General features: G+C 38.3%; 1 protein-coding gene, 1 long non-coding RNA gene, 2 other non-coding genes and 1 pseudogene across 10 annotated transcripts; 3 read left to right on the top strand and 2 right to left on the bottom strand.

Annotated features, from left to right (window-relative positions):
* Positions 1-6,078: 6,078 nt before the first annotated feature.
* Positions 6,079-6,151, top strand: Trnaa-cgc (transfer RNA alanine (anticodon CGC)). The gene has a single exon. It is a non-coding gene; the product is annotated as a tRNA-Ala (tRNA).
* A 416-nt stretch (positions 6,152-6,567) lies between these two features.
* On the bottom strand, positions 6,568-33,280 carry LOC144378059 (uncharacterized). 2 transcript variants are annotated; one of them, XR_013439562.1, is made up of 2 exons: positions 29,163-33,280; positions 6,568-10,388 (listed from the first exon to the last, which is right to left on the bottom strand). It is a non-coding gene; the product is annotated as an uncharacterized LOC144378059 (long non-coding RNA). The 2 variants fall into 2 exon arrangements; XR_013439563.1 differs by lacking the exon at positions 29,163-33,280 and adding an exon at positions 11,598-13,624.
* Positions 26,259-26,444, top strand: LOC120887027 (U2 spliceosomal RNA). The gene has a single exon (XR_005730198.1). It is a non-coding gene; the product is annotated as a U2 spliceosomal RNA (small nuclear RNA).
* LOC110597692 (uncharacterized) lies at positions 27,880-28,561 on the top strand (annotated as a pseudogene).
* A 1,828-nt stretch (positions 33,281-35,108) lies between the features above and the next one.
* Gpcpd1 (glycerophosphocholine phosphodiesterase 1) lies at positions 35,109-91,707 on the bottom strand. Of its 6 annotated transcripts, XM_078051444.1 has the most exons (21): positions 91,495-91,707; positions 85,504-85,580; positions 83,212-83,308; positions 78,152-78,236; positions 71,910-71,985; positions 70,021-70,062; positions 69,182-69,305; positions 64,978-65,209; positions 63,694-63,856; positions 63,241-63,373; positions 61,614-61,668; positions 57,179-57,271; positions 54,762-54,839; positions 54,001-54,040; positions 52,529-52,590; positions 48,784-48,849; positions 46,147-46,283; positions 45,623-45,758; positions 44,916-45,076; positions 41,541-41,638; positions 35,109-38,465 (listed from the first exon to the last, which is right to left on the bottom strand). In XM_078051444.1, exons 2-21 carry the CDS (start codon positions 85,550-85,552, stop codon positions 38,404-38,406), a joined length of 1,989 nt encoding a protein of 662 aa, XP_077907570.1. In that variant the 5' UTR covers positions 85,553-85,580; positions 91,495-91,707; the 3' UTR covers positions 35,109-38,403. The 6 variants fall into 6 exon arrangements, with proteins under 6 accessions (XP_077907570.1, XP_013211908.1, XP_077907568.1 ...); XM_013356454.4 differs by lacking the exon at positions 41,541-41,638 and having other exon boundaries at positions 91,495-91,706; XM_078051442.1 differs by lacking the exon at positions 41,541-41,638 and having other exon boundaries at positions 85,504-85,576; positions 91,495-91,706.
* Positions 91,708-126,875: the final 35,168 nt, after the last annotated feature.

Below are 126,875 nucleotides of genomic sequence, written 5' to 3'. Positions count from 1 at the left end.
TCTGGGTGATCATTCCTTTGGAATGTATCAGGAAAAATTGGTGAAGAAATTATGGTTAAGTGCCTCACCCCCTGCCTTTAAAAAAAAAATTTGAGACAGGATCTTGCTAATTTGCTTAGGGATCTCACTAAGTTGCTGAAGCTGGCTTTGAACTTGCAATCTTCCTGCCTCAGCCTCCTAAGGCTCTGGGATTGCAGTCCTGTGTCACCACACCTAGAAGCTCTGTGATCTTATGCTTGGTGAAGGGCAAGTGGATGATCAAGTTTCAGCTTCTACGGGGACAAATATTATGGCAGCATATTGAACAGATCCCTGTTTGCAACCTGTGTAGATAAAGAGACTCTTCAAGGATGGGCATCACAGAATCCACGGCTGATCAGACCATTACTGTCTATGTGGCAGGTGCCAGTGAAGGATGGAATAGGGAGAAGCTAATAAAGGTAACTGACAGTGGAGTTTCCTAAAGGCACTTTGGGTCCTAAATATGGCAGTCCCCAGAAATAGTACCTCCTATTTAAATAGAATGTTCATTAGATTGTGGCATGGGCAGAGGAGACCCAGTGGCTGTAAGATTCCCAAACCACATCACCAAATCTCCCTTGTACTACCTCCAAGGCCTACCTCTGGGAAATGGGGCTACTGGAATTTCAGAATAGGGCTGCATTGTCCACCTTTCTTATCACATCCAATGTATCTGGAGTATCATTCTTGATAGGATAAAATTAGATTGGAAGTGTATGGGATCATGGCCAAGGGTGGAAGTCCAAGAAGTAGAGGCTTGCTTTCTGTAGCTATGAAAACCCCAAGTGTCCAGCATGGGAAGGTGTTTTTAAATGGAGGGATCATTTAAGTGTGGTGGTGCACATCTATAATCCCAGTGACTCAAGAGGATGCGACAGGCAGGAGGATCACAAGCTCAAAGCCAGCCTGGGCAACTTAAAAGAAACTGTCTCAATAATAATAATAATAATAAGAAGAAGAAGAAGAAGAAATAAATTTAAAAACGGCTGAAGATGTAGATCAGTGGTTGAGAACACCTATGTTCAATCCCTACATACACACACACACACACACACACACACACACACCAAAAAAAAATTTAATTAAAAATAAAATAAAAAGGAGAGGTATGATGCTCAAAGACAAAAGGAGAGGCAGGACCAAAAGGAGGGGTGGAGCCAATCCTCTTCCTAGTGCTTTGGAGCAGGCTTAGCCCATCCCAGCTTCCCAGGAGGTCTTAGAAGTGCAGGCTCAGATGGGCTTCCTGACTGAGCTCTGGGTTCAAGGGCTTGCCGGACTTCTACCTGAAGGTGTGACATGAGAGTGTCACCTCTCCCTAGTCCACATTTTCTCCTGCAAACTTGGGTCATATATCCTGACTGATACCCGATATGGGAGTGGGGTCGGGGTCAGGGGAGGCTAGAGCTTGAAGTAAGGAAGGGCTGTTGCTAGATGTGCCCCTGGGACAGAGTAGAGCAAGGACAGCTCTGAGGGGAATTTAGGAAGGAACTTCAGTTGCAGTGACTTCAGGAAGATCGCATGGCGACCTCGCCCTGCCCCGAGCCCAGCACCGGGTTGGCTGAGTGCTGAGGGGAGACTGGATGCCTGGGCCTGATCCCAACAGGGTCTGATCCCAGTGGAGCCTCCTGCTCCTCCTCCAGGTCCCTTACATCTCCTCCTCTACCAAGGCCTCAGCCTCCTCTGTCCTGCTCAGCCTCTGAACTCTGCGGTCCTCTGCTCTTCCCTGCGGGTCGGGTCAGGGACAGTGTGGGGATGGCCCGGGTGCCCATGAAACCTACTGAGAGGAGGACTCAATCCTCCCCACACCAGTAACCCCAGTGACTTGGGAGGCTGAAAATTGCAAGTTAGAAGCTAGCCTCAGCAACTTAAAGAGATGCTGTCCCAGAATAAAAAATAAAAGAGGGCTGGAGATGCAGTCAGTGGTAAAGCACCCCTGGTTTAATCCCCAGGACCTAAATAAATAAATACCACAAAGTCTAAATTCCTAGCAAATTCTAACAAAGAGGTTGTACTGAGCTGGGAAGAGAGACTGTTTTCTGACACCATTTACCCTGGAGATGTCTCCTGGCCTCTAGGTCAAGTACAAACAGACTTCAGAAACCGCACCATCAGTTGGAGAGGAGGTGTCACAAGCAAGGTTGCAAGCATCTTCTTATTTGTCCCTGTAGCTCTATGATATCAGTGGTTCTGAGAGACTCCTTTTCAGATAAGAAAACCAATATACATTGATATCCAGTAACTTGAAGAAAGATAAACTGGAAAATGTGAGATGCCCACTAGATAAATCCAAGGACCAGGAGAGCTGTCAGGGCTAGAAATCATCAGTCATCAGCCAAGGATGACATGGTCCTAACTGTACGTTCATCCCAGGTTGTCTTTGTCAGTATTGAGGAAGCACCACTTTATTTTGTTATGTTTTGGGGAAATATCTGCAATTTCCTTTAAAATGAATAATCCAGGAGCAATGACACCAAATTCTAGTGACTCAGAAGGCTGAGGCAGGAGAATTGCAAGTTCAAGCTCAGCTCAGCAATTTGGTAAGATGCTGTCTCTAATAAATAAATTTGGATGAGCTTAATATAAAACATATCTGAATGTGAATTGGATAATCAAAAACCAGACTAGTATTTCCTACATTTTTAACCAGAAAAGGAATGAGAACTTGTCCTAAAGAATTCTCCTTACCTCCCGCTATGGTTTGAAGGTGTTCCCCCTCAAAATTCATGTGTTAGAAATGTAATTCCTAGTACAACAGTGTTGAGGGGATCTTTAATATCTAACTAGGTCCTGAAGGCTCTATCCTCATCAGTGGGTGAATGCTCTTGGAGAAGGAGCATGTTGCAAGGCAAAATGTCTCAAATCAGCTACTCAGGAGGCTGAACTAGGAGGATCAGCAGTTCAAGGCCAGCCTCAGCACCTGCTTCAAAATTAAAATATAATAGTAAGAAGTCTGGATTGGCAAAGCTTAATCCCTAGTACTGCCAAAAAGAGAGCGAGGGAAAGAGAGAAAAAGAGGGAGCAGGTAAGTTATCATGGGAAGAGTTTGTTTCTGATAAATCAATGAAATTAGGTTTCCTTCCTTCCCTCTTTTGCCTTCTCTCATCCTCTCATTTTCCATGTAGTGTGATTCAACAAGAAGTTTATTGTTTGATGCAGAAAACTTGCTATTGGACTTCTCTGTCTCCAGAACTGTGCATAAAAAGTTTTCTTTATAAATTTCCCAGTCTCTGATTTTCAGTTATAGCAACACCAAATGGTCACCTACTCTCACAACACCAGTTCTGTTTGCAACACAGGGGCATGGATAAAAGATGGTATACTAGTCAGTACTCAGAGAACAAGTACAGCCACGTGGGCAAAGGGAGATTGGGTAAGAAAGATTAGTAATCCAATGCAGATAAGTAATCATGATTCTATTGATCAAATTCCTTTCTTGCCTACTGAAAGAATTTGAGAACTGGTTTTTACTCTAAAGGCAGAGGGACCATGAATGATGTTGAGCTGTCCGGGATACAGATGGAGCTAAGTCTGAGAGAAAGGCTGAGTAAGGGGATGGGTTGGAGGTCTGGAGAGGGAAGAGAGAGTTTTACTCCCAAGAGAGAGTTTCACTCCCAAGATCATTCACTCCACTCATGGAACTTAAATGGTGCATTGTAAATATTTGTTGGTGTGTCTTGGATAGCATAGAATGGAAAAATATAGGATTAAATAGGAAGAGTCAGAAATTAACTAAAAATCTAATGGTAAAAGGACTTTTAAAGAGCTTGGTGCATGCAGAGGTGCAGAGAGATGGAGGGGAGCTAAGAGTGTAATGATTAGTTGGGGGATTCCAGGGGCAGAAAGGACAGATTGAATCAAAAGCCTCTTTCATCTCCTGGCCCCAGCTCCTCAACAATGCCCAGCTTTCAAGTGTGACTGTGTGTGTATCTTTGTCATTGCAGACCCCAGCAGAGGGCTCTGACCCATATACTCACCCATTTCCAAATAATCTAGAATGAAAACTGAAATTCTGAGCCATGGAATAAGCAGAAGAGAGGCCCAAACCATAGAGACTGGGCACACAAGATGCTCAAGCATGCAGACTTTTGAGTTTGCAAGATGTGCTCCTCCAAGAAGAGGGAGGCATCCTGACTTACAAAACCAAACCTCCTTCTTGCAAGATGGGATATGGGGTGAAAAAGAGTGATTGAAGCCCAGTGATATTTCTTAAGTAAGTTTGTAGGACGCAGCTTAATTTCATAGAGGAGAAAAACAGGGGTGGTTTGTTCTCGTGAACCAGCCTGTTACTTGGCAAAGTCTGTTACTCTGGAATTGGGTGTCTATACCCAAGTACTGGAAAACCGTTTGATCTTGTCAACTAAAGTTGAATGTAGATCTCTCCTCTTAACCAGCAACTATACTCCTTGACACATAAAGTGTTAATCTAAGATGCCCAAACCAATTCATAGTTATATAAGTAATTGATAAGTATGTGTCAAGATTGTATCTAACTTGTTAATGAAACAGCACAACATAAAATTGATTCAATTAAGGCATGGGAACTGGCATTTATATAATCTGTAGGAAAAGTGCAGAAATAAAAATGCTAAATTTGATACAAAACTCATCATTGCCCCACAGGGCAATAATACTGTAATTCTTGGTGACATTGCCTTTACTGAATTTTTAAGAAACAGACATACCTAACTAGTTTTCTACAAATTAACATTCTACATAAGAGAGTTATAAAAGATTAAGACTCAGTTAATTATAAATAAGCCAAAAAAATTTTTATGACATTCTGATGACCTTAAAGTGTACTTAACCCTGAAGTCCCAAGTTTTCAATTCTACAAATATTTCAATAAAATTGACACAGGAGCATTAAAGTAAGTTTTAAGTAATGTCTAAAGTTCATGTAAATTAATTAATATGATTATATTGTTTTAATTATATAATTACATATTATATACTATATTTTACAGGTGTTCCTATCTGGAACTATGGGGCAAATTGGTTAATAGAAAGTATTCAAATATCACATAAATCATTATTCTACTTTGCTTCAAAATTGGTGGTATTACGCTAACTAAAGAATCTATATATAACAATTCTATTATACGTGCCATAGAATATGTTGCTAAGATTGTTCAAAACAGAATTATCTTTATTAACAAAACCTAGAAACCACTCAAAAGTTTAAGAGAATGGGTTGGGGTAAGTGCTCTACCACAGCTCAGTGGTAGAGCACTTGCCTAGCACCTGGGAGGCATGGGTTTTGATAAAAATAAAAGTATTGTGTCCATCTACAACTAAAAATATTTTTTAAAAGAGAATGGGCCAGGTGTGCAAACCTCAGTGACTCTGGAGGCTGAGGCAGGAGGATTGTACACTTAAGGCCAGCCTTGGCAACTTAATGAGAGCCTGTCTTAAAAATTTAAAGAAAAAATATTTTTTTAAAGGATAAGAGGCCAGGCATAATCACGCACACCTGTAATCCCAGCTGCTAAAACAAGAGGCTGAGGGCTGGGGATGTGGCTCAAGCGGTAGCGCGCTCACCTGGCATGCGTGTGGCCTGGGTTCGATTTACAAACAAAGATGTTGTGTCGGCCGAAAAACTAAAAAATAAATATTAAAAAAAATTCTCTCTCTTTAAAAAAAAAAGTTAAAAAAAAATAAAAATAAAACAAGAGGCTGAGGCAGGAGGATCACAAGCTCAAGGCCAGCCTCAGCAACTTAGAGATCCTTTCTCAAAATAAAAGAAAAACAGCTGAGGATGTAGCTCAGTAGTTAAGTGCCTTTGGGTTCAATCCCTGGTACCAAGAAAAAAAAAGATTGAGAAAAAAAAATTATAGTGTGGTTCTTAGAATAAAATACTAATCATCAGTGAAAAGGAATAAGCTACATGTGTAATATGGAACAATGCACAATGTAATTGTGACATTATTTAAGTGGCTGGGTCATATGATTTGCTTTGGTCAATTCGATTCAAGGAATGACACAAATGCACACTAAAAATGAACTTGCATGTTTGGTCTTACCTTCTGCCTTTTGACCTTCAAAGAGCATGACTCTTGCTGGGGATATAGCTCAGTTGGTAGAGTGCTTGCCTCGCATGCACAGGGTCCTGGGTTCAATCCCCAGCACCACCAAAAAAACAAAACAAAAAAATCTCTGGAAATCATCCATCCAGAGATTAGAGGCATGTTGAACAGATTTAAATGAAGCCTGTATCCTGGATGCAAGTCTGTCTGAGCCCTGCCCATCCTCAGTCGCAGAGCCATGGAATAATATTTATGGTAGTAGCCCATTGACTCTTGGGAAGGTTTGTTATGCATCATTATTGAGCAAACAGCCTAAATCCTTTATAGGTAATGTTCAAGGACATGCAAAAATAGTTCTCTGAATATGATCTAACATTATATATATATGGCATTTTGCTGTCAGGTATAACTAATTAGAACAACATGGTGAGGCTTATTTGCCATCACCATGGAAACCTCAGGCCATGTATACTGGGTGGGCAAGAAAGTATAAACAAAGTATAAAGAAAAGGAACCAATAAGCATAAATTTCAATATAACGTTTATTTGAGTATGAAGGAGAGAGATGCTTGTGGCCTACACAATACTGGTATATAGGTACACACAGAGCCCCACAATAGTAGTGGTGGTGCTTTGCTTCTTGGGATGAGAGTGGGGTACACTGTTCTTCATTGATACTACAGTTACATACTGTTATGGTTTGGATCTAGAATGTCCTTCCAAATCCCATGTGTTAAAGGCTTGGTCACTAGCTTGGCAGGTCCTGGTGGGAGATTTTAGTTCATCAAAAATACAACCAGAAAAAGGATGACAGGAAAAGAAAAAACAAAGAACTGGCAAAAAATTCTCACCAACAAAAAGAGAGGGAAAGGCTACCACAAGGCCAATGGAAAGTAAAACCACGTATTTTCAAATTCCCCAAAGTTAGCAAAGCACTCACCTCCAAAATCAAGAGGCAAACACAGAGACACAAGTGATAACTATCAGGGGCAACACATGAGATGACGTTCTTTTGTTCTTTTTGTTTTTGTTTTAGAACAAAACATTATTACTCTTGCCTGAGAGCAAAGGGGGAAAAGAGGACATTGCTCTTTGTGAGCTTTGTACAGTTATTTGCCTCTTAAAGACACACAAATGTGTAACTTGGATTTTGAAACCAGATTTTTTTAAGTGCCTTTTCCTACTCCTATCCCCTGATTGAATCCCCTCAGCATTGTCCCTGCAACAGAGTTTGGGCCTCTCTTCAAGCACCTCCAGTGTCCGTCCGGGAGACACCCTATTTATCCATGTATCTTCTCTGTTCTCAGACAAATTTCTAGCACCCATCTTCCCTCCAGCTGGCCCCAGATCTTCCACATGAACTTTAGGATTCTCCAAACCATGGCTATATTTCTTTCTTCCATATATAAACTTGGACCCTAATCACCATTCACTGCCTCTACCCCAGGCATTGCTGCCCAGCTCCCACGGTTTGAAGCCCATGAACTCAAAGAGTGTCAGAGCCCCCAGTCCCTGCGTGACTGGCCCCTCTTTGCAGGGCTCCATTTCCCCTAGAGTCTATTGCAACCAGGCATTTAGCACAGGACAGGAAGAGAGGGGACATGCAATAGTGATCAGAGGCAGCAGGTGAGGCTCATTTACCATCACCATGGAAACCTCAGGCCATGTGTATGGGTGGGCAGGACCAGACCACCCCTCTTTGGTCCTTGTTCAGCCCAATTTACCGAGACTCTTGAACAGACGGGACACCTCTGGCAAGCAGTCATATTCTGAAGAACCAGTTTCATGGGTTACACTACCAACTCTGTGCGACCCTGAGAAGACCACCCTCTTGGAGTTCTGATATTTTTACCTCTAAAGGTTGGGAAGGTTGGAATGTTTCCTTCCCCATATGAAAAGCAGTGGGTAGAATGGAGGGAGAGTTAGGCTGGAACAGGAAGAAGGCAGAGAAGGCTTCTGGGACAACAGCAGTAGATCAAGGCACATGTCCAGTTGTGTTCACCCTGGGACGGGAGGGGAGCAACATCTCACTGAGGTCCAGTCAGAGCAGGAGCTGGCTTCTGCACAGGAAGTCACCCAAAAGGGGAAAAAAGTCCTGGATGCCAGGCCCTGAGAATGAGCAGAAAGGGATCTGAGCACAGAGAGACAGTGGGGTGAGACCTGGGCAGACTGTAACTCTTCAATTACATCCTGCCACTGAGCCCAAGAAGACAACGGAAATTGTAGAAAGAAGAAATGAGATAAAAATCAGTCATCAGCAAAAGAAATATTGGGAAGACCAAGGTCTATGATACCATCTCCAGGACGATCTGGTCATGAAATGCTTCCAGAGAGAGGTCCTCAAATCCAAATGGACCCATCAGGCCCAGCACAGGAATTGGTTGAGGGGCCTGACTGCTCCAACCACCCTCACACACGCAATGACCTTCCCCTGCAATGGGGTGGGGGAGGGGGGCTTAGACTTGAACTTGACTGTCAAGATGGGTCTGTCTCATCTTCAGGGGGTCAGAACTTGCTTATAACTTCAGGGCAAATGTAAATGTTTAAGCCCTTTGGTTTTCTATGAAGACAACACCAAAACGCCACACCAATAACTTCACCAAGCTATTCTCTCTGGGCACTGGGGCCACTGGCCACATCAAAAGGACTCTGATTTTAGACTCTGGAGGGAACTGAAATGTGCCCAGCTGGTGGCTGTTGAAGAAAGCATGTAGTGGCCTTTCCCTGTCCCGAGCCTCAAGCCAGAGGCAGGGCTGGCCAGGGACTGCCAGGGCTCTGAGGTGCTCCTTGCTCAGTGGTGACCTGGCAGCACACAAGAATGGCCACAGCCCTTACTGATGCCCCGGTACTGCCCCGGGTCTTTGCACAAGAAACTCACTGGAAACCCCAACACGTCAGTAGCATGGGTTCTCATCACCATTTTGAAGAGAACAAAAGCACAGAGATTCATTGAACCTGCCCCAAATCACACAGCCGGCTGGCCTTCGCACATGGAACTCCACTCAGCGCTCTGGGGCCACCTGGTTTTCTTTTGCTCCTTCCCTCCCTGGCCCATGGCCTGCTCTCAGAACCCCCCTCTGCCTCCCTGTGCAGGAAGACAAGGCTTTGGTGAGAGCCATGACATGGAGCCAGCCAGAACCACAGGGATGTGTCCAGATTCCAGTCCCCGAGTCTGGCCTCTGCTGGCAGGTGCGGTAGCAGAGGGTGCTGCTGGGCAGAAGTCTCCTGGGGGAGCCCCCAGTGTGCAGGGTCTCCCCAGGTGTCTGCCAGGTCCTGGCCTGCTCCAGGGAGGGGTGGCTCCTGGCACAGCCTCCTCAGTGCAGAAGACTGAGCCTGAAGGGCCACTGAGAGCTGTGGGCCCTGTTCCAGGAGGAGCCAGCCCAGCCTGGAGAGCGCCGGGCCCCTCCTTCAGGACCCACAGCACCCAGTCAGCATGGAGCATCCAGGGGCTGGAGAAGGGAGAGAGTCAGAGGCCCCAGGTTTCTGTGGCGCACTCTCTGTGTTGGTGCTCTCAGGGTTCCTCTGTGTTCATCCTGTTTGGTTCCAAACTGGAGTCTAGAGAAGGTCAAGGCGGATAGGAGCGCAGGCCCATGGCCAGCCTTGTCTCCTCCCCTCCCAGCCACAGCGGTCAGGGCCAGGGTCTGGGCAGGAGTCACATGAGGTCTAGCCTCCAGAATGCTGATCCTGATAGTCCCTCTTGAATCTGACCACATGATGCTTGCAGCAGGGTACAGCTCCGGGTGGGGTAGGGTCAATGTGAGGTCCAGCAGGGGGTCTGATGTTTGTAATTACTCGCCTTCTTCTGAGAAGTGCAATTTTCAAACATTTGAGAATTACAGGAACGCATATGACCACCAACAGGTAATCAGTATCACTTTGTTCCCCTTAGTCTGGTCCCCAAGGGGAAGAAAAGCAAATGACCATATTCCTGCACCTGAACTGTATGGCTGCAGCCCAGCTGGGCTGGGTGGGGAGCCGTGCAGCCTCTGCAGCCTGGAGAGCCCAAATAAGGTGATTTCTATGGGACACTTAGCCCCTAAAGCAGAAGTGGCTTTCCCGCCTGGACCATGGGGGGGCGAGGTGTCCTCTGGTCCTGGCCACCTCCCCTGAGTCCCTCAGCCCAGGTACACCTGGTAGTTGCGTCCTCCTTTCCCCTGTGGCTACCGTCCTCCTTCAGCATCTGTGGTTTGGACCTCTGTCCTTTCTGTGCTGATCCAGAGGCCTTGGTGCAGGTGACAGTGTCCTGGTCCTTGTCCCCAGTCCCTCCAGTGGCTTTGCTCAGGGCAGCAGCCCCTGAGGCAGAAGACTGTGAGCGTGGGCAGTGCCAGGCAGCTGTGGCTGATTGCTAGAGGAAAAGACAAGCAAGATGTCAGCCTTGGGAAGCACAGACTCAAGGGATTGTGCTGTTAGGGTGCATCCTGTGCACGCCATCCTCAGTGCTGGGCAGGCTTTCCAATTAATATGTCCTCAGTGCTCTGATGGCAGTAGGTTGTGAGCCCCATTTTCAAATGGGGTCCCCTTTCCTCCCCCATTTGGATCTGACTTCCCCATATGAGCTAAATTTTTTTTTTAATTTTGAAATTCTGGGGAGTGAAGACAGGTCGTCACATATTCTAGAGAAGCCCTCTACCACTGAGCTATGCCCCCAGCCTTTTAAAAAAATTTTTAACATTTTTTATTTTGTTTATCTTTATGTGGTGATAAGGATCCAACCCAGTGCCTTCACATGTATGAGGCAAGCGCTCCGCTACTGAGCCATAACCCCTGCCCTTAAAATTTATTTTGAGACAGGGTCTCACTAAGTTCCCCAGGCTGGACTTGAACTTGTCATCCTCCTGCCTCAGGCTCCTGAGTAGCTGGGATTGCAGGCCTGTGTCACCTCATGCCTAGCCCTGTGTTTGTTCCTGGAGGCCTGGTCTTTCTCTGAGGGAATTCTAGACTGGTTCTCACACTGCCCTCCTCAGCCTCATTGCCTGGCTCCCAGGGGCTCCTTCTGTTGGGCCAGTGGTGCCTACAGGGAGCTCACTGCCCTTGTGGGTCCCTCCTCCTGGAAATGCTGCCTGAGGCCCTGCCTGCCACTCAATGTTTCTTGCTGCAAAGGGGAGGGAGGGAGAGAGGGAGGGTGCGGTCACTAGTTTGTGCCTGTGCACCTTCTGTCTGTCTGCTTGCATCTCTGTGTAGTGCGCTCTCAAGGCTGAACCTGAGCTCAGAACCAGGCGTCCCTCCCCTCCGGACCATGGTTCCTGTGGCCTCTGTGCTGCTGGAAGGAATCTGGTAAAACCCAAGTCAAGGTTTAGACCATGAGCTCTGACGTCAGCCATAGTAGATGCTACCCTCATTCTCTGGAGACAGAGGGGGCCTGTCTCCTCCTGAATCCTCAAGTCCAAGACCTGCCCTGATCCTGAGAGCTACTGTACCACCTCCTCCCCATCCTCAGCCTGTCCCCAGCTGCTCTGAAGGAGGCAGGTCACACAGAGGATGTCCATCCCTGGGACATGGCCTGACCTGGTAGGGGTCTCATGCCCTGACCCCAGCATGGGGCATCCCTTCTTACCAGACAGAAGGTGACTTTCTTATCCATAGAAGCTCCTCTACCAGCAGCGACGTTTGTCCTTCTCTAGGACCCAGGCAGGCTCACACTTTGTCCTTGGATGGCCTGACCCTGCTGACCACTGGTCATCTTCCTGACTTTTACTATTCCACCAACTGACCTCCCCTCTGACTCAATGACCTGGACAAGTCAGTTTAGTCTTGAGTGTCCCAACATGGCCCATATCTTCTGAGTCGTTGAAATACTGGACCATCTGATGGGGTCTTTGTCAGTTTAACTGATTCTACTCCAAGGAACCACCCGCTGGATGATTCTGATTGGCTGAATTTTGTGGCCCACCCGATTATCTGAGTGGTCCACCAGCTGGTCACCAGCTGCCAATCAAAGAGAGAAACCTGTGAAGCCTAGATGAAAAAGAAAAGAGGAAAGGAGAAAAGAAGTAGGGTTGAAGGAAGGTTGGGTGGTAGTTGCCCAGAAGTCTTGACCACAGGCTGCTTGAGTTTTTTTTTTTTCTTCTTCTTCTTCTTCTTTTAAAAACTAGCTATATTGAGATATGATTGACATACCATAAAATTCACTCATTTAAAATGTACACTGGAGCTGATTGCAGTGGTGCATACCTATAATCTGGGCTATTCAGGAGCAGAGGAAGGAGGGTCAAGGTCAGCTTAAGCAACTCAGTGAGACCCTGTCTTGAAATTTAAAAAATTAAAAGTAAAAGACTAAGGATGTAGCTGAGTTGTATAGCACTCTTGTGTTCAGTTCCCAGTACTGAAAGAAAACGTGTGCTGGTTGTTAGTATAATCACAGCATTGATTGTACAATTTTCATCACAATCTAATTTTAGACCATTTTCATCACCCCAAGGGAAAACTCTGTACCCATTAGCAGCCACTTTCCATTTACCACAACCCCTAGTGGAACATAATGGCTAATCGATTTTGTACCTATAGATTTGCCAATTTTGATATTTATTATTATGGATTGGATCTGGAGGATTCCCGCAGCAGCAAAGTACAGTGGTGGGCTTTTAGGAAATGATTGAGTTATGAGGGCTTTAACATTTTTAGTGGATTAATCCTTGTTAGTGGATTAATTCACTGATTTTCATAATTTGAATGGACCATTGGGAGGTGATGAAGGCTGTGGGAAGTAGGACCTAGTTGAAGGGCAATAGGTACTTGGGAACGTCCCTTGGGGACTATACTTTGACCCTTGCCCATTGAGCTCACTGTCTCCACTCTGATCCTCATAAGATGAATATCTCCCTTCTGCCATATGCTTCCCACCATGGTAGTCTGCCTTACCACAGGCCCATAGTGATGGGACCAAGCAACCATGGACTGAAACCATAATCCCAAATAAGTCTTTCCTCCTTTAAGTTGTTTTTCTCAGGTATTTGTCACAGCCACAAAAAAGCTAACTAACACACACTTATAAATGGAATCATACAACAGGTTTGTGCCTAGCTTTTTCAGTTAATAGGTTTTCAAAATGTGTTCTTGTTGCATCATGTATCAGAATTTCATTTCTTTATTTCTGTAAAATATTCCATGGTATACATAACCACAATTTATCCATTCAGCAGTTGATGGGGAGTTGGACTCTTTCCACTTTTTCTTATGAAAAAGGTGCTATGAACATTTGGGTAGTTTGGTGTAGACATGTTTTTCATTTCTCTTGAGTAGATATCTAGGTCACAGTGTGTATTTCTGGGACAGAGTGGAATTCTATGTTTAACATTTTGAGAAACTGCCAAAGTGTTTTCCAAAGTGCCTACACCATTTTACATTCCCATTGGCAATATATAAGGATTCCATTTTTCCTCTATTTTCATTAACATTTGTTATTTTCTTTTTTGAAAATTTGTAATTTGTTTTAAGTAGTTATACAAGACAGTAGAATGCATTTATGCACTTTGATATATCATATATAAATGGGGTATAATTTCTCATTTTTCTGATTTGTATATGTTGTAGAATCACATTGGTTCTGCAGTCATGTATGTACATAAGGGAATAATGTCTGCTTCATCACACTATCCTTCTTATTCCCATATCCCCACCCCTCCCTTCACTCCCCTCTGCCTAATCTAAGTAACTATTCTTCTTTAGCACCCCCCCCCCTTATTGTGAGTTAGCATCTGCATATCAGAGAAAGACATTTGGTCTTTATCATTTGTTATTTGCTATTTTTTATTACAGTCAATCTCTTGGGTTAAAAAAAAAGTGGTATCTTATGATTTTGATTTACCTTTCCCTAATGAATAATGGTGTTGAGCATATTGTCATATGTTCCTTAGCCTATATATCATCTTTAGAGAAATATCCATGCAAATCCTTGCTTATTTTTTTCCACTAATTTGGTTTTTGTTTGTTTTTGCTGTTGTTGAGTTCTAAAAGTTGGTGTTTTTCTTTTTCTTTCTTGTTTTCATATTTGTTCTTTAGTACTTGGAATTATACATGCTAGACAAGAGCTCTATCAGTGAGTCCCCAGAAGAGTGGGTTTTTTTTAATGTACTCTAGATATAAGTCTCTTATCATATATATAATTTTCAAATATTTTCTCCATCCTGTAGGGTATCTTTTTACTTTGTTCGTGGTGTCATTTGAAGTCAAAAGCTTTTAATTTTGATGAAGTCCAATCTATTTTTACTTTTTTTTTTTTTGTAGCTGGACACAATACCTTTGCTTTATTTATTTATTTTTATGTGGTGCTGAGGATAGAACCCAGTGCCTCACACATGTGAGGCAAGTGTTCTACCACTGAGCCACAACACCAGTTCCTCGTTTTTACTTTTGGTATCTGATCTAAGAAATCGTTGCCTAATACAAAATTCCAAAAATTTACTCCTATGTTTTCCTCAAAGAGTTTTAGAGTTTAGTTCCTACATTTAAGTCTTGATTTTTTAATTTTTTTTTTAGTATTGGTGATTAATCCTAGGGCCTCAAGCATGCCAAGCAAGCGCTGTACCATGGAGCCAAATCTTAGCCCTTTGGTTCATTTTGAATTAGTTTCTGTATAATGATGTAGGATGGGGGGGGGTCCAACATTATTATTTTGTCTGTGGCTACCCAGCACTGTTTGTTGAAAAGACTATCCTTCCCCCATTGAGTTGTTTTGGCACCTTTCTTGGAAAGTGATTCTAGTGGTCAAAGTATAATTTTATCTAACAATATAAGGCTTATTTCTGTGCTTTTAAGTCTGCTTCGCTGATCAGTACACCTATCCTAATGCCAGTGTTGCACTGTTTTGATTAGTGCTGGTTTAATAAGTTTTGAAATCGAGAAGGGTGAGTCCTCTACAACTTGTCTTTTCCCAAGATTGTTTGGACTATTTTGGATCCCTCAAATTTCCATGCAAATTTCAGGATCAGCTTATCAGTTTCTGTGAAGAAGTCAGCTGGAGATTTGATAGGTATTATATTGAACCCATAACTCAACTGGGGGAGATGAAGTAGTCAAGATTCTCCAGAGAAGCAGGACCAACAAGATGTACATATATAGAGATGTTTATCATAAAGAATTGGTTTGCATGATTATGGAACAAGCATGTCCAAAATCTGCCGCATGAGCTGCCACGTTCAAGACCTAAGAAAGTTGACCTTCCAAAAAAACCAGTCTGAAAGTCTGCTAATGGAGATCCAAGAGGTCATATGTTGCAGTTATAGCCAGAAAATGAGCATGCTGGAGAGCTAGAACTGAGAGTGCAGATGAAGTCTGAAGACAGTCTTCCACAGAACTCCCTTTTGCTCAGGGAGGCTGGACTTTTATTCTACTCAGGCCTCCAGCTGATTAGAAGAGGACCATCCAGTCATTCCCAGTTATGGAGGGCAATCTGCTTTACTCAAAGTTCATTGATTTACTTATTAATCTCATCTAAAGATATCCTCTAAGTTGCACAAAATTAGCCATCACATGAATATGGGCATATTGACACTATTAGGTCTTCTGATCCATGAACATGGAACATTTTCCCATTTATTTAGAATTTCTTTAATTTATTTCAACACTTTTTAATATTCAGAGCATAAGTTTGATACTGCTTTTTTAAAAAATTATTCCTACATATATTATTCTCTGTGATTCTGTTAGAAACAATTGTTTTCCTTAGTTTTAACTTTTGTCTTTCATTGCTAATGCTCAGAAATACAATTCATTTTTGTATATCGATCTTATATCCTACAACCTTACTGAAATCTTGTTTTTGGTAGATTTTTTTTTTCATTTTTATGGAGGTAGTCTTATTTCTTTCTTTCTAATCTGAATCCTTCTTGTTCCTTTTTCTTGCCTAATTTCCTGGCTAGACCTTCCAATACAGTATTGAATAGATATCATTTATTGCAAACATTCCTCTCTTGTTCCCATTCTTCAGGGGAAGATGTTCAGTATTTCACAATTAAATATGATGTTAGTTGTGGGCTTTTCACAAATGCCCTTTACCAGGAAGGGAAATGTCCCTTTTGGTCCAAATGTGTTGGCTACTGTTATGATGAAGGTGTCCTTTATCTTATCAAGTGATTTTTCTGTGTCTGTTGAGAAAATCATGTGCTTTTATCTTTTTCCTATTGATGTGGTGTGTTAGATTAATTAATTTTTCACATCTTGATGCATCTTGAATTCCTAGGGTAAATCCCACATGGCCTTCGTGTCTGAACATTTTCATATGCTGCTAGATTTAATTCACTATCATTTTGTTGAGAATTTAGTATCTACATTCTTAAAACATACTGATCTTTGTTTTCCTCAATATGTCTTTGTCTTTGTATACAAGATTCAGACCACTTCCTGGGACTAGGAGATCCATCTTGGTCTCCTCTGCAAGACCCTGTAGTCTTCAGAGTCAGAGCCCAGAGTGATCTCTGGGAGCTATTTTAATGTAGACAATTTCCATAGAGACCACCAAGTCCTTGTGTCCTGCTGCCCATGATCATTAGTGTGCCAGGAGGGGCAGGTGCCAGGTTATCAGTAACAAGCAGAATCTTTGAAATCAGTCGCCTTCTCAAAACTCTCCAAAAGGCAGATGAATGGAATCCTCCACATGAGAAGCTTCCCTCCTGAAACTTGCATTGTAAGAGGGAGGGGAAACAGCTACAAATAATATGTAAAGAGTGACAGTGGATGGTAGAAATTGCTATGACTAAAAACAAATTTTGGTGGAGGAGGAAGGCGTGGCTTATTCTTGAATACAGCCCGACAATAACCCGTTGTTTAGTGAAAACTAAAGAGGTTAATATCATACAAAAATCAAAATATTTGTGAGGAAGTAGCATTAGTAGGAACTCATTTTTCACTGAGTGTGCAAATTGATAAGACCACTTTAGAAAACTGTTTGGCCTTATCCAAGGAAGGAGAACATACAATTCCATGACCAACTAATACTTTGCACATGTGTCCTTGAAAATGGGCAAATCTTGATTAAAGCAGCAAAAACATTCCATATGTATGTTAACAGAAGAATGGTGAAATAAAATACGATAGAACTACTGCAGTAGAATACTTCATAGCAGTAAAGATATGCAAACTGGGGGCCAGGGTTGTGGCTCAGTGGTAGAGTGCTTGCCTGGCATGTGTGAGGCCCTGGGTTCAATCCTCAGACCCTAAATAAATAAATAAATAAACAAATAAATAAATAAATAAATAAAAGATCCATTCAATGCACAAGAAAGTCGCTAACAAGGGGTGGAGATCCAGAAGGGCAATACACATAAGAAGATGTGCAGAACCATCCAATGTGTGATTTGCAAACACAAAGAATTGTAAACTCACTACAAAGAAAGGTAATTGATATAGAAAGGTAAAATTCCAGATAGTGGTTGCCAGGGATGTGACTGGTTGAGGCTCTAGGGGGATCTGCAGAAATAATCATGGGGTTCTGTTTCTGGAGTTGAGCAGTAGCTACCCGGGATGGATTCTCCCTTACATATACAATTTATATGTTCTTTCATATTAGCTGCTGCATTGCATTTTTTTAAGACAGAGAAAAATCCCTTGCAAAAAAAAATCTTGGCTTTCTAATGATAATTCATGAGAACCTGGATCACAGTGCTCTATCTTCCTCCAAATGAACTTCCTGCTAAAAGAATGATTGGGGAAAAATGATTTGGGAATGAGCTGGGGCTGTAGCTCAGTGGCAGAGCACTTGCCTAGTATGTGTGAGGCACTGGGTTTGATCTCAGCACAACATAAAATAAATTTAAAAAATAAAGGTATGCTGTCCATCTACAAATACAAAAAAAAATTAAATGAATAGGAAAATAATTACCTCATTCAGAGATAATTTAGCAAGAAAGGATGAGCTAGAGACACTTTTTAAAAAATACTACTATAAAAAAACATGAGAAAGAAAGAAAAGTGCAAAGCAAGGCTTACTGGGAACCTACCAGAAGAGCATTGCCTTAGATCAGGAGCCACTGTGACCCATATTGTTGCAACAAATTATAGTGTGAAAATTCTGAGATCTACCTGCTCACAGAACAGAAGGGAAGACAGCAGGACAGCTTGAAGTTGAGCTGGCAGAGCTGGGGACAGAATGGTGGTGTGTTGTTTGTGTGTGTGTGTGTGGGGGGGGTGATAACAGGACACCAGCTCAAAGAGGAAAAGATTATTTTCTAACAAGGCAGATAATGAGGATAGGCCAGGGGAGGGGGTTGCTGGATTTTTTTTTTTTTTTTAGTTGTTGATGGCCTTTATTCATTCATTTATATGCAGTGCTGAGAATCAAACCCAATGCCTCTCACATGCTAGGCAAGTGCTCTACCACTGAGCCACCATCCCAGCCCGTGCTGTTTCTTAAAATAAGACCTCTTTGAAGTTATTCTATCCAGGCCAATGTTTGAGTATGATAAGAAATAACCCAGTGACTGGGAGGAGGCTCCAACCTCTGCTTGGTGTTGGTTTTCTAGGAAAGCCCCACAGAGGTCTTCCATAGACAAGGCTGAGTGTGTCTTCCTAGGACCAGTTCTAGTGCTAGCTGCCAAGGACACCAGAACGTCTGACTCCTTCCATTGTCTCCAGCTTAAGCTGCTTAGACCACAATGTCCTGTGCTCCCTGTTGCTGGAATTCTGAAGCCCAGGCTCACCTTTCCTTATCTAAGTCCCCAGACTGGCCACTTGCCTGGGGGTTCCATTTTTCTGTTTCTGTTCATTACATTTGTTCTTCCTTATTCTCCTATTTCCTTTAAGAGAGTTATACTGTAATGTAACTATATTATATACTATATTGGTGTTATACTATATTATATACTTTAATAGTGTTATACTATATTATACACTATAATGGTATTATACTGTGTTATGCCTTAATATAACTATATTATATATATAATAGTGTTTATACTGAGTCTGAGTTTTGTTTTTCTCGTGCAAACATGGGCCACGCATTGACTCACATTGTACAGATGGGAGCTGACTGTGGTTAGACAGAAGTAGGAACTGGAATAAGGGTCCCTTGGAGACTAGGGTGTGGGCAAAGGAAGGCTAAGAGGCAATTCTCTGAATCAAGTTACTGGGGGAGGGGCAGAGAGGTCATGCAGGCGGCAGAGGAGCTGGGGATTGGTCCTATGGACTCAGAGGAAATTAAAGACGAGTTGCCCAGTAGCCAGACCACAAATCAACAACAGAAAGAACAAAAAAATCTCCAAAGCACTTGGAAACTAAGCAGCACATGCTAAGTAAACTATAGGTCAAAGAGGAAGTCTCAAGGCAAATTTTAAAAATGAAATTAAATGAATGAAAATGAAAACAGAACATATCAAAATCTGTGGAACATAGTTAAAGCAGTTGCCAGAGGAAAATTTATAGCACTAAATGCATACATCAGCAAAGAGAGAAAGTCTCAAATTGATAACCCAACTCTCCCTTGAGAATCTAGAAAAAGAAGAACAAAATAAACCTAAAGCTTATTATAATACAGAGGAGAAATCAATGAAATTAAAATCAAAAAACAATATATATATCAATGGAGAATTTACTGTTTGATAAGATCTAGCAATATTGACAAAATAATCACATATATCTCTCCGATTATAGATTTTAGACATTATAATGTCGATGCTGGAGTGAAACAGAGGATAACATGACGAGCCCTGCAGGCATCCAAAGGCACAATTCCTTTTACCTAAGTTTGATAATGTAGCTGAAATGGACTGATTCCTTTAAAACCAAAAACTATCACAACTCACACAGTTGAACTAGGTAATTTGAAAAGCCACCTAAAACTATTAGGAAACTGAATTTATAATTAGTTTTCTGAAAAAGAGCTCGCTAATCCAGATTTCACTGGAGAATTTTATCAAACATTCAAAAGAGAGCTAAGTCCAATTTTACAAACTCTCTTAAAGGAAATAAGAGAGCAAGGAAACTTCCCAAGTCATTCTAGGAAGCCAGCCTAACCCTCACACCAAAACCAGATAAAAATGGTAAAAAGAAATAGGGAGGGGCAGGGATCGAAGGAGGGGAGGGAGGAAGGGAGGAAGGGAAAGGAAACTGGAGATCAACATTCATCATGAATATAGATGCAAGAAATTCATAACCGAATGTTGACAAACAGAATCATACAATTTATAAAAAGAATAATATACCATGAACAAATAGGGCTAGTTCTGGGAATGTAAGACTGGTTCAATATTTGAAAATCAATCAATAATTTAATGAAATCCAACCTATTAGTGGTCTAAATAAGAAAAATGAGCATGTTGAGCAGCGCAGAAAAACCACTTGTCAAAATTCTGTACAAAAATTTATGATAAAAAAATCTTTTATGAAAATAGAATTAAAGGAGACATTCCTCAAATTGATAAAAAAAAATGTCTATAAAGCTGGATGTGGTAGCACATGCCTGTAATTCCAGCAGCTTGGGAGGCTGAGAGAGGAGGATCACAAGTTCAAAGCCAGCCTCAGCAATTTAGCAAGTCCCTAAGCAACTTAGCAAGACCTTGTTTCAAAAACAAATAAAAACTTCAAAATGGATTATGAACATCAATGTAAATTGTAGAGTTATAAAACTTCTAAGGAAAAAAATTGAAATCTCTAAGGTCTAGGCTTCAGCAAGAGTTGTTATTTAAAAAAATATTTAAAATACTTTTTGTAGTTGTAGATGGACAGAATGCCTTTATTTTATTTGTTTATTTTTATGTGGTGCTGAGGATTGAACCCAGTGCCTCATGCATGCTAGGCAAGCACTCTGCCACTGAGCTACAGCCCCAGCCCAAGAGTTGTTAATTTTTTTCCAAAATTTTGATCTGTAAAAGGAAAAAAAAATAATCTGGACTTTACCAGAACTAAAGACATTCCATTTGCAAAAGGTCCTTCTAAGAAACAAGTCTCTTCGATTAAGAGAAAATATTTTCAAACTAGATATCTGACCAAAGATTAATATACAGACTGTATAAAGAAAATTCATTACGGACACTGTGGTGCAAACCTGTAATCCCAGCAATTTAAGAAACTGAAGCAGGAAGATTGCAATTCCGGCCAGCCTCAGCAATTTAGTGAGATATTTCTGTCTCAAAAAAAAAAAAAAAGGTTGGGGGTGTAGCTCAGTGATAGAGCGACCCTAGATTCAATCCTCACTACTGAAACAATAATAGCAACAACACCTACAACTATTAAAGTGAAAAAGAAAAAAATGAGCAAAAGACAGACATTTCACTAAAGAGAATATAGAGATGGCAAAATTAACATGCAAAAAGATGTTTGACACTGTGAGCCACTAGGGAAATGCACATGGAGCTCATTATGACAGATTGCTATATACCTACCAGCACAGATGAAGGAAAAAAAAATATTGACAAAACCAGGTGGTGGCAAGGAGGAGGAGCAACTGGGTCACTCATACTTTGCTGGTGTAAATACTAGCCACTCTGTAAAATTGTTTCTTTTAAAAATTAAACATGAAACTACCATAAGATCTAGTAATTATGATCCTGGAAATTTACCAAAGAAAAATGAGAATTTATGTTCATGCAAAAACTTATACAAAAATGTCTATAGCAGCTTTATTCATAAGCACACAAACAGGTCACAAGCCAGTTGTCCCTCAGGGTAAGAGTGTCCAGAGTGGGCTGAGACAGATGCTGCAGAAGCTCACATGTGGACTGTGTGGAGCTTTCCAGAGAAAGCGCATGACTGGGGCAGACATAGGGTGTGTGTTGAGGGATGGGGAGAGAATAGTGAAGACGCACTAGCAGATCCAAAGAGTTAATCTAGAGTTGGGTACGTTGTGAACTGAATCTTTAAAGTCACAGGTTTCCCAGATCTGTGAATACTGCTTCAATAGGGCAGCCTCCTTGGCGTGAAGGGGCATGTGCTTTTCTTCTTTAGCAGGATGTGACTTGCTACCTACATATAGAATGACGTTGTGTGGACCCGTTGTGTTGTTGCTTTTGTGTGTGGGGTTATGGGCGCCTATGCAGGATGTATAAGTACATATAATATATGTCAAAAGGATTGGACTAACCAAGTCAGCCAAGGGACTCTGGTATAGAGGACGCATGTTCCTCCAAAGTACCATAAGATGGCAGCACATGGACACAGCATTTAAAACTTTCTTCCACTGAGAAAATGTTGAAACCGAACTTTCCTCTGGTAATTCCTCTGCCATCCTGGGAAACTCTACACTCCAAGGCTTACAGGGCATGATGATAATGTGTTGTAAGCACGTGCAAAATTTGTTGAGGTAAATACAAAGATTTCAAAGATGACAAGAGATCAAGTAGTTAAAATCCTTCCGAGTGCTCAGTAAAATTTGCTCCTGAAGATGGAAGTGAATGATACTTGATAAAAGAATCTGTAATTGCTGCTGTAAATTAATAATCTGTAAATTAAGAATTTAACCCTATGTCAGGCATATATATAATCGAGTCCTTACATACATTATTAAACTTTACTGTTTTCATCTGGAATACTGATGATTATCCTCATTTTACAGACGGGGAAAAGGTGGACTAGAGCCCTTAGGAATTTCGGTAATGGAATACAGATGGTGAAGACTGAGGTGTAAACTGGTTTAATCCCGTTTGCCTGATCCACAAGAATCCTCCAGTATACCGTATCTCCGCTAGGTGGTGATCGTGTCTAACCTGTGATTGTTGGTGATCCTTGAAGTCTGTCCAACAACTATTAAACCGGAAAGGGTCTTTCTCTTCATCAAAAATATTTTGCAACTAATTATTTGTATGTTCATTCCCACCACCAACTGAGAATATCCCTTAGCTTGGAATTAGTTATAACAGTAATTAGCAATTTATTATCAAGAAAAAGTTTTATCTCTTATACACTGTTGGTGGGATTGTTAATTAGTTCATCACTATGGAAATCAGTATGGAGGTTCCTCAAAAAGATTAGATATGAAATCACCTTATTGACCCAGCTATACCACTCCTCAGTATTTATCCTAAAGAATTAAAGTCACCAATGGATAAAGAAAATGTGGTGTATATATATATATATACACAATGGAATATTAATCAGCCATAAAGAATGAAATTATGGCATTTGCTGGTAAATGGATGGAACTGGATACTGTCATGCTAAGCGAAATAAGCCAATCCTCAAAAAACCAAAGGCCAAATGTTCTCTCTGATATGCATATGCTAACACACAATAAGAGAGGAGGGAAGAATAGAAGTTCATTAGATTAGACAAAGAAGAATGAAGGAAAGAGAAGGGGGTGGGAATAGGAAAGACAGTAGAATGAATCAGACATAACTTTCCTATGTTCATATATGAACATACGACCAATGTAACGCCACAAGAATGGGAGGTTATACTCCATGTATGTATGATATGTCAAAATACACTCTACTATTATGTGTATCTAAAAAGAATTTTAAAAAATTATAAAGATTTAAGAAGAAAATCATCATACTGAAGCAATACATGCTCCCCATGTTTATAGCATCACAATTCACAACAGCCAAATTACAACTATAATACACCAATAAAATATACGGAAAAAAGTTCATAAGATTCTTTACAAGAGTACCTCATTTTTTGTTTCCCACTTTAATTGTACAACTAAAATTACAAGACACCCAAAATGCCATGAATTAACAACTCCTGGAAGTGATAGATCCCAAGTAAGCATAAACAGCTACCTTCAAATGGTAGCTTCCTGCCATACATTTGGTTTGGTATTGAGCAGAGGGAAAGTAAGATGGCTAGATACCAATAGTTACATTTTTAAAAATTAACTTTGCAAAGCTGACTTTTTCCAATTCCCATTTCTATCTGGGAGTATAGAGGTATCAAGATGCCAAATACTCCATAGTACTTAAGTGATAGAATACTGAAAAGAATGTAAAGATAGGCAGGCAGGTAGGAGGGAGACAGGAAAAGTCTATTGGACATATATCTATTTCATCTACATACAGAAAACCCATGGGGATCCTGCCTACTCACTGCCATCCCAGCTCAGCAGTTCATGTTCATACCTCCACCCCCCAACCCAGGCAACAACTTGGTGGAAGAAGGGAAACAAGATCAATTTAGGATAAAGTAAATAGGGAATCAGAATCTTCCCCGTCTTTTTTTTTTTTAACTGAAAATGCCAAATCCTATCAAAGTGAATTTAGCATGTGAATTTTCACTAAAGACATCTCTAATTTTTGACTTGCACATTTATGATATATGTGATTTCCATATGTGATAGGAAGTTATTTAAGGTGGGCATTATCTCTTTTTTACCAATCCAGAAACTTGTAGCTTTCCTAAGTGATATATCCAGGGAAACAATGAATTTAGAAAATTAGACTTTCAAGCATAATAAAATCTCATCTAGCTGGGTGTGGTAGTTCATACCTATAATCTCAGCTACTGTGGAGGCCGAGGCAGGGGATCAAAAGTTCAAAGCCAGCCTCAACAACTTAGGAGACCCTGTCTCAAAAAGGTGTGGTGGGGGCTGGGGATGCAGCTCAGTTGGCAGAGTGCTTGCCTTACATGCACAGGACCCTGGGTTCAATCCCCAGCACCAAATAAATAAAGTCAACATATTATTTAAAAAAAAAAAAAGTGTGGTGGCCTGAGGATGTAGGTCAGGGTTAAAGCGCCCCTAAGTGGAATCTCTATTGATGAGATAAAAGTTGTGTGATTAGGGGGACTATCAGGTTTCAGACCAGCCCTGCAGATCCTCTAAGGTGAGTTCAGCCATGTGAGACCCATCAGACTGCTGCTTGCTTTCCTCCAGCTCTGTTCAGCTGTGTGGGTGCAGACCATGGCTTGGAGGTGAGATGGAAATAGAAGGCCTTGAGGGCACATACAAGGAAGTAATTCCAACAACTGGCTGGGTAATTAAGGCTGGAAGAGGCAGAAAGTGAGAGTCTGAGAGGAGGTAGCAGGCCACTGTTAAAGGGGATGGGACCAATGCATTGGTGGTCTGGCTGTGGGGAGGGTGCCAGAGGGAGTGAGCTGTGATAGAGAGCAAGATGCACAAGATTTCTGTTAGGGAAAGCTGTCAGTATTTGTCAGGACAGGTCTGGGAAATGACCATTGGAATGAATGGCTGAGAAGACAAGATCTTTGGCAGAGAACCGAGATGCCAGGATATTGGAAATGTTATTTACAAAGATGTTGACATCACCAAACAGAGAGTGTTAGAGAAAGTGACAGTGAGGCAGGAAGTGAACCTTCAAGGAAGAAAGTCCTCTGCAGCCTTTGGTAGATGACTGTCACCAGGAAGGTGGTGGGAGAAATGGGGTATCATAGAAGCAGGGAGAATGTTCCAGGAAAGGAGCAATGAATGGTGAGGAAGACAGCCACCTTTAGGCCCATGGATATGCAAACAGGGCATGAAAGAAGACATCAGCATTCTGAGAGAACAAGAAGGGAAAAAGAGGTTGCAGTCAGAGCTGTGAAGTCAGCCACATCCACTACTGAACAATGGAAAGGTGACTTGTGTGACTGAGGAACTGAACTTTCAATAGAACTTAATTCAAATTCAGTTAAAAACTGAATCAGAGTAAAATATTGTATTAGTCAGCTTTTAGTTACTGTATCACAGATCTCAAGTAATCGACTTATAAGGAAGAAAGGTTTATTTTGGCTGTTTCAGAGATTTCCGTTCATGGTTGTTTGGCCCCATTGCTTTTGGGCCTGTGGTGAGGCAGCATATCATAGCAGGGAGTATGTGGTGGAGCTAGCTGCTCACCTCCTGGCAATCAGGAAGCAAAGAAAGGAAGAGAGGACCAGACAGGGATCCACCATTCTCTTCAAGGCTACCTCCCCAGTGATCCCAAGAACTCCTACTAGACCTCTTAAAGGTTCCAATCCCTTCCAATAGCACCAAGCAGAGAACCACACCTTTAACACATGGGCCTTTGGGGAACATTCCAGATCCATACTATAACAAATGTTTTTCTCTTAAACATAGGTTTATTGATTTGGTAGGATTTCATTTCATTGTAACTGTTGGAAATCCAAACTGAGATGTGCTCTACCTATAAAATGCATTGCTGATTTCAAAGAGTTAGTGTGGGGGATATAAAATAGCTAATATTTTTATAGTTTTTGTGTGTTGAAATATATTGGGTTACATAAAATGTTATGAAAATTAATTTCACCTTTCAACTTTTTTTTCTTATTTACTACTAGAAGATTTGGAATGAGGCCTATATGTTCAGTGCTAGCCTAGAGAAAGATGAAGGCACCATGGAGGGGAAAGGTCGAGATTGCTTCTCAGCCTTTTGGCTAAGATCAAATGTTGTTTCTGTTCTTATCAGCTTAGTATCTGATATGTCCTCTACCCAAGGACAATACATTAAATGGATTTTTGGAAATAGGAGATGGAATAGCCTGCTCTGTATACTCCATGCATCAAACAGATTACAGTATCTCCAGGAATGATGCACCAAAAAAGAAAAGGTAGAAGACATATGGCATTTCACTGACAAATGACCAAGCAGCACAGAGGAAGGCTCTAGGGATGGTCAGGAATGGAAGAAGGGGTCAGAGAGTTAGATGCACAGTCGTATGGGACAAGTGCCTCAAGGTTGAGGGACCACCAGGAGTCTTGGGAGTCTCTTGGTGCCTGGAATGAATAAGCAAAGGCAACAGTCAGTCATAAACAGTAAATCCTGATTTTCTCAAAACAGACATGGTATTGAGGCCATGAATTTTTTCAGGTAGGTAGGAGGCCCAGTGCTAGTTGGGAATCCCAAGTCACTCTGTCAAAAGGGGCAGGGAGAAGAACTCGACAGGATTTACTAATGGATTGGAAGTGGGGTCTGAAAGTAAAAGAGGAGTCAAGGGTGACTCTAAGCTCTGACCTGAGCAAACTTGAAGAATGGAGTTGCATGTCATCAGATAGGGGAGACAGCTGGTAAAACGTTGGGGTGCACAGAGGGAGGACATGAGTTCCCATTGGGATTTGTGAAGTTTGAGATTCCTGTTAGACCTCCAACTAGAGATCTTAAAAAGGCAGTTGGCAACAGGAGTCTCTGGTTCAAAGGAAAGATGAACCTAGAGACACAGATCTGAGCATCTTCAGCATATAGATGGTATTTAAGACAATGGACTATGAATTCTGAGATCAAATAATTGTATACCAATTAGAGATCAATTCATAGTCATGTTCGTCATTTTGAATAGCCATGGCATAAATAACTCCCAATTCATTTTTAAAGGTGATTTTTTTTAAGTGCATATTATCTAATGATATTTGGCTTAATGTAATTTTACAATGACCGGATTTACTCCAGACACACACCAGATTATAGGTAGTACAAGAATCCAGAAACTAGACTGACATTACCACATTTCATCATTCAGAGACACTATAGATGCTCATCTAGAATTTTCTACCTTCTGCTCACCCTCACCTCATTCCTGTCTCATTGCAAACATTTCCCCGCACACTTGGAATCTTGTTACAATGAACAAAATGTTGAGTGAGAGGCTTTTGAACTGAACCACCCACAATACCCAGCTGCATTAGGTCAACTGGTGAACAGGCAAATCTCCAGTTCATACCCTCAGCATAGTGCTCTCTGCCCAGAAATTAACCAACAGCCTAAATTGCAATGAGAAAGAAAAAGGGGAAATTGCATCAGATGAATCATTCTTCCTTTTTCCCCCCTAGTTAGCTAAGAAAACACAAATAAACTCCTGATTATCACAGTTCAACCCTGGGTTGCTTCTGCATTCCACTTCCCTCCAGAAACCCCATGCCTCCCTACAGGTGTCCCTGCACCCTGCCCTCAGCCAGGCTGTACCCCATTCTTCAGCACCCACTTTCCTTGGACTCATTTGTGCCACTATACTCTGTAGTGGGCTCCAATCTTGCCAGGAAAATGACTGATTCATTTTCTGAACACTCCCCTGCCAAAACTCCTACTGTGAACAACACAAAAGCTTTCCATCCTCCTCTAGGCTGGCCAGGCTCCAACCCTTCTGTGCCATCTGGACTTCCACTAAGTGCTACACCCTCCACTGTGCTTCTTGGACCAGCGCCAACAGAAATGCCTCCTTCTGTACCTCCCAACAGACCCCCTCCAGGACCGCCAGGGCCCTTTCCTCCTTCAGGATCATCATGGCCCCCTTCTCGTGATTTTTACCCAGCCTGATCCGTACCAGGCCCTGACCCCATACAGCCATATATTATATAAAACATGCCCTTTGCAGAGCTACCTATACCTTATGGTGCACCCAGATTCAGCAGGAGCTGGTCTTTTAGGGCCACAGGGATTCATGTCTTCTGGGCTTTGTGCATCAGAATCGGTAGGACCGTATACTTTCCCTAATGTACTATGTAGCCATCTCCAGGGCCATATCTCACTGTTGCTCCTCAGCAAGCATCAGAGGCAGCAACGCGTTTCATGGGACATGGGGCTACCAGGAGCCTGAGTACCCCCAGCACCTGCAAGATCATATCCCACACCAGAACTCTCTCCTACTCCCAGTAACCATTTCCAGGTGTCTTGGGGACTTTTTGGTGTTCCATCAACAGCTGGTAGCTCCCCTTCCTGCCATTAAGTTGATAGCGGATGAAAAGATGGCATTTTTCAAACTGCATGCATATATGCATATTAAGGCTTGTATAAAAATTGCTGATTTCACTTTGAATGTTTTTGAAGGCATTTGTGAAAGAAGGTAGATCTTCTACCCAGGCCATTTCCTATAGTTGCCCCCCTCACACTACCCCAGTTCTTTAGAAGGAGCACATCTCTTGAATACTTCCTTATAAGGAAAACTGACACATTCTAGGGGTCTGCTATCGGAACATATACCAGTTTAGAGAACTTTAGCCAAACAGACATGACTCTTCCCTTTCCACAATGTGAATCCAAAATGCACGTCTTTCAGAGAGCCTTCTAGAATGTTCCATGTCCTCTGTATGGCTTTTTGCATCCTTTAATGTCATCTATGACCTATGGTGTCCTCTTTTCCCTGTATTTCCTGTACAGGGAAAGGCATACTCACATTCAGTTTTAGCTGTTTAGGAAAGAACTGATAATAGATATTGTGCTTTTGCTACGGCCATGTGCCAGAAGACACATAAAAACTTTGTTACTCTTGCTGATGCCAAAGCCAAAATGTTCAGGAGGTTCAGGCGGGGGTCACATTCATTCCTCACCATAAACTTCTCACTTTGTGGTTCAAGAATCTCTGGACTTGGGCTGGAGATGTGGCTCAAGCGGTAGCGCGCTCGCCTGGCATGTGTGCGGCCCGGGTTTGATCCTCAGCACCACATACCAACAAAGATGTTGTGTCCGCCAACTGAAAAATACATATTAAAAAAAAATTCTCTCTCTCTCCTCTCTCACTCTCTTTAAAAAAAAAAAAAAAATCTCTGGACAACCATTGCCTACAATTCACTGTTCCACTGATGTTTACAAGGTGACAATTTGTCTAATTCTGTCATTCCTTTTGCTTTTTTTAGTTGGAATTCTTCCATAAAGGAAACATCTTCCTTATTAACTCCTTGATTTTCCTGAAATACAACTGAAACACAAAGGGAGGATAAATGCTTAATTCTGTCCCTTTGTTTATAAACTGACAGAGAACTAGGTTGTGCCCATTAGGCTCTAGTGGTAACAAATGCAGGGTTTTGGTTGCTATTTTATTTTGTAATTGTATCAGGACAATATGTTTTAGGTCACAGACATCCATTAGTGTCAAGATTGTCCTCTCTGGAGTCTCTTTAAGATTGGCTCATCTGTTCTCACTTCATCCCTTAAGTCTTTGATGCCTTCCTTGTTTCTGGCACAAGAGGGCTCCAAGCTCTTGGGACACAGGGAATACTTCTTAGAGACTCCAAAGAGGGAAGCCCTTATGGCCCAATTTTCCCCAAAATAAACTGCAAGCTACCACTCCTGAGTAATTTAAAAGGAAGCAGGAAATTAAAAATGTTAACAGAACCATCAGAAGTATTAGTCATTAAAAATGAAGTTGTAAAATGCTAAAGAGTAATGTGGAAATTTTTCATTTTCTCTCTACATACATACATGTATACAGTAAGTTTTTTTTCGAAATAGTTTCACAGGAAGTTGCAAAGATATATCCTTCACCCAATTTTCCCCAATGGTTCCATTTAGATAATCCTAGTAGAAACATAAAAACCTAAAAATTGACATTTGGCACAAGGTTATGTAGTTAGTTCTGTGTCTTTGAATCACACAACACAACCCTCACTACATTCAGGATCTAGAACAATTCCATCACTACAAAGGTCTCCCACCTGTTGTACTTTTAGAACCAGCTCCACCCCTTGCATGACATCCCTAACAGTTGGAAACTATTGTTTTCCACTTTTCTGATTTGTTACCTCAAAGTTATGCAAATGTAATCATATAATACATGATCCTTGAGATTCCATATTGGTTTATTATTATTCAATGCATTGCCATTGAGATGTTTTCAAGTTGCTATGTTCTGAAGTGTCATAGTTCATTACTTTATTTTTTAATTTTTTTTTTGATGGACACCATGCCTTTGTTTATTTTTAAGTGGTGCTAAGGACCAAACCCAGTACCTCACACAGACTCACAAGTACTCTGCCACTGAGCTACAGCCGCAGCCCAGTTCATTGTTTTGTATTGTTGAGTGTTTTTTCATGGTCTAGGTGTTTCAGTTTGAACCATTCACCTATAGAAGAATATTTTTGTTATTTCTAATTTGGAGCTCCTCCAAATAAAGCTGCTACAATCATGCACATGTTTTTGTGTGGATGCAAGTTTTTATTTCTCTGAGATAAATATCAGGAGTGTGATTGCTGGGTCATATTTTAATTGCATAGCTCTAGGCAATCACTAATTTTGTTTTGCCTTTGTACCAGGGTTTTGCAAAATACTGTCTTGAGCTAAATTCAGTTTATAGCCTATTTTTGTAAACAGTTTTATGGGAATATAGCCAAGACCATCCATTGGATGTCACCCACTGGCTAACCTAAGGTAGATGATGCTGTCTTCTCTAATCACTAGGTGCTAGAGGTACAATAAATACCTCTAGATACCTAGAGCCAGAAACAGCGTTATCGCTTAGAGGTAGAGTGCTTGCCTAGCACATGTGAGGCACTGGGTTCAATCCTCAGTGCCATATAAAAATAAATAAATAAAGAGGTACTGTGTCCTTTACAACTAAAAATTAGAAATAAGCCAAGCATGGTGGTGCATGTTTTTAATTGCAGTGGCTTGGAAGGCTGAGGCAGGAGGATCCAGAGTTCAATGCCAGCCTCAACAACTTAGGCCCTAAGCAACTCAGTGAAACCCTAACTCTAAATTAAATATATAAGGGGCTGGCGATGTTTCTCATTGGTTGGGCACCCCTTGGTTCAATTCCTGGTACCAAAAGAAAGAAAAAAAAAAGATAACTTAGAGGGGTGGCAAAAGAGAAAGTCTGGAAAAGAATGAAGTGGGAAGACAAGACAGGCTGGCATGAGAAGGTAAGTGTCTGCGGCTGGGTGAGAGATACTAAGAAGATGGTTACATGCTAGAACTTTCAGGAAGCAGGTTTCTGAGGTAGAAGTGGGTCCAATCCCTTATTGGGCACCTAACTTTTTATATATCATTAGCGATGTGTAATAAGAAGTTTGTGTGTGTGTGTGTGTGTGTCTACAATCATCTCATTTAATGGACCAAAGGGCACAGATATAATGCCATAATAAGCACTCAAAACACAAAAGGGTGTATACCACCTAACAAGCCTCTCTGACCACAGCACCTGGGAGATAAAATATTGATACCATCAAAGCAATCTCATTATTCTTTATATCTTAGACTCAGACAAAAAGTAACAAGGCAAGCAACTATGAAGAGAAGCATAGCCAGCTACTCTGCAAATTCAGAGAGGGGAAGGAAAGGCATTGTGCTTAGACTAGGGTATTCATAAAAGGCTCCAAGGCTGTAGAGTGTCTTGCAAGGAGAGGTGGAGTTAGTGAGCAGAATAGGACAGGAAGGCCCTGGTGAAAGATGCTGGAGACAAGGCTGTGATGCAACAGGGAAGCAGAATGCTTATGAGACAGTGCCACTCTGGCCATTCTGCTTTTAATATAGCAAGAGCACTTGAACTCACTTGAACAACTGAGTCTGCCAGTTGTTACCTCATCACCACAGCTAGTCAGATTAGAATTTACTTGAATTAATAAATGCTTCCTGTTAATACTGAGTATTACATAGATTATCTCGTGGGGAGAAAATGCAAGCTGCTGAACTGAAGCAAGTATATGAAATCCACAATTGAACATGTAAGTACCTGTAGATACACAGCTATGTCTGCAAGGGGACATATTCTATCAGCCAAGTTTTCTTGGGGATAGGCAACAGAATCTGCCTCTAAATGATATTAAAAGAAAGGAGTTTGATAGAGATGTGAAAGATCTCATAGAATTGGAGGTCAGAAAGGATGAGTCAAGATGATCTAATGGGTTTCATGGCAAAATTCACTTGACATCCTGGAATGGAAACAATCAAAGTACTTTTTCTAGCTTCTGGCTATTCTGATGAAGACATAATGATCCAGGAGAGTTCAGAGATTCAGCGGGTCTGGCTCTATTGATGTGCCTACTCCTTCGTTGGCGGAAAGGAGGGCACTTTGTCTTACAGCTCTTAAAGACTAGACCCAACATGTGAGACAGAATTCCCAAAAAGGAAATGCTGCTCCCAAAAGAAAGCAGGCACTCAACAGCTGAAGAACCACAAATCTCTCCACTACACAGTTACATTCTTAATTTGGGCTTCCTGAGGGAAGGTGGCACCCATATCACACTCCTCTAGGATGGTAGTGATTTGTAACAGCGTTATAATGATCAGAGAATCATGCCAAATAAGCACGTCTTGGCTCTGAATACACTACAGATGCATACATATGCGTCTATTAGAGTACATGGTATATAAACCTAATTTTCTTGGGTGTAAGCAACAGATTCTGCCTCTCATAGTAGAAAATTATGCCCAAGAAAAATGGACAAATTATAAAAAGATAAAACAAAATTGACCAAAATAGAATATAAAAATGTTCTTGGGCCAAAAACCAAAATGAAGCCATCTGATGACACTAAGGTGATGTGCAATGTCCCAGGTGTCCTTCACCAACTACCAGTTATAAATCATTTAACTGGGTTCAGATAAAGGTTTTGGAGCTTTCGAGTGAGGCAATCGAAAGGCAGAAGTTAGAAGAGGGAAGGAAAGAGACAAAAACACAATCACAAAATGACAACACACATGAGGAAATGACATGCTAAGAGAAAAACCAATAAAATCAACAATCTGAACATCCTAAAAAAGATTTAAAACAAAAATTGAGGGTATTCAAAGAGATAAATAGAAGTTACACTTTAATTTAAAAAAAGACTTTGAACTATTTTTTTAAAAAGGAAAGGAATGAAATAAAATTGGATGAACATAAAGAAGAATCAATTAGAAAATTTGGAAAAAAATGTATAGCTTAATTAGTGTCTAAAATAAACAGTAAACAGTATACTAGCAAATTGGAACAGAGGAAATTACCTCAAATGCAACACACAATACACACTTATCCCTCCTTTCAACTGAGATGTCTAATAGGCAACTCAAATTCTTATCACATTTTTACTAAAAGAAACATAAGAGTTTGCACAGCTTCCATTCCCATGATAATCAGGAAAAACAAAACAAAACAAGGATGCCTCTGATTGCTACTAGCTAATGAAATAATTTTTTAAATTAGAAACAAGGGGCTGGGCTATGGCTCAGCAGTAACACACTTGCTTGGCACGTGTGAGGCACTGGGTTCGATTCTCAGCACCACATATAAAAATAAAGGTCTATCAAAAACTAAAAATATATTTTTAAAAATGGAAGCAAAAAAAATGCATTCAGCAATGTAGCTAGAGCTATGACCAATTAACAAAAATTTACTGCTTGTAACTGAAGTATTTGAGGAAATGTAAAACAAAATTTTAAAAACCTATTTTGAGTATTATTTTAAATTCTAAGACTAGGAGGGCAAAGTGGAACACACCTGCAATGCCAGCAATTCTTTCGAGGTTACAGCAGCAGCTCACTAAGTTTAAGGTCAGCCTGAGTAACTACCTGTCTGGGGGGAAAAAAAATCTAGGGATATTGCTCAGATAAAGCACTGAGTTCAATCCTCAGTACCAAAAACTTAAAATCTAAAAATGAACTTTAAAAAGCAACAACATCTAAACAAAAACTCATTTTACTGGAAAACATTTTGAATAAATCAGACATACGGTGTTCAAGTACTTCTTCTATTATTCCTGAACTATTTTCCTCATTATTTTTAAACACTTCCCCTTCATGTCACTTTCCTTCTTTAAAATCATTAACAAGCTTATTTTCTCCTACACATACACCAAGACTCTATCTGGTATTCACAGTATCTTCTCTACTGTCAAAATGGCTCCTTCATTCTTCAAAAAACACTACAACTACACCCTGGCCATAGTTACTCAAACTGCTTTCACAACTGTCCAGATCACCACCTTGTTCTGTAAGAGCTCGAGAGCTCATGAAGTCTTTGTTCCAACCCATGATTCCCTCTCCATTACTTCCAACACACATATGGTATGGCAGTCTCAATAAGCTCTCTTGCATTTAAGCATCTCAAATCTGTTTCTCTAACTGTATAAGCCCACTAAGAGGTTATATTTGAATGCAAAAACTTTCCACCCCCAAAATACATAACCCCAGGAGTAAATCAATTATACAAGTCTAAATTAACAGGACTCCATTATCAACCTAGAGAATCAAACCAGTAATATTGTGGAAGACACAAATCAGTCACAGCTACAGAGAAATCACCAAGACAAAAAACCTGTTCCATAGGTCACACAAGTTCTAACCAAAGCAGCAACTTCTTATGTCCCACTTAAATCAATGAAATAATGATTCTGGTAATTCTCCTCATTCAGAGTGAAGCAGAAATTGGGTAGGGTAACATGTCAAATACTTGACTCCAAGCAATTGGGGCAGAAAAAAAACTCCAGATGTAAATATATAAACACATGCACACACAAACATGTGAGCAGACAGACTCCAGACAATAGTCAAGCATGCCTCACAAAACTGTGAAACCACCAGAGTTAGGAAAATAGGATTGTTGCCACCACTGTTTATTTATCTAGTTCATAACTAAGCATAGTAGTGCCTGCCCTTATGGGGCTTACAATCTTACTAGGGAAAGTATAGAAAGTACACAAGAGAGCTGGACTATAAAAAAGTTCATGCCAAGTGCCACAAGACTTCAGAAGGCAGCGTAGTTTAAGAATGCAGGATTAAAAGTCATCAAATCCAGATTCTAGTTCCAACCTTGTAAATCAGATAACCTCTCTGGTATTATTAACCCAGCAGAAAAACGTAGCAGTGAGATTTAGAGGCTGTCTGCACTTGTTTCCATCAGGATTCGGATCAAAAGCTGAGGCAAGTTTTATGGAGGAGGTGGCTCCCAAGCAGGATACTGATGAAAGGCAGAGAAGGCATTTCAGACAAGGAAAGTGGCACTGAGGTAGGCGGAAGTGTGGCTTTGGAGGGGAGAAGAGACAAGTGTCACACAAAAATGGAAAGAAGTACATGGCAGCAGGAAGCCAGCTGCTGTAGCCCTCAGACACTACCCACTTTAAAGTGAACTGTGGGCCTCACATTCAGCAGTTACAGAACACAATCCCAGAGAGGAGAAAATACCAGAGAACAATGGCGGCATTTTATCAAACATTTCACTCTACTTCCAGAAAGTATAAAATAATTTAACATTAACTCTACATTTCAAAATTGATAAATAAGCTGTCCCAATTGTCAAAATGTAGATGAATTCAAAATTTACATTCATATTAAATATAACTATGTCTCTTAATTTAAAAGGACATTTGATACAAATAACCCAGTAATTCCAACATTTTTTATCTACTAAGTTCCATGTACTATGGAAATAAAAATAATTAGTAATAAAGAACCTTGCCCTTAAAGAGGCTGCAGTCTGGTAGGTCAAACATCAACTACGTCTACCTAGAATGTAGTGTGAGGCACAGCATGATGAATATGAGAACGTAATATCTGTTGAAAAATTGGATTCCTTCCTCTGATGGGGTTTGGCAAGGGCACAGAAGGGAAAAGTGGTTGGCGCAAATAGAAATGAGTGTATCAGGGAGAACATGCCTGGGAAGAACAGGACTTCTGGGCAGAGGGCAGATGGGCACAGATTGGGTAATGTGGGGTCATGGTATGTGCAGGTTCTAGCCCAAGTACTACATGGCTGGAGCACAATTTAAGCGTTAACAGGGGGTGACACAGAGGCCTGGATTCAGCCCTAAAAACATTTGTTTTAACCCTCTACTCTCACTGGTTTGTAAGTCAGGAAGAAATAGAAAATTAAATGAGTGGCTAGGAAATAAGTAAAGTGTATCATAAGTAGTTACTATAAGCTCCTCTCAGCAAATTAAATTGTTTGGCAGCACATACTCCCCTCTCCTTTCCTGACATCTCTTTTCTGCCCACCCCCATGATGATCTGCTTCCCCTCTGTTCCCAAGTCATCATAGAGGAAATGGAAGTAAAGAGCCCCAGGAAGAGCAATAGGATGGAAACAGAAACACACATATATGGCCATCAGGTTCTATTAGGGAATGGTCACTGCATTGTACAAAGGTTTGTAGGTAAAGTACACTAATTCCTTCAGTTTTCTAAAAGTGTCCAATTCACAACAAAATATTAAAAATACCATTCCATGAGGGAAATGTATATAGAATCCTTATAGACTATTTTTCACTAAATATCAATGTCAAAATACCATAGGATTTCCAACCCTATCTTTACACAACTAAGATCTAACCAAAAGTGCATTGCTTAGTTTAAAAAATAAAAAGATGATGTGTAATTTTCAAGTTCTAGGTTTTCAGACACTACCAAAATTATGTCAATATATGAATAAACTGCCTTGTGAAAAACACATAGTAAAAGGTAGATGAAATTTGCCATCTCTTTAGGGTAAACACTAAATATCAATTTCTCATAATAACATTATAAAACCATTCTAAAAGTAATAACTTCTTGAAATTCCATTTTATAATGAAGAAAATAAATCTGTCATTTTATTTAACATTCATTCTTAAGTTACAGATGTCAATACAATCTGCTTCTAATGAAAGCAACCTTAGTATAATCTTAAAAACATGCATATACACTCAGTAAGATCTTCCACATTTCTAAATAAATTACATGCATGATATATATTAACCAATAAAGAAAACCAATGTAAGAATCCAGGACATTTATTTTTCTGCATGGACATTTAACTACTGTACAATATGCACACAAAACAAACCCACAAAGCAACAGTGTGAAATAGGTAGTGAGAGACTCTTAAAATAAGCATACTTTAAATGCCTTAGCTTTTTTTTTGTTGTTTTTTGTTTGTTTTAGGCAACAAAATATTTTCAGTCCTTGACATCTTCTCACACTTACCTAGCACCACAGATGCAAGGACTGAATAGTAAACATGTATAATTTCATGCTCAAAACCTAAAGCATGCATTGAATCAAATTTATATATTGTGATCTACTCTACTACATACGTAACACATACTTCTAATATTTTATACATTAAATTACCCTGCAGCATTTTGAAATTTTAACATTTATGCAAAACAACTTTTGAAAGATGAAATGAGTTTCAAGGCTCACCTCCAGGCTGGTTTGGTTAAGTGAGGGAAATGGCAGCAGCCTCAAGGTTCATACTGAATGAAAATGGTGTATGTGTATGTCAATCCATGTAAAAAATACCTATATACACAGATGGCACAAACATTTGTGCAGTTGGAATCACCAGTGCAAATGCATGCATTTGAGGTACTTATTTGTTCCATGGTCAGGTATAATTATGCGTAGTCATTTTCCTCAAGTGCTAAAGATTTCAGACCTGATCGAATGAAAAGCTCTAAGAGTAAATATGAAATATTTATATAGTTAATTTCAAAGTGCTATGCTTTTAATGAAGATTTGTTTAACATTATAGGCTTAAATATTTAGTTTAAAAATATTTACTAAACAATAAATTTTCTCCTTGTCTAGAGACTGACTGGAAATTATACCTGGCCAAGTGATTTAAATAGCATATTTGAAATTTTTGCAAGAACTGTAGTGAAAGAGTGAAATACTTCATTATTGCTTCATTGGACTGAGAAACCCAAAAGGCATAAACAATGCTCAATGATGAAAACTGATTATCCAGAACAGTGGTGCATGCCCCAAAATGGCCTATGCAATAAAAACTAAGCATTCTCCACATTATCAATGCCATTGATATCATTCTCCCCACACAAAGAGGAGGGAACAAAGTGGCTAACAGTGGGACACAAACAGCTCTTAAGCTCTGGCAATTCCTGCTTCAGGCGTTCCAACTGCTCCACTTGGAATATATTTGGTTGTTCAGGCATCCAATCATATATCCTATGGTGAAACAAACACAGAATACATAAAATAGTGTAATTTTATGGCTTATTTAAGAACTGCCTGACTTAACACTGTCGTGAGAATTCATTTACAAAATGTCTGGAACATCCATATTACTGAGTTTCTTTTGTTTTTATTTTTAAAGACAAATGCATCAGATCCATTTAAAATTTTTCTTCTTCCTAGTCTAGTAACCCTGAATACCAGCACTGCTTTTTCATATCCCTGATACAAAAGAGCTGATTATAAAGCAATTGAATTGGAAATGTATAGATTAATTACTAGTGACTTTTGAAAGTATCTGCTACTCAAGTGATTCAACTGGCAATGCCTTAATTTCAAAATGGAAATGTTTGGAGAGCTAGAATTCATAGCCTATTTTGACTTCAAAGTCACTGAAGATGGAAGTAAAAAAAAAAACTGCCCAGTGTGGGAACTACCCTAACTCTGTGTAGTACAGAGCCCAGAAAGAGTCTCTCATGACTCATAGGAGCACTGGCATCACCCATCAGTAGAAAAAGGATAGGATGGCCTCTCACACCACACTTGAAAGTCAAGTAACTGTACAAGGAAATGTGAGAATCTTTTACCAAACATCACAGTTGGTAAGAAGTTATTAAACAAGATTTAAAAACAACATCTTTAAATATCTGATTCTAGTACAACAGATTTTGTTAATTAGACATGTTAGGGAATGAAAAGTGACCTCTGGGTCAAGGTATGAGACAGAAAGAACAGAACCATCTAACTTTACTCTCTTCCTATGTTCTGTTAAAAATAAAGGGAATTTCTGGGCTGAGGATATAGCTTAGTTGGTACAGTGCTTTTCTCACATGCTCAAGTCCCTGGGTTCAATCCTCAGCACCACAAACATAAATATATAAAATTTAAAATAATGAATTTTTTTTTTTAAAAAGTGCATGATTATGCCAGATACAGTGGTGCACACTTCAGCTACTGGAAAGGCTGAGGCAGAAGGATCACAAGTTCAAGTTCAGCCTGGATAATTTAGTGAAACCCTATCTCAAAATATAAAGGGTGAGGGTAAGACAGGTATGGCTCAGTGGTAGAGCACTGAGTTCATTCCATGGTAACACACACACACACACATACAAACACACTCCATGAGTATGAGAAAAATTCAAAGAGACAGAGCAATAAAACTGAAGGTTAAAAAAACCAGATGGATGAGTAACAATTAGAAGTTTCTCTGTACAACCTAAAAAGACCAATTCACAAGCCAGTAGTAGGAAAAACAAAAAGGCTAGGCTAAAAGCAGCAAATTCCTCTTAAACTGAAATGAAAGGGAAGGGAGCAAAAAAAGAAAATAAGAGGTGAAGATGTGGAGTAGCAATAAGCATTTTCTTCCTCTACTCCTAGCTGCTGAGGCTGTGTCTCCTTCACACTAGACACTCTGAGTTTAACTGGATGTCTCTTAGAATAGAAGATAATTGGGGCTGGGGATACAGCTCAGTTGGTAGACTGCTGGCCTCACATGCACAAGGCCCTGGGTTCAATTCCCAGAAACACACACACACACACACAAAGGAATATAACCAGATAAGGTGTGGGTTTGTGCATTTTATAAAACCACCACCAAAGCCACAGCACCAGGGGAATTTGGAGAGAGCATATTACAAATACTAAAACCAGATACATCCTCCCTCCCCCACCTGTCTTCCCTCATTTAATTCCTGGCAGCCAGTGTTGGATCAGTAAAAAAGTAAAGTTCTTGCCAAGCATGGTGGCATATATCTCTCAGCAATTCAGAAGGCTGACGCAGGAAGATTTCAAGTTCAATGTCAGCCAGGGCAACTTAGCAAGACCCTGTCTCAATGGTAGAGTGAGAGAGTTCAATTCCTAGGACTGGGGCAATGTGTGTGGGGGGATAAAGTTCTAAATCTACTGACATCACCCCACAGTAAAGACCAGGTCAGCAACCCCATTCATACCTCCAGAATGTCCAATAAGCTTTGCAAGTCCCAACTGTACCATGGAAGGAAACCTTGGATTTCCAAACAGTTTAGAAAGCTTTTAAGATGAAAGAACACGACTGGAGATATAGCTCAGTGGTAGAATCCTTGCCTGACATGTATGAGAACTTGGGTTCCATCTTTAGCACCAGGGGGATTAAAATTCTTATGGAAAATTTTCAGGATGGCACTTGTGCCCACAGAGGTCAACCAATTTTTTAGTGGAGCTATCCCAGTAAAGAGAAAGGCATATTAAGGATACCATTCCAAGAGAGCCACTGCCACTCTAGCAGCCCTGTAACCTAAGGACATGTGTCCTAGGAAGCATGAACCAGTCTTACTTAAATACAGTACATCTGCACCATGTACTGATGCAGTTTCTACAATACCTGACAGGATTAGAATGCTTGGCCCTACTCCTGAGAACTGATGGTAGGCTACAATGCAGCAGGAAATACAGAACAGCCCACTCCAGGCTGTTCCTGTTGTACTTCCAATAGTTCCTGTTGTACTTCCAATGCCTGACCCACAGGCAGATGCCTGATGGTGCTGGGCTAGAGACCTAGTGGGTCACAAAACCAGTTTAGAAGTTAACATTTGCATTTAACAAGTACATACTCATGAATATGAAATATTCAAGGCACATTTCTTTAATTTTGTTCATATAGATAAACATTTGTAAATATACGTATCTATGTGTGTCATGGATTGCAATGCAAAATAGACTGGGGGTCAAAAAGATATTGTCCTAGGGCTGGGGTTGTGGCTCAGCAGTAGAGTGCTCGCATCGCCATGTGTGAGACCCACGTTCAATCCTCAGCACCACATAAAAATAAATAAAAAAGATACTGTCCTAGAGAAACCTAATACAGGGGCTGAGGTTGTGGCTCAGCGGTAGAGTACTTGCCTAGCACATGCAAGGCCCTGGGTTCGATCCTCAGCACCACATAAAAATAAATAAATAAAATATTGTGTCTATCTACAACTAAGAAATAAATATTAAAAAAAACACAAAAACCTTATACATGTATTCCAGGAAACCTGGTTAGTAATGTTCACAGCAAGGACCAGGAATGTAGCTCAGTGGTAAAGTACTTGCCTAACATGAATGTGTGAGGCCCTGGTTCAATCTCCAATACTTCAAAAATGATGATGATGATGATGATGGTGATGATAAATAAATAGTTCACAGCAACACTGTGCATAATAAAAGTTGGAAACAACATAAATGCTCTTAAAAAGCAGAACGGAATGTTATACAGCCATGAAAATGAATAATAGCTATTTTCCAAATAAAGTATGAAGTTTAAAATTATGTAACACTCAATGGCTAATTATTTAAAGAAAGAAGATTAAATTTTTGAGGAAAATCAGGCTAGGGTTGTCAGACTCTGTGGTAAGAGTGCTTGCCTAGCATGCATGAAGCACTGGGTTCAATTCCCAGCACCATATAAAAAAAATAAATTTAAACAAAAATAAAGGTATTGGGAACATCAACAACTAAAAATGTTAAAGAAAAAATAATTTTGTAAGTGGTTATGTATGAAGGAGAAAGAAAGGGACTGTAAAATTATAATGGCATTTATTTTAAACACAGGTATCTGCTGTATTGTTACTGTATTGTGTTCTATTTTAATCATCTAAACTGATAAATAGCCATTTAATAAAACTGGAGGGCTGGGCTGAGGATGTGGCTCAGGCGGTAGCGCGCTTGCCTGGCATGTGTGTGGCCCAGGTTCGATCCTCAGCACCACGTACAAACGAAGATGTTGTGTCTGCCAAAAAACTAAAAAATGAATGTTAAAAGTTCTCTCTCTCTCCTTAAAAAAAAAAAAAAAAAGATTGAAAAACCTGGAGGGCTGTGGATAGCTCAGTGGTTAAGCACTTGCCTAGCATGCATCAGGCCCTGTGTTTAAGACCCATCATCTAAAAAATAAAAAAGGGCAATTCTATCAAAACAGTACTATCCTTGATCTCAAAACTAGACAACCATTTGAGTAAGGTAAATTAAAGGTCATCTCACTAATTATCAAAAATGTAAAACTCTCAAACAAAATATTAGAAAATCAAATGCAGTTTATATATCACAAAAATATGATTAAACATGAAATCTGTGCTTGAAGAGTAAATCTGCCTTTGAAGAGTAAAATAGTTTTTTAATAATCTAAAACACCCACTCTTACGACACCAATCCTAAACAGCTCCAAATCAGTAAACATTAAAAAATTGTCTTCATGCCTAAATTTGATAATGTAACTATAAGAGCAATAAACATATTAATTAGAAATAGTGAGGTAAGGGCTTGGGGTATAGCTCAGTGCCTGCCTTGCATGCACAAGGTACTTAGTTTGATCCCCAGCACCAGAGAGAGAGAAATGGGGGGGTCTCCTAAAAATAAATAAATAAGGAAACAGGGACATGGCCAGGGTCAGTGAAAGGAATTGGAACAAAGGACTGAGGCTTTTTTATTATAAGCCTTACAAAACTATTTGAATGTTTAAATCGTAATACATGAAGTTCTTTGGTTACATTAGAAAGAAAATCCAGAGTTAACATAATCTAATTTATCTCTAAGAAGAGGTTGGTGCCATTCTGTCTCTCCACACTTTCAGAGTCCTACCCTAATTTATGTTCTTGCCTCTACCTAAAATGTCTATCTTATCTATCCTCAACTAACTTCTAACTTAATTCTTCTTTTAAGACTCCAAGCCAGGAAGAACTTCCTTTAGTGCCTCCTGTTTTCCATTATATGTGAACATTTGATGCCAATAACCAAGGCCCATGAGATGAAGGAGCTATCTAAAAATTTATAAATCCATACATCTTATAAAGCCATACATTCATAATCTCAGAGTACACTGTTCTTGCCTGAAAATATTTGCAATCACTCCTTCCTCCACATATGCACACATCTATGTGTGTACACATATATGAAATCTTCAAAGATTTGATCAAGCTAGCACTTCCTTCAAATTGTTCATTTAAAATTTTAATTTTTATCTAATTCGCTGGACATTATTTTTAAGTTACAGAACACACTATTTAATCCAAAATTAAACCAAACATTAACAAGGAAGGGAGGATCTTGGCTATAATTTAAAAACCAGACTAATTCAGACAAAATAGTGGGGGGAAAGCTTTATTAAGAAAGTGATATAAATTTATAGGACAAATAATAATACGAACTAAATTCAAGGAAAGGCAGGTCCAGTCAGGATTTTATTACTTCCTCTTTACATGCCTACAATTTTACCGCCTTAATAACATCCTTTCTAATCCCAAACTTCTTTACATTAAAGAAATCTGTCTCTCAAGATAGTGTCAGGAAGCTAGGAAGCCGACTTAAAAATATTAAAAAAGACCAGTACAATAAATATGAGTTCCTACTGTGTTACACACATCCAGCCTGTGGAGGCAGTAAATAAAACAGGGAAAAGTTTTGCCCTCATGGAGTTTATGTTCTTGTTTGTGTGCATCAGAAAGCGGGGAAGAGTTGGGGAGAAAGGGGTCAGGAAGAAAAATAGCCAAGTACCATATGATATGCATATGTGGTATGTCAGATGGTGAGAAAAGACACGGAGAACAGTTAGGAAACACACAGTAAACAGGTTGAAATCTTTCTCTGAAAAGAGAAACAGCAAATGGGGGAAGTTGTGGAAGAAAAGGTCAGAAATGGAATGAGGAATGAAAGGTGGTACAGGGAAAGGGGGTGGGGGTCAGCTCACACAAGGCCCTTACTAAGGACTATGGCTTTTCCTTTTAGGTGGCACAGAAAACCATGTTAGCAGCAAAATGATCTGACATAGGTTTTAAAAGCCTCCCACTGGCTGCAGTGTGAGAATAGACAAATGTGGAGGCAATCACCGGGGTGCGGGCTACTTCAGTGATGTGCACACTGAGATGAGTTGATTCAGCTGAGTGACAACAGTAAACATGGTGGGACAGACTCAGGATATGTCTTATTAAAGTCAGAGTGAACAAGATTTTGTGTCTCACTGGATCTGGGATATGAGGAACTGGAACAACCACACTTTTCATTTATGTTGAAATCAGGAAAATGAAAGGAGGAATAGGTATTGGTTCCTGGACATAAATGTTTAGAGATCAGGGAAACGGTCTGAGTTGGACACATACAATGTTAGAAATATATGACGATATGAAAAGACAGAGTATGACGAGACCACTGAGAAAGCTGTATAGACAGAAAACAGGTGGCAGACAGTAACCATTAATCCCTAAAATGATTTAGTACATCTGAGTTAGGACCTACTCGTTTGCATTTTTAGCAAGCTTCTCAACTGACTGATACACTTCAAAGTTTGAAAAAACTCACTGACAGACAAATGTCAAGATAAACCTCAGGCCAAACTACAGAATTTTAACTTAACTAAGTTTAATTTTATTTATAATTTTATAAGATGAAAGCTACACTTTTCCTAACATTTCGTGGAAATTTTTTATGAAAACCAAATACCTATCATAAATTAGACCATGAACTCCAAATTCCTTCAATTTCCTTCTGTTTTCAGGGTCATTGGTATCATCACCCCAGCAGAATATGACTAGTCCCTTAGCTTTTGCCTCTTGGATATAGGACGGATTTCTGAGCAGGTCTTCAGTATGTGCGTTAATCCCCTAAAAGAAGAAAAGTTAGTTGTTCATGAAAAAGTAACATGTTTACTATAAATGTTAAATACTTATAGAATATATGGGTCAATGCTTTCTAGAGTGAAGAGGCAAGGAAAGAAAATGTTAGATTTTTTTTCTTCTAATTTCCCTTATTCTTTTCAATATATAATGCAGTTAAAACAGAGTGCTAGGGCTGGGGATGTGGCTCAAGCGGTAGCACGCTAGCCTGGCATGCGTGCGGCCCGGGTTCAATCCTCAGCACCACATACCAACAAAGATGTTGTGTCCGCTGAGAACTAAAAAATAAATATTAAAAATTCTCTCTCTCTCTCTCACTCTCTCTTTAAAAAAAAAAAAAAAAGAGTGCTAATATATGTAAGTGATTTGTAAACATACATGTTGACTGTATGGCTATCCTCAATTCTAAATAGAGCTACTTGCTTATGACACAGTCAAATCTTTAACCATTAGGTAGATAAACATGAAACCTTATTTATTTACTACCACTGTAAGATACAAAACAATAGAAGCAAAACAGTTCAAACAACTTACCAGAAGATTTTCAAACTGTGCAAAGCTCATTGCGATGGGGGTTGTCCGAGATCTGAGATCCATAAGTTCAGGGTAAATGTCAGATTTTCCTTGAGTCAAAAATAATATGGGATATTTGTTCTGCTTCTGCCGAACCCTAAAAAGGACAAAACGATACTTTCTGTGGGGCGATAACTATAATATTGATTTGAAATTTTAGAAATAAAAACAGTCAAACTACTCAGATATATAACCACCATTAACTCAAGAAAAATATAAAATACTCTCAGGCATGAGCAACGAGAAAGCCCAGGAAGGTTTACGTAAGTTAAGAAGGGCATGACACACAAGTACATGAAGCCCACAGGGTGTGAGGCTCTAGGATTTCACAGGAAACCATCAGAAAGCCATCATGAAAACACAGGGAACTTGACTGAGGCCAAATCAAGGGAAAGCTGAACAACTTCCCAACCTCCAACCACCATCTGTACTGAGTGCTAACTACAATCTAAGAGGACAGAAGGAAAATATTGAATATTACTTACATTGTACAAATATCTGCATCAAATGAAGAAAAGACTATTCTCCTCTTTCCAGAGTTTTCTAAAACAGTTTTTAAAATTATATCCAAAAACATATTCATGTCAAAATATGTTGATAAGTTACCATCCCACATTCCATCCTATGTAGGGAGGGAAAAAAGCCATTGCACACCTTAGAATCAGAATGTAAAAAAAAAAAGACAGCATCTAATTCATACTTTTCAAAAATTGCTTAATACACTTTATTATGTTCATTTAAAGCATACCACAAAATATTATGGAATACATAAAGACAGTACAAAGATTACTAAATTGAAAAAAGTTATCATATCAATCATCTCACACAGTTGCCCCTCTTCCTCTATTTTTGGAGTTAGGGATTAAACCAAGGTCCTTGAACACACATGCTACCTACCAGCCTACCACCAAGATACACCCTATACTCTTCCCTTTTGTGGCAAGAGCAGCCCAAATCTATTATTTTGCATACATACAATATCATTACATATAGCCCTCAGGATGTGCATGAGCACTCTAGACTTTTATCCTTTGACTTATATCTCCCCACTGCCTCCTCCTCCTCCTCCTCTCCCCAACCCTGTAACCACTGTTTTTTCTCTTCATGTATGTGAATTTTTAGTTGTTTTCAGATCCCACATATAAATAATATCATACAATATTTTTGTGTGTCTGGCTTGTTTCATTTAATATATAATGTCCTCCAGGCTCAACTATTTTGTGGCAAATGTGAAGAGCTCATTCTTTTCTAGGGCTGAATAATAAATATTCCAACTTATAAATGGACCATTATCCAATTGTCCATCAAAGGGCACTTAAGTTGTTTCTATACCTTGGCTATCATGAATAATACTATAATGAATAAAGGTATCCCTAAGGTAATGATTTAATTTCCTTTGAATTTGTGCCCAGAAAAGGGACTGCTGGATCATATGGTACTTCTGTTTCTAATTTCTTTAGAAACCCCAATATGGCTGCACTAATCTACATTTCCACCAACAGTGTATAAGAGTTCTCTTCTAAGCATGATCTCACCAATATTTATCTTTTGACTTTTTGATACCGCCCTAACAGGTATGGAGTGTTATCTCTTAATGCTTTTAACCAACCCTGATTTCACAGATGAGGAAGTCAAAGATCTGAAAAGATAAAGTAACCTGTCTAAGACTACAGTTATTCAGTGATGGCAAAGAAATCATAATTCAGGTATAGACACTCATAAAAAGTCACTATCATTAATAGGCTTCACTTTAATGTTAAAAGATAAAATTCTAAAAAATTATAATCTACTGATTTAAAATTTATATAATCTTCATAAAAACTGTTTCATTTGCTAAATGAGAACCTATAATTTCACCAAAAACAACAAACATCAAAATAACCTTATACACTATAAACAATCCTTTATTTAAAAAAATAACATTTGTGATTCTTCTTCATTGGGTCTCAGACATTATCAACTATCCTTTAAAAATAGTTAAATAATTCAGGGGCAGGGGCAGGGCAAGGGGAGGTTCACTGGGTTGAACAGGGTGGAGTGGGAAGAAGGGAGGGAGACTGGAATAGGAAAGTCAATAGAATGAACCAAATATAACTTTCCTATATTCACAGATGAATGCAAGACCAGCATTTACTATGTGAACCAGGACCATCATAGCCTGTCTTAACAGCCAAGATTAGCTAAGCACAGTGGTGCATGTCTATAATCCCAGTGACTGGGGAAGCTGAGACAGGAGGAGTTCAAAGCCAGCCTCAGCAACTTAGTGAGGGCCAAGCAACTCATTGAGACCTGTCTCTAATAAAACATAAGAAAGGAATGGGGATGTGGCTTGGTGGTGGTTAAGTGCTCCTGGGTTCAATCCCTGGTACCATAAATAAATAAACAAACAGACAGACAGACAGACATGATTTGAAGAGTCACAGAATATTCTGACCAAAACAAAATACAGGACATCAATCAGTCCAACTGACCAATTATGATACCTGAATAAACTACTTTCAATACCTGTCCTCAATCTAGCTCTCTCACCATGATTCTCATGTTTTCCTCAACTAGAACATACGTTCCAAGAATACAGAACCTTATTAAAGTTCACTGCTTATCCACTGTATTCAGAAAATGCCTAGACTGTAGCAGCTTTCTATTAAATATTTACTGAAAAAAAAGAAATGATTAAATTTGGAAACAATTTAAAGCGTAGCTGAATAAATTCCTTTTCCAGGTAACTATTACTAACTACTGCTCCTCAACAGAAAACTGCTCAGAAAATTATTTAAAATAAATATTTAGATATTAGAAAGTATTATTTAGAATTAGAAAGTATTAACTAAATCAGAGATATTGTCTACTTTATAAATCTGTCTAAAACCCATTCATTAATGTACAAACCAGGTGTATGTAAATCAAAACTTCTATTATAAATGCATCATTAATTTAAAAAGTACTCACATATTAGCTAAGTGTAACATAGGTTTTTGTAAAAAGATCTAACAAGTACTGTACTTTGATGCATAAAGTTGAAAAATTTCAGTTTAACTTAATTGCATTAAAACAAAAACACAGAAACCAAAGAACTTTAAAAATGGAAAAGGGGGACAGGGATTGCATAGAGAATTACTTACCCTTTGTTGGCAGATCCATTTAATTTCTATGTTAAACCCTACATCTTCTGGCAAAGACTCTAAAACCTGGAGTTTTGTTTTTGGTGAAACAGATGGTAGAATAAAAACAAATAAATAAAAGAATTATTATAAGAAGCAATCAATAAGAATACTTTACTAGTAAGGATAAAGTGTTTTATGTCTTCAGTAAAAACCACTATGTTTTCTCATTAAACTGACAAAATGGTTAGTGACCACTATATTAAATAAGACAAATTAAAACAGCAAAAGGACCAATTTCAAGTAATAAGTGTAATAACTTATAACTACCACCAGAAAGATAGATCCTTAACCTAAAATCCTTTTCACCATTCCTTTTAGAACATTCCATGTGAGTTATAGACAACATCAAGAATTCAGGAAGACATCTTTTATGTATTCTAAATTATATTCAGGTATATTGATATACTAAGGTATGATTACATGAAAACCAATGATTTTTAGCTTGTTTTGGAAGTGATAATACTTTAAAAAAAAAAAAACAAAACATGCTGATAACCCCCCAAAAAGTTATCTCCAAATGAAACAATATACTAAAACTCATAAAGCAAAAGACTATATAAATGAACAAATAGTTATTCTATTTATTAAAAAACATCTGGGACTGGGGTTGTGGCTCAGTGGTAGAGTGCCCGTCTAGCACGCGTGAGGCACTGGGTTCGATTCTCAGCACCACATACAAATAAATAAAATAAAGGTCCATCAACAACTAAAAACAAAAATTTAAAAAATCTGAATTGTTTAGTCTTAAAACAAATGATAGGGCAACACACAAATATGCTTAGGGCAAAATGAATCAAAATACATTGTTTTTACTTTAACAGATTCAAAACTTCAGAGTGTCATTAACATGTATAAAATATATATTTAATTTTATAAAAGCAAATAAAAGCACACCAACAAAAAAAGTTAGTGTAAAGAGCACAGCTGGGGCAGGGGATATATAGCTCAGTTGGTAGAATGCTTGCCTTGCATGCATAAGGCCCTATGTTCAATCCCCAGCACCACAAAAAAAACCACTGCCTACCCAGGTGTGGTGGCATATCCCTGTAATCCCAGTGGCTGGGAACAGGGGTGGGTAGGCTGAGGCAGGAGGATCTTGAGTTCAATTACAGCCTAAGCAAAAGGAAGGCATAAATAAGCAACTCATTGATGCTCTGTCACTAAATAAAATACAAAACAGTGCTACAGATGAGGCTCAGTGGATAAGGAAAAAGTGTGTTATAGTGTTAAGACTATAAAGCATAAAATTTGCAAAAAGATTGTCCTTATACTAAAATTATATTTGATAGTTTATTAAAATTTCTTTGTGATTACATAATGATAATGGCAAATTAAGTGTGTTAGATGCATCTGAGTGTCACTTATTAGGCTAAATAAATGTTGTCAAACATTCAATACAGAATTAAAATTTGTCTGTTTCTATAGGGTACACATACACAATGGAATACTACCCAGCCATAAAGAGGAATGGATGGAGCTAGAGACTATCGTGTTAGGTGAAATAAACCAATTCCTAGAACCCAAGGCCACATATTCTCTCTGATATGCAGATGCTGACTCATAAGTCGGCATGGGGTGAGGCAGTGGAGTGAATTTGATAGAGGAGTGGGGAGAATTTGCTAGGAGTGGGGAGAGGAGAGGGAAGATAAAAATGGGAAAGACAGTAGAATAAACTGGATAAACTCTCCTATATTCCTATGATGTGTAACTCCACACACTGTACAACCACAAAAGTGAGAAGTTAAACTCCATGTATGTAAGATGTCAAAATACATTCTATTGTCATGTATAACATATAATTTTTTAAAAAAATTTGCTTTTCTTTCTATTCAGTAATTCAAAAGGTTTGGAATCATGAGATTTCTGAAAACCAATGACTTATGGGTTCTTTTGTGACAACATTTTTCCAGAATGAATTAATTCTTCTTTTGGGGGGGTACCAGAGATGGGTACTCAACCACTAACCCATATCCTCAGACCCTATTTTCGTATTTTTCATTAGAGACAAGGTCTCACTGAATTGCCTAGAACCTTGATATTGATGAGGCTGGCTTTGAACTTGAGATGCTATTGCCTCAGCCTCCAGAGCTGCTGGGATTATAGGTGTTCGCCATCATAGCTGGCCAATCAATACTTTGACTACTGTAATTATTTAGATTGTTTTATGAATGTCTTCTCAGGTAATACATACCTAAATGTTTTAGCAAAATACCTCATTGGGTCCTTACTGTCACTCCTTTTCTAAATTATTTATCTTCATATTTTAGCAACCAGATAACATACTAGATTAAAAAAAAAATACCCCACTAACACTATAATGGAGTTTTATTCATCCATAAAGAAAAATGAAATTATGGCATTTGCAGAAAATGGGATGAAACTAGAGACCATCATGTTAAGCAGAGTAAGTCAAACTCAGATGGTTATGGGTCATGTGTCTTTTTCTCATATGTGGAAGCTAGAGAGAAAAAAGAAAAACAAACAAACAAAAAGGTGGGATTGTATGTCCTAAAAATCAAAGGGAGATCAGTAGAGAAAGGGTCCAAAAGGCATGTAGGTGAGGAGGGAAGGGAAAAGTGCTAGGAAGGGATATTGGCTAAATTATACTGTTATATATAAATTATACTGTTATATATTTACATATTGTTATATAAATTATATTGTTATGCATGTACAAATATATAACCACAAATCCATTTAGCATGTACAACCATAATGCACAAACAAAAAAATGTGGGGGAAAGAAGAGAATATGAAAATAAAGAATCATCATAAACTGAAAAAAAAAAAAAAACTTCACTAATAAGCCCCCATGCCTAAAACATACATTTTTCACATCATAATACTCTGTATTCACCTATTTTTGTTTAAGAAATCTACCACACCTGACATTACCAAAGACAAGCCAGGCAAGATGGCACACACCTATAATCCCATCATCTCAGGAGGATGATACAAGAGGATTGTGTGTATAAAGCTAGCCTCAGCAATTTAGCAAGGACCTAAAACACAGGAGACCCTTTCTCTAAATACAAAAATAAAGGGGGTGGGGGTGGGGCTGGAGATGTGACTCAGTGCTTAAGTGCCCCTGGGTTCAATCCCTGGTATCAAAAAAACAAAACAACAAAAAACACCACATAAGAGCAGGTATTAAGAGGCACAGTAGAAACCAAGGGAAACCCATCATCTCTCTTGCACCTATGTGGGCTTTCCTGATTCTTTCAAAAGAATTCCTGTATTAACTGCCTGGTTTTTAAAATTTTTCATCCTAATTTCTTTCTCAGTGAATTTTTGAAATCTATGCCTTATTTTAAGTAATGAGGGTACTCATTTTCTCTAGTACAGAATCTTACTTCTTTCCATAAAAACTATTGTTTGAAAACAATCACTTTTTTAAACATCTCACCCTCTTCCAGCCCTTTTTTTGCCTTCTCCTTCTATATACAGAAATATGTACATATGCTATTCTTACCAAATTAAGCCATTGAGGAAATTTTTATTTGAGATAAGTTACTCTTAAAATAAAAAAGCAGCACAAGTATATCACACAAAAGAACACCTTCTAGAAGCACCAATGATAACAGATTTGCATTAATCACATTATTCACACCATCTTTTTAGTACCCATTAAAAGAACAAAATAAACTGTTCAGGCAATAAGATTAATGAGATAGACTTGTCCTAGTTTTCCTCAGAAACTTACCATCTTAAGAGAAGGAAATGGTTGATTTTCAGAAAAGGAATTTTCTTCCTCAATCACAGATTCTGAAATTTTAAATAACAAAAATTTAGTAAATAAAATGCCATTGTATCACTAAGATTTTTTAAACTCTAAAAAACTAGAATGAACATATACTGAAAGTATCATAAGGTCCTTTAATGTCTGAAACGTCTGAAGTCTCCTGGATTATTTTCAACATTGAAAACTGCATATTCTAAACAAGCATCCCTCATAAAGACTAGTTTGCAACGTGTAGTAAAAACACCATAGTCTGGTCTCAAGAGTGATTGTTTTTTAAAACATTGGGGATTGAACCCAAGGGTACTCTTATCACTGTGCTGCTATGCCCAACCCTTTTTGAGACAGCATCTCCCCAAGTTGCCAGGCTGGACTTCAACTTGCTATCTTCCTGCCTCAGCTTCCCAAATTGCTAGGATTACAAGTGTGCATCACAGTGCCTGATCATAATACTACTCTTCTAAAAGTAGTCAAAAGCAATAATCAGTCATTTATCAATGGAATTGAGTTGTGTTATTTTGCTAAGACTTCTATTTAAAATATCAAAACCAGCTCAGAAATTAGATAAAATAATCTATAGATAAACCAATAAATCATATTAAGAGATCTAGAAGACAATTTTACTGAGAAAAAAATATCAAACGTTTCTTAAAAAACAAACACAAATCCCAATTTATGTATATTTCAAAAAACTAAAACTAAAACAATGCAAATTTTTCCAGTTGAATAAATTAAAGGCAAAATTAGTTTTACAGTCAATAAATATCTATAACACTATGCATTTATAATTATGCTTCAGAGATAATCTTTTAAGTCTTAAGCACCTCACAGTTTGTTCATAAAGGCATCCATATTGTGTTAATAACAACTGCAGACAAACTACTAAAGTGCCTATCAAATGTAGAACACTGTGAAAGTAGATCTCTAGAAATATGAAACCATTTTTCTACACGTGAGAGGCTTAATTAAAGAGCAAGAACATAAATACAAAGGATTCAAAAAGGATACAATAAGCCTCAAATGAATGGAAACCTATTAAACCCTAGGTGAGTAGAAAGCAAAGTGTAATTACAAAGAGATATGGCAGGCAACAACAAGCTTTGAGGAAATGGAGGCAGAGTGCTGAAGTAACCTGCCCAAGGTCATAGCTGATATTTGAGAGAGCTGGTTTCAAACTCTGGCTCTGTAGCCAAATTCTATACTTGATAATACTCTAACCATAATGATTAGAACATTTGGAAAGATTTATAGGTACAAAAATTGTGAAGAATTCTGATGGCTTTGCTAAGAAAAATAACAGAATGGTTATTACACATGACATATTTCAGTTAAAAATTAACACATGTATAGCCATCAAATCTATAAAAATACATTCAGATGGCCCAGTATTATATTCATTAAAATGACCATGAACAGGTTTCCATATTGGTGCATACCTTGTCGATCTTTAGATTTTAATGCAGTCACATGGGCAAGCTAGAAGACACAAACACACAACATGCAATGAGAAAAACAAATCCTGGTTTATGAAGAGATGGTTAATAGAACTATAGCTTGAAAACTCAGGAATTTTGAAAATAATATAAAATGTAGAATTACAAGTTTATTAAAAATAAACACTACGCTAATTATTTTATATGCTTAAAAGTCATGGTCATTTATATACCTAAGGTCATTTGATCATAAACCTAAGGTCATGATCAAATGCCCAGGTAGGGAAAAAGAATATAAAAATTCCTGAGTCCAGAAACTGCTCATACTTAACTATCTATGTATCTAATGAGAATGGAAAAAAGAATCATGTAAAACTACATGGTACAACCAAAAATACAAAGATCCTAATCAACATTTGTACAAAACCTACTATCAAATAAAAGGCCAACTATAAAACAGAGACAGCCATAAAGAAAAGGGCTATTGCAGAACAAAAGCAATTTAAGAATATGAATGTGAAAGGCTAACCCCCTAAGGCCTACAAAGACTTACGGCCTAGTTCTTTCAAAAACACAAAAATCAATGACATCCACAAAAACTGTTAGAGAAAATGGATGAATCAGCATCTTCCAAATCAGAGCAGAAAAGTAAAGCACACATTATGTATATTAACTAGTCAATCTTGTGTGCAGGAAAAACATAGCCATTTATCAGTAAGTAGAACTTATGAAATGGTAATTTACATTTATGCTACTGTTACTACCTTTAACAACTGGAGTTGGTCAAATGTTAGTTCCTTTACCGGTATTTCAAACAATTCAACTGGATCAGCATCAAACTTCTAAAAAATACAAAAAAAAAAAAAGAGAGAGAGAGAGAGAGAAATGGGCCTGTTTCATTATTACTGAATGTTTCCTCTGGATATGCCTATAATTTCAATTAACTGAATAATAAGAGTAAATTAGAAAGCCCCATGCAGAAAAATCATTTTTACCTAACATTACCTCCCAGTTTTATACTCTTGTTTTTTTAGGCGGTGCTAGGGATCAAACCCAAGTTCTTGCACATGCTAAGCAAATGCTCTACAAATGAGCCTACCCAAGTTCCTGGCTTTTTTTTTTTTTTTCCCCAAAGCAGGCAGGAATGCCAGGACAGAAAAGCCTGTGGGGAGTAAGTTGTGGCACTGAAGACACAACTGAAGACACGAGGAAATGTCTGTCAGTCATCCTTTCCCCTGCTTTCTATCATGCTATATACTTTGTATTTGACATATAATCCATGCTACATGCCTAGGAAATCAACATGCAAATTTCTGTTTCTAAGATTCTAAAACTTTTCAAATGTAAGTCTAGATAAAAATAGCAGCCAGGCAAAGAAATTGCCATAACAAAACTGTGCAATTAGCTTTATAAGCAATACTATTTAATAAGAACTCAGATCTATGATTCCCCCACAAGCAAATATACTCTTCTAGATTTTAATGCCATAGCAAACATCACATTGTTAGAGGTACCATTATCTTTAGAAAATGAGTTGAGTACCTCCAATAAATAAATCATCAATTCAACAAACACGCTAGAAGTCATTAAGTACATATATATTTATTCATGTACACTGGTACGAACCTGTGTATGCCTAAAGTTTTTCTGGAAGGATACACAAGAAACTATTAAGAATAAGGGAATGAGATCAAGGAAAAGGGGAAAGGAAGATTTATTTTTTTCATTTCATAAATCTGAACTACTTGCATTTTTAAATAGACAAATAATTTTTATATGAAAAATGCCAGCTTAAAATTAAAATCAACCTAAAAATAATACATACTCACTACTTTCATTCCCCAATTAACTCATTCAGCTTCAACATCAAAGCAAGACAGTCTGGTGAAAACTGGAGATCAGTAATACTCTATACTAAATTTTTAATACTCTTCAATAATTTTTAGAGATGGTGTTCTCCCACAGCAAAAGCTAGTTGCTCCATTTCTTTTTAATTATTCTACTTCTTTCTTCATCTGAATACATGTATCTCATTCCTTCCCTCCCTCTCCTGATAACACTTAACAAAAACAGAAGTATCTTTTTTTAGCTATCATAGCAACCCAATCCCCAAGAACTCTTAAATCCACTAGCAGGCAGACCCAGGTGCGTTGTCTTTTATACAACATATCTGGTACAGTGTTCTACATAAACTGGCCTTAATTTTAAACCAAATAAATTGAAAATGAGAACCAATATAATTGGAGGTGGGAGGAGCCAGGGAATGAACCTAGGGGGTGCTTACCCACTCAGTCACATTTCCAACCTTTTTAAAATTTCTTATTTTGAAAGAGGGTCTGAGTTGCTTGGGGCCTCAGTAAGTTGCTGAAGCTGGCTTTAAACTTGCAATCCTCTTTCTTGCTTCAGCCTCCCAAGCCTCTGGGATTACAGGCTTGAGCCACCACACCCAACTGAGAACCAATATAATTGAAAATGCAAAATGAACCTTCCTAGGTTAAGTTCCTGAGAAATCACTTTAGTTAATTTGTGTATACTGAAGCTCAGGGATGAAAAAACAATGACAATTTTGTTTGTACAATGACAACAAACTTTTAAAATTATATCGATTTCAAAATCTCATTCTGAATTCTGCTCTCCATAATATATGCCCTCTTCTCCATTCTCCCTTTCCCTACTGTACTAATGGTCCATATTATTACTTCCCTTGCCTCCAGTCTGTTTTTTCTGAAATTTCTATTTACTAAAAGATTAACCCTGAATTTTAGTTCTTGACATTTCCTTCTCAGCTAAAAAGTCTTTCATATTTCCCTGGCTCTTAAGTCCATTCCTTCTTCAATGGGACTTTCAATTTTTTACTGTGATTCCTCGTTTTATACCAAACTATCCTATAAATTTGAGAAAGCAAAAACAGATGGGGGCTTAGAAAATAAACACTGGTACATATATCACCTGGAATAAAAATATAAATTGAACAAAACAGAGACTCTACTTGAGGAAATCAGTACCCATCTCTTCACTATCTTAAAGTTGCCAGAGCTAGAGACAGGAAAATACTGGCAATAATTCACCAAGAAATGAATTGAGTTGACTCCAGTTAATAAATAACTAAAAATATAACAAAGGTCCTTGTTTCACACCTTTTAGCTAACAATGAGTTTAAAATAAAGGAATTTCCACATACCTTCTTCATGGTCAAACAACAAGTGAGATCATGATATACCACAGGCACAAAGTCTTTTGAAAGGTGAACATCAAATTCTACAAAGGCTGCACCCTGACAGGAGGAAGCCAAGTATTAGAAAAACATTACCTGGCGTACTATACATCTAAAAGTACAAGAACATTAAGAAGCTTAATGTTATCAAAACCACCCTAAGATACCATCTCACTCTAGTAAGATTGGCAGCCATTATGAAGTCAAACAGTAAGTGTTGGCGAGGATGTGGGGAAAAGGGTACACTTGTACACTGCTGGTGGGAGTGCAAATTGGTGAGGCCAATTTGGAAAGCAGTATGAAGATTCTTGGGTAAGCTGGGAATGGATCCACCATTTGACCCAGCTATCGCCCTTCTCGGACTATTCCCTGAGGATCTTAAAAGAGCGTACTATAAGGATACTGCCACATCAATGATCATAGCGGCACGATTCACAATAGCTAGACTGTGGAACCAACCTAGATGCCCTTCAATGGATGAATGGATAAAAAAAATGTGGCATCTATACACAATGGAGTATTACGCAGCACTAAAAAAGGACAAAATCATAGAATTTGCAGGGAAATGGATGGCATTAGAACAGATTATGCTAAGCGAAGTTAGCCAATCCTTAAAAAACAAATGCCAAATGTCTTCTTTGATATAAAGAGAGCAACTAAGAACAGAACTCGGAGGAAGAGCATGAGGAAAAGATTAACATTAAACAGAGACGAGTGGGGGGAGAGAAAGGGAGAGAGAAGGGAAAGCATATGGAAATGGTAGGAGACCCTCAATGTTACACAAAATTACATATAAGAGGTTGTGAGGGGAAAGGCAAGGGGAACAAGAGAGAGAATTGAACAGCAGCAGATGAGGTAGAGAGGGAAGATGGAAGGGGAGGGGAGGGGGGATAGTAGAGGATAGGAAAGGTAGCAGAATACAACAGTCACTAATATGCCATTATGTAAAAACGTGAGTGTGTAACCAATGTGATTCTGCAATTTGTATTTGGGGTAAAAATGGGAGTTCATAACCCAATTGAGTCAAATGTATGAAAGATGATACATCATGAGCTTTGTAATGTTTTCAACAACCAATAAAAAAAAGAAGCTTAATGTTTACTGTAAAATTAATAGATCAGTACACAAAAACACCACACTAATTATTTAATACTACATATTCAGCAGTTTATTACCTGGCCCCCTCCTTTGTAAAAGCACAACTTTTACCTGGCCAAAAAGAGGGGTGGACATGAATCCACTGATAAACACCCAAGGGCATGTCAGTTAACAGTGACAGCTTCATGGGTATCACCTCTGCTACTGTAATTAGCAGAAATGGAATAAAATAGGAACCTAGAATACAGGGCTTCCCCTCCTTGCTGCCACTGCATACTTTAGCATTAGCTAGACCTCAGAGATGATATGAGTAAAGAGTAACCCAGAGACCCTTTGCTCTGCTTCCTACTTCGCTTTCTTAGAGAATGTCAATAGTATATTAAAGAAGCTACAACTATTCCTGAACAGATAAAACAAATCAGGCAACAAAAATGATGCACATGCCAAACGCCTGGATGGAGACCTAAACAAATTAGGAGGAAGACATGAATTAAGCATTAAGAATATATATATATTTTTTTTTAATTTTTTATTTTTTTTTATTGGTTGTTCACAACATTACAAAGCTCTTGACATATCATATTTCATACATTAGATTGAAGTGGGTTATGAACTCCCAATTTTACCCCAAATGCAGATTTAAGAATATATTTTTTAAAAGTCAGATTTGCTGGCCTTGGTGAGCACCTGTGATCCCAGCTATTCTGGAGGCTGAGGCAGAAAGACAGTGAGTTAGAGACTCACCTGGGCAATATGGTGAGTCCAAACACCCAAAAAAATCCATTCAATCCTCTGAATTAATGCAGATAAAGACTGAGAACATAAACTGACATGTAAATGTGTACATTCACCAAAAGTTGGGATCAAAGGAAGCAAGATTTGAGAATTCTGTATGTTACTGACTTGTGATCAACAGAAGTGTTGAGAATGGTTAGATACATTTCCATTCCTACAGTGCGTCTAAGTCATGAAATGGTACCTATCTTCTCAGCACATATGATTACAACCAAAAGAGCTTAAGAATTTGGCTATGAAGTCTACTTCCTTGTTGATGTCTAAAGCAGAAAATGTAGCTACTTCTTATTAAAACACAAACCATTTCTACCAAACAGAACAAACCCTACCACCATAAATAGTAACACCTACTTAACACTTTACTGTACATCTTTCTAGTTAAAATTTTTTTTTTTAAGAGAGAGAGAGAGAATTTTAATATTTATTTTTTAGTTCTCGGCGGACCCAACATCTTCGTTTGTACGTGGTGCTGAGGATCGAACCCTGGCCGCACGCATGCCAGGTGAGCGTGCTACCGCTTGAGCCACATCCCCAGCCCTCTAGTTTAAATGTTTAATGGTACATAGCTGTACATATCATCCTTCTGGGAAAAATTTTACTAAGAGATAAAATCTAGGGCTGGGGATATGGCTCAAGCGGTAGCGCACTCACCTAGCATGCGTGCGGCCCGGGTTCGATCCTCAGCACCACATACAAACGAAGATGTTGTGTCCGCCCAAGAAGAGAGATAAAATCTAATCCCAAAATTCATGTGAGCTTTAAGAAATAATAACAGATTAAAACATCTTCAAAATTATGTTTTTTAATATTAAAGCAAGTTAATAAGCAATTAATAATTAAAATAAGACATCACCAAATGTGACCCATGTAAGTTATAAAGGATTTTGTCAGAATATAGAAGGGTAAATGAAATCTTCCTTCCAAAAAAGCATGGAGACCTTGAAAATTCTTTAAACAGCAGTCATTCACGTTTTTACCATTAGTTAGTTAAATGATACTTAGACTAGCTGGCTACAGTTAAATAAAACTGGTTCCAAATTATGAACTATATACCACAATAGACATAAATAAGGGCTATATTTACTTATTTATTTATTTTGGTACTGGGATTGAACTGCTAAGATTACAGGCATCTTACCACACCTAGCAATTAGTATAATCTTTAACACAAAAATAAAACTACTAAAATTTTAAATATCAAACAACTACTATAATTAATTTAGGATGCCATGAATTATAAAATGTATCATTATTATAGTACTGGTGAGGATGCTTCCAGTTAAACCATGACTCAAAGATAAACCGTAAAACCTATTCCAATTTCAGAGAGGTTAAGATATGAAAAGATCTGTCAGAAAATAAGGTGGTTCACAAAAGTGATAAACACCCAATTACTTGCTGAACAATTTTTAAGAAGGCAAAGTTTAATTGATCTGGAGGACACTGAAACAAGTGAAAATACAAAAATAAGATCTTCCACCATTTCCCCCTAGTTTAACTTCAGAACCTGAGACATTCTGGTCAGGAACAGAGGAAGGGGTGAAGGAGGAAACCCCAGGTTCTCAACTAAAAAATGTCAAACTGCAGGTGATAAAAATCAGATTGGGAAAGGAGTTAAGAAATGTAACATAACCTGGTTAAAAAGTAAATACCAGCTGGGTGCAATAGCACATGCCTATAATCCCAGTGTCTTAGGAAACTGAGGCAGGAAGATTAATTCCAAGTTCAAAGTCCCTAAAGCAACTCAGAAATATCTTGTGTCTAGATAAAATATAAAACAGGGCTAGGAATGTGGCTCAGTGGTTAAGTGCCCCTGAGTTGAATCGCCAGTACCCCCCCCCAAAAAAAAAGGGGAATACAAGGGACCATGATGAGCTTACAGAGCCTGCAGGGGTACACACAATCTGTGTACCACATTCTTAGGGCATAAGTCACAGCTGCCCTGTCCAACTCCTCATGCCATATTGCTGGTCAGCTGCTTTGATCCCAGGCCCCAGAGAGGAGTGTAGAGGAGAGAACCACTGAGATCTCAGAAAAAAGGTCTTGTGCCAGTAGGTTCAAACTCACCCCGCATCTATTTATAATCTTAGTATATACAGTGGTCACCTGAAAGCAGTTGCCCCTTGTATTATTACATACATAGCACCAGCTGCACATACACTGTTCAGCAATTAAATATTCCAATCTGGTTTTGACCTTTAAAAAAAAGTGAATACCTGAATAAATACATCATTCAGATAGTAAATATCCATGCTTAGTGGAAATTTTTTTAAAGAAAACAACTCAAAATCTGTTAGATGAAAAAAAGATGCTTATGATCTTATTGTTCTCATCCCAATCTTTACCACGGATTGCAATATAATGCCAAGACATAGTCTTCACTTAGAAACATGTTCAAAACAAGCATAATATTCCTCTTTAACATACTAATGTAGACTGGAGGAGATCGCCCTGAGCCAGTTTTCTAACTGAATAGCCCAAAGTATTTAAAGAAATAAAGGTTACTTACATGACTAGCAGCATTTCTTAAAGAAGCAATAGTATTTTCTTGAACTTTAGCCAGCCTGAAATAGAGAAGAAACATGCTATCACAAACTACAAAAAAAGAAACAAATGTAAAAAAGTCAACTATATTTTATTTGTCTTTTTGTGGTGCTGGGGATTGAACCCAGAGTCTTGTGCATGCAAGGCAAGCACTCTACCAACTGAGCATATCCCCAGCCCTCAACTGTATTTTTAACAATGGAAATAGTATTTATTCTATTTTGAAGCTAATTTTGCTATCCCCAAAATATGACTGTGAAAAAAAAAAAAAGGACTGTAACCACACTTGGCTAATGTGTACATTTATTCTATAAATGAAAGCTCTAACAACTATAGATACTTATAAGCTGAAATATAGACACATGCTACACCACAACATATACTTCTCCTATAATAAGGATTCCCCCCCCCCCTTGGAACAAGTTAAGGTAACCAATTAAGGAAAACAATTGTTTTCAATGTCATGAAAAAAGAGACGTAGAAACTTGTTATTTGAAATAAAACCTCCAGACTGTGGGGGAAACACTGATACACCAACAGGATAGAAGTATGAAAAGTTTATTTAAAGAACAAGAAAAAAAGGGAAGACAATTTACTTTGATGGAGCCTAAGGATGCTTCTTTCTTAAATGGTAGTTGATTTGTTTTATAGACTTAATCATAATCATGACCCCAAGTCCTAAAGCTATCACATCATCACTTTATTTATTTGGGGTGCCAGGGATTGAGCCCAGGGGTGTTTCACCACTGAGCCACATCTAAAGCCCTTTTTATTTTTTGAGACAGGGTCTTACTAAGACTGGCTTTGAACTTGTGCTCCTCCTGCCTCAGCCTCCTGTGTAGCTGGAATTATAGGCATGTGCCATAGCACTCAGCAGCAGCAGTTTAAAATAAAAGGAATGGAATTAAAACTACCAGTAGAAAGCCAATGGCAACAAGCTAGAGTACTTATAAATAAATAAAACTCAAAACTAGAAGGAGGGGCTGGGGATGTGGCTCAAGTGGTAGCACGCTCGCCTGGCATGTGTGTGGCCCGGATTCGATCCTCAGCACCACATACAAACAAAGATGTTGTGTCCACTGAAAACTAAAAAATAAATATTAAAAAAAAAAAAAAAAACTAGAAGGAACAACCAACTGTACCAGGCTGAAATTTGTTGATAAGAGATGAGGCATCTTTCTGATGAGGTGTTGGCTGAACAAATAAACACACCCTGAGTTTACTTAAACTTTCTTGAAGTCATGGATGCTTAACTAGGAGCAGAACACTAGGGAACATCCAAACCCTTCCATTTTAAAGAATGACAATGTGCCCAAATCAAGAAAGACACAGATTCTCAAGAGCAAGCTCTACTTCCTGGCTTTGTGGTTCTAATGTCTTTCTCATCATCAATTCAGTATAATATCAAAGACTAATCAGAATCTTAGGAGATTAGAGTTGGGCTTTAATTATTTTGAATTGGTAATCCTGATTGTGAAATTACACTTAATTCCCCAGATGATAATAAAAGCATCATCTGACCCTTTTGTGGGTCAAACCAATCTAACCTTATGAACTACTGAATGCCAATTCTATGCAAATATTCAACCTACTGGGCAGTTGTTGTTGAATTCCCTGCACCTCTGTGTCCAACATCCAGTGGTATTCTTGGCTTCCAATACTTAGAAAATGAAGATTTCATGTCACAGTTGTATCCTGGTAATGGCTTAATAATGATAAAGTCAACTTCCATAGGAAGAAAGAGGGAGGGATAAAGAAAAATGGTTAAAAAGTTCATTATGAGCTCAATGACATTTAAAAAGCACTTAAACCAGTTTAATGAATCTCTATCAAACAGAAAATAATCAAGTCAAAATTGATTCAAAGTTGTAGAAAATTTAATAAACATACTTAACTTCTTATTATATTAGTTAATCTAAATTCTTATGTTAATAATGTAAATTATTAATCATTACTATTCTCAAATCCTCAATTTAGAAATAATGAAAAATTCTAACTTAACCTTAGCTTTACTTGTCAGGACTTGCCTATTTTTCTAAACTTACCTCTCACTTTGCCTATTGTTTTCCTGGAATTTCTGCTCATGATGGGAAGAGTAAGAATTCCAGCACTCTTCCCACTCTCTGCAATGGTGGATGATAAGAGACAGGCTGTGCCCACATGTCCAGGAAGGGCATCACCCTGAACTACATGTTCACTGAGATCTTCCTGAAAAAATGAGATTCAGACAAAATACTCTGAATTCTTAAATGTTTTAAATTCATGATCAAAGAACTCTCTTAAAATCAACTGATAGTCTATGAAAGACTGATGAGGAAGAAATAATCAAACATATCCAGGTAATTTAGATAGCTTTTTTTGTTCTAAATGATATATTTTCTTCACTTCTGATCTAATATGTATTAGGTGAATATAAAGCACAGTCTGAAAATCTCTAAACACTTCACAATGAAAGACCAAGATATACTTCTAATGAATTATAATGTAAATTATGTTCTCTACAAACATGTCCACATGGTGGCCTCTAGGGATAGTAACTCCCAAGGAGACCAAGTGCCTGTTTACAGTTAGTATTTATCAGCCTTATCTATGAAAAACAAAACAAAACTGCTGTTTCTAAAAATGCCAACCAAATGAAAAGTTAGGTGTTTAAGAGGTTTTTATTGGGAAGGTGGGAAAGAGGGGTACTGGGGATTGAACCCAGGGGTGCTTAACCACTAAACCATATCAAACTGTAGTAAGGATCTTAGGGAGGTACCAGGTATTATTTGTGAGAGCATCTGAACAGCTAGTGAGCTAACAAGTTTTAGTGTAAGTTAACACAAGTAGCTTTGGAAAGTTGGCAGCACTGATTCTGCATAATCTAGCACAAACTTTCTAACTAGATTTATTACATATTTATAACACGGAGTAAAATTACATAGTCCACTATCACAACAAATCCTCATAATAAAACACCTCAGTGAAAGACAGATTTTTACCCTGAAGAGGATTCAATAATGCTAATTACATCAGATTGTCTGCCAAGGGTCACACAGCCTTCCTGGCCCTCAACTTATCTTTGAAAGCTCCTTTAGATATATTTCACTTATATTTAGATTAAGAGGCATGGACAAAAACAAATCCAGTCTTGATTAAAAACATCAATTCTACTGCAGTTTTCTTAATTATTTTCCTAATAGTACTTAAAATTTGTCACCTGAGTTTTTAAAATCTGCTAAAATTATATAGGAGCCAACACTTGAAGAGTTCTTATAAATCATGGCTTTACACAAATCAGTAAGCTCATGCTTGCATTCTTTTTCAACACCTTCCCTAAAACTACTCACCTCAAAAAAATCAAAGATTAGTTCCAGGTTATCTGGTTCCATTGTCTGTATGCTATATTCTGTCCAGCGATCAGGCTGTAAGCCATAACCACACTCTGGCTGTGAATGCCTGCACTTGAACTCATTGTCACTTATTAAAGATATCTCCAAGGTATTGGACATTTTGTGAAGAAGAGTGGGAGACACCCTATCATCATCATCTTCCTCTGGACCCTCTAGTGTAAGCTTTACCCTGAAAAATAGGAAAGAATAACGAAATGCAAAAGTGGCATAGAATATAACTTCATAGAAATGTTACTTAAACCTAAGTGTTCACTGGCCAGAGATGTAGCTCAGTTGGTAGACTGCTTGCCTCACAAGCATAAGTCCCTTGTTCCAATCCCCAGTACCACCAAAAAAAAAAAAAGAGTGTTATTCCAACATGCTCAAATAACAAAAATAAGATATTACATTAAGGCTACAAATAGATTAAGGCATTAGATGTGCTTTATCTATGAATATTTCTACAAGATATTAAAATGAGATAGGTGTCCATTATGCCTACACTAAGGTTGTTTTTTATCTTTGGATAGAACAGTATAAGTTTTTTTAATATCTTTTTTAATATCTTTATTTTACTTATTTATTTTTATGTGGTGCTGAGGATCAAACCCAGGGCCTTGCACATGCTAGGCAAGCGCTCTACCACTGAGCCACAACCCCAGCCTATGCCTTTTTAATAAAGGAAACAAATAATCCCAGAAGTCCTCCCACTGGGCTCACAGTAATGAAAACAAATACCACTTATCCAGCCATAGGGGTCACAAAGATTGATCTACTCCCAATGAAAACGCAATTACTTACACAAAATGTATGTAATAACAAAAGTAAATTCAATTCTGGAATACTTCTTGTACCAACTAAATCACATATAGATTAAACAATCTGAATGTTAATATAGGATGCAAAGTTATTATAGAGAGTAATAGGTAAACTACAACAATTTTTGATTTGACACCTAAATGAGATTTAATATAGAATGCAAATAATTACAATAGTGGTCCACCCTGACCTCCCTCCTCCTAATCACTGCTGAGGCTTTGTCTTTGTATTTTGCTGGGCTAAGGATTAAACTCAGGGCCTTATGCATGCAAGGCAAGCATTCTACCAAGTGAGCTACATCTCCAGCCCTGCTGAGGCTTTGTCTTAACAGTTTTTCCTGAGGTTTCAGACATATAGATTATTCCATTAATAATACTGTCTATAATCACTCAATAAAATCTAAAGTAGTATTTCAATAACTCAACACAAAAATCATCATCTTTCCAGAAAACAAATTGTCTTGGGAATGATTCTAGAAGATTGATTCTATTGATACACCTGAAGGAACATTCTCCCCTGAGGTACATGAACTACAAATGGAAAGAAATTAGTAGGCAGGACAGTCATTTTTGAAAAATAAATAAACGAACTTAAAGGGACAGGACCTATGATAAAACTTAATTCATTTTATTTGTATTAAATGTTTTCATCAAATAGCTATATATATGTTATACTCTGCCACAAAGAGACATCTCCATTGCTTTCCATTTGCTAGTATAACCAATCAAAAAGAAATGTGGGGGCCAAGTACAGTGGTGCCTATCTATAATCCCAGCAGCTTGGGAGGCTGAGGCAAGATTATTGCAAGTTCAAAGAGAGCCTCAGCAATTTAGGGAGACCCTGTCTCAAAATAAAAAATTAAAAAGGGCTGAGAATGTGGCCCAGTTGCTGATTGCCCCTGGAGGGGGAGGAGGGAGAGGAAGGGAGAGGAAGGGGGAGAGAGGGAGAGGGAGAGAGGGGGGGAGAGAGAGAGAAAGAAAGAAACAAAGAGAAGGAAAGAGAAAAAGAAAGAAAGAGGAAGGAAGGAAGGAAGGAAGGAAGGAAGGAAGGAAGGAAGGAAGGAAGGAAGGAAGGAAGGAAGGAAGGAAGGAAGGAAGGAAGGACTGTTTAAAACTTGTTGATAACAAAGTGCATGCTCACTATTTTATTCTAAAAATGCATAAGCTGGCCAGGTATAGAGGCACACATATGCAATCCCAGTAACACAGGAGGCTGAGACAGGAAAACAAAAAGGGCTGGGGACATAGCTTAATAATAGTGTACCCCATAGTAGTAGAGTCCCCCTGGGTTCAATCCCTTGTGACACAAAACAATAAATAAAACAAAGTATATAAGCTGTTACCAAGTTTTTAAAATACTGAAATCCTCACAGATAAATTTTATTTCCTACTCCATGAAGGCTTAGTCTAGCACTAAAATGAATTTGGGGGAAAAGATCATTGGAACAAGCACTAATTTCTAGAATTAAGTCATTTAATAGGTAGACTCCAACTAAGTACATTTCATTTTAATTTAAGCCTAAGCAACTCAATAATTTATACAGTCAAAGAATGTCCTTAAGACTCAGTATTCATTTGTATTCCAAATCAGATCCCAAACATTTGTTTTTCGTGCGGGGACTGATGCCAAGGGCACTTTACCACTGACCTACATCCCAAGTCCTTTTTATTTTGAGACAAAGTCTCATTAAATTGATGAGGCTGGCCTCAAACTTGGAATCCTCCTCCTGCCTTAGCTCTCCAACCCCATCACTGAGATAAGTGGCATGTGCTACCATGCATAGCTATTAATTGCTTAACTGCATCCAAGGGAAAAAATAAAAATACTAATAAGCTAACCAACCAAGGTTTTTCCTTATATTGTTATTTCTATGTCTTATTCTGTTAGTCAGTTTACAGCTGTAATTTGCTTCTTTTAAAATAACAAGTAAGCAAATTACTAAAATATGTATAGATAACTATTAAAGAGTTTAAGGTCCAGTGGATCTTGTAGACTGACCATGTGGAGGACAAGGTACACACACCCCAAACCCTATACTCTATCAGAACAGCCAACACAAAGGGCTGTGAAGTGCCACCCACACTTTTCCTTGTCTATGATCGGGATATAAGTGCTGTAATATTTAGACAGTTAAAAAATTTAAGGACTTACAGACATCAGTATCATTATGAATGCTACTAAAAAGATAAACATCTTCAGTTACTTTCAACCCACTCCTGACATCTTATTCAGAAAAAGCTGTATTATACAATCAAGCTATGGTACATATTTCAGTCCCAAAGTCACAAAAATTCAAGTGTAGGGCTTCCTGCGTCTTAAGCCAGTTCACTCATAGATATATACAATAATATCACAGAAAAAAGAAGCTACTATTTAACCATTTACACAAAGTTTTATTTCTATCTCTAAAACTGAAGCAACTTTAAAAAAAAAAATCTAGCCAGGCATAAGCACATGCCCATAATCCCAGCAACAACTCAGGAAGCTAAGGCAAGAGGACAGAGTTTTAGGCTAGCCTCAGCAACTTACTGAGATCCTGTCTCAAAGAAAAGAGAAAATTTCAAGTGTCGGGGAGGGGAGGCTGGGGATGTGCCTTGGTGGTTAAATGCCTCTAGATGTTCAATCTCTGGTACAAAAAAAACCAAAAACTCTGAAACTGCTACCTTTCTTCATGGAAATGTTTCCATTTTCAAATCACTATAAAGTTTAAAACTCTGAAAGATTTTCAATATTTTTTTCTATTTATGCTATTCCCTCCTCAGCACAAAATCATTTGTTATGTTCATTTTAAAACAAATTATTACTACACTAAGAAATATTAAATGATAGAAATTACAAAAATACACAAGCTTAGAAACTACTGATCTTTGTAAAAACTAACTTTTCTGGTTCAAAATTTTGAGGTTCAACACTGATACAGTAATGGGATTACAGGTCTGTGGTAGCACACACACGTAACCAGTATCTAGGAGGCTGAGGCAGGAGGATCTCAAGTTCACAGACAGCCTGGGCAACTTAATGAGACCATCTCAAAATAAAATATAAAAAGGGCTTGGGATATAGTTCAGTAGAAGATCACCCTTAGTTTAAATCACCAGTACCATAACGGGGGGGGGGGGGGGGGGGGAGGGGAGGAGATACTACTAACATAAACATATGTAACAGTAGTGATCTATGGGGGAAAAGCAATTCATTATCACAGATCTCTAGGATTATTAGAAAATGTGACAACAGCTGTGTTATTTTATTCTCTTAAAGGCTAAAACAAAATGGATCCAAACTCTACAGCATTCTTTTTTAAAAAAGGCGGGGGGGCCTAAGTAATAAAAGCACATAGTCATACCTAAATCTAGACTTTTTAAATTTTTTCTTGGTTATTGAGACTGGAGGTTTTTCAGAATAATGCAAACGTAATCTTATTTCAGTCTGACATGTCAGCCACCCAGAATCCAGAGTTTCAACACCATCTGTCAAGAGTAAACAGAAAGAATAGTAATTATTTTAATGCTAGTTCAAATTCACATTTTAATACACTGAGGTTATAAAACACTGGCCTTGTCACACACCATCTCCAAAGTAAATACACTTGTAGCCTTAAATTTGTCATTAAAAAAGAACTTTTATATGATTGGGAGAATTTAAATGACTATTAACAATGAACTATTCTTTAACAACTTTAGTAAATTAAAGCCTTTTTATCAAATCCATTATTGAAGTAATCCATATCTACAATGAAAGAGAACATGTTCCAAAATGATTCCTAACATAGCAATTGTTCCATTAGGGATCATTACATTCCCAAAGTTCCATAAGAAACTTTTAGTTGAAACTACTTATGCCACTAGTCTGGGTTTGAGATATAAGAACAAAACTTTTATAGTTTTATAGACTCCTATTTATATATCCTGCCATAAAAAGTCACACATTTGTAATAGTATTGTTTTAGCAATTTTTAACTTGAAGTTTATATATAATACAATTTTCATAAATAACAAAGAAGCTGTCAACTAGACCTAAGGTTTTTCATCAACAGAACTTTTAAAAGACATATATATATAAATATATATATGTGTGTGTGTGTGTGTACATATATATATATATATATGTACACACACACACACACACACATGTGTATACACACAAAAAACATCAGTGGACATTTCAAAATTCACTCTTACTTACTGTGGATTCCAAATTGTCCATCATCAATAATAATTTCATTTTCTAGAATTCAAGGAAAATAGAAGACATCGTTAAAATTCATAATGTTTAAAGAATGAACGACTGAGAAATTACCAACTTTAAGGACTGTTTAAAATATTGAAGTTTTTCTACAACTTAAAAGCAGCATAAAGTGAATAAGCATATTTATTGTAGCCCTCTATAAAGAATTCCCCTTTAAAGAGACTAACAAGTAGTACAGTTCTTATAGACTTTGTCATTATCCATGATAGCATAAGGAAGTGAAAGAAAACTCCACAGAGAGGTGCTCTAGAGGCACTGGGATGAACTTCTACACCCACCAATATACAAAACTAACAGGTTGCTGGACAATGGTAACTCCTTGTGAATTTTCAAAACAAAAGTCTTGGCACAATTAAAATGCTTATTCTTGTGCAGTGCATATTCTGAACTTGTCTAAAATGTAATTCTCCTCAAATCCCAACTTTAATCTGTAGCCAGCTAAAAGCTTTACAAACAGTATAACTTACCTGCATATACAGAGCTGTGAGGAACTACCAAAAAAAGAATAAATGCTAGCATATTCCCTTCACCTAACATTCAAGTAAATGAGAAAAGCTTTGAGATCCAAGCCTCTAAATACTAATTGTCTTTCCCTCCTACTTCCCTTCCCATATTCATTTAAACATGAGTTTGAAATACTTGTTAAAGTATTACAGTTGCTAGTACAAATTTTCTGGTAGATTTCACACAGCTTGTAGGTTTAAAAATTATATAGAATATATTTCTTTCTAAAAGAGAAGAAACAAAATCATTTCACTTCTCACAATAAGACAATGTATTTAACTACAAGATGCTTCAAATGCAAATTACTTCTTAAAATGTTCAATACCTAGTAAGTTCCAACCTCAGTATGGGACTATTATAATTCTAAGTATACTGCCATAAAGATTCTAATTTACACTATTAAAAGTGCAATAAAACACATAAAAAGAAAATCCAATAAAGAGGATGGAATGAGACATCTATTTAAACAAAATGTGTCCTGATATAAGGTAAAGCAGAAACTCCCACTCCTTATTAGTCTAAGCTAGTAAATTAGTAAATGAGTTATCATTCTTAGATTTTAACTTTGCCTAGGAACTGAAAGATACATTTTTCAGCAGTAAGTTAATATATAGATGAATACAAGTGGGTAACTTAATGTATGTAAAATGAACTTCAAATTCTACTTTCAGTATGGAAAAGGAAATTCAAAAATACTTGTATAATGAGAAATGCCATTTTTAGGCACAAGAAAGCTGAATAATGTTAAAAAAAAAAAAAAAAACTCTTGGGATTACCACTTCCAAAGGCAGCAGGGAATTTAAATAAACTAGCAAGAATCTATGTCAACTACAAAGATATTTGAATTCACTCATACAAGTTTATCCAAGTATTTACTCATTTAAAAAAAGAATAATTTATTCTAGTACCTTTACTATTCAAAGCTAAAAGTTACGAAGTTTTTGTTTTGGATTAATTCATTCATCAAATGTTCTTTTACTAAGCCTGAGCAAGCAATCAAATAAATCCATGGATGCTCAGTCAAGAAGAATGTTATAAACTTCCTAACCCCTCAAAATGAAAGCAAGTATTTCACAATAAACTAATCTGACCCAAGAAAACAAAAATAACTAGGCAAGCATTTCTAATAAAATTTGTAAAGGCAATTAATAACTGTTTAGTTTTGAAAATAAGATTCATGAAATGCTAAGTGAAATTTGTAGTACTAACAATGCATTAACTTTAAACTTTAGAATAAAAATTTATTAACTCCCACTAAGCCATTGTGCAGCATATTAGTAACTTATGCATATGCCTCAAACAGATGCAGTTAATGCCCATACCTAAAGGGGTTATTGATCGTGGTTGTAGATGAGTCTCCCACTTGTGAACTATGACTTGACATGGACCACCGATAGTCTGCAATTTAAAAGTTAAACGTCTGCAATAATTTCTTATATCTTATTTTCTACCCATGACTCCATTAGATGTTTGTGGCCTAAATCTTATACTAAATATGAGACCAAGAGATTCATCTCGGTAATTATCAATATTATATGCCAAAATCAAGAATGTACCCAGGTTACAAAATATGATGTAATGCTGGAAAAAAAATAAGTTGAGGCAGTAAATAAAGAAAAATGAGATGAACTGGCACACAAAACTCTCTTAAACCCATTCGTAAATGAGCCTATAATACTCAATTTTTCCAAATAAATTTTCATTTTGATCTGATATTATTTCTGTCATAAGTTAATATTAAATATACTCTGGAATGTTGGCAAGCATAGGAACTGCCAGATAAAACATTCAACTCCCTCCTCTATTTAAGAAAGTGTTTGGAAAACACTTTAAACAAGACTACAATATGAGAAATAGTAGGAATGAGTACTTTGAGATCAATTATCACAAGTTACTCAAAGAATTAAAAGGCATAATAAAAGTTTTTCATTACATTTATTGAAGAACACTAAGTGGGAAATAATAAGAACATCAGATTTCTCATATCACTGTGACCAGTGTCTTTAAAGAAGATAGAAAACCCGCTAAAGAAAGGACACAGGGCAGGTAAACCTGAAGAACAAGTGTGATAATAGGGGAATTAATGTCCAAATTTAATTCTTATGCCTAAGAGTTTATAAATTCATACACTGTGACAATTCCTAATACTGTCTTCTGGTATCACATTCCTTTACTAAAAAAGAAAAAATAAAGCTGTATGTGTTAACATACAACAATTTTAAAGTATATTCAGGTTTCCTGAAAGACTGAAATTTTAAAGCATTGTAGTCTTTAATTAAGAATCTTAAATAATTAAATAATTAAGATTAAAATAAAGCTATTAAGTACACATTTTTCAAAAAAATTTTTAATTAAAATTTTAGTTGTAGATGGACACAATACCTTTATTTTATTTATTTTTATGTGGTGCCAAGGATCAAACCCAGTGCTTCATGCATGTAAGGCAAGTGCTCTACCACTGAGCCACAACCCCAGCCCCTTCAATACACATTTTAAAAGCAAAATTTCAAAACTTATCAAAATTCAAGATACTGTTATTTTTTATTTACATAAAGAAATTTAATTACATAATTATATAAAAATCTAGTAGCACATAATTTTGGGATAATCATTATCAATATTTTCATATAAACCTTTTGAGCTCTTTCCTAGGCATACACTAAAAATACTGGAACATATAGTTTCCATCTCTAGAGTGTACATCTTTAGATGATATCAAACACTCTTCTACATATCTTACTGGATTTTAATACTGATTGACTATATTTGATAAGTGTGCCAAATGATAACAAGTATGTAACAAATGAGGGACATTATTAATTAAACATAAATAACCAGGTTAAATTTTTTAAAATTTGCAACTTTTGAAGCTTAAAAACTACAACAGCATTATTCATTGAAATTGTTAATCCTAAAATAATAAATGAAACTATCTTTCTCTAGCTAAATACCTCCTTGCTGTAAGGGTTTATTTACAAATTGGTAGACTGAGTAGATTTAAAAAATAAAGTGTAATAATGTTAAGCTACTCATCTTAAAATGTGAATATCATTTCCATTATATTAAAAGAGGAAATACATGTATTTTCCTTCCACTAGATATTTTTTAATACAACTTCTTTCCTGCTATATATTTTAAATTTGTTTTTTAAACATTTAACTTTTAACCCATAAAAGAGAGAAACACATATACATTAAAAATAGCAACAAAGCTAGGCTTGGTGGTGAATGCCTATAATTCCATCAACTCAGAAGGCTGAGGCAATTGATTAAAGTTCAAAGTCAGCCTCAACAACTCAGCCAGGCCTTAAGCAAGTATGCAAGACCCCATCTCAAAATAAAAAAGGAGTGGGGAGGCAGGTCAGTAATAAAGCACCCACAGATTCAATCCCAAGTATCAAAAAAAAAAAGGAACAATTTTTTTTACTAATGAAAAACAGCCAAAATGATCTATACCTTTCCTTCACCTCTCCCCCCAAATTATATGGGATTACATTCTCATAAAAATTACTAGATTTAATAGGTGTGCTGTTAATATGTCAACAGGAATAAAAATGTGAATACAGAAAAAGATTTTTTTCATTTTCTTTTAATTCAAGTGTCAGGAGAACATAAAATTCAGACTGGTCTATCACGTAAGGACAGTTCTGTGTATGTATTAAAATATTTGATAGGAAACTTATTTAGTAGCAACTTTAATATTCCCACTCATCTATTTTAGTAACAAACCCATCACTCATGCCATAAAATCACCTAGAAATAATGTGGTGCTAGAGGTTGAACTCAGGGCCTTGTGCATGCAAGGCAAGCACTCTAACAACTGAGCTATATCTTTAGCCCCAGAGCTGTTTTTCTGTTTGTTTATTTATTTTTTGCAGTTCCAGGAATCAAACCCAGGGCCTTGAGCATGCACTCAACCTCTAAGCTACATCCGCAGTTCTTGAATAGTGTGTCTGAGGGGTAGTCCATAGGTACAGCTCAACAGATGATTTTTAAGATGATGTTTACTTGCATTCACATTACAAATCCATGTTGGCTAGTTTACAAAGTGATAATAACCAAAAAAAAAAAAAAAAGGAACCTACTCTTAAAATACATCTTAACTTCCAAAATATATTACTACTCTATTAAACTTGAGAAGCTTTACTGAAGTCCTTTGAAAAAATAAAAGCTAAACCCTAAATATTGGGAAATTCAAATTCTCAAACATGCCATTCTTTTTAATATACTAACTGTAATAATTCATTCGTCAACATTTTAGAAAACGAACAGTTCTATTCTGCAAAATACTGCAATGATTTTAAGTTTTCAGAGTAAGGTAGAAGGTGGATCTTTGGAAGAAAAAAGGAAGAATACCAGTCCAAGACAATAAAACAGTACTAATAGAGTTATTTCACATTTAGTATATCTAAAATCAGATGAATATAGGAATGTTTTTGAATATGTATGTTAACAAAAACATTTAAAAACATTTAAAATCAATTTGTTTCTGGGAAAAAAATCTTAATTATTGCTTTCTTAAACAGTGACATTACTTGGCTACATCAAGCACTGAGAAGGAAATAAGATTGTCCAACACATTGACTAGGGGTTTGTTTCTGAACAAACCAGTAAGCAAAATTATCAGTGAATTCTAGTACTATCACTGCAGATATGAACTTCCAACATTTTTACCACAATTTTGTATGTAAAAGAGGACTGAGTAATTTTTATTTATGAAGTCATACAGAAGCCAAACGCACTGCTATTTTAAAAAATCACTATTTTTTGTAAGACCAGTAAGAAAAATGGTCACTGATTAGAACTGAGGAAGCTAGGTCAACAGGTATCTCTAAGGTGGCTCAAATCTCAAGTGGATAGCTAGGAGCAGTTAGCACACAGAACTTCACTATAGTAAGAAACCATTTCACAAAATGACAACCTAAGCTATTTTAAAAATTAACAATTATCGACCTCTGACAGATGATTTTCTTGTTCAAGGATTTAAAGAAAAATCAAGGGAGATTAAGATCAAAATAAAAATTTATATTGAATCTAACTGAATGTTAGCACCTGTAAACATTAGAAATAGATGTGTTACTGAAACGTAAAGACCTACTTTCACACAAAAAAAAGAACAAAGCCTTCAAAGGATAATTAAAAACTGGCTAACATTTCACAGTGAGAAAACACCCCTAATTCTAGTTATCAGCAAAGAGGGGTGAACATGAATAAAGAAAAAATGTTTAAATTACATGCAAATTCAAAAGTATCTTTGGTGAAGATGTGACATTAATGGGACTGTAGACTCAAATGTTTTCATTCAGGAATAGTCATTACTTTTATTTGCTAAGCTTAAGTAAGATAGTAGTTTGCCTTGTCACGTGTAAACTTATTTTAAGATTCAACATATCAACACGTCACTCTAATTTTACAAAATATAAAAATACATATCTGAGAAAAAAGGACTTCAGAGCTCAAATTCTAAACTAAAAGGAACATGCCAAAAAAAGCAAAGTATGGACGAGAAAATGTAAATGGTAAAATTTTATTTGCTCACAATAAAATTTTAGTAATGAAAGGAATCTAAGAAACCTGGAGTTCAAACCCTTCATTTTACAGCTGAAAGCAGCTAAACTATACAAGCCAAGTGACTTGTCCAAAAATAACAGATTTTTATCTTAGGTTCTACAACTGCCTAGTTAGAGTACCCCCTAAACTTTTGATCCAATAAAATTAATATTACTTCCCATAACAATTTTTTAATACTTTCATCATTGTTTTGCTTTCCTATCATTATTTATGATCATAAAAATATAATCCATTAATTTACATTTCTTGATTTAAGATTCCCTGCACATTACATTTATCATTTGACAATACACAATTAAGACAAACTTTGATAATACTTATAGTAAAAATGTTTTATTTAAAAAGTACCAGACTTATTTTAAAATAAGTATCACTTTAAGCCAGCATGTGGAAAAATAGCCATATACATGGGATTTTATGCAGCTATTTACTCTATTCCATGAAAAACATACTTACCATGGCAGCCCCTGCATCACACGGTACATGTGTACACGATACAGAGCAAGCACCTACTTAAAGAAACACACTCACCAACACATACTGTAAACTTTTGCAAGTATTACATGGGGATAAACTTGTGTTTTTTGTTTGTTATTTATTTGTTTGTTTTACTGTTCAGGAGACTTCTTGCCAATTTTTCAAAAAGGCATTTTGGACTGATTGCTATTTTGGTTACATTTTCAATGAAGTGTAGAAAATATTACAGGTTGGCTTAATTTTAACCTGTTGACAATAGTCTTACTTTAGAAAACTATGCCGAGGACTTATTGTGATTTTTCTTTTCCAAATTTTTTTTTTCTCTCTTTTCCAAATTCCAAGTAAAATTTAGTTGATTTACTATGATACAAAGCTAGATTTCACACACCAGGATTCTCAAACTTCCAAAGTCAGGAGTGTTGTGGCCTATGTAGCTAGATACAATAGTTCAATTTATACTGAAAATCTTCACCATGGTGTTGTGGCCCTATGCAAATAAATAATAGATGCTCTTTTCTTAGGTTGTTAAAGTGAGATCATTGTCAAGATAAGCCAACACAATGATCAACCATAATGTAATTTAAGTTCAATTACTTAGTATTTACAAAGTACTCAAAGTAATAGGTGCAAAAGACAGCTGAAATGGGGTTGTCAGTTTTCTTTCTTCTTTGTAATGGTGGCTAAGAAAATGAGGTAACAGTGACTACTTGCATTTTTCACATGTAGCAAAAGAATCTAATGACTCCCAAGGGAAATACTTTTTTAAAAAGATCTAATCTGTGTTTTTCCTAGATCCCTGCCTAAACTCTTGTTCACATGCAGCCTAAGAGTGTCAAAGGTAAAAATCTGAAGGAAAAGAATCCTTTCAGCAAATAAGTATCTGTAGACTAAGAGAAAAAGAATCAACTTTTATTCTTATCTAAATATGAAAACAATCCCAAAATAATAAATCACCGTGAAAAGGCAGATTGAGAATTAACAGATATCCCAAAGACTTTCAGGAAAGATCCTGGCCAATCAATACTACCTTGTAAAAAAAATCTAGGAGGAATCACTTCAATATTGATAGGAGTTAAATAACAGTCACTAAGAGATGACTGTGGGGAAATAATTTTTTAAAACAATTAACCATTTAAAGCTGGCTACGTGCTCCTCTTAATATATCTACATGGTATAAAATTTAAAAAAAACAAAAAACAAAAACCTTTGTAACTGATTACTAACTTACAAAAGTTACCAAAAATGCAAACCTATAGAGAACATTCATCATTAAAACAAATTTCATGATAAGAATATTGCAGAAGATACTTACTATCAGTCTTTTAAAAATTCCATGGCAGACAACATCTGCCTCTGAAGTGGCTACTTACTTGGGTTTTGGTCTAAAATGTTATTGAGAACTCCATTCCTTATTTGACCAAAACAAACTCATTTTATTTTTAATGTTTTCAAAGTTAAGCTAGTTGCTTTTGAAATAAGCAAATAAAGAAATTGGAAACTAGATAAAGAAAACATACCTTTGGTTCTAAAAAGCACCCTCTGAAGTAGCGATATTGAACTGATATGCCTCTAGTGAGTTTAATGGTTGCTTTCCACAACATGCTGTAAAGGGGGAAAAAAAAATCAAAGCAGCATCAATATCAAACTAAAATTATACATAAACAACTCACAGTTCACAAAACCTCTCAGATACAGTATGTAGCCAATACCATCCATTTATTCCTACACAAAATTTAACACAGGCTTACTCTATAGCAGGTAACAGAAACACAGCAATACTGTAGGACAGCCCCATCTTTAAGGAGTTTGCTTTCCTATGTGGACAGACAAATAAATAAGCAAACAAAATACACTGCATGGTTTGTTTGTTTTTTTGGGGGGAGGGAGTACCAGGTATTGAACTCAGGGGCACGACACTGAGTCACATCCCCAATCCTATTTTATATTTTATTTAGAGACAGAGTCTCACTGAGTTGCTCAACATCTCACTGTTGATGAGGCTGGCTTTGAACTTTTGATCCTCCTGCCTGAGCCACTGGGGTTACAGGCAAGTGCCTTTGGAACAAAGGCCTCAGTGATGAAGAACTATCTGAACTGAATCTAAGTAATGCAAAGGTGAAAGCCTATATCACAATCTTCTTGCCTTTCTACTTAGCTTGGGATGTTACATGGTTGCTAAGAGGCTTTGGGCTGAAAGGCTTTAGGTCACAAGTAAGGAGAAAACACTGACAAGTTGCACTCATATTACTACTCAGGCTCTAGTTATTCCCAAGTCACCCACTTAGTATCTACTACTTGCTTCAACTCAATGTCTTCCTCTGAACTATGCTACAGCTGCCTCAACTGTGATTCATGATTTTAACTGATCTTGTAGCTTCAAATGTGGGACCACTGATATCCAAAGTGGAGTCCTGGGAGTATCAGTATCATCTGGAAACATGTTAGAAATGCAGATTCTCAGGACCCATCCAGACCTACTGAATTAGAAACTCACATTTTTTAATTGGTGAATTATAGTTGTACATAATGATGAGATTGTTCTATATTCACACATGCACACAATATAATTTGGCCAAGATCACTCCCCAGCACTTCCCCACTCCCTTCCTGTCTTCCACCCACCTGGCCCCTTTCCTCTACTGATCTCTTTGATTTTCATGAGATTCCCCCTACCACACACCTTTCTCTTTTTCCTTTCCAGCTTCCAGATATGAAAGAATATATATGACACTTGAACTTCTGAGTTTGACTTGTTTTGCTTAATCACCTCTAGTTCCATTCATTTTTCTCTAAATGACATAATTTCATTTTTCTTTATGGCTGAACAAAAGTTCATTGTGTATATATACCACATTTTCTTTATCCATTCATCCACTGAGGACACCTAGGCAGATCCCATAGTTTGACTATTGTGAATTATGCTGCTATAAACATGGGTATGTATCACTGTAGTATAATGACTTTAAATTCTTTGATGTATATATATATATATATATATATATACACACACACACACACACACACACACACACCAAGGAGTGGTATGGATGGGTCATATTTTTTGAGGAACCTCCATACTGGTTTTCCACAGTGTTTACAATCTCACCAATGTAAAAGTGTTCCTTTTTCTTCACACCCTCTTTAGCATGTATTATTTTTTGTATTCCTGATGACTGCCCTTCTGAGTGGTTTAGGATGAAATCTCAGTGTAATGAAGACTTGCATTGCACTTCCCTAACTGCCAATGATGTTAAACATTGTTTCATATTTTTTTGGTCATTTATATTTCTTCTTTTAAGAAGAATCTATTCAACTCATTTGTCCATTTATTAATAGGGTTATTTGGTTTTTTATGTAAAATTTTTTTATTTCTTTATTCTAGATATTAATCCTCTGTCAGAAGAGTAGCTAGCAAAGATTTTCTCCCATCCTGTACATTCTCTCTTCACATTCCCAATTGCTTCTTTTGCTGTGCAGGAACTTTTTAATTTGATGTCATCCCTCTTAACTCTTGGCACTATTTCCTGTGCTTTAGAGGTTCTTCTAGTCTGTATTTTAACAAGGTTCCTGGTGACTCTGATGAACACTTAAGGTTGAGAGCCACAGTCACAGACCATTACCTAATCATTAATTCAGCATGAGTAGTTCAGTGCATACAGCAGCTCCAAATGATTGTGTGTGTGCGCATGCACGTGTGTATGCCTATAAGTATGCCAGCCTACCTGCCAGCCTGCCTGCATAGGATCCACCCTGGGAGATTCTGACTTCATGAGTCTTTAGGTGGTACCTAGCCACACAGAACTTATAAAACTTTACAGGCCAATCAGATGTATATGGCCAGTTGCCTATCACTGCTACAAAGAAAGGATAGCAAATGCTCTACATGGGTAAGCCTCAAAATCCTCTTCAACAGAGGGCTTCAGGTAGATTCATCAACTTATTTCTGCTGCTACTATATCTAAAAAAAGGCAGAAGAGGGAAGATTTCCAGGAATATCGCATGCAGCCAGCCAGAATATATAGAACTAGCTCCAGATGTGCACAGAAGAATTAGTGATAAGCTTTGAAAAATGTGCTGGTGCTCCTCTCCCATCCACTACCTCCCAGTATCCAGAAGCAGGATCTAGGCATGTATATCTTTTTAAAAGTGATTCTGTTGTGTTCCTCTGGTTAAGAATTACTAAATAAAGCAATGGAAAAATCAATACACCACATTTTTTTACTTTACTTCTTGAACAGAATGCTTCTTAAGTTAAAAAAATGAACCAGAACTGTTTCATGAGTTCAGTGAATTCAAGATTGAACATAATCTGATTAAATTTCAGGAAAAAGGGCAATGAAATTGAGTACAGGGTTGAAATGTGCTCCTATCCTCTCCTAAAGTGTCAATAAAATCATAAGTGACCCACATCTTCACCCTTCTTAGGAAACATTACTACAACCTTCAAATGATCTGTAAGTAGGAAAAAAGTTCCAACAGAGCTCCATCTACCACCTGGCACCAAAAACTAGTAATAAGCTTAAAGAGAATGTGAACAAGAGGGACACAGGCCCTAGAGGTAGAGCACATTGAAATCCCAAAGATATGCCATACTTCTAAAATACAAAAAAATGTCATTTGGGGCTGGGGATTTGGCTCAAGTGGTAGCGCGCTCGCCTGGCATGTGTGCGGCCCCGGTTCGATCCTCAGCACCACATACAAAGATGTTGTGACCGCCGAAAACTAATAAATAAATGTTAAAAATTCTCTCTCTTAAAAAAAAAATGTCATTTGAAGGCAAGCAGATTCTCTTGTACTCTTGAAAAGCACTTCCTTTTTCCCTGTGAAGCACTCACAGTGTCTATCTGCTATATACGACTCCCCAAGACTTGGCTTTATTTTGGCATACATCGGCAATGTATAAATGGCTGGTCCCTTAAGGTTCGATTTTAAGGTTTAAGTATTGTGTCATTCGGTCCACGTCACTTTGACTAGGGTGGCTGAAATAATTCAAGACAAGCAGAAGTGTATTTTAGAGAAAAGTTTCAATGCAGACAGGAATAATTTATCTGAAAAATCAAAGAAAAAATGGCCACTTGAAAAAAATAAACACCTTGTCCCTCTGGGAGAGTCTAACAAGGAGTATATACCAATATCATCTACGAATAAAACTTATAAAACCTATAAAAACAGCTGAGGACCAGAAGGGAAAATGGATCACACGACTGACAAACAGGAAAAGGGATATTCTGTTGTGCTTCTGTTTTTCTTTCCTTGGCTCACAATATGGTACTGATTTACTTTTCTTTGTTGTTTTCCTAGATTTTGCCATCCGTGCTCCTCAAGCCACTACTGTAGAGGACCAGTTCTTGTCTGCTGATTTGTTTTATTCAATGTATCCAATGACCAATACTCCTCATCTACACATGTAGTTCAAATGAGATGAGCCTTAGATGATTTTTACAATGTACATTTCTGAATGCTTGCTCTCAATTTCTGCACTTTAAAATTTGGTATCAGTTCATATCACTGATTGAAAAAAAGTCCTTTGGATAGGTCTACCAGCCATATTTTTAGTAGCATTGCTTTATGGGAAAATTAATTTTGAGCCTAAGGAGTCTTAAATAATCACCTCACCTGATGTTTCTTTTTTATTTTTTGTTAATGAGGGTTAAATCCATAAAAGCTTTCTCACTAATATATCCCCTGCCCTTTTCATTTTCTGTTTTGTGACAGGGTCTCACTAAGTTGCTGAGGCTGGCCTTGAATTTGTAATCATCTTGCCTTGGCCTCTAGAGATGCTGGGATTCCAGGCAAGCACCACCACACTTGGCTTCCTTAGCTGGTATTTTTTATAGTGGCACTGGATGTATTTGTACACTATTTAAGACAACGCATAACACTTCCAAATATTGAGAAGTGGGATAAGGGCCACCTCTGTTGACTATCTACTAGTCTAACCCCTTTACTAGGTAGATGAGCTGAGACCTACAGACATTAGACTTGCCCAAGATTAGTTAACTGAATATTGGTGACACCCAGATTCCCCTTCACATAGTTCACTGCATCTGTGCTGTTTAGTGCTACATTCCTTTTTATTAGTTAAGATACCGAAGTGTGTGTTCCATTCTCTAATCTTTTTAATTAATATCTTGTATTTCTCAAGGATATAAATTTCATAGGTGAAAACAAAATTAATTGGATGTCTTATCTAGAACATGTACTGAGGGCTGAAGATATAGCTCAGGGGTAGAACGCATGTGAAGCCCTGGATTTGATCCCCAAAACTAAAAAAAGTTGAACTGAGAAACCAAAAAGACAATTTTGCTCTTTAGCAGTAGGTATCCAAAGAACCAGTCAAGAATTTTAAATGGTTTAGAAGAAAGAGATTGAGGAACAGAGAAACCAGTTTTTCACAAAAACTTTGTAAAACTATTTCACTCCTTAAATAGCATTCATGTAATATTCTGACATAAATTAAAGAAAAATTATACACTAGTATAAAATATATTAAAAGTATATTAAAGTATCTTAGTAGTTCCTCCATTTATAATGTGAATGTCACAATTACTCTGTAACCTGACATTGCCATGCTTACCTTTCACCAGTCTCGTTCTCTGGAAGAAGAGCCACAGCATTTTGTGGATTCCAGTTTCCCAAAGCATCATAACTTCCACATATCGCAAAAACTTCCCCTAAAGAAATACAAAAGTCTTTTCCTAAGCAGGAAAGTTTCAAATTTCAAGTTCAGGAAACAAGAAAAGAATGACCCTTTGCACTAGTTCAACTGGCTGTATGTTCTTTGGCCAAGATAGAAAAGCTTCACATGGAAACATGGGGAAGATCCAGAGACCCACTAGCACCTATATTTTATTTAACTTGACTCACCTCTCTAGAACCGAAGTCAGAGAAAATGGGAAGGCACACGGAAGAAATTCTCTTCATTTGTTCAACTTCGTACTGAGATAGTAACAAGCACTCAAGAATACAAAGTGATCAAGCCACAGTTACTGCCTTCAAGGCAGTTTCCAATCTAAAAAGGCAAACCCTAAATGCACGTAAGCCTTCTAAAGAAATATTAACCAATGTTTTCCAAGAATTCAAACAGTGACTATTAACTATTAATCAAGAACTTTATCAATGGGACAATAGCAAAACCCTCAAAACAAAGACATAGTGAAAAATTCAGTACTCCTCACTCAAATAATGACTATTTTTTCAACTGAATACTTCTCATCTATAGGTATGCCTGCATTTTACCAATTTTACTTTGTATTTCTGATTCCCTGGGAATACATTTCTGAAAAAAAAGGGAAACATTTTATTAAAAATGTTTTAATATCCACCTCTATCTTTAACTGGCCCTCATTTTTAAGAGAGTACAAAGATGTGAATGCTAACTAAAGAGAATTTGTAGAGGACTCCTCCCCCCCCATACATATCCTTTTTACTTACTTGTTCCTTCCCTTTCACTTTTCTTTCTAATCATGCATCCCTGTACTCTCTACTCTCCACATTCAACAGTGATCATGCTGCAAAGAGGAAATCAAGGTGATGGGATGCTATGGAAGGTAGGAGTGGAGTCTTCCCATGTCTCTTCCCTAACCCTCCACTTCCTCCTTCCCACCTATAGAGTCAATAGGCACCATTATCTACTTCATTCTAGTCCCGGAGAATGTGTCCCCCCTCATAAAGCTGAAATTCTGTGGCCAGTCCATCTGCCTGACATGGCCAGCTCCTTCAAGCCAAAACTGCCTATTCACAACTCCCTTAAAGGGTATAATATAGCTCTTTTGTCTTCTCTCCAGGAGGCTACATACAGGACCAGAGGTGAGCACTTGGCCTTCTAAGAGTCAATAAGTCAGGTGACTAGCAATATTCAAACTCCAAAATCTACCCAGAGGTAGAGCTGTACCAGATTATCTTGACAACATGAACTTGAAAACACACACACACACACATACACACACACACACACACACACACACACACACACACACACACTCTTTGCCAATTGCCATGAAGGTTGCTAGAATAAAGATGTTAGCTACAGAGTGAGTCACTAATTTATTCTTTGAATACATGTTTACTATACGCCTAGTCTGTGCCAAGCACTATGCTAGGTGCAGGAATCTGACATAAACAAGTCCATGTTTTCACAGAGTTTACAATCTGCCCACAACAATGAAAAATTATTGAAGTAATTTTAATAAAATCTTTAGAATATGCTACAAAACAGTGCCAGACATTAAGAAAATTTTGCAGGGGTCCTCACCTTGTGGACTATGGAAGTTAGGAGTGGGGGTGGGGTGGGGACACAGAGTAGACATAGGAAACCATTTGAGAAAAACTCAAGAGGAAAGGAGAAGGAACATAGCAGATTTGAGGAACTGAAAGGTAGCCAGTATACTCAGTATTTTAAAGAGAGAAGTCCATAAACCGGGTGTAGCACTGTTTTGATATGCTATCTAAACTAAAATTAACTCATAGTACTTCTACAGACTACTCATAGTACTCATAGTACTTCTACAAAACTAAAAGATAATACAAGTATCCAAAGTTATTTTAGCTAAATATTTCACCAGCTTCTTGGACTAGCTAGCACAATTTCCCTCATTTTCATGTTAATTTAAAAATCACAGCCCAACCATTTTCCTTCTGTGTAAAATTAAATAAATCTACAGCTTTTCTCAAACATGAGAATGAGACACTTAGAGGAAGGTTTTCCCCTAAGCATTTACTCTCACAACACATTTCTGATAAGCAAGGCTATAGATATTTTCATCTAAAAATTAGGACCACTTTAATAACAACTCCATATTTAAATAATTTAGATAGGGAAAATGCTCATTTAATTTTAAAAATTGTTTTAGAGTAAAATGTACAATACCTGGTAAAAGATTTCCTCTTATTTCAAAGGTAACTTGAGAAGGTGTCATTTTGATGGATTTGTTTTAGGATGTCTTGCTAGGAAGAAAAAGAAAAGTTATTTACAGTACATTAAAATACTGGCATTAGACATTATCATCATGAAACAAGTAAAACCAAGAACTATGTTTACATTTTGTAAAAGAACATTTAATGTCTTTGCAGCTTTACATAGGGTTGTATATTCAAAGAAAAAAGGTCAAAAAGCAAAAAAATGAAAAATCAATCTCAACTATGACCAAAACATTAATTAATTTAGAGTCCTTATATACTACATTAATTGGGAAATACCTAACAAGATTTAAAGTAAAATTTACAACCTATTCTGTAAGAATGGACCCACCTGAAATATTGCTAAGAAAATTGTCCAAACTTAAGAAGAGTCAAGAGTTTCTTGCCACACATTCTCTTCTGATAAGCAGCTGTTCTGAATTCAACCTATCTTTCCTGACCAGATTCATGTTATTAGGGGGGTGGGGGGAATATAAATACAAAAAAGTTCGACTCAAGAGGATTTCTACTTCAATAAGGTGTGGAATGTAATTATTATTTATTATTATTATTATTATTATTATTATTAATTTATTATTATTTAAGATAATGAAGATTGAATCCAGGGATGCTTTCATGCTGAGCTATATCCTCAGACCTTTTTATTTTTTGAGTCAGTGTCTTGTGAAGCTGTTGAAGTTGACCTCAAATAGGTAATCCTCCTGTCTCAGCCTCCCTAGTTGCTGGGATTACAAACTACCCTGACCCCTGACCTGCTGACTTTAGTAACAAGGAAACAACCAAAAAAAAGTATCACTCACTGAAACTAACTAGTTTTTTTCCCCCCTTTCTTTCCAGTAACACATTTTATGTCAACTAGAATATTCATCCTCACATTCCTGACTCTGAATCACTTTGATGATTTATAGAAATCTAAATCTCTAAGATTTTGAGATCTTTTACTGTTTTCACATTTTCTAATTTTTTCCTTCTTCCCTTTCTTGGTCAAATAAATCATCCCCTAACTTAAGTAACTTGAGGAAAGACAGGAAACAGCTTTAAATACATACATACATATTGATATCTAGATGTATAAACACACACACAAATAGTTACATAGTTTAAAACACATACTCTCCATAAGGACATATCATACTATAACTTCTAATACCTCCAAGACTTATAAATCCCAATCCATCAAAGTTCCTAAAAGAATTTCAATGTCTTTATTCTGCATCATTTCCATTAACTAATCACCTAAATTTCATTAACATTTATAGATTATAAAATAATCCTAAATTATTTTCATAGCTATTCATTCCTCTATTTCTTCTCTGCTTCCTTTCCCTCCCTCTGAACAAATGCATAACTCTACAAAGGTCATTTAATAAATATTGCTACCCAACAGTTAACAACATCAACGTATCTATTATCATTGGTTCTCACTAAAGGCAATTTTACACTCTAGGGAATATGGGTAATATCAGGAGGCATTTTTAGTTGTCACAACTGAGAGGGTTCTTCCTAATATTTAGTGGATAGAGGCCAAGGGTGCTGCTGAACACCCCACAGTGCACAGAATATCCCTCCGTGTAAATGTTCAGGTCCAAATATCAATAAGGCTGAAGTTCAGAAACCTGACCTATAATAGCTATAGAAATAGGATCAAGAGTCAGAGCTCCGGGCTGGGGATGTGGCTCAAGCGGTAGCAGCTCCCCTGGCATGCGTGCGTGCCCAGGTTCGATCCTCAGCACCACGTACAAAGATGTTGTATCCGCCAAAAAACTAAAAATATAAATAAATTCTCTTTCTCTCTCTCTCTCCTCTCTTTAAAAAAAAAAAAAGTCAGAGCTCAATGTGAGCTACAAACTATATATCATCACATTTATATCAATTATAAAATGTAATACTAAAAATACACTTTATACTCTTATAATACTGGTGTCATGATGTACTTAGACAAAGAATTCCATATTTGATGACTCTACTATTTCAGTTAATAAATTCAAGACTGGAGAAAACTTGTCCTTGATCAAAATAATTTCCAAGATATGTCATTCTACTTTCTGTGTCTAAGAGTAAACACCATCAATTTAAAGTATATACATCCAATTCTGGAATTGTCAAAGAACATTCTCAAAATAAAGAGCTCTAGATTGTTACTCCCTCATTAATTTGTTATCTGAATACTTTAATAATTTAAGACGACATCTGATATTAATCTGAGTATAACCGTAAAAGTATATTTCTTTCTAATAAAATTATTCACCGAAGCACTACAATCTTACATTTAACATACCTCTATCATATGAAGAAGAAACCTTAAGGCTAGCAAAAAAAAAAATCTTGATTTTTAAGCAACTAATTTTGAGAGTATAAACCTCATCATCCAACAAAATGGCTAAATGGCCAACTTCAATCTTAAACTGTAACTTGTACTTTTTATTTTTTAGTTATTGGTGGACATAATATCTTTATTTTATTTTATGTGGTGCTGAGGACTGAAACTTAGTGCCTCAAGCATGCTAGGAGAGCACTCTACCTCTGAGCCACAACCACAGCCCTATAACTTGTACTTTAACAGGGTTTACTAACACAATTCTCAAACTAAGGACAATTTCATCTACATGATTACAGAGTTGATATATCACTGCTGACCAATTTTATTTTTTATTTTGGCTTTTTAAAAAATTTTTATTCTAATTTGTTATATATGACAGCAGAATGATTTACAGTTCATATTACACATATATAGTGAACCATTTTTCATATCTGGTTGTATATAAAGTACATTCACACCATATGTGTCTTCATACATGTACTTAGGGTAATGATGTCCATCTCATTCCACTATTTTTCCTACCCCAATGCCCCCTCCCCTCCTCTCCCTCCACTTTGCCCTATCTAGAGTTCATCTAATATTCCCTTACTCCCCCTCCCAACCCCACTATGAATCAGCCTCCTTATACCAAAGAAAACATTCGGCATTTGTTTTTTGGGGATTGGCTAAATTCGCTTAGCGTAATATTCTCTGACCAATTTTAAATAACCAATTCATCCAATAAGAGAAATCAGATATAGGGCTGGGGTTGTGGTTCGTTCAGCAGTACAGCTCTTGCCTAGCATGTTCAAGGCCCTGGGTTAAATCCTCAACACCAGATAAAAATAATTAAAAATAAAGGTATTGTGTCCAACTACAACTAAAAAATAATTTTTTTTTTAAAGAGAGAAATCAGATGTAACTATTTCTATATCTTAAAAACTGCCGGTAAAAAATTATCCCTAGATTTCTACTACATTAAAACCATCAGGAAAGGCTGCAAATCTAATAAAAGTGAAATAAATCAGCTGATTATTAAAATTGGGCTTTTCATTCCTAAAGTTGTTTTATAAAGTGTCTATAGTAACTTGGCAGTAAACAGTTGCAGTAAATGTACTATACAAAGTTATATATACAAGCACAAAATTGCCCCACCCCCAAAAACCCTCCCCAAAACTCAAAGCATCACCTTCCATTGAACTGACAAGTCAAATCAAGCAAAGTAGTTCAAATTTCCACTCTCCAAAAATAAATATCATCCCAACAAGAGAGAGAGAGCTGCTACCAGGGCAGTTTACTTGATTGTGAACAGAGGCCAAGATTCTGGTGCAGGGTTGAAGCATACAGTTTTGGCACCCAGCTATCACCAAAACAGCAATGACAAAGTAAAAAAAACGGATCTACTTCGGGACCACAAAATTTACACATCCACTGGTACTTCTTCCTCTCCCAAACAAACAAAACTATCCCAAAACAGAGGGGGAGGTCTTCCAGATAAACAGAAAAATAGAATAAGATTAAAAAAAAAAGCTAGTCACTGTATGCACTGAGCTGACTATGTAGATACTTTAAAACAATTCACTTATTACTTCACAAACTACATATACTTCCTGAGACAGGTTTTGGTTTGTTTGCTGAGTAAAAAACAAAAACAAAACTGGGCTTTTAAAAGATAAACGGAAATCTCACCTGAGATTGAGTAGTGCTTAAAACTATTGAACATTTTTAAAACTTTAGCAAAATGATATTGCAATTAATTTAAATCTTTAAAAATTTCAGAGTTCACACTACCTGTCAAAATAAATTTTACTGTATTCTTTTTACCAAACAAACTTTCCCAACACTTGACTTTACCAGTTCACAAGCTTGGGAAACAAAAGATTTAAACAAACCAAGGTACAGGAACATTTAGTTTAGAGGTAAACTGAACTCAGATATTTTTTGCTAAAGAGTGTACGTCTGGCCAAAAAGAATCTGTTTTCTTTCCAAATTCTTCAAGAAAAAAGTTATTTCCAATTAGCCTTGCTCTTCTCTAGACTCCAGCAGCTGTGATCCTCTTAACTAGCTATAGTAAAGGAACATATGAAATCCCTAATCTGTTATTTTTGGTGGAGGATCATTATGATCCCACTTTTCTGACCTCTACATACTTTAACTCAATGTTTTAATCCAACACAATGTACATATTAATGGATTTTTATTTAGAAAGTATTTCTGAAGTAGATTTCATTAAGCTACATTAACTTTCTAAACAATGCAGTAACATTTTTTCCAAATGTTTTCCATTTCATTTTCTGATGTATATATTTCATATACTTTCATATACATGTGTATTGCATATGTATTTCATATACTTTAATGTTTGAGTTATACACAGAGTTTGATTCATCAACCTACTTTTTTTTAACATATCAAATTTTTATTCACTATGAGTTTGCTTTTGTGGTCATCATTTCTTTGAGCCCAGTTTTCCTGTCTTACTTTGCAGATTTAAATTTTGTATAGAACACTGTCTAGATCTTAAACCAGCAATGGACTGGGCTTTATGCAGTCTTACCTCGGTTGATTTTTGTGCTATTTGTATCTAGAGCACTAAAAATAGGAAAAAGACTGATGGCTTGTATTTTTTTCTTAGTTATGTAATAACTGTTAGAAATGTAGCAAATAGAAGCAGCAGCATTAAGAGGTAGAGTAAGTTGATAGGAGCATGGCAGAAACCGGGAGGGTGACAGAAAGGAGTGTGAAAACACCCTCAGATCCAAACATCCTGCTTTTGCTTGGTTTGATCAGTTCCTCTTTGCTGGTACTACAGACTCAACAGCTGCCTCAAGGTGAAAGAAGTATCTACAATTCCTGCCAGATTTTCTTTGCAACTAGGCAGTGCGTGAGGGAGGAAGGGGCCAGAAGAAGCGCCTAACTCACGAGGCTTTTTTCGAAAAGTCAGGTTTGGGGAGATATGGAATAAGCAAAGCTTAAGAGAGGTGGAGGAGGACAGCAGCCTCAAAATTTTATCGAGGGCACTGATGACTATTCCTGGAATAGGAATATTCCTAGTGAAGAAAGGCACTGTGGTTCCTAGGAAGAACTTGACTTAAAAGCAAGCCCAAGACTTCTGGTCCATATCAAATGCTCACTCTGCTACTTTGGGGAGTTTTCTTTTGTGGTCACTATTTTTAGGCAATTGGGAGGGGAAAACAGTTGTCAAGACACTGTGAGTTACTTAGGGACACAGTGGTAGTGGGCAAAGGGACTGCTGTGGGAAAGGGGTATTCAGGGGACTTCTGTTGCATTTTGTGTATTTCTTTGTTCCTTAACTTAGTACTGTGTATATTCTTGGTGGTCCTACGCTCTATAAATTCTAGCCACATGTTTCAAAAGGGAACCAAGCACTGGACAGTCCCGGGGAACCGTGGTCGCGAACAAAAGCGGGTAATACTCCCACCCACCGACTTACCGCAGGGAACGTCAAGGCCGCCGAGGCTCCCGACGAGGCGCCCCGGCCGCAGCCGCGGGACCCAGCCAGCCCCTCGGCAGGGCGCCCCCAGCCCGGCCGCGTCCCGGGGCTGGGACTGCCCTGACACTTCGCCTGCCACGTGAGCAGCCGCAGCGGCCCGCACCTGGCGCCCGGCCCGCCAGCCTTACCTGCCGTGTCCCCGGGTCAGCGGTCCGCGGCACCGCCGCGCCGGAGAGCGAGGGCCGCAGGCTGAGGTGCCGGGCGCCCGCCGTCCACACCTCGCCAGCGCTCCTCCAGGCGAACCGCGGCAGCGCCGAGCGGTAGGAAGCGCCTCCGCTCAAACCGGTTTCAGCTGCTCCAGACCAAACGGCCAGGCCACCCCATGGGGCGGGGCCGGAGGGCGGCGAGGCGGGGCCTGACGTCACGCCCGGCGCTGTCCCGGCCAATCGGAGGCCGCGCGCCAGGGGCGGGCCCGCGCTTTCCTGGAAAGGGCCCGCGACGGCGGCCGAAGGTGGACGGGTATCCCCGGGTTCCCCGCGGATGGCTTACTACCCCTTTCGGGGCTGGTAAACGCGCTTGCAGAGGTTCCGCAAGCTCAGGCCGCGTTCATCAAGGACTAAGAGCCGAGGCTGAAGCGGCAATTCTTCCACGTTTGAAAGTGAGGGAGATAAGAAGGCTTGATGTTACTTAGAAACTTTCATTCAGTTGCAAAGCAGTCACTTTGGGATCAAATCATTAAAGTTGAAGGTAAAGATCAGGAAACCTAAAATGGTTCAGAGTTGATCCTTTGCCATTCAAAATATAGTCTACAGGCCCGTAGCATCAAGAGACAGCACTCACCTAATCCCAGACCTGCCTAACCGAACCTGCATTCAACAACACCCCGAGGCTATTTGTATGCCAAGGAAAGTATGAAGGAACTTTTCTAAAAGTAGAAAGACCCTTTCTGAGGAAATTGTTGTCTCTTATGTTCTAAAAATAAACCCTATTTTAAAAAAAACTTTTCCCTCTCCTTTGATGGTCCTCAAAAAATTAATCAGTATTAATCAAACTGCTACCAGCGTCAGGGTTAACCTTTGCTTAACTTCAAGTAAAATTATGTTAACATTTAAATTTAGTGAAATACTGATAACATCTCCCACATTTTGGGGAGATGTTATCTTCAGTAAAAGTTGTAGTTACAAGTTGATTCAAATGGGCCTTCTAAAAAGGTATTTGGCTTAAAAAAACAAACACAAAAACTCTTGCTTGCTATAGACACAGCTTCTAGTCTTATAAATCAGATTGTTTATGGCCACATTTGATATTTGAACTTGGATTAGATCCCAGGACATTTCTGACAAAGTCATTCAGTTATTAAATAATTAATGGGTGCTTGCTTTTTGCTGGGCACAAGATACAATGTTTTTTCATTTTTTATTGCACTCATTTTAATCCCAAATTTCTTGAAGAATTAAACTTCCCTCCTATTATTCACCTTTATTTGTTAAAGTCTGCTGCTTTCACTGTCCTTAGATAACTTGGAATCAATTTCATTCCTCTGCTGTTAGTCATATTTAAGTGATGAATTTTTTCATATATTTGCTTCCTTCAAGTGTTTATAGATCTTTATTTTCCTGTGCTCACCATTTGGTCAAGTTATTTTTTTAGTCAAGCTATTATTTGCCTAATTGTTTATAGTTCAATGATAGACCTAAACCATATTCCTTCCTTAAATCCTCTTGAAATAACAATTACAGTTGGCCCTACATATATGCATATTCAACTACTCACAGATCAAAAATATTCAGGAAAAAAAGTTGCATTTTCTTTTCATTATTTCCTAAGTAACAGAGTATACAAAATTTGCCTTGTATTGAGTACATCATCTATAAGTAACTTAGAGATGATTTAAATATAAAAGATGTAGAAGATATGCAGAAATTAGACTAAAACAGTTAAATTTATATAAGGGACTTACTTAATCATTTTATTATCCCAAGAAGTCCTGGAAACAATCCCCTATGGATATGGAGGGACAACTGTATACACATTTTGAAAAATATCCTAAGGGCTGGGATGTGGCTCAGCTGAAGAGCACTTGCCTAGCTTATGCAAGGTCCTGGATTCAACCCCCAATCCTGCAACAACTACAATAACAAAAATCCCCTGACTGGGCAAAAAATTAAGGAATTTCTAAAAGATATGAAACAAGCCAATAGCATTAGATGATTAACATAGAATGTGGACCTACACAGGGAAAAAAGGGATTCCTGGAGATGCTATTTTGCAGTCTTGCTTACAAACTGTTATAGAACATATTTTAGATTATGCTGTTTATTTGGTTATGATTGAGATATTGAAGTAGAACATAAATAACATTTCTTTCTCTTGCCACTTCTGTGGAAGATTGTAATTTTCTAGACACATGGTTGATGAGATTAATTTAAGTCTTACCTCACTGTTTCCAAAAGAGCTGCAGCTGAAATTAGAACTGCAAGATTAGGAGCCAGACCCCCTATCTTGTCTTCTATTTTACCTGTCTCTGACATTTTATTTTATTTTATTTTTTACTACTACGTCATTTTGTCTGTGACATTTTAAATAAAATCTTTGGTAAATTTTACTGCCATTGATAAATTTTGACAGAAAAATCTGGTGAGCCCATTTAACTTCTTAATTAGGTTATCTAGAATAAATGGTTATGTCTTCTAGATATGTTCCATTTTATTTTCTGAAATTACTTTTATTAGGTTTAATATTTTCATATGCATTTTACCTTTCATGTGTATTTTACCACAGAAAATTACTTTTATGTTCATACCATTATTTTTTTAAACAAACCACCAACTATAGCTTCTTCCACTGTGAGTTTCTTTTTGTGGCCATTATTTTACTGAGTTTAATTTTGCAAACATGTATTTTTTTCACAAAGTATTGATTCTTTCAATAATGTTTACATAACAGCACATTTTTATCTTGGCAATTTTAGCTATTATCAGTTTTGTTGTTCTGATCTTCTCCCAGAAACATTCATCATGACTAGATAAAACACTCACTGCTGATACTTACCTCTTGCCCAATCTATGAAATATTGTGAGTATTCCTCCAGTATTCCAGTTGCTCCACTATCAGACTCAAATGCTATCACTTTTGTGTTTTGTGCAACTCACTGATAGCCCTGTACTTCAAAAAGCCTTTCCGTGGAATTCAGGGATTTATTTCCTGTTTGCCATCACAGATAATTCCCCAACTTATAATATGCACTGCTTATGCTTCATGAACGTGATAAAATGCTAGTGCTAACTATTGATTGTTCTTTCATATAAAGATCACTCCCACACAGAGGAAATCGAAATAACTTCTGGGTTCCAAAGCAATTCAGGTGACTTAAAGGTAAGCCTTCAAGTCAGGTGTAGTGGCATATGCCTGAATTCCCAGAAAATTGAAAGGCTGAGGCAGAAGGATCACAAATTCAAGGTCAGTCTGAGCAATTTATCAAGACCTGTCTCAAAATAAAATAAAAAGGGCTGGGGATGTAGCTCAGTGGTAAAGCACCTCTAGGTTTGCTCCCCAATACCAAAAATAAAAATAAAAACCTGAACCATAAAACCAATTTCAAACTGGCTACAGCTTTTTCCCATGTTGCTTTCAGAGTTCTCAAATTCACTTTAGGTTCATTTTATTGTATTTTGATACTTAAGGGGTGCTTAACCTTTGAGCCACATCCCCTGTGTCCTTTTTATTTTTTGTTTTGAGCGAGGGTCTCACTAAGTTGCTTAGGGCCTCACTAAATTGCTGAGACTGGCCTTGAACTTGGTATCCTTCTGCCTCAGGCTTCCAAGTTCTGAGGATTACAGGCCTGGGCCACTGAACCTGGCCCATTATAGATTTAAAATCTTTGAAGCAAGAAAGGTTCAAATGGCAAGATCAATTGTCATCCTTGATTCATTTCCTCTCCAGTTAACTGTAAATTCAGGCACCACAGGATTTTTCAGATGAAGGTTGAAAAGGCACTCGGCAGCCACCTAGCACAGTGCCTGCTCCTCCATAATGCTGAGGTCCCTTCCAGGTTTCACTAAACCTCCCTTCCATGAAGGAATTGTTCTAGGGCAGAGTCTTGCCACAAAACTGAAGCAGAGCTGGGTGCAGTGGGGCACACCTGTAATCCCAGTGGCTGGGGAGATTGAGACAGGAGGATCACAGTTCAAAGCCAGCCTCAGCAACAGCTGGGGCACTAAGCAACTCAGTGAGACCCTGCCTCTAAATAAAATACAAAATAGCACTGGGGAGGTGGCTCAGTGGTCGAGTGCTCCTGAGTTCAATCCCTGTTACCAAAAAAGAAAGAAAACTCATGCAGAAATGAAGACCCCCCTCTTCACCCTAGTTCTTGTGTTCATGCCAGAAATATTTCAGACATGTGGCTAAGAGGAGTAAGCATGAGTTTATTGAAGGGATAGGAAAAGAAAAAAGGGGACACTCTCAAGAGAGAGAGTGGGTCCTCTCAGAAAGGAAAAGGGCTGCATGCCTCTCCTGCCCTCTGGTTTTATTAGGGTCTATACTAGTGTTCTCTAGAGGAACAGAACCAACAGGAGGTATGATTATGAAAAGGGGATTTGTTAGATTGACTTACACAGTCAGAGGCCGAATATTCCGCAATGGCTTTCTGGAGGCTGGAGAGCTGGAGGAACCAGCAGCGGCACAGTCCAAGATGCTGAACCTCAGAACAAGAAGAATCAGCGATGCTACCCCAGTCTGTGACTGAAGGCTTCTGGAAAGTCCCTGAAAAATCACTGGCAGAGTCTACTTTGGAAGAGTGAATGAAAGTCTGATGTCCTCAGGGAATCACGGCAGCAATCAAGAAGAACCAAGCTTCCATCTGCTGCTGCTTCCTAATTCTTCCAACTTTTATTCCGTTTAAGCCTCCAACCTCCTGGGTGGTGCTTCCCACACTTAGGGAGGGTCAACACTTCAGTTTGCTATCCCACATGCCAATCATTCCTAGACACACCCTTACTGACTTATCCAGAAGCCTCTTAATCTTCTGCATCTCTTAATCCAATCAAGTTGACTGGTCAAGTTGACCATCATAGAGTCCCAAGGAACTTTCCAGAGAGTTCTGCTCAGGTCCACCTTTTGGCTCACAGCAAAATGATATCAAATTGGGGCTGGGGATGTGGCTCAAGCGGTAGCGCACTTGCCTGGCATGCGTGCAGCCCGAGTTCGATCCTCAGCACCACGTATTAACAAAGATGTTGTGTTCACCAAAAAACTAAGAAATAAATATTTTTAAAAAAATGATATCAAATTTTCAAGTCCCCACTGTGCATGGCAGTTCTAGGTCAGTTTGACCCATGCTGATCAGTTCTAATTGGAATCTTATTTGTGGTGGTGGCTTGTTTTGTTTTTTGTTTGGTTTGGTTTGGTATTAGAGATTGAACCCAGCAGCACTTTACCACTAAGCTACAGCCCCAACCCTTTTTATGTTTTGAGGCAGTGTCTTGCTAAATTGCTTAGGATCATTCTAAATTGCCAAGGTGGCCTGGAATTTGCAATCCTTCTGCCACAGCCACCCAAGTCACTAGGATTACAGGTGTGTTTTACTGCACCAGACTGTAACCTATTCTTACAGATTTTATGATTAGGGAGAATTATCCTTATCTCCCTGAGTTGTAGGATCTGGTCTGTGTAAGGGTCACAAAAGTCCCCTCTCTGGGGTAATTGTATTCTTTTCATCAGCAGTTCACCTACATTTCTCCTATGAATGAAAGGTTGTTTGCTGATAAATTTAACATATCCTGTTGACTTAAGCCAGGCAGGGATACAGGTAAATGGCTTTTAAAAAGTAAAGAGCCAGGCACAGTGGCACATGAATGTAATCCCAGTGGCTCTGGAAGCTAAGGCAGTAAAATTGCAAGTTCAAAGCCAGCCTCAACAACTTAGCAAGGCACCAAGCAACTCAGCAAGACCCTGTCTCTAAATAAAATATTTTTAAAAGGGCTGGGGATGTGATTCAGTGGTTAAGCACCTTTGAGTTCAATCCCCAGTACCAAAAATATATAAATAAAAAATAAAAAGGATTAGGAGATATGGTTTAGTGGTAAAGTGCTCCTGAGTTAAATCCCCAGTAACTCCTCCCCCCAAAAAATACTAAGAAAGAAAGAAAAAGAAAATATATAGGGATCATTACAATAGGCCCAGTTTATAAAATTATTTCTTCAACCTCATGTTCCCACCACTCACATCTGTTCCCTGTCAAAACCACAAAGTTCATGAAATTTGATTTGATTGTAAGACAATACTAAGAATCAAAAAGGGCTATTCTTTATACTATACCTTTATGCTTTCTTATAACTTAGAAAAAAATTATGAAGACCCAAGAGTAGTTGGAGTAAGGTAATACCTGCTCTAAATCACAGAATTATGGCAATGAAGCTATTTGCTTAGTGAGAGAAAGAAAGAAAGATAGAAAGAAAGAAAGAAAGATAGAAAGATAGAAAGAAAGAAAGATAGAAAGAAAGAAAGAAAGAAAGAAAGAAAGAAAGAAAGAAAAAACTCCAGTATCTACCAATTAGATTTCTTTACACTTATCTATCTATCAATTTATTTGAGTACTAAGGATTGAATCCAGGGGTGCTTTACTCCTGAACCACATCCCCAGCTCTTTTTTATATTTTGAGACAGGGTCTCACTGAGTTGCTTATGGTCTCGCTAAATTGCTCAGGCTGGCTTTGAACTTGCCACCCTCCTGCCTCAGCCTCCCGAGCCACTGGGGTTACGGGGATTAGCCACTTCACCCAGCTCCTTACCCATATTTTAAATCCATATAAACATAAAGCAAGAGCATGAAAGAATTTTTTAAATTTACTTAATGGAAGAATAGTCTTAAAATATTTGTCACTCTATAAAGTTTTCTTCCCCACAGATAGGGACAATTATTTTTCATAACTGATTGGGAAAACTTTCCATTCAATTTTGACTAACTGGAAATAAGTCATTTGGGATAATTTGACCCATCAAGGTGTTAGTTCAATTGTTCATGTTTTGATAGCATTGCAGAAATGTCCCAAATAGTGAGATAACATTTGTAAATGACATTTCTTATTTTATTTTTATTTTTTTTGTGGTGCCATGGATTGAACCCAGGGCCTTGTGCATGCAAGACAAGCACTCTACCAACTGAGCTATATCCCCAGCCCAGTATCAAGAAGCTTTAAAGAAACATTACTACATGTAACATAAATGAACATAACTGCAACCCTAGAACACAAGGGCCCTATGAACTCTTTAGGAGTAAAGACCTTATTAAACCAAGAAGCAAAAGTTATACTGGAAAACACTGAACTGAGCCATTTTGTGTCCCGCCTGTTCTATTTATTATTATTACTGTTTTATCTTTCCAAATGTTTCCTGGTCTTGTGCATTCCTATTCAAATAGATTCCCTATGGGAATTCCCTTTCCTGCTTAAATGGCTCCATGATTGGTCAGCCATCATTTTGTCATTTTTATGAAAATACTGATGACTGTCCACAGAATGAGCTGCTGTTCTCAGGACATATCCTTCTTGTGAACAAAAGATGTCTAATAGTCTGGGCTCAAAAACCCAGCTGCCAACTCTGGGCTGGCAGCCAGCCAAAGCGAGCTGGGACTGGAATCAGGGAGTCAGGGCTTCTTGGCACTGGTGGTGCATTAATTATGTGCCTGATTTTGATGAAAAGATTAGAGACTATGCTGCTGCTCTCTCTCTATTCTACTCCTGACTTGCCGGCTCACATCTTACCTTTGTTATTTTACCCATAAAACAAAAATGAGAGTGAGAACTAACACTTCATTGCTTTTATCTGTCATATCTGTATTTTGCTCTCCCATAATCAGGTTTTGAAGGGCAAGAATTACGACTTAAGGCTCTTCCTACCCAACACAGTGCCTGTTGCACAGCAGGTATTAACATGTTTATAGAGAGCAATGAAAATTTCAGGAAAAAGTATTAAGTGAGCTTGTCGATTCTAGGTGCCAGTTTTATTTATAATAATGAAACAACATTATGTAGCCCCACTAGAGAGATTTTTTAAAAAGTATTTAATTTTTTTTTCAGTAATTAGGAATTAAACCCAGGGGTGTTCTACCACTGAGCTGCATTCCTAGCTCCTTTTATTTTTTTCATTTTGAGACAGGTTCTCACCATGTTGCCCAGGCCGCCTTGAATTTGCCATCTAAATATCCTGCACCACCAGGAAATCCCGGCCTTCAAAATATTGCTGATTCAGCTATTTGCTAGGCTTAGCCAAACCAAGATTCCCTCATGGATGTCTCTCCTTTCACCTCTCTTTTAAAATAATAGAGGAATGTTTTCTCTGTATTTTATATGCCAAGGATATGCCATAAATTATATTATGAATACATAGTTTCCAAACTCTTCTCCTGTGTTAGCTTCAAGTAATTCTCTACTTTTAGGGCCTCAACCCAGTGTGATAATGAAAAGGAGGAGGAGGTAAGGAACACACAGCCCTGGTTCCTCCACAGGAAGAGCACTGCTGTCCTTTTCAAATGTGTGCTCGAGGGAGCATCCATCAACAGAATGGGCTTGGAAGAAATACATTTGCTCCCTGTCTAGCTCGAAATTTCTTTCACTCTTTCAGTCCCCCCACCCTGGCACTAGGGATTGAACTACCCGGGGGTACTCCACCACTGACCTATACTGCCAGACTTTTTCATTTTTAATTTTGAGACAGGGTCTTACTAAATTTCTGAGGTTGACCTCCAGCTCATGATCCTCTTGCCCCAGCCTCCTGAGTCACTGGGATTATTGGTATGGGCCACTGTCCTGGTTCTGAGGTGTTCAACTCATTCCCCACCCCCCTGCTTCTTGTGGCACTCATGAAAAATATTTAAAGATATCACTGTTTCCCTCCAGATTCACAGTTATTAACTATACAGGGCTTTGGTTGCATCACCTTTCTTAGTACTCCAACTCCAGAGAGAACTTGATGGCATATGTGAGTGATAATGGCTTTATTATTACTTCTCTATTTATTTGCTTATTTATTTTTGGTACTGAGGATTGAACCCAGGGTACTTTACCGTTTAGCCATATCCCCAGCCCTTTAAAATTTTTATATTTTGGGACAGGGTCTAGCTAAATAGCTGACAGCCTGGCTAAGTTATTGAGACTGGCTTTGAACTTTCAATCCTCCTGCCTCAGCCTCCCAAGTCATGCACCATTGTGATAGCTGTAATTTATGTATTTGTATATTTATGTATTTTTTTTTCTGGTACTGGAGATGGAACCCAGGGCAAGCATACTACCACTGAGCTACATCCCTAGCCCTTCTAATTTATTTTAAAAGTACTTTGTGTTCATCAGCACATAATCTAAGCTCCCATTATAATTCAAACAGAATTGCCTTCAACAATTGCTCCAATGCTTCATCATTGAAAAAGTATTTAATTCATTGGGATGACCCTTCATAAGTCATAATATGCCAGAACAGAATTCTGTTAGCAGTTAAAAGTATTTTAAATTTTCCTCTTTTTGGCACATTGGCATTTACTACACGGAACATCTATTGCATTTCAGTTAGAGAATAATTGCATATTGGGCAATGTGCTAGGAATTTTACATGTTTTATATTCTTAAATATAAAGATTTTATAATCTTAAATCCTCCCAATCATCTTTGAGATACTATTATTGATCCACTTCACAGAAAAGGAAAGAAATGCCATTGAGGTTAAATACCTTACCTGGTTCAGCTTGGCTGCTTGGCTTTAAACAAACCGCTAATTCTCTTGGGATCTCAGTTTTATAGGCCATAAAACTAAGATAGTATCTGCCTCATCAAATGTAAGATTAAAAAAAGAATGCCAACTGTGAAGAAGTTCTTGTGTGAAACAACTGGTCTAGAGAAAACAGCATTTTTTTTTCTTTTTACATTCCCTGCAGGTGTTGAGTACAATTAAAATAGAGCTTTTGGCAGGGGTGTGCAAGAGCTAGCTCAAATGCTGATTGAGGACATGTCCTCTGAACTTCAAGCTTATTTTCCTAGGTTTGAAATTCGCCATGATGGAGGCAGAAAGAAATCATTGCAAATCATGTCTTCTTCCCCTGGAGAGCCTGTTCTTCAGTATTTATCAGCACACCATACTTCCTAGATTGAGAAATGATGGATTTACTGGTCTGGCTCAAGTTCAGGCTTTATTTATTTATTTAGGTGGAATGATTCATAATTTGGCTCTATGTGTCATGAGGCCTATTTTCCCAGTGAAGGAATTCCAAGAATGGCAAAAACAGTCTCAGAAAAAAAGATTTTTTTTCCCCATTTCAGCTGTTTCAATCTGATTAGGAAAACACAATATACTACATACAGTGTATTTATTTATTTGAACTTTTTTTGTTTTTATTAAATCTCTTTGCTGCCTGTTGTTGCCCTAAAGGGCCCAGATTAATAATTTTTTATGAATAACTTACTTTGTTTGGCATACTTATTCTTTGGAGTGGCTAGTTCATTAACCAGACAATATTTCTTCTCCTCTAGGACCATGTTTTATAAGAATGGCTGTCAAAAAGAAATTAAGATATTTTATCAAAATAAGACAGTTGACATTATTTCAGTGGTTGCTGTTCAACCCTGAAAAGTTTGCTTTGTGTCTTTGATAAAAATGCTGGAGACTCCCCTCATTCTGGCTAAAGAAATGGAAAAGCGGTTGGTTCATTGTGGCCTTCCTGAAACTCAAGCTTAAATGCAGTTGGGGACTGAAAGTAAGATTCCAATTTCCCCACCCCCACCCTGCTTCTTCAACTGTTTCCAAAAGCTTGGTCCTTATCTCTGATGTCAATCCAATAACCAGGATGCAGTTGTTTTGAGGAAAAGGAAAAAGGTTTATTGCTCTGTTTGCAAAGGAGAAGCACAATGGACTTATGTCCCAGAGGTTGTGATTCTCCCCATGAGGGAGAACAGGGAGTATTTAAAGAAGTCTGTGGCAGGATACATTTCACATGTTCTCGGTTGGAGATATAATTCACTTGTTAATTTGGGAGAGAGTAATTTCCGAGATCTTCTGGTGCCATCTCCAAAGTCTGATTTACTTCATTCCTTTGGTGGGTATGTGCTCAAGGACAGATAACTCTGCCTAGAATGAGGAAGAAAGGTAATCCTGTTCCTTCTGAAATTTGGAAGAGGGAAAGATTAGGGAGGAGCAGGGAGAGAGGAAAAGAAAGAAACATGCCCTTTTTAAAATAAGCTGCAGTGGGAGGGGAGCAGGGGCCATATTTAAAGCAAAACTTGGACCACTGTTGTACAACCCCCCTGGCCTTTCCCCAGTGGGTCCTAGCTTTCCATTCTTTGACATACAGGTCACACTGCTTCATCCATAGTAACCCAGACTAGGAAGCAAAGCTAGTTTGAGCTCTGATTGGTCCTGAGATAACCACCTGATCCCAAAGAAGCAAATCATCTTATTCAGTATATTCAGCTAGGATACTGTATAGTCCTAAAACTCCTGCAACAAAGTATTATAAACATAGTGGTTTAAAGCAAAAGCAATGTGCTCTCCCACAGTTCAAGAAGCCAATAGTCTAAAATCAAGTTTCAGCAGTGCAACATCCTCTCTGAAGGTCCTCAGGGAGAATCCATTCCATACCTTTCTCTTTTAGCTTTGGGTGTTGTCAGAATCCTTTTGGCATTCCTTGATTCATAGATGCAGCATAGATGCAGCACTTCAATCTCTGCGTCTGTCATCTAACAGCATTCTCCTTGTGTGTGTGTATGTGTGTCTGTTTCTTCTGTTCTTCTAAGGATAATAGCCATTGGGTTAAGGTTCCATCCCGAGGACTTAATTGCATTTATGGAGACTCTATTCCAAATAAGGTCACATTCACTGATATGGGAGTTAGGACTTGAACATATCTTTTGAGGGACACAACTCACTCCAATAACATACTAAGAAGAAAGTTCTCAGAATGTATTTGAGGAAGATACTTCTTGAGTAATCAGTCCAAATCCAAAATGAATCAACAGAGAGAGAAACAGAACAGATGTGGAGAGGGGAGCAGAACAGCTCTGAAAAATGGAGAGTGTGGTTTTCTCTCCATCACTTTCCTCATTCACTCACCTGTTCCTTTCTTTATTTTCGTTCTCTTTCTATACTATAAAAACATTGGAACCCTGACCACAGTGACTTCTCCAAAGTTGTGTGAAATAGAAGGTGATTCCTGAAAGCATATTCACCAGCCAGAAGAAAAATGAGAAGTTTGGCAAGGTGAGATGATGCACACCTATAAACTCAGTGACTCTGGAGGCTGAGGCAGGAGGATTGTGAGTCTGAGACTAGCCTCAGCAATTTAGTGAGCCCTTAAACAATTTAGGGAGAACCTGTCTCAAAATTAAAAAATAAAATTGCCTGGCAATGTGGCTCAGTGGTTAAGTGCCCCTGGGTTCAATCTCCAGTGTACAACCTCTCCCCCAAAATAATTTTGTGACAGGGTCTCACTAAATTGCTGAGGTTAGCCTTAACATGGGCTCCTCCAGCCTCAGGCTTCTGAGTGTCTGAGACTATGGGTGTACATCATCAGGCTCAGATCCTCATGATGTTTAAGTTTGTATTTCCCCAAAAGCAAACTTGAGGCAAAGCCTTGCATTCAAGTAATTTGCTTGTGACATGATCTCAGGAAGTCTTGGCATGAAGAAGGGACAGCAAAGGAGACATGCCAGTAAAGAGTATGTAAATCAGTGCTGTGATGATGGTAAATGTTTAATAGGGGCTCTCTAGGAAAAAAAAAATCTGATTTGTAGGATTAGCCAATTTTCATGGCATAAATATTTCTGCCATGGTCATTTTCCAGTCATCAATGGGACATTACTGAATGTTGATTTGAGATGAGAGGTGAGGTTGTATAACTTTATATAGTATTTCCTTGAGGCGGGGGTGGTATATAGTATTTCTGTTGAATGAATACAATAGATATGAATAACCTCAAGAGTGGTTAGGATTGATGAGTTTGCATATGTCTCCTATGGAGAGCTAGTGTACACTGGCTCTAGCACATCACACAAGAGAAACCTACTGCTATGGGAGGCTGGGGCTCAGTACTTCCAGACCTACCACAAGGCTGTGCAGACAGTTGTTAGAGGGCTTCTTAGGAAAGCATGACTTGCCCTACTTGAGGCAATGGCCAGAGAATACTTCTGGGCAGAGAGAAAAAGCAGGAAGCCATAAATATAAAAAGGTGTGTAGGGATGACCTCCAGGACATGTTGAGGACCACACACAGGGGCACTAACAGAATCTGTTTCCTAGAAAACAGGGATTTTTATTTTTATTTTTTTGGAAGGGGTGGTTGTTTTTTGGTACTGGGGAATTGAACCCAGAGGCCCTTTACCACTGAGCTACATCTCCAGCCCTTTTAATTTTTTATTTTGAAACAGAGTATCACTAAATTGCTTAGGGCTTCACTAAATTGCTGAGGCTGGCCTTGAATTTTGCAATCCTCCTGCCTCAGCCTCCCCTGTCCCTGGGATTACAGGTGCACCAGAGATGAGGAATACTTGTCTTGAGTTCTGTTAATAGAGAGCTCTGACCAGAAAGGTCATGCATACCTACAACTCCTAAACTGTGCTTTTCTTATGCTTCTCAGTACTTGATTTGCAGCTATTTCTCTACAGCTATTCCCAGTTCCTTGAAAATCCCACCCTACCTGTGCATTTGGGTTACTATAATAAAATACCACAGGCTGGGTGGCCTACAAACAACAGAAATTTATCTCTCACAATTCTAGAGGCTGAAAGTTCAAGATCAAGGTACTGGAAAATTTGATATCTGGTAAGGGCTATTTTCTGATTCATAAGTGTTTCTCTGGGGTCTCTTTTTATGAGGGTATAAATTCCTTCCTAAGGGCTCCGCCTTCATGACTTAATCACCTTCCAAATGCTTCACCTCCCAATATCATCACCTTGTAGGTTAGGATTTCCCCAGCCCTTTTTATTTTTTACTTTGAGACAGGGTCTTGCTAAATTTCCAAGTCTGGCCTTGAATTCACAATCCTCTTGCCACAGCCTCCTGGGATTACAGGTACGCACCACTGCGCTTGGCTGGGGTTAGGATTTTAACAGGTGAATTTGGAGTGGAGGACACAATTATTGACCATTACCAGCCAACACTTCTCCGAGTTAAGCATACAAGTAAACCACCCAGAGATCTTGTTAAATGCAGACTGTTATTTAGTAGTTCCAAAATGAAGCTTGGAATTCTTCAGTCCTGAACAAGTTCCAAATGATGTCATTTGCATCTGTCTCCTGAGATTCTTGAACTGTACAATATATTTTCTCTTTTTGATACTGGGGATTCCACCCAGGGGCCATATCCTCAACACTTTTTATTTTTTATTTTGAGATGGAGTTTCCCTAAATTACTGAGGCTGGCCTTGAATTTGTAATCCTACTGACTCAGCCTTCGATCTCTTGGATTACAAGCGCACAGCACTGCACATGATTTGAACAATATATTTTCAAGAGTTCTCGCTGATGGAGCACTGACCAAACTTCAAGGTGATGCCTGTACAAACCATCAGAAATTAAGCCAAGCATGATGGTGCACTCCTATGATCCCAGTGACTCAGCAAGCTAAGGCAGAAGGATCAGAAGTTCAAGGCCAACCTCAGCAATTTAGCCAATTTAGCCTTAAGTAATTTAGCAAGACACCACTGTCTCAAAATAAAAAGGCTGGGGATGGGACAGTATTGACATCCCTGGGTTCAATTCCCAGTACAAAAAAAAAATTATATTAGCATCCAACATCATTGGGTTACCTCTTACACAAAAGTATGTCACTGCAGATTACCTGATGCTACAATCCTGGGTTTATATTTCTTCCTTAATAGTTATAGGCCAAATGACAAACTACACCCTGTAGTTATGTAGTCACTTTCACATAATGACTCATGAAAACACACCATTAGTTTGGAAAATATTTACACAGAAGGTAATATCAAACATCAAGTCTGCATCAACATCTTTGGTTCCAATTTAAATCACCTTTTCCCACATCACTTTTGTAGAAAGACCTTGAAGAAATTACCTAACTCTTATGCTCTTGCCTCTTCTTTCTCTCTGTCTTTCTATCTCCCTCCCTTTCTTCCTCTTTTCCTCCTTCCCTTTTTTCTTTCCTTCTTTTAGTACCAGGGATTGATCCCAGGTTCGCTCAACCACTGAGCCACATACCCAGTCCTTTTTAATTTTCACTTTAAGATAAAATCTTGTGCCGGGTGTGGTTGCGCACTCCGGAGGAGGCTGAGGCAGGAAGATCACAAGTTCAAAGCCAGCCTCAGCAATTTAGTAAGGCTCTAAACAATTTAGTGAGACCCTGTCTCAAAATAAAATATAAAATGGGCTGAGGATTTGGCTCAAAGGTTAAGTACTCCTGGGTTCAGTCTAAATTGCTGGGACTGGTTTTGAACTTGCAATTCTCCCACCTCAGCTTCCTGAGCTATTGGGATTATTGAGCTATTGGTGTGCCACCATGCCTGGCCCCTCCTATGCTATTTCTATAGCTCACTGGGCTCAGAAAACAACACCACAAAGTGAGGATCTTAGGAGTAGCATCAGAGGCAAAATATCCCTTTTATCTTCTGCTGGTCTCTCACTCCTCTTCCCCCAAGGCAACCATAGAAATTAGAATCCTCTTTCTCAAGTCATGTTCTAGAAATCAGAATCTTTTCAGGAAAAACAGCTATAAAACCTAAAGATAGGGCTGGGGATGTGGCTCAAGTGGTAGCATGCTCGCTTCGGTTGTGTGAGGCACTGGGTTCGATTCTCAGCACCACATAAAAATAAAATAAAGATATTGTGTTCACCTAAAACTAAAAAACAAATATTTAAAAAAGTTTAAAAAAAAAAACCTAAAGATATTACTCTAACCTTCCATACCTTTCTGTGTAACAGCAGCCTGTAAAAGAAATTAAGACTCTGGTCAGGTGCAATGGCACATACTTGTAATCCCAGCTAATAAGGAGGCTGAGGCAGGAGGACTGCAAGTTTAAGGCTAGTCTCAGCAATTTAGTGAGGCCCTAAGCAACTTAGCCAGACCCTGTCTTAAAAATAAAAAGTGCTGGGGATGTGGCTCAGTGGTAAATTGTCTCTGAGTTCAATTCCTCAGTATTAAAAAAAAAAAAAAGAAAAAGAAAAAGAAAAAGAAAAGAAATTAAGACTCTGACCGAAGTCCTGCCGGCTACTCAGAATAAAGAAATACTACAACTGAGGGGCCAAGAACAATCTGAATGGACAGGGCTTGCTGGGTTTCCCCACTCTGTCTTCCATTCGCCCAGACCCTTTTTGTCCTAGAGCCTCATGATACTTAAACATTTAGTTACAGGCATATCATCCCAGCTACATGGAGGCTGAGGCAGGGAGATTGCAAATTGAACAGCAATATGGGCAATTTAGCAAGACCCTGTTTCAAAATAAAAAATAAAAAGGGCTGTTCATCTAGGGTCTTTGGAGCTTCTGTCTGAAGGTTCCCATCAGGTAAAACTATGATCAAATAAATTTATTGTACTTTTCTCTTGTTGTTAACCCAAAGTCACAGGAACATTCTGTATTGTGCTGATTAAGTATAGTAGAGGAAAAAAATTTTTTTCCATAGATATTTGTATTTATATATATATATATACACATCTTGAAGTTTAAACACTTGTAACAACGTATTAAAAAATGTCATCGATTGCGGAGCAAGGTGGCACACGCCTGTAATCCCAGTGGCTCTGGAGGCTGAGGCAGGAGACTCAAAGCCAGCCTCAGCAATGGCAAGGCACTCAACAACTCAGTGAGACCCTATCTCTAAGTAAAATACAAAATAGGGCTGGGGATGTGGCTCAGTGGTGGAGAGAGCTCCTGAGTTCAATCCCCAGTGCCAAAAAAAAAAAAAAAAGTTATCGATCAAATAGATGAGTAGATTATTAGAGTGGAAGTTAATTTGAACCCCCTATATCATACTTTTTAAACTTAATTTTAGGCCTGAGGATTTAGCTCAGTGATAGAGCATTTGCCTAACATATGCAAGGCCTGGTATCAATCCCCACCACTGGGGGAAAAAAAAAACTTTAAAATTAATTTTAGTTAATACTCTTATGAAGTGTTCTATAAATGACCAAAAAAAAGTTTCCCAAATTAAAAGAGTTTCACAAACTAATATATATATATATACTTCCTTTGATACAATAGGATTATAGAATTATGGCTGAAAAATGACTTTTTTTAACCTTTTATGAAAATTAACATCAGTGTTTCCTGCTTAGATAGTAGGGTATTTACATTTTATTGTTTCTGTCCCAAATCTGTTGGGAGATTCTGGATACTTGGTGAGTTTAAAATCTCCGCTCTGCAAACATCTGTCTGTTCCTCCCAGTCAATATAGTTATCGAAGGAAATCTTGGATTCTACTAGCATTTACTTTTCTCACTTCATTTTGTGAAATCACACAGCAGCTTACCAGACTGGATGGGTTCGGGCCTGTTTTAATGGCTTGGGAGTGGTGGTTGTAGAGTTGGTAACTTTCAGCAAACACCAAAACTGCTTTTATAGAAATACTAGACAACAAAACATGTCTTACGTTTTGCTTTCTAATTAGAACCGCCTAAAAGTAAGGGCAGCACAAACCAAGAGAACCAACTTGAATTGTCCTGACCTCCACAAAAGCATATCCTGAAAATAAACATCCAGTTCCTTTTTTTATTTTTGAGGGGGAATTGGTGCGTACTGAAGATTGAACTCAGGGACACTCAACCACTGAGTCACATCTGAGTTGCTAAGTACCTCGCCATTGCTGACACTGGCTTCGAACTCGTGATCTTCTGTCTCAGCCTCTGGAGTCACTGGGATTACAGGCATGTATTGCTACACCCCACTTAAATCTCCAATTCTTTACTGTTCAGGATAAGCCTAGGGCATTCAGTTATGAAACCAGGTCTCTCAAATGCAATCTCATTGATAGTCAGAGGGCCTTACCATAGCCTCATATTGAAAAAATTATCCTGCTAGGTGTGGTGGCACATGCCTGTAATGCCAGCTACTCAGGAAGCTAAGGGCAGGCAGATTGTGACTTCAAGGACAAGTTTGGCAACTTAGTGAGACCCGGTGTCCAAAAAAAGAAAAAGAAAAGAAAATCACACATAAACCCTACCCTTCATTATCTCTGCTCCCAAACCAGAGAAACTGAACTGAGAACGTCACACAGCCAAACAATGGCTCAATTACAAACTGATAATCAGCAACATTAACAAGGATTCTTAGTCTTTGCCTCTTTCATTGTGTTCATTAATTTTGCTGTAGGACACTATTCCAAAATTTAGTGGCTTAAAACAATCATTTCTTTTTCTCTCTCAGCTCTGCTGTCTGGCCACACTTACCTGGGAAGATCTTGCTTAGGGCTCCTTACAGATTTGCAGTCAAATGGCAGCTGAGGCTAGAATTGGCTCAAATCCTGACTGGACAGGATGTTCAAGATGGCCTTTTTATGTACATGTCTGCCATCTCATTTGGAACTGCTAAAACAGCTGGTACTAGTCAGGCCTCTCTCTCTTTCAAAAACCTCTCCATGTGGTTAAGTTGGGCTTCCTCACAGCATGGTAGACTAAGCAAAATCAATCATCTTTCATGGTGACTGGTTTCTCCCAGAATGGCTATTTGTTTTTAATTTTTTTTTTAAGTTGTAGACGAACCTTTATTTTTATTTATTTATTTATATGTGGTGCTGAGGATTAAACCCAGCGCCTCACACATGCTAGGCAAGTGCTCTACCACTGAACTCCAGCTCCAGCTCCAGGAAGGTTCTCTCTCTCTCTCTCTCTCTCTCTCTCTCTCTCTCTCTATATATATATATATATATATATATATATATATACTGGAAATTGCACTCAGGGGCACCCAACCACTAAGCCACATCCCCAGCCCTATTTTGTATTTTATTTAGAGACAGGGTCTCACTGAGTTGCTTAGCACCTTGCTAAGTTACTGAGGCTGGCTTTGAACTTGCAATCCTCCTGCCTCAGCCTCCAGAGCCCCTGGGATTACAGGTGTGGGCCACTGCACCTGGATAGAATGGCTATTTTTAATTTGCCATTATAGATTTAAAAAAATAAAATAAATATATATATTTTTAAATTTTTTTAAGATAGAGTGAGAGAGGAGAGAGAGAGAGAGAGAGAATTTTTTAATATTTATTTTTTAGTTATCGGCGGACACAACATCTTTGTTTGTATGTGGTGCTGAAGATCGAACCCGGGCCACACGCATGCCAGGCGAGTGCGCTACCACTTGAGCCACATCCCCAGCCCCAAAATATATATTTTTTAAGTATAGGGAGAAAGAAGCTCTGAGCAATACAGGCTAGGAGATGTTTGATCTGAAAGCAGACTGTCAGGACCTACTTAACTCAAAACACACATATGTGCATAACAGTGATCTCATCTCATCTCCTTACTCCTGTCTTGGATTCTTCATACCAGTTTTTTGTTTTCTGAAATTTGTCAGTTACATGTCTAAATTTAAAATAATCCTCTTTAAAATACATAAACCCTTCTGGGAGGTGTGGAGCTGTTCCTAGTAATCCAGTCTTAGTGATGTATTTATTATCTATTGCCATATAACAATTCATCCCAAAACTTCTTGGATTGGGCAATTAGGGAAATGCAAGTCAAAACTACACTGAAATCTCATGTCAGTCACAGAGAATATAAACTATAATACATGCTGGAGGGGATGTGGAGGAAAAGGAACATTTTCACACTGGTGGTGAGATTGTCAATTAGTATAGACCCTGTGGAAATCAGTATGGAGGCTCCTCAAAAGACTAAGCATCTGTTTGCTTACTAATTTAAATTAGGCCCAGATATACCATTTCTTGGTATTTACCCTGAAGAATTAAAGTCACACCAGGCATTGTGGCTCACACCTGCAATCCCAGTGGCTTGGGAGGCTGAGGAAGGAGGATCACAAGTTCAAAGCCAGTTTCAGCAACTTAGCTCAGTGGGATCCTGCCTCAAAATAAAATTAAAAATAAAAAATAAATGGCTGGAGATGTGGCTCAGTAATCAAGCCACTGGATTCAATCCTTGGTACCAAAAATTAATAATAATAATTAAAAAGAAGAAAAGAAAAAGAATTATAATCGTTTTACAGTGATATATGTATATACATACCCATGTTTATAGCAGCACAATTCACAATAGCCAAACTATGGAACCAGCCTATGTGTTCATCAGCAGATGAATGGATAAAGAAAATGTGGTATTTTATACACAATGGAGTTTTATTCAACCATAAAGAAAAACTAAATCATGTCATTTGCGGGAAAATGGATGGAACTGGAGACCATTATGTTAAGTGAAATAAGTCAAACTCAGAAGGTTAAGGATTATAAGTTTTCTCTCATGTGGAACCTAGAGAGGGAAAAAGGAAAACAAAGGTATGGGCAGATCTCCTAAAAAAAATCAAAGGGAGCTTAGTAGAGGAAAGGAACCAAGCCATAGAGGGCAAAGAGGGAAGGGGGAAGTGCTGGGGGGTAATATTGTTCAAATTACATTGTTATATTGTGTGTATGGACAAATATGTAGCAACAACTCCCAGCAATAGGTACAACTATAATGCACCAATAGCAAAATGTGGAAAAAAATAAATAAAAACCTTTTTGGCTTGAGCTTGAGGATGTAGATCAGTGGTAGAACACTTGCTTATCATATGTGAGGCCCTGAGTTCAATTCCTAGAACCACACAAAAATAACTAAATAAATAAATCAATAAATAAGTAAATAAATAACAAATGAAGCCAAAAAAAAAAACCTCCTTAAAACAAACATTTTATGCCATGGTTTCTCTGAGTTAGAGGTTTAGAAGGAGCTTTGTTGGGTAATTCTGGCTCCAGGTCTCTCAGGAGGCTGCAGTCAAGATGGCAGCTGGGGCTACGGCTATCTGCAGGTTTGTCTGGAGCTGGAAGGATCCATTCCAGGGGGGCTCATTTATGTAGTGTGGGTTATTATGAGGAATCTTAAGATCCTCCCTCTGAGAACCTCTCCATGGATTACTTCACTGTTCTCATGACATGGTAGCTGCCTTCCTCCAAAGTACACAATCCAAGAGAGACCAAAGGAGAAGCCACAATGGTTTTTGCAACCTAGACTTAGAAGTCATCCTCTACCATTTCTGTAATATCCTTTTGGTCCCTATGTGGTCTTTATGCAGTGAGGAAGGGGAAAATATAAGGTAGGGGAATCACTGAGGGATGAGCTAGGCCAAGGAGATGATGTTGAAGTCTGGGAGTGTAGCTCAGTGGTAGGGCATTTGCCTGAGTGGCTGGAGGCCCTGGGTTAGATCCCCAGCCCTGCAAAATAGCAATGACAACAACAATAATAATGTTGAGAGATGAGAAGAAGAGACAAACAAGGTCTGTAATATTAGAGCCAGGAACATTTTAAAGAAAAGTCATGCAATAATTTGCATCTTGGAGCTAAGAATGGACTGGAGAGGGTCTTGAAAGGTAGTGGTCACAGAAGATAAGAGGCAAATGAAGAATGTCAGATTCATTTCTCCTTTTTCAGAGTTATTCTTGCACTAACAACAGAAGTCAAGCTGCCCCTGCCCTTAAAAGGTCATTTTCAATTTTCTTGGCTAAACGATAAGGAGCTCTTTCTCCTGAATAATTAATTGGATGGAAGGATATTTTCAGCTCCTCACAAAAAATCACGATCACCAGAATACTTTTTGGTCAACAAGGGTCACAATCTTTCAGGAAGTTTATTTGTTGCCGGTGTCGTGAAGAGTTAGCTTTACAGGATGATCATGTCCAGGTTTCGTGCTGGGATGAAAGGATGTGATTTTCTAGTTAGTGCTAATTGAAAATTGAAGCAAAGTGAACTTTGTAATCAAAACAGGAAGGGAAAACCAGGCTGCAGTCTAACAATAACCTCAGAGCTTTGTTCTTTCACAACACATAGGGAAGCAAAGTGTTTAAAGAAACTACTTACATCTGAGCCAGATTTCTTGGAAGAATGCCCTCTACATGCCGTCTCCACTTCCCTCTGGCCTGACTCTTTGCCCACCACTTCACCCAACCTGCTTTCATCAGGGTCAACAAGGACACCTATGTTGCTTAATCCGACGGATATTTTTCTGTTTTTGTATTTTCTGATCCCTAAGCAACGTGAACCAGCTGACCACCGGCTGTTTCTGGAAATACTCTCTCCTCTTGGTGTCTAGTATTGCATTTGGCTTGCCATCTCCTTGACCATCTGTGTATGTTCTTCCACTATCCAACCTCTACATAATGGAGATCTTGATCATTCCTTCTCTTGTCTTTCTGTGTGATCTTATCCAATGCCATGGCTCTGATACCATCTAGACGTCAGCATGTCAACATTTGTCTCCAACCCTGATCTCTTCCTGAAACTTGCAAGAACAACGTCCAACTGCCTTCTTGATATTTTTATTAGGCAATTTCCTAGGCATCACAATGTATCTCCAGGTGCTCTTCCTTCCTCACTTCCCCAAACTGTTGCCCTACCTCAAGCCTTACCTATCTTGCAAATGGCACCACCTCTTATTTAGTTATCCTGTTGAGGAATTTCATTATATCTGGATTTATTCTCTCTCTCTCTCTCTCTCTCTGGGTATTGGGGATTGACACAGGGACACTTTGCCTTTGAGATACATCCCCAGCTCTTTTTGAGACAGGGTCTCACCAACTTTCTTAGGGCCTCACTTAGTTGCTGAGGCTGGCTTCAAACTTTTGATTCTCCTGCCTCAACCTCCAGAGCTGCTGGAATTATAGATATGTGTTCACTGAACCCAGCTCTTTCCCTCACTCAATATCCAGTTCCTCAGAAGTGCTGCTGATTCTATCTCCAAAGCCCACTGCAAACATGTCCACCTTACTACTGCTCAGTCTCCATGCTCTATCCATCCTACTATGTGTGCAGAAAATAGATCTATGTTAAATAATAAAAATCAAATCATACCACAGTCTACCTAACATCCTTCAATGATTTCCTACTACACTTAGAATTAAAAATAAGGTGTAGTGCCCTCTAAACTCCTGCAGGATCTGACTTCTATCCACCTTCCCAAGTTCATTTCATATCACTCTTTGGCTCCCATCACCAGTCCTGCCTAACCTCAGGGACTTTGCATAGACTGTTCCTTCTTCCAAGAAGCAATTTCCCTACTTTTCTCCTGCTGGACCTTCCTTCCTTCCCTTCTTCCTTCCCTCCTCCCTTCTTTCCTTCCTTCCTTCCCTCCCTCCCTCCTTTCTTCCTTCCTCTTTCTTTCTTTCATTTTAGCATAATTATTATCTATTCAATCTAACTTCCTCTGACCATCCCATTGAAATAATCCACTGTTCCCCTTTTGTGTTCTTCTTAACTCCCTTTTTCTTTCCACCATCATAGTTGTTTCCATAGTTGTAAAGCCAGCCCAATTTTCCCACAAAGGAGAGAATCGGGATTCATTTAGGGAACTTGTTAGACTTGAAACAAATCAAAGACAACAAAAGAATGAACAGCTTCTTTCCTAAGTGGAAATCCTGCTGCTTGTGACTAGTCATATCCAATAGCACCCATATCTAAACCTGATAAGGCAAATCAGCACATAAAACTAAAAATAAGAATACTCTTGAGACCCCTTCAGTGGAAAGTGTTTAGCTACCCAGTTCCTGTTTGGCTGTGGTCTTGGCCCTCAATGACACAGCTGCAGTCAACTGAGCTTATAGAGGCTGGAAAAATTTTCCCATGGTAAGTCTCATTTCCTGTGTTTCTCATCAGAGTTTATTGTTATTTTTCCCTATTTTTCCTCCTTTAAGACCAAGGTCTCGTGAGATGGACATTGATGGAGTAAGAGAAAAATATTTGAACTTAACTTAAATCCTCCTATGCGTGAATGAAACTCCCAATTTTGTTCTTGAACTTGAAAATCCTTACATTTCTGGAAAATATGAACATTCTGAAAATATATCCTTTGAAAAAGTGTAGCTTCTCATTTTCTTCCTCCCTCACTCTTTCTTTCTTTCTTTCTTTCTTTCTTTCTTTCTTTCTTTCTTTCTTTCTTTCTTTCTTTCTTTCTTTCTTTCTTTCTTTCTTTCTTTCTCTTTCTTTCCTTCTTCTTGGGATTGAATCCAGGGGCACTTAACCACTGGGGCACATCCCCAGCCCTATTTTGTATTTTATTTAGAGACAGGGTCTCATTGAGTTGCTTAGTGCCTCGTTTTTGCTGAGCCTGGCTTTGAAGCTGTGATCCTCCTGCCTCAGCCTCCCTAAACACTGGGATTACAGGCACGCGGCACCACTGCGCCCAGCTCACTTTTGTTTTTATAGCAAAAACTTGTGTTATATGCACTGAGCTGACAACCTATTTAATAACGATGATGGTCTTGAAGTTGTCCTTTGGCTAACAGCCTATCTAATAATGATGGTCTTGAAGTTGTCCTTTGGCCAAAACTTACTTAGGCTGGCCTGTTGGCGTACACCTGTAATCCCAGTGCCTGGAGAGGCTGAGACAGGAGGATCATGAGTTCAAAGCCAGCCTCAGCAACTTAACCAGGTACTAAGCAACTCAATGAGACCCTGTCTCCAAATAAAATACAAAACAGGGCTGGGGATGTGCCCCAGGGGTTAAGTGCTCCTGGGTTCAATCTCTGATACCAAAAACAAAACCTCACTCAGGAATTTGGATTGTATTCTAACACCTTAAACAGCTTGTCTTCTGTTTTGTTAACAAACCACTAAGTGTTGAGTACAAATTGACAGCAAGTTTTCAGTATAATTTAATCCACTGAAGTTCCTGCTTTCCAATATTCACATAAGACATAAATCACTTTCGTCAACATAAATCCTGAAATTATAGTTCACAAAGCAGCCTATAATCCTGCTAGATGAATTCAAATCATCTCCCAAGAAGCCAAAAATGTTTCAAGTGCTTCAAAATAAATCCCAGGACTGGGGCTATAGCTCAGTGGTAGAGTATTGGCCTAGCATGTGTCAAGCCCTGGGTTCAATCTCCAGTACTGCCATAAATAAATGAATAAAATCATAAATCAGTCAGGCGTAATGGCTCATGACTGTAATCCCAGCAGCTCAGGAGGCTGAGGCAGGAGGATCATGAATTCAAAGCTAGACTTAGCAACAGTGAGGCGCTAAGCAACTCAGTGAGACCCTGTCTGTAAAAAAATACAAAATAGGTCTGGGGATGGGGCTCAGTGGTCAAGTGCTCTTGGTACATCCCAGTCCCCCCCAAAAATCATAAAACAGAGAATGGATAGATAGAATTCTCTGGGAAGAACTCTATTTCACAGGAAATAGGACCATGCTGCTCTTCAGACAACTAAAATTATGTTTGTATATAGAAAGTGAGTCATCAGATACTTTAAGGGTCAAAGATCCTGGGCTCCTTTGTCTCTGAGGAAATGTTGAGGAGGAAATGTACCCAGTGGTTTATGTTAATTTCTATAAGAAACAAAGTTTAATTCAGAGCTGAAATACTTTCTGTATTTTCTCCTGCCATTTCAACATAGTCCCTATTCAGGATCCAAATGCAAATTTATTTATTTTTTTAGTTTTCAGTGGACACAACATCTTTATTTTATTTTTATGTGGTGCTGAGGATTGAACCCAGCGCCCTGTGCATGCCAGCAAATTTATAATGGTATTAAAAAAACCCTCACTTTTGTTTTGACCATAAAGATGAAATGATGGGGTTTAGAGATTATCTTAAACTGACCAGGCATGCTATATCTATTAAGGTCATTTTTCTGGCTGCTTTGTGTGCATATGCATGTATCGCACTGGGGATTGACCCCAGGGGCACCTAACCACTGAGCCACATCTCCAGCCCTTTTTATTTTTTATTTTGAGACAGTGTGTCGATAAATTGCTGAGGCTGACCTCCAACCTTCGCTCCTCCTGACTACGTCCCCAGCCCTATTTTACTTTCTTTCTTTCTTTCTTTCTTTCTTTCTTTCTTTCTTTCTTTCTTTCTTTCTTTCTTTCTTTCTTTCTTTCTTTCTTTCTTTCTTTCCTTCCTTCCTTCCTTCCTTCCTTCCTTCCTTCCTTCCTTCCTTCCTTCCTTCCTTCCTTCCTTCCTTTCCTTCCTTCCTTCCTTCCTTCCTTCCTTCCTTCCTTCCTTCCTTCCTTCCTTCCTTCCTTTCTTTCTTTCTTTCTTTCTTTCTTTCGACAGGGTCTCAATGAGTTGCTTAGCACCTTGCTTTTGCTGAGGATGGCTTTGAACTCCTCTGCCTCCCGAACTGCTAGGATTACAGGTTTGCAACACGGTGCCTGCCGCCCACCTTCTTGACTGTCTCTAAAGAGAATTGTTTATACCAGGTTGCGCTGAACCTCTCCATTTACTTCTTCTGTGTAGAAGATTACATCAGTTTAATCCATAATTCACAGTGTCTGGTGAACTTTTGAAAGGAGTTATAAAGTGCCTTGAGCCACAAAACATAGCTCTCTAATTGCTCAACAAACACAGAGAATGCATGTCAGCAGTCCTTGAGTCAACCTAACTGCCCATCGTTAGCATTGTACCTTCTCCTTTAATCCTGTGGGCTTGGGCCTGCTTCAGACACCTCCACCTTCAGGAAGTAAGGCAAGACACAGAACTCAAATATTTCAAATCTGGAAGGGATGTAAAGATCACCTCCGATAAAATCAAATTTTCCTAGTCTCAAATGAGTTAATTAGAAAATGATCACCAGATATATTTCTTGGAGGGAATTTAGAAAAAAAAAAAGAAAGAAAGAAAGAAAGAATTCATTTTCCTACTCTGAAGTATAGCCAGTCATCACATCCCAACCTAGGAAGAAACCCGGGTGATGTTGCCATTAGCAACTGTTAATCAATAGGAAATATTTAGTAAATCTCAATTCCTACTTGTGGTGACATGTATATAGAATTTGCTTCCCTATTGCCTTAACAAAGCAAGAATTTTAAAACTCCTTGTTTTTGCTTCTTTTAGCTGATTAGCTCTGATCAAAATTGTGCATGAGTCTGTCCAGTCTGCTTTTTCAGGGTTTTCTTCAGCTGGTGGTTCTGCACCCAGGCCCCTTTCAATTCTTTCCTTTCCATCAGAGCTTATTCTTGAATAAATTCATGTTAGCCTCAATGCATGATGATGGTTCTGATATCTCTTTGGGGGATATGTATATTTAAGAAGGAGGAAAGGATTTAGGCCCAAACATGAGGCATGGAAGCCAAAGAGATGTCCCCTAGGTGACACTGCTGGTGATGGTGGCTTGAGCTGGAGCCCTTCCTTTCCTGTCCCACACTAGGATCTTTTCTTGCCACTCAAATGTCCTGTCATGCAACATGCACCACAAATGCTCTCACATGTCACAGACATGGATATTTGCAGAATTAACCCTCTACAGAGAGCAATATCAGATCCATTTGTAGTGAATTTCTCTTTAAAAAGTATGCAGTTCTCATCCACTAGTACAATTTCACATTGCTACCACAGGAAGTATTAAACAAATATTTTCAATTCTGTCTAGAAATGTTTGGAATGGACTTTGGATTAGAGTCTGCTCTGAAAAAAAAAGTTTATTTAACCCATTTATGCTTTTTGCTTTCTTTCTTTCTATTTTTTTTTTCCAGTTTTAGAGACTGAATTCAAGGCCGGCATATGCTAGGCAAGCACTGTACCTCTGAGCTACATCCCCAGCCCAACCCCCATTATGCTTGTAATTCAAAGGTCAGGTTCTGGATCCCTCAAGGGCAGCACTTTCTGTCGTACATAGAACATTCCATGGTTTCCTGACATCCACATCCTGGATCCTTCCAGCGCTCTAAGTCTGAGGGTCTTATCCCTCCTTTCTCTGCCTTGGACCACTACACCCTTTTGTGACCTGTCCCCTATGTCCCATCCTCCCAAGCTGCTGCTATCCACAAGGTATGCAGTCATATCAAATTTATTAAATAATGAGGAAAACTCAAACCACGTATGAAAGAAGCAATTTCAAATGAGGCTAAGTGCCAGGCATGATGGCACATGCCGGTAATCCCAGAGGCTCTGGAGGCTGAGGCTAGAGGATTGCAAGTTCAAAGCCAGCCTCAGCAATTTAGTGAGGCCCTAAGCAACTCAGCAAGACCCTGTCTCTAAATAAAATATTTTTTAAAAGGTCTGGGGATGTGATGTGGCTCAAGTGGTTGAGTGCCCCTGGGTTCAATCCCCAGTACCAAAAAATATAAAATAAAATTTAAAATAAATTGAGGCTAAGCGAGAGTTTTCCTCTAGTTCAAGGAAAAACTTTCCAGAAAGTTCAGTTCTTCAGTGAGGTTTCTTGTGAATGCATCCCAGTTCCTAAATCTGCCCTCCACTAGCTCATATTCCACTGTCTGTAAAAGATCCTCTTTCACTGCCATCTGTAGCTCTCCTGACTATTCAAAACCCTGGCCCTTGTCCATAGGACTTGGTCTTAGGTATTTTCCCATGTTCCTCCCTGAGCAGGATATGCACCAAGGATGATTTATGGATCTGAAGCAAAACCTTGCTTAGGGCAAGGGTGTCAGGACAGTTCTCAAAAGTTTTAAGGCTCCAGTTTCTCCAAAGAGTGGAACATGGATATAAGTCTCCCACATCCTGATCCTGAACTCAAAATCCCTCCAGTGTATAGTGTAGTTGCAGATACAATTCTTTAATTTCTAGTTGCTCATCAGGAAACTGAAGGATCACGCTACACCTCCCAACAACAACAACAACAACAGACAATGCTTAGTGTAGTCTAAACCCAAAAGGAGGAAGAAAATGTTTTCCAAACACACCTTATGATTTGTGCAGTAGTCTCTCCCCATGAAATTAAAATTTCCCCTCTTATAGAAGGCAATATTTCTTTCTTTCCTTAATCTGCCTTCCCCTTTGCCCTTTTTAGATCATGTCTTCTTAGGCCTGTGTGGAATATTTTGAAAGAGGTCTGTGACAAAGTTTCTTCATTTCTCAGTAACTGCCTTCAGCTACACAGACCCAGCTAAAACTCTGAGATGACTATATAAGGACACAATGAACATTGTGTGTGTGTGTGTGTGTGTGTGTGTGTGTGTGTGTGTGTGTGTATGGGGGAGGGAGGGAGAGCGAGAGAAAAGAGTGTGTGTGTCTCTGCAGTTATTATATTAGGCTATATGTGCTGCATATATTCTATTTCCTGCTTTTTGATAAAAAAAATCTTGTAACCCAAACCTGCAATCAAAATATCCATTATTCATAGAATTAAAGAGAGTCAGTGTCATCAAATTCCACAATTTTTCTCTGTGCTCCTGTCCTGCACTGGAGAGGGTCACTAAGAACTACAATAGAGACAATAATAGCATTCACCCCTCAGGATTGTAGGGAGTTTTCAGTAAATTCATATATATGTATATTTGTGTGTTACCAGGGATTGAATCCAGGGATGTCCTACCACTGAGCTAACATTCCCCCCCGCTTTTATTTTATTTCAAAACAAGATCTCACTAATTTTCCCAGGCTGGCTTCAAACTTAAAACCCTCCTGCCTCAGCCTCCCAAGTCACCGGGATTATAGGCATGTACCACTGCACCCAGCAGGGAATTCATGTATAACACAAGCATATATATAACTTGTAATTAATGTGCTAATCAGATATTAAGGTACTATGTGTACATAGTAAGTGCTCTATAAGATAGAGTGTGAAGTTTCACTTTTTAAAAATACCACTTCTAAAAATTGTTTGAAATTCTCAACTCTGGCTCAAACTTCAAACTACAGGTTGAAGGAAAGTACCCTTCATTCCCAGGAAGGCCCTTTGTGCCTTCAAGGAACACAAGCTTAAAGGAAACACACTGTCCTCTGTTATGTAAATAAGCCTTGGATTTTGAAAACCATAGAAATCCCTAACATTCATGGAGCATTTTTTAATGTGTCAGATACATTGTAAATTTATTTGCTAAAACATCCCCATGAGGTAGGTTATAGCATTATTGAAAGATGGGGAACTTGAAGTTGGCTTAGATAATAAAGTGAGTTTATTGGTTCACAAATTGAGAAATCCAGAAGTCTTGATCCGGATGAGGTTGGGCAAGCATAGTTTGAGCCACTGGTAAAATCTTGTGATTATTTCTCACCTCCATTCTCCCAAATTGCTACAATCTCGCAAGCTTCTCCCTCTATCATCTCTTAAGATGTCTGTCAGTAGCTCAAGAGCCACATACATATCAATCACACCCAATAACAGAAAGCATCACTTCTGGGATATCTTCTGATATAGTAGGGAAGCTTGTTTTCTGTTCTAATTTAGAAATTAGTGTGGCTGGAAATGGAGGAAAAGATGAATTTTTCCTGATATCTTAAGTCTGACACTGAGTCTGGAATAAATCACCCCAAAACTTCACTGGAAAATAGCAAAGGAATGTAGTCCCAGCAGTGTGGGAGGCTGAGATGGGAGGATCGCAAGTTCAAAGCCAACCTCAGCAACTTAGAGAAGCCCTAAAACAACTCAGCGAGACTTTATCTCTAAATTTAAAAAAAATAAAAATTTAAAATATGGATATATGGCTGGGGATGTTGCTCAGTGGTTGAGCACTATTGAGTTCAATCCCTAGTACCCTGGTACCGAAAAAAAAAAAAATAGTAAAGGGAAATCCCCGAAGGGAGTTTAGAGTTGTTGCAGATTTGTATTCTGGAAAGGTGATTTTCAGATGGACAGTTATGAACAGATATATTAGGGAGAACCCTATAACCAGCAGCTGAGCAAAGGGTTGGGCAGAAGGAGAGAAATGTGAGGTAGCCTTAAAGAGGACCCCAATCAGGTGGGGTGACCCTTCGGAGGTATCCTGAGCTGGAGAAGGGTCAGTGGGAGTGTGAGGGCCGGCTCTTTCTGCGCTCCCTACCCCATGACCCAGGTATAATCTGTGGGACACTCAGAAAGAAGGGAGGCCCTGGGTGGGCAGCTCTTTTTAGAAGATGGTAGTCTTGGAGAAGCACTCAGCTGTTGGCTGACACAATAGCTGGGACAATGAATCCCAGGGTGAAGAGGAATCTGAGTACCGTGTGCCAGTCATCGGGAAGCAGTTGTTAAAAATATTACCCAGCACTATGGCTTGAATAAAGTTTGTCCCCTCTAAAACTCATTTTGGGGCTGGGGATACAATTCAGTTGGTAGAGTGCTTGCCTTGCATGCACAGAGCACTGGGTTCAATCCCCAGCACCACACACACAAAAACCAACTCATCTTGAAATTTCCTCCCTTTATGAGATATTAAGAGATGGAACCAAGAGTAACTTTTAAGAACTGATCAAGGGTCTGCCCTCATGAATAGATTAATCCATTCATGTGATCCATGGATTAACAGGTTGATGGATTATCCTGAGAGTTGGTGAGCTGTAAAGGCCTGTTAAGCCAGTTCTCTGGCACGCTGTGCTGTCTCACCATGTGGTGCCCTTGGAACAGAACTGTGAGCAGCCCAAATAACCCTCTTTTCTTTTCTTTCTTTTTCTTTTTTGGTACTGGGGATTGAAATCAGGGCACTCAACCACTGAGCCACATCCCCAGCCTTATTTTGTATTTTATTTAGAGATAGGGTCTCACTGAGTTGCTTAGCACCTCACCATTGCTGAGGCTGCCTTTGAACTCTCGATCCTCCTGCCTCAGCCTCCTGAGCCTCTGGGATTACAAATGTGCACCACTGAGCCTGGCCCCCTCTTTTCTTTAAAGCTTACCCAGTCTGTGTTATTGTATTAACTAACAACAAAAAAGCAGACTAGCGCGACTTCTAAGAGGCAAAGCTCAGAGGTGATCTCAGATCTTCTAGATGTTATTTGCTAACTGTTCTGTGTGTGCTGATTTCCACACTCTGTCTTGCTGTAGGGCATTTCTGGAAGGACTCCAAGACAGTCTCCTAAGTAGCAGCTGTCCATCCATGTGTATCATGTGAATACCTAAGAGGGCCAGACACAAGGAGGAAATGATGATACACCTCATTGAGTGGTTAAGGAGACAAGATGTCTGGTCAGACTCTCACCATAGAACTGTCCACTTTGAACAAATGAGGAATGTGAAGAACTTGGAAACGTTGCAGAGAAGTCACTACAATGATAAATGTTTCTCTGAACCAGCACAGTCAGGAAGAGGAAAGACCAGCATTAAGGATGGCCTTGCTGATCTCTCAAGATCTTCTCTTTATCCTGTGATGCAATATTTAGTGTGTACAAGTATAACATTTGCAATTACAGCTTCTTTCTGGCAAGTGTGCCAGATTATTACTGGCAAAATAATCAAAATCCTACAAATACTATGCTCGTTTTTTTTTTTTTTGAAAGAGAGAGTGAGAAAGGGGGACAGAGAGAGAGAGAATTTTAACATTTATTTATTTTTTCTTAGTTCTCGGCGGACACATCTTCGTTTGTATGTGGTGCTGAGGTCTTCGTTTGTATGTGGTACTGAGGATCGAACCCGGGCCGCACGCACGCTAGGCAGCGCGCTACCGCTTGAACCACATCCCCAGCCCCACGATGCTCGTTTTTATCTCAGCCGTTTTAGATGTTCATGAATAAGGATAATAAAATCACAGGGATCGGAAGAAACGCCCCGGAAGCTCCAAAACTCCTGAAGTCAGGGTACAACCCAGATCCAGCTTAAGAAGATGGGACCCCGGAAGTTGCATCCAGTAAACCACTTAATCACATCTGGTTCCCATGGCAACAGACACAGAAACAGCTCCACTGAACAAGACTGAATATGATCAACTGCCAACACGGAAATATAAATCCTGCCCTGTTCTCTCATTTTTCAGCATTTTTTTCTCTGACATGATCCGTGTTACTAAGTGGGATGTGGAGGATTCCTTGGGTCTCCCTCTGTCTATAGTCTCCAAATTCCAAGGGCAAAATCCCCTCTATGCTGTGTTTTCAATGTAGAACACAGAAGTGTGGGAGGAAAAGCATTGCATACATCTTAAAAGGCAAGGATAGTGATTTCAAATTGTCCCTTTCCCATCACTAAGAGCTCTGGTTTTTCTCTCAGACAGTGATGCTTTTTTTGGTTGGATTAAAATCAGAGCATATTTGTGTTCAAGAGCAAAAAAGATTTCCTAAGTAACAGAGAAGCTATTTTTAGAGGATCTCAGGAGGGGGAAGATCTCAGAATCCATCTAAACTTAGATTTGAGACAGAGTGTCTTCTAGGGACATAGTGTGCATGTGCACAAACATTTTGCCCCTCTGACTACAGACTCCCTGTGCTGTTCTTGAGTGCCACCTGGAGAACCAAACATCCTTTCCCTTCCCTCCATTTAAGTACAGCACCTTAGCCAGGCATGGTGGCATAAGCTTATGATCCCAGCTACTTGGGAGGCTGAGACAGGATTGCAATTTCAGGGTCAGCCTGGGCAACTTAGTGAGACCTTGTCTTAAAATAAAATGTTTTAATTAAAAATTTTTTTGATGGAACCCAGGGCACTCTATCACTGAGAGACATCTCCCAGCCCTTTTATTTTTTGTTTTGAAGCAGGATCTTACTAAGTTGCCCAGACTGGCCTTGAACTTGTGATCCTCCTGCCTCAGCTTTCTAAGTCACTGGTTAAAATAAATAAATAAATAAATAAATTTAAAGGGCTGGGGATGTAGCTCAGTGACAGAGCACTTGCCTAGCATGCATAAGACCCTGGATTAAATCCTCAGTATTAAAGAAAAAAAATCATTATCAGTTTTCTTTTTTTTTAATAAAAGAGATAATTTTTTAATATTTATTTTTTGGTGGACACAACATCTTTATTTTTAATTTTTATGTGGTGCTGAGGATCGAACGCCAGTGCCCTGCACATGCCAGGGGAGCACACTACCGCTTGAGCCATATCCTCAGCCCTCATTATCAGTTTTCTAGCTCTTTAAGAGCCTTATATTAGCCAGACACAGTAGGGAATGACTGTAATCCCAGCAGCTTCGGAGACTGAAGCAGGAGGATTGCAAATTCAAAGCCAGCCTCAACAACTTAAGTGAGGCTCTAAGCAACTTAACAAGACCCTATCTCAGAAGAAAAAATAAAAAGGGTGGGGATGTGACACAGTGGTTAAGCATCCTGGGTTCAGTCTCCAAAACAAAACAAAACAAACACACCAAAAAATCCCCCTATACTACAATTAGGTCAGGTTGGGCTGAAAATCACCACATTCTTGGTATATCTGACTGAATGAGGTAGCTTTAAGGGAAACAATGTCAATATTCATGAATTTTTGGTTTAGGTTTGATTTGTAAATATAAATGTGGACTATGAATTTGTATCCCAAGTTTGTGATCTGGGATGAATACTTTATAGTTGAATCATTTTGGTAAGAGATAAGCTGTGGATTAATATTACGTATAATAATTCCATGGAAAAAGTTAAGTATTATTTTGCAATTGTAGACTTTGAATTGTGACTCAAAACATTTTTTTCCTATTTTTTTGGGGGTACAAGGGATTAAATTCAGGGACACTCGATCACTGAGCCACATCCCCAGTCTTATTTTGTATTTTATCTAAAGACAGGGTCTCACTGAGTTGCTCAGGGCCTTGCCATTGCTGAGGCTGGCTTTGAACTCTTGCTTCAGCCTCCTGATGAAAACAAATTTTTCCTGGAGATTGAAAAATCTCACTGGAGATTGAACCCAGGGATGCTTTAGCACTGAGCCATATCCCCAGTCCTTTCTATTTTTTTTTTATTTTTTATTTTGAGACAGAGTCGTGCTAAATTGCTTAGGGCCTTGCTAAATTGCTGAGGCTGGCCCCAAACTTGCCATCTTCCTGCTTCAATCTCCCAAATAGCTGGGATTATAGGCATATGCCATCATATCTAGCATAAGTAAACTATTAAAATTAATTATGAGACCTAGAAGAAAAAAATAGAATAGTAGTCACTAGAGACTAGGAAGGGTAGGAGGTTGGGGGTGGGTAGAGGAAATTTGGATAACAGGTACTAAAATACAATTAAGAGGAACACAGTCTAGTGTTCTACTACACGGCAGGATAGCTATCAATTACAGCAATTTATTATTATCTTTTTTCTAAAATATGACTTTGTAGAAAATGTGAAGTCTGTCGGTAACACACGTGCTTTATTTATTTATTTGTTTATTTTGCAATGCTAGGGGATGGAACCCAGCACCTCCCGCTTTCGAGGCCAGAACACTACCAGTGAGCAATATCTGCAGCCTTGTTATCTTTGATAAAGAACTAGAAGAGAGGAATTCTAAGGCTCTTGGCACAAAAAAATGATAAATGTTTAAGGCACTAGAAATACTAAGTATCCTGATTGTATTATTATACATTATTAGTTTGTATCAAATGATCATATTGTATTCCATAAATATGTACAGTGATTTTGTATCAACTGAAAGTTTAAAAATATTTATGAGACAATTAGGGGAATTTATTTGAGGATTTCCATCTCAAGCAAGATCAGATGATAGGTGTATGAGGATTTATGGTACTATTCTGTCTGCCATGGTTTATGGTAAGCATTAAAAGCATATATTGCCAGCCCTGAGGTTTATCTGGGGAGGAGTCCTCTAAACTGAGGTCTCAAGGATGAGGGGAGCTAGCAGGCACCAACTGAGGGTGAAGGGATGAGATATGA

Source organism: Ictidomys tridecemlineatus, chromosome 5 (assembly GCF_052094955.1).
Source record: "Ictidomys tridecemlineatus isolate mIctTri1 chromosome 5, mIctTri1.hap1, whole genome shotgun sequence".
NCBI lineage: Eukaryota > Metazoa > Chordata > Mammalia > Rodentia > Sciuridae > Ictidomys > Ictidomys tridecemlineatus.
The sequence above is the reverse complement of the archived record's forward strand: the minus strand, read 5'-3'. Positions and strand labels throughout refer to the sequence as shown.

Bases quoted from the DNA above. Each gene is read 5' to 3' on its own strand.
- Gpcpd1 (XM_013356454.4), bottom strand. From the start codon at position 85,552: ATGACACCTTCTCAAGTTACCTTTGAAATAAGAGGAAATCTTTTACCA. The intron at 52,591-54,000 runs GTATGCACCAAT...TTAAAATTTCAG, and splicing joins AAAATCTAAAGATCGACAAG to AATCTGTGATTGAGGAAGAA. The intron at 46,284-48,783 runs GTAAGTAATTCT...CTCCCTACATAG, and splicing joins AATGGATCTGCCAACAAAGG to GATGGAATGTGGGATGGTAA.